This window comes from Rattus norvegicus, chromosome 17, assembly GCF_021556685.1.
Source record: "Rattus norvegicus strain SHRSP/BbbUtx chromosome 17, alternate assembly SHRSP_T2T, whole genome shotgun sequence".
Lineage (NCBI taxonomy): Eukaryota > Metazoa > Chordata > Mammalia > Rodentia > Muridae > Rattus > Rattus norvegicus.
In genome coordinates, this window is record NC_141550.1 from 36,330,268 (window position 1) to 36,474,446 (window position 144,179).

A 144,179-nucleotide genomic window follows, 5' to 3' on the forward strand; every position below is an offset into this window, starting at 1 on the left:
CCACTGGTGCTCTTACTAGGCTATTCATTGCTACCTATGAGTTTGGAGCCCAGGGTCAGTCCATGTATAGTCTTTGGGTAGTGGCTTAGTCCCTGGAAGCTCTGGTTGCTTGGCATTGTTGTTCATATGGGGTCTCGAGCCCCTTCAAGCTCTTCCAGAATATCATGACTCTTATTGCTTATATCCCCTGCATTTACATTCTTAACCATATAAGTTTTATCAGATATTTAGAAAGTAAGTATGTTATGATAAAATCAGTTATGAAATTAGATGTTTTCATACTCATTAGAAAAACTAGAACATAGTATATATTTGAAAAATTAAAAATTCTTTTATTTTTGTAAAAATTTGAAAGTTCATGAAACATTATCCTACATTCTAGTGGCTGATGCTTTCTTTTTCCTGTCCAACTGTACCATTTGGAATTTGCTTTGTGATGCTTTCCCATTGAGCTGTGGTGAAAGCCCTTTTTGGGAGGAAATAAAAGAGATATAAATTTAGTGAACATTACTGAAGACAGGTCATAGATGTAGATGAACCAGAGAGTTGAGTAGCCAGATATTTCCTAGCAGTCTGCTGCCAGAAGACAGAATTGTTGGGACACCAAATAATGGAGACTGTTCCTCTGCAGGAACAGGTTTGACAGGAGGAAGAACAGGAGTGTCGCTGTTAAATAAAAGGAAAACTCACTCAGAGTTAACCTCTCTGGTGTGGTTATAGTAAATAATCCTATTCAGGAAAGTTTTATCCACCCTCGGGGCTTTCTGCCTGATTTGGTTCTGTGGAACAGGATGGGGAATAAACTTCTCGTATTGTGCACACGTAGGTCTAGCATTATCTTGCACAGACAGATAGAAGTGGGTGAAATCCTGTATTTGTGATTACCCCCCCCCAAGAGTTCTTCTGACATTACAAATAGTTGGAACTCATAATAATTCTTACTGAGTGAGTCATTCTTTGCACAGTTCAATGTTCTAAGAACTTATACTCATTTTTGGTGGCTAGATTTTCTATAAATCAGAATTTTTTAAATTTAATATTCAAAATGTACATTTTGGTTCTTGACGTGACAAGGACAACATAATTCATCTGTTTTCTTCCTCTTTGTGCCCAGTGAGAATAGGCACATGATGGCTGAATTCCTCCTAATACCAGGGATGAAGAGTGCTCTTTATGAACATGATTCCTTAGCCTCACATTGCCAGCTTACTACTCTGCCTTCATGGGCTGTCCCACTGCCTAAAATATATATCTGTATATATATTTTACTCACTCCTTGTAAAAATCATAGATTCTCTTTTCATACAATATAATCTGAATACAGTTTCTCCTTTATCTACTCTTCCCAGTTTCTTTCTACCTTCTCTTTCATCCATATCCACTCCATTTCTGTCTCTTATGAGAAGAGAACAGGTTTCTAAGGGGTAACAACAAAATAACAGAATAAAATATAATATGATAGACTGAGAATTATGGTATCAAAGTTGGACAAGTCATCAGAAAAGTAAAAGAGCCCCAAGAGGAGGCACAAGAATCAGAGACCCAGTTGTTTACACATTCAGAAGTTTCATGAAAGTAGTAAACTGAAAGTTATACTACATATGCAGAGAATCTGGTGCAGACCCATGTAGGCATTTTGATTGCTGCTTCACTCTCTGGAAGATCATAAAAGCTTTGCTCAGTTGTTCTATAGTTTCCTGGTGTCCTTCATTCTCTCTCTCTCTCTCTCCCATTCCATCTGCTCCTTTTCCATGCGTTTCCTTAAGCTCTGAGTGAAAGAGTAGCATATTTTCTTTTCAAATTTGAGCTTTATAATAACCTTGTGAGAGGACTGGGTCTTGTACTTGCAGTCAAGCTATATTGCTGAAGTAAATGGCTTCCATGTGTGATTGCTTCCACAGTCCCCTTAGTAGTAGTGTGTGGAGGTCGGACTCTAGCATTTCAGATTCTATGCCTCAGTGGTCTCATCAACAAACCTGTGGACTCCCACCAAATATCTATGCAGCAGACACCAATCAGAAATCCCGAGGTTGGGTGTTAGTAGACATTGCTACTCTTACTTGAAAAGAAAACTACTTTTTCCTTGTTATTTGAGGCAAGTCCAGGGGTCTGCCTTTATTTCCTTGTTCTGTATAACAACCCTCTTTCACCTCTGTTACAGTGCTCAGGGGTGGTGTCACCATCATGTAAACAGATGCAGTCCCCTAAGAAATTAATAATTTGTGCTCTCAAGAGGAAAGAAACATACATGCCACATGAAGAGGTTTTATAACATCAGTGGTAAATATTCCATGCTGCTGATAGAATAAACATTTCTACAATTTCTACAATAGTTCCACAGATCATATGACAAATGCACTTAGAAATGCCAAACATAAAACTGGATGAGACTTTATGATTTTTGTATGGAAAGGAACATTAATTCATGTAACAAAATTATTAAATATATAACATTCACACAACTGTGCAATGTGAAAGGTTACTAAACAACATTTATATGTAAAAATAACAATTTCAGAATTCTGATTGTTTTTCAGTTTTTCTAGAATATGATGTATCTCTCAATTTATCTCATAATTGATAAAGAAAACACATGCACACACACTTCTCTTTAGTCACTTGAGTTTTCTTAGTCTGAGTTGTAATGCATTAATTTTTGTGTTAATATTTATAAAATGTAAATTGTATAGTTGTTATTAATTCATCTTCTTGGATTATTTTCAAAATTATAAAGGCGCACAGTTAATACAAGCTAGCTTTTCTTTGCAAAAGTAATTTAGTTTTACTAAAATTTTCAAAGCAGTATCCTGAAAGCGTCTGCTAGTACTGTCCGCAGTAAACTGTAGTATTAAATGTTTCATTAGGTTGATTCAAGTCAGCAAGTTCATAGAAGTATTCAGAAAACAAAAAAGTTTGCTTTTTTTCTCCTGGAGTTATGACACATTCGACCATTGACTCCATGGTGGCATCCCAGTTAGAGTTCTCAATTTTAGAACTCCAGTCATTTTTAGATGGGTCATTCCTCATGCTAGAGCTGCCTGATGTGCTGGAGGCTGTGCTGTTACCTAGTTTTTATACATTGGATGTCATTAACACAGATTAAGACAGCACAAAATGTCTGTAGACATTGCCACATAGCTCTGCAACAAGGGAGCCCTACGACCTATGTGAGATTCTCTAGCCCTTTGTGCCTTTAGCTTACACAGGAAAGATTACAAAGAGAGTGTGACACTGAAGAAACTATTCTACCCAAAAGAATCTCAGTAAAACAATGAACTGATTTGTTTCACAGGAGCACAAGTGAGCATATGGTTGAGTCAAAGTTGGCTGCGCCTCTGAAAGAGCCTCCTGCAGCATGAGTACCAACTGAAGATATCTGCTTGACTAGAGTCCTATCTTCAGTTATTGTTACCTCTATACTCTAGTACAGAATTGTCCAAGTAATTCAGAGCTTGGAGGTAGAAATGAGAAAAGCCTGACATTCTAGTAGAGGGTCCCACTGCCCTCCTACTTCAGGGAGGGTTAAAAGTCCACCACCATCACCTTAGAAATAGATATATTTGTATCATGTTGCTTATGTTTCTATCTTGCTAGACTTCAAGTTATACGACAGGTTACCATAGCCGCCTAGACTGCAAAAATCTAACAGCCATGGTGTTGGCATTCAGAGGAAAACACCGATTTCTGAACACTCCACCCTATTCTATTGAAGAAGCGCATGTCCTTTCCAGTAGTTCTTATGCAATGTTCCCTGAAACATAGATTGGATGATATATGTTTTTGATTCCTTTTTTTTAATTGATGTGTCTGAATGTATGTGAACATGTATACGGGTGGCTATAGCGTCCAAAAGAAGGCATCCGATCCCTAGGAACTGGAGTTAGAGGTGGTTGTGATCTACCTGGCATGTGTGTTGGATCCAAATTCGGATCCTCTACAATAACACCAATCACTCTCAACTGCTGAGCCATTTCTCCTGACCACTTTTTATTCTTGTATGACCATTAGGTCATCAGTCCACAGCCTCGGTCACTCATTTTCTCCAGTTTAATTTGTGTGAGTCTCGGCCAGTGACCAGACACCACTGAAGAGTTTGTGTCTGTAACTTAACTTGACAATTGCATCAATCTATGCATACAATAGATTTTGAGTTGGCTGCTAGGCACATGATGTCAGTTTATCTGAGCATCAGGAAAAACCTCTTTACTGCAGCCCAGGACCTCCCCAGTTAGATTTTTGGCCTTCTGTCATAAAATGTGCCTTGAATAGCTTCATAAATTAGATGGCTATATCCACAACACTGTGCAACTATTGGATAGTGACTGCATCTTGCCTGGGCAATGTTTGTGCTAACATGCAAATAAATAGGTCCATTGGTGATACTCCACCTCAGTAACCAGTGTGCTTTGTTTGGTATCCTTAAAGCCAGCCAGCACACTGGGAGTTTCTATTTCATGCTCAGCTTCATGTCTTCTTATTGTGACATCATCACTTCAACAATAAGCATTTACCCTTTTTCAAAAAATGCACCTATGTTGCCTGAAAGTATCTTTTGATATATTGTTAAATAAATGGGGTTTTTGATTTTGTAAAGAATATTCTTGTGGTCTATTTATATTCTGCCTCTTTCTCTTATATGAAATAGGTTAGCTGTTTAATTTTCTGATTTATACAGTTCTTGGTGAATTTTTACAATCAAGTTATTTTTTTTCTCCATCCTTATTGAATTGGGTAATTCTTTTTTTTTTTTTTTATTAACTTGAGTATTTCTTATATACATTTCGAATGTTATTCCCTTTCCCGGTTTCCGGACAAACATCCCCCTCTCCCCTCCCCTTCCTTATGTGTGTTCCCCTCCCAACCCTCCCCCCATTGCCGCCCTCCCCCCAACAGTCTAGTTCACTGGGGGTTCAGTCTTAGCAGGACCCAGGGCTTCCCCTTCCACTGGTGCTCTTACTAGGATATTCATTGCTACCTATGAGGTCAGAGTCAAGGGTCAGTCCATGTATAGTCTTTAGGTAGTGGCTTAGTCCCTGGAAGCTCTGGTTGCTTGGCATTGTTGTTCATATGGGATCTCTAGCCCCATCAAGCTCTTCCAGTTCTTTCTCTGATTGCTTCAACAGGGGTCCTGTTCTCAGTTCAGTGGTTTGCTGCTGGCATACGCCTCTGTGTTTGCTGTATTCTGGCTGTGTCTTTTGGGAGAGATCTACATCTGGCTCCTGTCGGCCTGCACTTCTTTGCTTCATCCATCTTGTCTAATTGGATGACTGTATATGCATGGGCCACATGTGGGGCAGGCTCTGAATGGGTGTTCGTTCTGTCTCTGTTTTAATCTTTGCCTCTCTATTCCCTGCCAAGGGTATTCTTGTTCCCCTTTTAAAGAAGGGGTGAAGCATTCTCATTTTGATCATCCATCTTGAGTTTCATTTGTTCTAAGCATCTAGGGTAATTCAAGCATTTGGGCTAATAGCCACTTATCAATGAGTGCATACCATGTATGTCTTGCTGTAATTGGGTTACCTCACTCAGGATGATATTTTCCAGTTCCGACCATTTGCCTACGAATTTCATAAAGTCTTTGTTTTTGATAGCTGAGTAATATTCCATTGTGTAGATGTACCACATTTTCTGTATCCATTCCTCTGTTGAAGGGCATCTGGGTTCTTTCCAGCTTCTGGCTACTATAAATAAGGCTGCGATGAACATAGTGGAGCACGTGTCTTTTTTATATGTTTGGGCATCTTGTTGGTATATGCCCAAGAGAGGTATGGCTGGATCCTCAGGCAGTTCAATGTCCAACTTTCTGAGGAACCTCCAGACTGATTTCCAGAATGGTTGTACCAGTCTGCAATCCCACCAACAATGGAGGAGTGTACCTCTTTCTCCGCATCCTCGCCAGCATCTGTTGTCACTTGAGTTTTTGATCTTAGCCATTCTCACTGGTGTGAGGTGAAATCTCAGGGTTGTTTTGATTTGCATTTCCCTTATGACTAAACATGTTGAACATTTATTTAGATGTTTCTCAGCCATTCGCATTCCTCAGGTGTGAATTCTTTGTTTAGCTCTGAACCCCATTTTTTCACAGGGTTATTTGACTCCCTGCAGTCTAACTTCTTGAGTTCTTTGTATATTTTGGATATGAGGCCTCTATCTGTTGTAGGATTGGTAAAGATCTTTTCCCAATCTGTTGGTTGCCGTTTTGTCCTAACCACATTGTCCTTTGCCTTACAGAAGCTTTGCAGTTTTATGAGATCCCATTGGTCAATTCTTGATCTTAGAGCATAAGCCATTGGTGTTTTGTTCGGGAAATTTTTTCCAGTGCCCATGTGTTCCAGATGCTTCCCTAGTTTTTCGTCTCTTAGTTTGAGTGTATCTGGTTTGAGGGGAGGTCCTTGATCCACTTGGACTTAAGCTTTGTACAGGGTGATAAGCATGGATCGATCTGCATTCTTCTACATGTTGCCCTCCAGTTGAACCAGCACCATTTGCTGAAAATGCTATCTTTTTTCCATTGGATGGTTTAGGCTTCTTTGTCAAAAATCAAGTGCCCATAAGTGTGTGGGTTCATTTCTGGGTCTTCAATTCTGTTCCATTGGTCTATCTGTCTGTCTCTGTACCAACACCATGCAGTTTTTATCACTATTGCTCTGTAACACTGCTTGAGTTCAGGGATAGTGATTCCCCCTGAAGTCCTTTTATTATTGACGATAGTTTTAGCTATCCTGAGTTTTTTGTTATTCCAGATGAATTTGCAAATTGTTCTGTCTAACTATTTGAAGAATTGGATTGGAATTTTGATGGGGATTGCATTGAATCTGTAGATCGCTTTTGGTAAAATGGCCATTTTTACTATATTAATCCTGCCAATCCATGAGCATGGGAGATCTTTTCATCTGCTGAGGACTTCTTCAATTTCTTTCTTCAGAGTCTTGAAGTTCTTATTGTACAAATCTTGTACTTGCTTGGTTAAAGTCACACTGAGGTACTTTATATTATTTGGGTCTATTATGAAGGGTGTCATTTCCCTAGTTTCTTTCTCGGCTTGTTTCTCTTTTGTGTAGAGGAAAGCTAATGATTTATTTGAGTTAATTTCATACCCAGCCACTTTGCTGAAGTTGTTTATCAGCTTTAGTAGTTCTCTGGTGGAACTTTTGGGATCACTTAAATATACTATCATATCATCTGCAAATAGTGATATTTTGACTTCTTCTTTTCCGATCTGTATCCCCTTGACCTCCTTTTGTTGTCTGATTGCTCTGGCTAGAACTTCAAGAACTATATTGAATAAGTAGGGAGAGAGTGGGCAGCCTTGTCTAGTCCCTGATTGTAGTGGGATTGCTTCAAGTTTCTCTCCATGTAGTTTAATGTTAGCAACTGGTTTGCTGTATATGGCTTTTACTATGTTTAGGTATGGGCCTTGAATTCCTATTCTTTCCAGGACTTTTATCAAGAAGGGGTGTTGAATTTTGTCAAATGCTTTCTCAGCATCTAGTGAAATGATCATGTGGTTTTGTTCTTTCAGTTTGTTTATATAATGGATCACGTTGATGGTTTTCTGTATATTAAACCATCCCTGCATGCCTGGGATGAAGCCTACTTGATCATGGCTGATGATTGTTTTGATGTGCTCTTGGATTCGGTTTGCCAGAATTTTATTGAGTATTTTTGCGTCGATATTCATAAGGGAAATTTGTCTGAAGTACTCTTTCTTTGTTGGGTCTTTGTGTGGTTTAGGTATAAGAGTAATTGTGGCTTCGTAGAAGGTATTCGGTAGTGCTCCATCTGTTTCAATTTTGTGGAATAGTTTGGATAATATTGGTACGAGGTCTTCTATGAAGGTCTGATAGAGTTGTGCACTAAACCCGTCTGGACCTGGGCTCTTTTTGGTTGGGAGACCTTTAATGACTGCTTCTATTTCCTTAGGAGTTATGGGGTTGTTTAACTGGTTTATCTGTTCCTGATTTAACTTCGGTACCTGGTATCTGTCTAGGAAATTGTCCATTTCCTGCATATTTTCAAGTTTTGTTGAATATAGGCTTTTGTAGTAGGATCTGATGATATTTTGAATTTCTTCTGATTCTCTAGTTATGTCTCCCTCTTCATTTCTGATTTTGTTAATTTGGACACACTCTCTGTGTCCTCTCGTTAGTCTGGCTAGGGTATATCTATCTTGTTGATTTTCTCAAAGATCCAACTTTTCATTCTGTTGATTCTTTGTATAGTCCTTTTTGTTTCTACTTAGTTGATTTCAGCTGTCAGTTTGATTATTTCCTGCCTTCTACTCCTCCTTGGTGTATTTGCTTCTTTTTGTTCTAGGGCTTTTAGGTGTGCTGGCAAGCTGGTGACATATGCTTTCTTCTCTTTCTTTCTGTAGGCACTCAGAGCTATGAGTTTTCCTCTTAGGACTGCTTTCATTGTGTCCCATTAGTTTGGGTATGTTGTACCTTCATTTTCATTAAATTCTAAGAAGTGTTTAATTTCTTTATTACTTCCTTGACCTGGTTATCGTTGAGTAGAGCATTGTTCAACTTCCATGTATATGTGGGCATTCTTCCCTTATTGTTATTGAAGACAAGCTTTAGCCCGTGGTGGTCTGATAGGACACATGGGATTATTTCTAACTTTCTGTATCTGTTTAGGCCTGTTTTTTGACCAATTTTATGATAAATTTTGGAGAAAGTACCATGAGGTGGTGAGAAGAAGGTATATCCTTTTGTTTTAGATAGAATGTTCTATAAATATCTTTTAAGTCCATTTTGTTCATGACTTCTCTTAGTCTGTCTATGTCTCTGTTTAATTTCTGTTTCCATGATCTGTCCATTGTTGAGAGTGGGGTGTTGAAATCTCCTACTATTATGTGAGTTGCAGTGTGTGCTCTGAGCTTTAGTAAGATTTCTTTTACGTTTGTAGGTGCCCTTGTATTTGGAGCATAGATATTTAGGATTGAGAGTTCATCTTGGTGGATTTTTCCTGTGATGAATATGAAGTGTCCTTCCTTATCTTTTTTGATGACTTGTAGTTGAAAAATTGATTTTATTTGATATTAGAATGGCTACTCCAGCTTGCTCCTTCAGACCATTTGTTTGGAAAGTTGTTTTTCAGCCTTTCACTCTGAGGTAGTGTCTGTCCTTTCCTGTGTTTCCTGTAGGCAGCAGAATGCAGGGTCCTCATTGCATATCCAGTTTGTTAATCTGTGTCTTTTTATTGTGGAATTGAGTCCATTGATGTTGAGAGATCTTAAGGAATAGTGATTCTTTCTTCCTGTTATCTTCGTGTTTGGAGGTGAGATTATGTTTGTGTGCTTGTCTTCTCTTTGTTTTGTTGCCAAGACACTTAGTTTCTTGCTTTTTCTAGGGTGTAGCTTGCCTCCTTATGTTGGGCTTTACCATTTATTATCCTTTGTATCGCTGGATTTGTAGAAAGATATTGTGTAAATTTGGGTTTCTCATGGAATATCTTGGTTCCTCCATCTATGTTAATTGAGAGTTTTGCTGGATACAGTACCCTGGGCTGGCATTTTTGGTCTCTTAGATTCTGTGTGACGTCTGTTCAGGATCTTCTGGCTTTCATAGTCTCTGTTGAGAAGTCTGGTGTTAATCTGATTTGTTTGCCTTTATATGTTACTTGACCTTTTTCTCTTACTGCTTTTAATATTCTTTCCTTGCTTTGTCCATTTATTCTTTTGACTATTATGTGACAGGAGTAATTTCTTTTCTGGTCCAATCTATTTGGAGTTCTGTAGGTTTCTTTTTTTTTTTTATTAACTTGAGTATTTCTTATATACATTTCGAGTGTTATTTCCTTTCCCGATTCTGGACAAACATCCCCTTCCCCCTTGCCCTTCTTTATGGGCCTTCCCCTCCCCCTCTACCCCCTTGCCGCCCTCCCCCCAACAATCTAGTTCACTGGGGGTTCAGTCTTAGCAGGAACTAGGGCTTCCCCTTCCACTGGTGCTCTTACTAGGATATGTATTGCTACCTATGAGGTCAGAGTCCAGGGTCAGTCCATGTTTAGTTAGGTAGTGGCTTAGTCCCTGGAAGCTCTGGTTGCTTGGCATTTTTGTACCTCTGGGGTCTCAAATCCCTTCAAGCTCTTCCAGTTCTTTCTCTGATTCCTTCAACGGGGGTCCTGTTCTCTATTCAGTGGTTTGCTGCTGGCATACGCCTCTGTGTTTGCTGTATTCTGGCTGTGTCTCTTGGGAGAGATCTACATCTGGCTCCTGTCGGCCTGCACTTCTTTGCTTCATCCATCTTGTCTAATTGGATGACTGTATATGCATGGGCCACATGTGGGGCAGGCTCTGAATGGGTGTTCCTTCTGTCTCTGTTTTAATCTTTGCCTCTCTATTCCCTGCCAAGGGTATTCTTGTTCCCCTTTTAAAGAAGGGGTGAAGCATTCTCATTTTGATCATCCATCTTGAGTTTCATTTGTTCTAGGCATCTAGGGTAATTCAAGCATTTGGGCTAATAGCCACTTATCAATGAGTGTATACCATGTATGTCTTTCTGTGATTGGGTTACCTCACTCAGGATGATGTTTTCCAGTTCCGACCATTTGCCTACGAACTTCATAAAGTCCTTGATTTGATAGCTGAGTAATATTCCATTGTGTAGATGTACCACATTTTCTGTATCCATTCCTCTGTTGAAGGGCATCTGGGTTCTTTCCAGCTTCTGGCTACTATAAATAAGGCTGCGATGAACATAGTGGAGCACGTGTCTTTTTTATATGTTTGGGCATCTTGTTGGTATATGCCTAAGAGAGGTATAGCTGGATCCTCAGGCAGTTCAATGTCCAATTTTCTGAGGAACATCCAGACTGATTTCCAGAATGGTTGTACCAGTCTGCAATCCCACCAACAATGGAGGAGTGTTCTTCTTTCTCCGCATCCTCGCCAGCATCTGCTGTCACCTGAGTTTTTGATCTTAGCCATTCTCGCTGGTGTGAGGTGAAATCTCAGGGTTGTTTTGATTTGCATTTCCCTTATGACTAAACATGTTGAACATTTCTTTAGGTGTTTCTCAGCCATTTGGCATTCCTCAGCTGTGAATTCTTTGTTTAGCTCTGAATTCCATTTTTTAATAGGGTTATTTGACTCCCTGCAGTCTAACTTCTTGAGTTCTTTGTATATTTTGGATATGAGGCCTCTATCTATTGTAGGATTGGTAAAGATCTTTTCCCAATCTGTTGGTTGCCGTTTTGTCCTAACCACAGTGTCCTTTGCCTTACAGAAGCTTTGCAGTTTTATGAGATCCCATTGGTCGATTCTTGATCTTAGAGCATAAGCCAATGGTGTTTTGTTCGGGATATTTTTTCCAGTGCCCATGTGTTCCAGATGCTTCCCTAGTTTTTTGTCTATTAGTTTGAGTGTATCTGGTTTGATGTGGAGGTCCTTGATCCACTTGGACTTAAGCTTTGTACAGGGTGATAAGCATGGATCGATCTGCATTCTTCTACATGTTGCCCTCCAGTTGAACCAGCACCATTTGCTGAAAATGCTATCTTTTTTCCATTGGATGGTTTTGGCTCCTTTGTCAAAAATCAAGTGCCCATAAGTGTGTGGGTTCATTTCTGAGACTTCAATTCTGTTCCATTGGTCTTTCTGTCTGTCTCTGTACCAACACCATGCAGTTTTTATCACTATTGCTCTGTAACACTGCTTGAGTTCAGGGATAGTGATTCCCCCTGAAGTCCTTTTATTATTGCGGATAGTTTTAGCTATCCTTAGTTTTTTGTTATTCCAGATGAATTTGCAAATTGTTCTGTCTAACTCTTTGAAGAATTGGATTGGTATTTTGATGGGGATTGCATTGAATCTGTAGATAGCTTTTGGTAAAATGGCCATTTTTACTATATTAATCCTGCCAATCCATGAGCATGGGAGATCTTTTCATCTGCTGAGGACTTCTTCAATTTCTTTCTTCAGAGTCTTGAAGTTCTTATTGTACATATCTTTTACTTGCTTGGTTAAAGTCACACCGAGGTACTTTATATTATTTTGGTCTATTATGAAGGGTGTCATTTCCCTAGTTTCTTTCTTGGCTTGTTTCTCTTTTGTGTAGAGGAAGGCTACTGATTTATTTGAGTTAATTTCATACCCAGCCACTTTGCTGAAGTTGTTTATCAGCTTTAGTAGTTCTCTGGTTGAACTTTTGGGATCACTTAAATATACTATCATATCATCTGCAAATAGTGATATTTTGACTTCTTCTTTTCCGATCTGTATCCCCTTGACCTCCTTTTGTTGTCTGATTGCTCTGGCTAGAACTTCAAGAACTATATTGAATAAGTAGGGAGAGAGTGGGCAGCCTTGTCTAGTCCCTGATTGTAGTGGGATTGCTTCAAGTTTCTCTCCATGTAGTTTAATGTTAGCAACTGGTTTGCTGTATGTGGCTTTTACTATGTTTAGGTATGGGCCTTGAATTCCTATTCTTTCCAGGACTTTTATCAAGAAGGGGTGTTGAATTTTGTCAAATGCTTTCTCAGCATCTAGTGAAATCATCATGTGGTTTTGTTCTTTCAGTTTGTTTATATAATGGATCACGTTGATGGTTTTCTGTATATTAAACCATCCCTGCATGCCTGGGATGAAGCCTACTTGATCATGGTGGATTATTGTTTTGATGTGCTCTTGGATTTGGTTTGCCAGAATTTTATTGAGTATTTTTGAGTCGATATTCATAAGGGAAATTCGTCTGTAGTTCTCTTTCTTTGTTGGGTCTTTGTGTGGTTTAGGTATAAGAGTAATTGTGGCTTCATAGAAGGAATTCGGTAGTGCTCCATCTGTTTCTATTTTGTGGAATAGTTTGGATAATATTGGTACGAGGTCTTCTATGAAGGTCTGATAGAGTTGTGCACTAAACCCGTCTGGACCTGGGCTCTTTTTGGTTGGGAGACCTTTAATGACTGCTTCTATTTCCTTAGGAGTTATGGGGTTGTTTAACTGGTTTATCTGTTCCTGATTTAACTTCGGTACCTGTTGTCTGTCTAGGAAATTGTCCATTTCCTGAAGATTTTCAATTTTGTTGAAAGATCTGATCATTTTTTGAATTTCCTCTGAATCTGTAGTTATGTCTCCCTTTTCCTTTCTTTTTTTGTTAATTTGGATACACTCTCTGGGTCCTCTCGTTAGTGTGGCTAAGGGTTTATCTATCCTGTTGATTTTCTCAAAGAACCAACTTTTGGTTCTGTTGATTCTTTGTATAGTCCTTTTTGTTTCTACTTGGTTGATTTCAGCTCTGAATTTGATTATTTCCTGCCTTCTACTCTCCTGGGTGTGTTTGCTTCTTTTTGTTCTAGAGATTTTAGGTGTGTTGTCAAGCTGCTGACATATGCTCTTTCCTGTTTCTTTCTGCATGCACTCAGCGCTATGAGTTTTCCTCTTAGCACAGCTTTCATTGTGTCCCATAAGTTTTGGTATGTTGAACCTTCATTTTCATTAAATTCTAAAAAGTTTTAATATCTTTCTTTATTTCTTCCTTGACCAGGTTATCATTGAGTAGAGAATTGTTCAATTTCCACGTATATGTGGGCATTCTTCGGTTATTGTGATTGAAGACCACTTTTAGGCCGTGGTGGTCTGATAGCACGCATCGGATTATTGCTATCTTTCTGTACCTGTTGAGGCCCGTTTTTTGACCAATTATATGGTCAGTTTTGGAGAAAGTACCATGAGGAGCTGAGAAGAAGGTATATCCTTTTGCTTTAGGGTAGAATGTTCTATAAATATCTGTTAAATCCATTTGGCTCATGACTTCTCTTAGTCTGTCTACGTCTCTGTTTAATTTCTGTTTCCATGATCTGTCCATTGATGAGAGTGTGGTGTTGAAGTCTCCTACTATTATTGTGTGAGGTGCAATGTGTGTTTTGACCTTTAGTAAGTTTTCTTTTATGTATGTAGGTGCCCTTGTATTGGGGCATAGATATTTAGGATTGAGAGTTCATCTTGGTGGATTTTTCCTTTGATGAATATGAAGTGTCCTTCCTTATCTTTTTTGAGGACTTTTAGTTGAAATTTGATTTTATTTGATATTAGAATGTCTACTCCAGCTTGCTTCTTCTAACCCTTTGCGTGGAAAGTTGTTTTCCAGCCTTTCACTCTGAGGTGGTGTCTGTCTTTGTCTCTGAGGTGTATTTCCTGTAGTCAGCTGAATGCAGGGTCCTCATTGTGTATCCAGTTCATTAATCTATGTCTTTTTATTGTGGAATTGAGTCCATTGATATTGAGAGATCTTGAAAAATAGTGATTCTTGCTTCCTGTTATCTTCGTTTTTGGAGGTGAGATTATGTTTGTGTGCTTTTCTTTTCTTTTTTTTTTTTTATTAACTTGAGTATTTCTTATATACATTTCGAGTGTTATTCCCTTTCCCGGTATGCAGGCAAACATCCTCCTCCCCCCTCCCCTTCCTTATGGGTGTTCCCCTCCCGACCCTCCCCCCATTGCCGCCCTCCCCCCACCAGTCTAGTTTACTGGGGGTTCAGTCTTAGCAGGACCCAGGGCTTCTCCTTCCACTGGTGCTCTTACTAGGATATTCATTGCTACCTATGAGGTCAGAGTCCAGGGTCAGTCCATGTATAGTCTTTAGGTAGTGGCTTAGTCCCTGGAAGCTCTGGTTGCTTAGCATTGTTGTACATATGGGGTCTCGAGCCCCTTCAAGATCTTCCAGGTCTTTCTCTGATTCCTTCAACGGGGGTCCTATTCTCAGTTCAGTGGTTTGCTGCTGGCATTCGCCTTTGTATTTGCTGTATTCTGGCTGTGTCTCTCAGGAGCGATCTACATCTGGCTCCTGTCGGTCTGCACTTCTTTGCTTCATCCATCTTGTCTAATTGGGTTGCTGTATATGTATGGGCCACATGTGGGGCAGGCTCTGAATGGGTGTTCCTTCAGTCTCTGTTTTAATCTTTGCCTCTCTCTTTCCTGCCAGGGGTATTCTTGTTCCCCTTTTAAGGAAGGAGTGAAGCATTCACATTTTGATCATCAGTCTTGAGTTTCATTTGTTCTAGGCATCTAGGGTAATTCAAGCATTTGGGCTAATAGCCACTTATCAATGAGTGCATACCATGTATGTCTTTCTGTGATTGGGTTAGCTCACTCAGGATGATGTTTTCCAGTTCCAACCATTTGCCTACGAATTTCATAAAGTCGTTGTTTTTGATAGCTGAATAATATTCCATTGTGTAGATGTACCACATTTTCTGTATCCATTCCTCTGTTGAAGGGCATCTCGGTTCTTTCCAGCTTCTGGCTATTATAAATAAGGCTGCATTGAACATAGTGGAGCACCTGTCTTTTTTATATGTTGGGGCATCTTTTGGGTATATGCCCAAGAGAGGTATAGCTGGATCCTCAGGCAGTTCAATGTCCAAATTTCTGAGGATCCTCCAGACTGATTTCCAGAATGGTTGTACCAGTTTGCAATCCCACCAACAATGGAGGAGTGTTCCTCTTTCTCCACATCCTCGCCAGCATCTGTTGTCCCCTGAGTTTTTGATCATAGCCATTCTCACTGGTGTGAGGTGAAATCTCAGGGTTGTTTTGATTTGCATTTCCCTTATGACTAAAGATGTTGAACATTTCTTTAGGTGTTTCTCAGCCATTCGGCATTCCTCAGCTGTGAATTCTTTGTTTAGCTCTGAACCCCATTTTTTAATAGGGTTATTTGTTTCCCTGCGGTCTAACTTCTTGAGTTCTTTGTATATTTTGGATATAAGGCCTCTATCTGTTGTAGGATTGGTAAAGATCTTTTCCCAATCTGTTGGTTGCCATTTTGTCCTAACCACCGTGTCCTTTGCTTTACAGAAGCTTTGCAGTTTTATGAGATCTCATTTGTCGATTCTTGATCTTAGAGCGTAAGCCATTGGTGTTTTGTTCAGGAAATTTTTTCCAGTGCCCATGTGTTCCAGATGCTTCCCTAGTTTTTCTTCTATTAGTTTGAGTGTGTCTGGTTTGATGTGGAGGTCCTTGATCCACTTGGACTTAAGCTTTGTACAGGGTGATAAGCATGGATCGATCTGCATTCTTCTACATGTTGACCTCCAGTTGAACCAGCACCATTTGCTGAAAATGCTATCTTTTTTCCATTGGATGGTTTTGGCTCCTTCGTCAAAAATCAAGTGATCATAGGTGTGTGGGTTCATTTCTGGGTCTCAATTCTATTCCATTGGTCTATCTGTCTGTCTCTGTACCAATACCATGCAGTTTTTATCACTGTTGCTGTGTAATACTGCTTGAGTTCAGGGATAGTGATTCCCCCTGAAGTCCTTTTATTATTGCGGATAGTTTTAGCTATCCTGGGGTTTTTGTTATTCCAGATTAATTTGCAAATTGTTCTGTCTAACTCTTTGAAGAATTGGATTGGTATTTTGATGGGGATTGCATTGAATCTGTAGATTGCTTTTGGTAAAATGGCCATTTTTACTATATTAATCCTGCCAATCCATGAGCATGGGAGATCTTTCCATCTTCTGAGGTCTTCTTCAATTTCCTTCTTCAGTGTCTTGACGTTCTTAGTGTACAGATCTTTTACTTGCTTTGTTAAAGTCACACCGAGGTACTTTATATTATTTGGGTCTATTACGAAGGGTGTCGTTTCCCTAATTTCTTTCTCGGCTTGTTTCTCTTTTGTATAGAGGAAGGCAACTGATTTATTTGAGTTAATTTCATACCCAGCCACTTTGCTGAAGTTGTTTATCAGCTTTAGTAGTTCTCTGGTGGAACTTTTGGGATCACTTAAATATACTATCATATCATCTGCAAATAGTGATATTTTGACTTCTTCTTTTCCGATCTGTATCCCCTTGACCTCCTTTTGTTGTCTGATTGCTCTGGCTAGAACTTCAAGAACTACATTGAATAAGTAGGGAGAGAGTAGGCAGTCTTGTCTAGTCCCTGATTTTAGTGGGATTGCTTCAAGTTTATCTCCATTTACTTTAATGTTAGCAACTGGTTTGCTGTATATGGCTTATACTATGTTCAGGTATGGGCCTTGAATTCCTATTCTTTCCAGGAGTTTTATCATGAAGGGGTGTTGAATTTTGTCAAATGCTTTCTCAGCATCTAGTGAAATGATCATGTGGTTTTGTTTTTTCAATTTGTTTATATAATGGATCACGTTGATGGTTTTCCGTATATTAAACCATCCCTGCATGCGTGGGATGAAGCCTACTTGGTCATGGCGGATGATTGTTTTGATGTGCTCTTGGATTCGGTTTGCCAGAATTTTGTTGAGTATTTTTGCGTTGATATTCATAAGGGAAATTGGTCTGAAGTTCTCTTTCTTTGTTGTGTCTTTGTGTGGTTTAGGTATAAGAGTAATTTTGGCTTCGTAGAAGGAATTCGGTAGGGCTCCATCTGTTTCAATTTTGTGGAATAGTTTGGATAATATTGGTATGAGGTCTTCTATGAAGGTTTGATAGAATTCTGCAATAAACCCGTCTGGACCTGGGCTCTTTTTGGTTGGGAGACCTTTAATGACTGCTTCTATTTCCTTAGGAGTTATGGGGTTGTTTAACTGGTTTATCTGTTCCTGATTTAACTTCGGTACCTGGTATCTGTCTAGGAAATTGTCCATTTCCTGAAGATTTTCAAGTTTTGTCGAATATAGGTTTTTATAGTAAGATCTGATGATTTTTTGAATTTCCTCTGAATCTGTTGTTATGTCTCCCTTTTCATTTCTGATTTTGTTAATTTGGACGCACTCTCTGTGTCCTCTTGTTACTCTGGCTAAGGGTTTATCCATCTTGTTGATTTTCTCAAAGAACCAACTTTTGGTTCTGTTGATTCTTTCTATGGTCCTTCTTCTTTCTACTTGGTTGATTTCAGCTCTGAGTTTGATTATTTCCTGCCTTCTACTCCTCCTGGGTGTATTTGCTTCTTTTTGTTCTAGAGCTTTTAGGTGTGCTGTCAAGCTGCTGACATATGCTCTTTCCTGTTTCTTTCTGCAGGCACTCAGCGCTATGAGTTTCCTCTTAGCACAGCTTTCATTGTGTCCCATGAGTTTGGGTATGATGTACCTTTATTTTCATTAAATTCTAAAAAGTTTTAATTTCTTTCTTTATTTCTTCCATGACCAGGTTATCAGTGAGTAGAGCATTGTTCAATTTCCCCGTATATGTGGGCATTCTTCCTTGATTGTTATTGCAGACCAGTTTTAGGCCGTGGTGGTCCGATAGCACGCATGGGATTATTTCTATCTTTCTGTACTTGTTGAGGCCCGTTTTTTGACCAATTATATGGTCAATTTTGGAGAAAGTACCATGAGGAGCTGAGAAGAAGGTATATCCTTTTGTTTTAGGATAGAATGTTCTATAAATATCTGTTAAGTCCATTTGGCTCATGACTTCTCTTAGTCTGTCTACATCTCTGTTTAATTTCTGTTTCCATGATCTGTCCATTGATGAGAGTGTGGTGTTGAAATCTCCCACTATTATTGTGTGAGGTGCAATGTGAGTTTTGAGCTTTAGTAAGTTTTCTTTTACATATGTAGATGCCCTTGTATTTGGGGCATAGATATTTAGGATTGAGAGTTCATCTTGATGAATTTTTCCTTTGATGATTATGAAGTGTCCTTCCTTATCTTTTTTGATGAATTTTAGTTGAAAATTGATTTTATTTGATATTAGAATGGCTACTCCAGCTTGCTTTTTCTGACCATTTGCTTGGAAAATTGTTTTCCAGCCTTTCACTCTGAGGTAATGTCTGTCTTTGTCTCTGAGGTGTGTTTCCTGTAGGCAGCAGAATGCAGGGTCCCCGTTGCGTATCCAGTTTGTCAATCTATGTCTTTTTATTGGGGAGTTGAGGCCATTGATGTTGAGAGATATTAAGGAATAGTGATTATTGCTTCCCGTTATGTTCATATTTGGATGTGAGGTTATGTTTGTGTGCTTTTCTTCTCTTTGTTTTGTTGCCAAGATGATTGGTTTCTTGCTTCTTCTAGGGTATAGCTTGCCTCCTTATTTTGGGCTTTACCATTTATTATCCTTTGTAGTGCTGTATTTGTAGAAAGATATTGTGTAAATTTGGTTTTGTCATGGAATATCTTGGTTTCTCCATCTATGTTAATTGAGAGTTTTGCAGGATACAGTAACCTGGGCTGGCATTTGTGTTCTCTTAGGGTCTGTATGACATCTGTCCAGGATCTTCTGGCTTTCATAGTTTCTGGTGAGAAGTCTGGTGTGATTCTTATAGGTCTGCCTTTATATGTTACTTGACCTTTTTCCCTTACTGCTTTTAATATTCTTTCTTTATTTTGTGCATTTGGTGTTTTGACTATTATATGACGGGAGGTGTTTCTTTTCTGGTCCAGTCTATTTGGAATTCTGTAGGCTTCTTGTTTGCCTATAGGTATCTTTTTTTTTAGGTTAGGGAAGTTTTCTTCTATGATTTTGTTGAAGATATTTACTGGTCCTTTGAGCTGGGAGTCTTCACTCTCTTCTATACCTATTATCCTTAGGTTTCATCTTCTCATTGAATCCTGGATTTCCTGTATGTTTTGGACCAGTAGCTTTTTCTGCTTTACATTATCTTTGACAGTTGAGTGAATGATTTCTATGGAATCTTCTGCTCCTGAGGTTCTCTCTTCCATCTCTTGTATTCTGTTTGTGAAGCTTGTATCTACAGCTCCTTGTCTCTTCTATTGGTTTTCTATATCCAGGGTTGTTTCCATGTGTTCTTTCTTGATTGTTTCTATTTCCATTTTTAATTCCTTCAACTGTTTGATTGTGTTTTCCTGGAATTCTTTCAGGGATTTTTGTGACTCCTCTCTATGGGCTTCTACTTGTTTATTTGTGATTTCCTGGAATTCTTTCAGGGATTTTTGCGATTCCTCTCTGTAGCCTTCTACTTGTTCTCTAAGGGAGTTCTTCACGTCTTTCTTGATGTCCTCCAGTATCCTGATCAAATATGATTTTGAAACTAGATCTTGCTATTCTGGTGTGTTTGGATATTCTGTGTTTGCTTTGGTGGGCGAATTGGGCTCCGGTGATGCCATGTAGTCTTGGTTTCTGCTGCTTGGATTCCTGCGCTTGCCTCTTGCCATCAGATTATCTCTAGTGTATTTTTGTTCTGCTATTTCTGATAGTGGCTAGACTGTCCTATAAGCCTGTGTGTCAGGAGTGCTATAGACCTGTTTTCCTGTTTTCTTTCAGCCAGTTATGGGGAAAGAGTGTTCTGCTTTTGGGCGTGTAGTTTTACCTATCTACAGGCCTTCAGCTGTTCCTGTGGGCCTGTGTCTGTTGTTTACCAGGCAGGTCACTTGCAGCAGAAATGTTGGTCTTACCTGTAGTCCCGAGGCTCAAGTTTGCTCGTGGGGGGCTGCCTACCAGCTCTGCTAGGAGCTGTGCGCGGTGGCTGCAACCAGGAAGATCTGTGCTGCTGTTTCCGGGAGCTTCAGTGCACCAGGGTTCTAGATGGCGTTTGGTGTTTTCCTCTGGTGTCAGAAATGTGTGCAGATTGCAGTCTCTTCTGGTTTCCCAGGCGTGTCTGCCTCTCTGTAGGTTTAGCTCTCCCTGCCACGGGATTTTGGTGCAGAGAACTGTTCATCCGGTCTGTCCCTTCAGGTTCCGGCGGTGTCTCAGGCGCAGGGGTCTTGCCGCTCCTGGGCCCTCCCCCACGGGAACTCAGAGGCCTTATACAGTTTCCTCTTGGGCCAGGGATGTGGGCAGGGGTGGGCAGTGTTGGTGGTCTCTTACGCTCTGCAGCCTCAGGAGTGCCCACCTGACCAGGCGGTGAGGTCTGTCTTTCACGGGGTTTGGGAGCAGAGACTGTAGGTTTCTCGTATGTTTATTGACATCTTTTTCTTTAGATTAGCGAAGTTTTCTTCTATGATTTGTTGAAGATATTTACTGGTCCTTTGAGTTGGCAGTCCATTGCCCTATCCCCTTGGCCACCTCGTACCATGGTCCTTTGAGTTGGGAGTCTTCACTCTCTTCTATACCTATAATCCCTAGGTTTGATCTTCTAATTGTGTCTTGGATTTCTGGTATGTTTTGGGCCAGTATCTTTTTCTGTTTTACATTATCTTTGAAGTTGTTTTGATGATTTCGATGGAATCTTCTGCTCCTGAGATTCTCTCTTCTTTCTCTTGTATTCTGTTGGTGATGCTTGTATCTACAGCTCCTTGTCTGTTCCTTAGTTTTTCTATATCCAGGGTTGTCTCCCCTTGCCTTTGTGTTTTCTTTATTGCTTCTATTTCCATTTTTAATTCCTTCACCTGTTTGATTGTGTTTTCCTTTAATTCTTTCAGGGATTTTTGTGATTCCTCTCTATAGGCTTCTACTTGTTTATTTATGTTTTCCTGCATTTCTCTAAGGGTGTTCTTTATGGCTTTCTTGAAGTCCTCCATTATCATGATCAAATATGATTTAAAATCTCGACTTGCCTTTCTGGTGTGTTTGGATATTCAGTGTTTGCATGAGTAGGAGAATTGGGCTCCGGTGATGCCATATAGTCTTGTTTTCTGTTGCTTGGCTCCCTGCACTTGCCTCTTGCCATCAAGTTGTCTCTGATTTTACCTTGTTCTGCTATCTCTGACAGTAACTTGACTGTCCTATAGGCCCTGTGTCAGGAGTGCTTTAGACCTGTTTTCCTGTTTTCTTTCAGCTAGTTATGGGAACAGAGCGTTCTGCTTTCAGGCGTGTAGTTGTTCCTGTCTACTAGTCTTCAGCTGTTCCAGTCAGCGTGTGTCCTGAGTCCACCAGGCCGGTCACTTGTAGCAGAAAGTTGGTCTTACTTCTGGTCTCAGGTCTGAAGTCTCTCCTTGGGCATCGGTTTCAGCTCTCCGTGAGGGTGGCAACCAGAAAGGCCTGTCCCGTCTTTTCTCAGACCCTGTGCACAGGGGCCCCTTTTTGCGCTAGGCGTTTTCCTCTAGAGTCAGAATGTGGGCAGAGAATAGTGTCCGCTGGCTTTCCATGAGTGTCTGCCCCTCTTAAGGTCTAGTTCTCCCTCCCACAGGATTTGGGTACAGGGATCTCTTTGAGTGAGTCTCTTCATATCCAGGCGAGGTCTGGATTGCCGGGGACCTGCAATCTTCCTGTTCCCAGAGTCCCTATAGAGTTTCCTCTTGGGCCAGGGATGTGGGCAGGGGTGGGCAGTACTGGCGGTCTCTCCTGCCCTGCAGTCTCAGGAGTGCCCACCTGTCTTGGCAATGAGCTCTCTCTCCCACGGGCTTTCTGCCAGTCAACTTATTCTTAATATTTCTGCTGTTAGGATCAATTTTTAAGAAGGTACATTTAAAATACCTGTTGGTTTTCATGATTTGCCTTCCCAATTTGATTCATGCTTATTTGATTATATGATGAGAAAATTTATATTACTTCAATTTGCTAGCAGATTACTCAGTTTATTTTCTGTACTGTATGCCTGCCTGCTTTTTCATTTGTGTTTTATATTTTGTTTGAATCTTCATTTCCACATTTGTAGAATGAGAGTACTATGGACTCATCTTGCCTCACTTATCAGTATAAAGCAATGTGAAACAAATGATCTCTATGGTGGAGACCTGGAAAGTAGGTGGGGTAATGACGTCATTGTACTATGGGTTAAGAATCTACAGGGGAACTTGTATACTTTCATGTGGATTTGCAGAGGCTTTTGAAGATCCCTATTGTAATTTTTGTAAATATGGAAAATATTAACTCAATGTTCTGTTAGTTTAGATCATAGACAGAATAGTCACTCTTTTGTTTCACATTTGTATTTACTTTACGTGTTCCCATACACATGTGCATGCACACACATACCAGAGTCCACAAGGAGGTCAAAAGACAATTCTGGGGATCCAGTTTCACCGTGTGGAATGTAAGATTTGAATGAGGTCATGAGGCTTCATAGGCTGCTAAGCCATCTCTTTAGTTTACTTGACTACTCTTGATATTCCTACAGCAGTTCAAAGGGGAAACTTTTGATTTTGCCTAATGTTATGGAATTCAATATAGTTGTCATATGTGGGAAAAATGATGTCTTTGTCTTTATTCTGATTGCCTTCCCCTGTGTCTCATAGCTTTCTTCTTTAGACTCTTCCTAATTGCAGTTACAATTCTGCTTTTATGTCATATATATTGTATTTGCTTTTTAAAATATGCATTTACTAAATCTAGATTTGCATATAACAGAAACCTATGATACTTGGCTTATGAATCTGGTCCATTTACTTAACCTAGTGAGCTCCAGTTCCATTCACTTTTTAGAAAGGACATTATTTCATTAATTTTGTGGCTGAATGAAACTCCATGGTGTATGAATACACACATATCCACACACATCATATTTTTTTATTTATGTGTTGATAGACATCTAGACTTGTTCATATGATGGCTGTTGAGATTAGGGTGGCAGCAAGCACTAGTACACGTTGTCTTTTTGCTGTCCTAACTCAGATTCCTTCTGTAGTTACAGAGGTGATGTACAGCTGAATCTTAGAGAGAAACCATGAGAAGCTTGCAATCTGCTTTCCATAATTGCTGTATTAGTTCACATCTACCACAGTACATGAAAGAAACTCTTTCTTTATAGTCTTTCCAGTATTTGTTGAACTTGCTGGAATTCCTTATCTGAAAGCCCTCGCCTATGCCTGGGTCTCGAAGAATTTTCCCTTTGTTTCCCTCTAGCAGTTTCACTATTCCAGGTTCACATTAATTTTTAACATTGAAATCCTTTTTGGATTTAATTTTTGCAGGACTATAAATAACTGTATTTCTCTTTTTCTAAAAGGATATCTAGAAATCTGTGTATTGTTTGTTGATGATATCCTTTCTACAAAAGTATGCTTTACAACCTTTGTCAAAATGAGGACACTAGCTACATGGAGTTATTTCACGTCCTCTGCTCTATTCCATTGGTCTAAGCATCTTTATTATGTTAGTAGTATGGCACTTTTGCTATTATTGATTTCTAAGCTCAGTAGATATCAGGTATTATATTAAGCCTAGAGTTGTCTCGGTCTTCAGAAATACTTTTGATATTTAGAATCCTTTGTGTTTCAATACTAATTTTAGAAGCTGTGTTGGTGCTAAAGAATAGGTTTGGGATTTTGGTGGGCATTGCACTGAATTTGATGATACTTTTTGATAATGTAGCAATTTTCACAATATGAATTCTATAAACCAATGGAAATGTGAATACTTTTGTCATCTGCAATTTTTCCTTTAGTGTTTTAAACCACCATTGTCTAGGTGTTTCACCTGTTTGGTTAGCTACATTCCTTGGTATAGTTTAAACATTTTATTTTCTCCCCCATTTTCCTCAGTATATTCATTACCGCATATATGATAGGTGTGATTTTTTTGTATATTGATATTTGTATCTTGCAACATAGTAGAGATTGTTTTTCTGGTGAAATACCAAGACACTTAAGTAGTCATATTAGAGAACTAAACATATTTTTGTTTCTCTGTTTCCTATTTATAGTCATTATATTTCTTTCTTTTACTTTATTCCTAGTTATGATTGTAAATACCATTTACATAATAATGGACACCCTTTTCTTTCTCATGACTTTAAGGAAAAGGCTTTCTGTGTCTTTGTCATTGTATATATAATGCTGGCTAGAGGTTTATCACATGTTTCTTTTCTTATCTTACCTTATCTCTTCTTATCTGGTTCCTTCAGATTTTTTTCCACCTTTATTAAATTGGGTATTTCTTATTTTCATTTCGAACATTCTTCCCTTTCCCAGTTTCCAGGCCAACATCCCCCTAACCCCTCCAGCTTTCCTTCTGTATGGGTATTCCCCTCCCCATCCTCCCCCCATTACTGCCCTCCCCCCAAGAATCCCATTCACTGGAGGTCCAGCATTGGCAGGACCAAGGGCTTCCTTTTGCACTAGTGCCCTTACTAGGCTATTCATTGCTACTTATGCACTTGGAGCCCAGGGTCAGTCCATGTATAGTCTTTGGGTAGTGGCTTAGTCCCTGGAAGCCCTGGTTAGTTGGCAAAATTGTTCATATAGGGTCTCGAGCCCCTTCAGCTCTTTCAGTTAATTCTCTGATTCCATCAATGGGGGTCCCATTCTCAGTTCAGTGGTTTGCTGCTGGCATTCTCCTATGTATTTGCTGTATTCTGGCTGTGTCTCTCGGGAGAGATCTACATCTGGTTCCTGTCAGCCTGTACTTCTTTGCTTCATCAATCTTATCTAGTTTGGTGGCTGTATATGAATGCTATCACATTCTGGACTGACAAATTCAAGGAACTTCATGATAGTGAAGTGCACAATACTAGCAGTTTTCTTTCTCAGTACAGTATGAAAATTGATTCATGGTGGGTGCTGGCTTTGATAAAGTATACCATGATTTCCTTGTCCTTGGTAAAATTATGTCTCACTCACCAAGTCTACTCATTTGTCCTGCATTGACTCACAGTGTTTGTAACTCAAGTTGCTCCCATCTTATTTTGATGGAAAACATTACTTCTTAAGTATTTGATAGGGATATCTCCATGCCTTTGATAGGTTTGCAATTCAATGGACAAAAGAAATTTTACAAATTATTCTATTCAGACTTAATATTTTTAAAGCATTGGTTTTTAATATCCCAAGAAGAGTCCCTTATTTCATAAGTATACATTGAGAAGTTATAAAATTAACAAAAACATTAAGAGGAATGGGTCCCTATTGCAATATATCATCCCATCTGGTTCTGAGCATTTCAGAACACATAGGATGGAGACTTAGCATTTTCCATGGATCATTTTGCACCTCAGGACCTTCACATGACTTGCAATCTTTTCTGCATCATAACTCACGCAGCCCAGAAGGGCGTGATAGAAGGTAAGGCGAGAGGGATTATTTAGCAGATGCAATGATGGAAGTCCAGCTGAGGCAGGGTTGTCCTCATCTTCCTCAAGTTCAAGACGAACCTAATCAGCAAATGATAGGCATTTATTAAACATGGTATTAATAGTCTTCCATATTGCTTTTGAATATGGAATAAAGATTTGGGAGACACTTAGGAAAGCAAATATTCCACCAAAATATAGGTTTTTATGATCCTGGGGCAGGAGTATGTCCCCTAAAGAAAAGATAGAGATTTCTACTTGACTGTAGATGTGTGTTTGACTAAAGACAGTAGAAGACCTAGTGTCAGCTTTCCTAAGAAGGACCTTTCTGTGTCTTGGGTATTTCTAAGGTACCAGTTGTGCATCTTGATTTTGTTAATTCACTGTTTTCCTTTGCTTGCTTTCAAGCAAATCTACCTCCCACCTACTATGAGGAAACAAAGCCACAGAAATGATAAGGACTGCACTTGGTGGTTTTGATATGGACAGATCGGGGATGCTGTGATAAGATCTTCAAAATCTCAAAATGTCTTCACTTTGTGAAGGAAGGATGCTGTGCAAAGTGGCGTGAGGAGAAGTTACGGCCTCCTGAGAGCTCTGGGTTGTGCATTTGAGTTCAAAACCTTTGAGAAAGCTGGAGTGGCCCACAATTTCTTAGGACATGAGGGTATCTATAAGTATGGCTACATTACACTCTTCCAAGAGAGATACTTCAAATGCATTGGTCTCTACCAGGGACCAGCTTTCATGAATGAGAAAAACCAAGTAATGAAAGGCAGGAACTCACCAATTTGAGCAATGACTTGACTTCTTTTAGTACACTTGTGAGTCTTGTGAATTTTGCAGCTATTTTTCTGACATTAGATATGAAAGCTCCAACACCAGGAATTGATTTCAGATCATCCATATCTGCTGCTACCTCACTCAGGGTGTTGTTCCAGCCAAGGAGTGTATCTATGGTCACTTTCAAGAGGACCTCAGACTAGGTAAACATTGAGAATCAAATTAAGTATAGAACTGCAGGAAGAATTGCATACGATACCTACAGTAGTATTCTTAGGCTGTGTTATACAATTTTTCAGGATCATATGCTGCAGTGTTAGTAGAGTACTTGGTGAGTACTTAAACATGGAATAGCTCTTAATAGATATTCCCTTCTCTCACTTTCTTTCACATTTTCAATTATTGATATGCATGCAAATATACAGAATGTGAATAGGAGATGTGCAAAAAATTTAAGGAACACAGATTACATGTGGTGCATGTCCATATATTTGATGAGTTACTAAAGACATTAAGATTGGTTATGTCAAGGGATAGATTGGAAAACTGTATATTATTCCTATTTAGAAGATTATAATATGCCAATACTGCACCAGAGGTCATATTTGTCTCTTGTGAAACACATGCAGTATTTTGCAAGATGTCCTTTCAAAGACCAAGGAGGAGGCATCCACATCAGCTGAGAAGTGTCCTTTTTCCTTGGATTGCTCAGTTTTCTATTTTTTAAATTTTAAATTTTTAAATCTTTATTTCTGTCATGAACTGCAGTTTGGCAGAGCCAGTGCATTTCTTCTGTTGATTTGATTATTTGAGGAAAAAATTGCACTGAGGACTCACCTGAATCTCTTGTTCTTGTATTGTGATATTTGAAACAGGGAGGGAATAATTGGAGCACACCAGGGGGATTGTGTCTGAGAAGCCTGAAACTGAAGAGTATTCTTTATCCTGGAAATCATGAGAACATTCACAGAATTGGGGAACAGAGTTAGTGAATTCATGTCCTGGACAATAATGTTTGATCTTGCTTACTACTACAGGATGAGCACCATATATCATATATAAATTTAGGAATGAGGAAAGTGAAGCATTGGTGTAGTTAGTGTGTTGTAGCTGTAATCTCACTTTCCCAGCTAATTATTTTAGCCTACGAAATTTCTTCCTTCCTTCCTTCCTTCCTTCCTTCCTTCCTTCCTTCCTTCCTTCCTTCCTTCTTTTCTTTCTTTATCTTTCTCCTTTCTTTCTTTCTTTCTTTCTTTCTTTCTTTCTTTCTTTCTTTCTTTCTTCCATCCTTCCTTCCTTCCTTCCTTCCTTCCTTCCTTTCTTTCTTTCTTTCTCTCTTTCTTTCTATGTTTCTACCTTAGGAAGTTGTTTTATGATATGAACATGTCTGAATGGAGATTGACTATAAGAACTAACAAACAAGTAAATGATATATACAAGCATACACATAAAACCATGATTAAGCTAAGTGAAGAAATACTTGTTTATTCATTTAAAATTCAGGAACCAGTTTTATACTTAAGTTCTAATATATTGAAAAAGAACTTTGATCTGTCTTTGCTGACAGTAATGCTGAATGAGTTATTCATCACTTTACTGCCAGGTCACAAAGAAACTATGGCTAAAGTCACTCAATACCTGTGGCTCCTCCCAGCAATGCTCACCTTGCCCCTTACCCTAAATATCTTCAACTGCTTGGCTGTGCTTTGCTTCCCTTTCCCTAGCTTCGCATTCCTTTAGAAACTTGTGACAATCACTAGGTGCTTTCTTGCTCCTTGACTTGCCTTGGCCTCTTTTCTCAGCTCTCTCTTGGCTTCATGTCTGTGTCCCACTTTCTGTTGCTTCTCCTTTTGTTATTTATTTATTTATTTTAATTTTCAGTACTTATTTATATATTTACATTTAAATATTTATATGTTTACGAAATGCTGCTTCATCTCCCATTCTTCCTGCACAATGTCTCTCCCTGAAACCCTTCCCTTTTCTTCTCAGAACTTAGGGTTCCTTCTGAGTATCCCCTTCTGCCCCACTCTGGCACATCAACTCTTTGGCAGATTAGGAACATCCTCTTCCATTGAGAGCTTACTAAATTCTTCAATTTGTTTTTCTCTTTGTTTTGCATGTTTTCTAAAGAGTTTTTATTTGACAATAAGAAGGATTAAAAAGGAAACTATTAAACACTTGATCTTTAATGATGCTCTTTCCTAGAATATATATATCTGTTTTTGGGAACCGTTGGTTTCCTGTTATTTCAGTTATCAATTGCTACTATCATTCAGTGCATGCACCTTGACAATAACAATTTCCTGCAGAATTCAAAGTATAATTTGCTGATTGTATTTGAATCAGACATTAGAAACTCAAGCACAATATTTTCAGAAATACTATACAATGAAGAACTAAAATGTAAAACAGATAATATACTTAATATTAACATATTATTTATTGACATTGCATTTTATTAAATATACTATTTAAAATGCTTATTTAAATTCTATAGTGAGCAAAATATTAAAGATTAATGAATTATTAAGGATCATAAGAAACTGTAAGACTACCCATCAAGAATGCAGAATAAAAGAAATTTGAGTAATTAAACAGGACATCTTGAGTGTGCTAGTGTACATATGAGAGGCTTTCATGGCAAGTCACTGTTGTTTAAAGTCCTTGTCTATGTTGCCACCTTAACAGACATGGAGGGGTCAACAATATCCTTCAGAGCACGTTCACCATAAGACAGAGTATAGTTATATTTGGAAAACTATTTGCTCTAGAGTTATAAGCTTATATTTTAAAATGAGTCCCAACTCTGGGGATTTCTGGGAAGCTCCTATTCTTACAATTATCATTACCACTATTGATTTTCTCCTCCTGCATTATTTCTTTCACTTTAGTTCTGATTAATTCATGCCATACCCTAGAACCGTTCTGCTTTCTTGGGTTACCTCCTTTGCACTAAGTGAAACATGCTGACAGAAACTGGCCCCTAGCACCCAAAAGAGGAGTGCCGAGAGTGTTTTCAGCTATGGATTTTAGGGTTTTGCGTAACAAGGGGAAATATTCTAATTTAAAAAATTAGAAACACCAAAATGTGTTTTAGAGGAAAAGAATTAGTGAAAGACGTTTCCCCCTTAAATGTATAGATTTCATCAAACTGTTTTGGTTTTTTAGTTCTTCCTCAGTAGCAAATGGCTAATTGTGCCTGTGTAGGTATATTATATGATATTTACACCACATTGCTTCTCCCCTGAGCTGAAGTACTGCCCAAATATTGTTTGATAAGTCCCATTTGGAGAAGTCAGGATTTAGTGAGGTACTTACAAACTCATTGAATATTTCTGACGTGAGATGATTGGTGTTCTCAGATAGCCCATATGCCTGATTAAGCAAGTTCTCAAGAGTCAGCTGGCATTGCCCATTTATTACTTCACACATGGGCAAAGAGGCCACATTCTCCCAGAGAAGCAGGTTTGACAATAGCAGTATCAGGAGTGCCCCTGGCATAAAGAAAGAAGTTACTTCCATGATCTATCCATGTGAAGTTACAAGTATCACCCTGTCCAGGGAGGCCTAATCAAGACACAGAGCACTTCCTTGCACACCTAGTACATTTGAGCTGGCTTGGGAAAACAAACATCATCCACCGTGAAAATTACCTCAATTCTCTATCCTTCATGCTATGATAAGACAAGGTGCTAAGACCTGTGCTCTGATCACATGTACCTTTCAAATTTGTGACAATGATTTGAGCTGATTTCATCACAAAGCTCGTTTGGCAGATAGACCCCAAAACATTGGTAATTTGTCACTGCAAGAGGAAAGATCAAGTGTGTACCACATTAAAAAGGTTTCTAAGCATTAGGGATGGTGCCCAGAGGGCTTTCAGAAATAAATATATGAGGAACAAGCTGGGGTGTGGTGTGCCATAAAGTATGAAGACTAGAGCTACAATCTCCTGAATCTAAGCAAAAGCCTGGTGGGGGTTCAAACCCTTGGCAAGTCCAGCCTTCTTATGAGGCAGAGACAGGGAATCCCCAGAGAAAGCTGGATAGAAAAACTAGCTGTACAGGTAGATTGGGATTATAGTTGAGATGACTCAGTGAATAGGAGGATGAGCTATTAAAGATGATTCTTGACATAAACCTCAGGCCTCCAAGGATCACACATGCATGAGAAGATTATACATGCACATATAAATCAGATGCATACACATGAAAATGAATATAGGCAAACCCTCCAAAAAACAAAAGCAGGAAAACACAAACCAAAACACACATACACATGCACACACACACACACACACACACACACACACACAAAACTTTGTTTATTGAAGAGACATCAGTTTAGAAATGTTACTTTTTTCTTTCATGTTTCATAAAATAAACTCATTTGTTACAAATTTAAATTTCTATATTCCTTTTGTTTTTGAATTGATAATATACTTATGTCATTTTGTATGGTCATTCTTTTCTAAATCTTCCCATGTAACTCTCTTTGCTTCTTTTTCAATCCATAGCCTCTTTATCCATTAATTATTGTTACATATATGTACATACTCAATTTTCTTAAATATATTATCAATAATATAAAGAAAAAGCTTGACATTAGCATGTTTTTCATCTTACAATATCATTTAGTTTGAGGCAAATTGTCAAGACAATATAAGACACACATCTGTTAGTGTTTACTTCAGGCTGAGAGTGAGAATTTCATTAGGTTGATTCAAGTTAGTTGGTCTAGAGCAGTGACCTAGAACCAGCAAAGTTTGCCTGCTTCCTTTTGGAATTGTAACAGCTTGGATCTATACTTTCATGTGGTATCATTCCAGATAAATTCTCATTTGAGGTGGATCATTCCATGTCCTAAGGATGCTCTATCCAGTTGAGTTAGTGCCCAGCTCTCTCAAGATCCTATACAATAGATGTGAATTATATGAATATCTTGTTCTCCTCTGTTATTCCTACTTATATCACACAAACTCAAGAATTTGCTACATTTCTGTGGAAGAAGAAAGTTTTCTTTAAGAATTGTTGAGTTAAAAGTCTCAATGGACTTGTGTCTTTCATAGCAAAGATTGTAAATGTTGTTAAGCACTTCATGAAACAAAGCATTATATCTAAGAGGAGGTTTGTATAAAATTAACTCCTTCAGGAGAAGCATAAATGAATAAATACTTACAGGAGTGTGGTCGAGTCAAAGACAGCTGCATCTCTTAAAATTTTCAACAGTATGGACACCAGCTGAGGAGAGCTACTTTTGTAGAATCCTTCCTTCAGATAACCTCCCACCACATATATAGTTCTCCGGACCACACCCAAAGGTGTGTACAAAAAGCTGCAGAAGGAAATGATACATGAAATACCAGGTGAGGGTCCTGTGACCTTTATTCTTCCAGGAATGTTGACAGTCTCATCACCATTATGGTTTCCTAGACACATCTGTATCATTGTCATTATCTCTACACATGGCTTTCAGTTAGATTATAAAGCAGCACTTCTTGGTGTCACTTCAGAGGAATGCAGCAATTTCCTAATGCTTCTCCATTTCCCTCAGGTTCTCCCAGTCTGCTATCAACTCTTCTGCAATGATTCCTGGTCAATGAAAAGTGTGATAAACTCTTTTTTGATTCCCTTTTGAGATCTGGAATACCATGTCACAGCAAGAATAATAAAAAATAATATTATTTTAATGGGTATGTCTCTCTCCCAGTAGCCACCAGCCTCTATGTAGTTGGTCTTTCTACCTAGAATGAAAACAGCTGTCAGGTATGGTATAGATGTGTTTTGGGTTTCCATTGTGATCACCAGGGTAACTCTTACAAAGGACAAGATTTAATTGGGACTGGCTTATACTTTCAGAGGCTGAGTCTATTGTCATCATGGCAGGAAGTATGGCAGCCTGTAGGCAGACAAAGTGAGGGTGGTGCTGAGAGTTTTCTATCTAGATCTGAAGGTAACCAGGAAGAGACTGACTCTTCTGGGGGTAGCCAACAGGATGATCTCCAAGCCTACCTGCATAGTGACACATTTGCACACAATGTCACACCTACTCCAATAACATCATACCTGTTAATAGTGTCACTGCTTGGGTCAAGCATATTCAACCACCACAGCATATCACATTTATACATCATAATAACTGTAAGCCTCTCTATTGAAAAAGGTTAGGACTCTCACAGCCATGGATTTTGTCACAGGTTAGAATACAAAATATGTATTCCAATTTCAAACCCGTCTTTAACCAAATTGGAAGTTGGTTGTGTGTGTGAATGTTATGCCACTATTGGAATAACAGTTAAATTTTTTCTAAATTTGTGATTTTCTTAGCATCCAGTTTCTCAGGTCATCTCTTGATCATCCATCCTAGTGTCCAGTATATTATGGCATTAACAAATCAGAAGGCACAGTTCTAGTCCCTAGCTCAGGCTCAGACTTATCTATCTATACTTCAAACAAAAGCCTATTATGTCTTCATTATTAGGCTCTCCAATTTGGGTTTTCACATATGTAAGACAAGCATGTGTGCTTTATGGAGGACCTTTGAGGCCTCCTTGGATAAACAAAGTCAAGACAGTAAGTACCTTGTCACTGTTACTTGTCAATAACATTATGGCTTCTGTGCTTTTTTTCCTACCATGTGCTACAACTGTGTTGAAATTCTTAACAGTTAGGTTTACAGTTCATTTAAAAATGTAAGATAAGTTAGTATTGCATTATGCCAATTTTCAGGTGGAGTGGGCATGGCCTCTGAATATTTTATGCTACCTTCTCTACATAAATGAAATTTATTGAGGAATGTACCATGCAGGGATATCCTAGAAACACCAACAAGGGTTATGAAAATGTAAAAAAAAAATCTAATTGCTTTCAGAACTATTTCCTCTTGGTGCCTTCAACAGACTTATTTATCTCTAATATACTATTGTTTTCCATAATCCATTTGACTTCCTCATCTTTGGCCTTAAAAGGCCAAGCAGCTGGCAAGATCCAGCCATCCTTTTCTGGCAAGGTCAAGTGGATGGTACTCATTGGCATTGGCTACACTCCTTCATTTCACTGGCTCCAAATATCTGGTCTACTCCAGGATGGTTTTGTAATAGCTTCCTGTTGATACATCCTGTAGTTTGGTTTTCCTAGTGATTTTCATTTTGGTTATGTACAAAGTTCAACTTACAATATATCCCCTCATGGAGTGCTCCAACATTGGTATATATAGGTTGTAGTCTATATGCAGATGAGGTTTGCACAAGGTAGGTCAAGACCATGATTGGAGAGTAAAACAATAAGGCAGCAATAAAACATTTGTAAGGCAGGAGAGAGAAGGAGAAGGAAGGAGAATCAAGATGGAGGAGACCAGATCCAGGTGATTTTGAATTTCCAAGGTAGTTGGGATGGATTTCTGTAGGCAAATTTGTCTTATATATGTGGGCAGATTATGTGCTGCCAACTAGTTGTGAATCTATTGTGTGGATGCATTGTGGATTGAGAATTTAACACATAAATCTGTTTGTTGGGTTTTAGTTTGTTGAGTGTTAGTTTTAATGGGTTGTTTGAAATTGGAATGTAAACAGAACAGCAGCAGAGAGTTATGAGAGGATATCTGCTGCTGGGACAAGTGGGTGAGACACTTTGCTGACTAAGATGAAAATATTCCACAGATGCAATGTGGCCCTACCTTGACAGCACTAGCTCAGGATAAAAGAAACCATTTTTTTTTGTTGTTGTTTGTTTTTGTTTTGTTTTGTTTTTTTAAATAATTACCACAAGTGGCAAGCCAATGTGTTAGGCAAGAATCCACTAAAAGTTGAGGTTTTCAGCCTGAGAAAGTTTTACTTTTTAAGTAAGAGGGGCCCAGCATCACATTGAGTCTCATGATGTTGCTGGCAAGGGAATCTTATAAACAATAGAAACAGAAGTAGTTTGCTGGCAGGCTTAGGCCCCCTGCTGTGAAAGGTGCAGGCTACTCTTAGCCACAGAGAGCTAAAAAATGGAAGCTGTCTGCTTAGATGTTGATTAGAGTATGAATTATTTAAAAGCCTGGTTTATTTGTTTTTAGAATACTTATATAAAGAGTTTGTCTAAATCACATGGGGAATTTTACCCACAATTTGGAGCTAGATAGAAATAAATAAAAGTCTGTAACACCTGGCAGAGTGAATATAGACTTATATTATAGACGTTATTAATAAATAAAAGTCTGATGCTCCAGGTAGAGAGCTTACCAGATAGATGGTAATATTTTGGTCTACAGGATACTCAGATTCTCGCTAATGTGGGCTCTACAGGAATGTTGGATTAAAATCCTGGTTTGACAAGTTGCCTCCTTTGTAATGATAGGCATTAATGGGTATGAGAGAGTACAAAGGTCATACGAATCACATGGGAATTTTCATCCACATTTCAGAACTCAGATAGGAAAAATGTATTTTGCCAATTATAAAAATTTTTATAGTACTCGGAATGTAACTGAACTGATTCCATAGCTCCCTGCACCCAAAGCCCTTGAGGGTGAGAGCTGAACTCCCAGAAGTATAGAAAATTCTGAGACCTCAGGACAGACTGCTATTTCTGCCCATTTCTGCCCACACTCCTGGCCCAAGAGGACACTGCATAGTGCATCTGGATACAGGGATACCTGAGCAGTCAATGTGAGGAACCTGATGGTTTCTGCCTGTGCCCGGTAGTGAACTGAACCATTCCCACAGCTCCCTGTAGCAGTATCAGAAGAAATTCAAAAAAATCATCAGATCCTACTACAAAAACCTATATTCAACAAAAATTGAAAATCTGGAGGAAATGGACGATTTCCTAGACAGATACCAGGTACTGAAGTTAAATCAGGAACAGATAAACCATTTAAACAACCCCATAACTCCTAAAGAAATAGAAGCAGTCATTAAAATCTCCCAATAAAAAGATCCCAGGTTCAGATGGGTTCAGTGTAGAATTCTATCAGACCTTCATAGAAGACCTCATACCAATACTGTCCAAACAATTCCACAAAATTGAAACAGACGGAGCACTACTGAATTCCTTCTATGAACCCACAATTACTCTTGGGCCTAAACCACACAAAGAGCCAACAAAGAAAGAGAACTTCAGACCAATTTTCCTTGTGAATATTGACGCAAAAATACAGCAATAAAATTCTCACAAACTGAATCTAAGAACACATCAAAATGATCACCCATCATGATCAAGTAGACTTAATCCCAGGTATGCGGGGATGGTTCATATAAGGAAATCCTTTAACGTAATCTACTATATAAACACATTCAAAGGAAAATACCACATGATCATTTCATTAGAGGGAGGGAAAACATTTGACAAAATTCAACTCCATTTCATGATAAAAGACCTAGAAAAATCAGAAATTCGAAGCCCATATCTAAACATAATACAAACAATATGTAGCAAACCAGTAACTAACATTAAACAAAATGGAGAGAAACTTGAAGGAATCCCACTAATTTCTGGGACTAAACAAGGCTGCCTACTCTCTGCCTTCTACTTCAGTATATGTCTTGAAGTCCTACACAGAGCAGTCAGATAACGGAAGGAGGTCAAAGGGAAACAAATTGGAAAGGAATAAGTCAAAATATCAGAATGTGCAGATGATATGCTAGTATATTTAAGTGACCTCAATTGTTCCATCAGAGTACTACTAAGCCTGATAAACAACTCCAGTAATGTGCCTGGTTTTAAAAGTAATTCAAACAAATTATTAGCCTTCCTCTACTCAAAGGGAAACAGGCTGAGAAAGAAATTATGCATATGACACCCTTTAAAAATAGTTCCAAATAATATAAAATTCATCAGTGTGCATCTAACCAAGGGAGTGAAAGACTTGTATGACAAGAACTTCAAGTCTCTCAAGAAAGAAATTGAAGAAGATTGCCGAAGATGGAAAGACCTTAAATCCTCATGAGTTGGCAGGATTAATACAGTAAAAATGGCCAGTTTGCAGAAAGGAATTTACAGATTCAATGCAATCCCTATTCTCAGGTGAGGAATATCGAATGGATGAGAAGTACCTAAAGAAATGCTCAACATACTTAGTCATCAAGGAAATGCAAATCAAAACCACCCTGAGATTCCACCTCACACCAGGCAGAATTGTTAAGATCAAAATCTCAGGTGACAGCGGATGCTGGTCAGGATGTGTAGAAAGAGGAACAAACCTCCTTGTTGGTGGGACTGCAGACTGTTTCAATCATTCTGGAAATAGGTCTGGAAGTTCCTCAGAAAATTGGACATTGCACTACCTGAGTACCCAGCAATACCACTCTTGGGCATATACCCAAAAGATGGTCCAACATAAAACAAAAACACATTCTCCGCTATGTTCTTGCCATCTTTATTTATAATAGCCAGAAGCTGGAAAGAACCCAGATGCCCGTCCACAGAGGAATGGATACAGAAAGTGTGGTACATCTACACAATGGAATACTATGCAGCTATCAAAAGCAATGACTTCATGAAATTCATAGGCAAAGGATGTAACTGGAAAATATCACCCTGAGTGAGGTAACCCAATCACAGAAAAACACACATGGTATGTACTCTTTGATATGCAGGTATTAGCCTAAATGCTCTAGTTACCCTAGATGTACAGAACACATGAAAGTCAAGAAGGATGACCAAAATGCGGATTCCTCTGTCCTTCTTTAAAAGGGGAACAAGAATACACTTAGGACGGTATAGGGAGGCAATGTTTAGAAAAGAGAGTGAAGGAACGCCCATTCAGAGACTGCCCCTCATATGACCCATACATTTACATCCACCAAACTAGATAAGATGGATGAAGCAATGATGTGCAGGCTGACAAGAACCAGATATAGATCGCTCCTGAGTGACACAGCCAGAATATTGCAAATACAGAGGCAAATGCCAGCAGCAAACCACTGAACTGAGAACCGGAACCCCGTTGAAGGAATCAGAGAAAGGACTGAAAGAGCTGAAGAGGCCTGCAACCCCATATAAACAACAATGCCAACCAATGAGAGCTTCCAGGTATGAAGCCACTACCCAAAGACTATACATGGAATGACCATGGCCTCCAGCTGCATAGGTAGCAATGAATAACTTAGTAAGGGCACCAGTGGAAGGGGAAGGCCTTGGTCTCGCCAATCCTGGACCCCAAGTTAATTGGATTCTTGGGGGAAGTGTGCTAATGGGAGGAGGACGGGGAGGGGAAAACCAATATAGAAGAGGAGTGTGAGGGGATAGGGGGATGTTGGCCTGGAAACCAGGAAAGGGAATAATGTTTGAAATGTAAAGAAGAAATACCCAATTTAATAAAGATGGAAAAAAATGCTGTAAAATAAAAAGAAAGAGCAAATACACCGAAGAGGAGTATAAAGCAGGAAACAATCAAACTCAGGGCTGAAATCAACCAAGTAGAAATGAAAAGGACTACACAAAAAATCAACAAAACCAGGAGTTGTTTCATTGAATAAATCAATATGATAGATAAACCCCTAGCCAGACTAAGCAGTGGGCAGAGAATGTATCCAAATTAACAAGATCAGAAATGAAAGGGAAACATAAAAACAGAATCTCGAAGAAATTAATAAAGATCACCACATCCTACTGCAAAAGCCTATATTCAGCAAAACTGGAAAATCTGGAGGAAATGGACAATTTTCTAGACAAATATGAGTCGCCAAAGTTAAATCAGGAACTGATAAAACATCTAAATATCCTCATATCTCCTAAAGAAATAGAAAAAGTGATTAAATGTCTCCCAACAAAAAGATCCCAGAACAAGATGGGTTTAGTGCAGAATTCTGTCAGATGTTCATAGAAGACCTCATACCAATACTGTCCAAACTGTTCCACAAAATTGAAACAGACGGAGCACTACCAAATTCCTTCTATGAAGCCACAATCACTTTTCTCCCTAAACCACACAAAGACCCAACAAAGAAAGCATACTTTAGACCAGTTTCCCTTATGAATATTGACTCAAAAATACATCAATAAAATTCTCACAAACTGAATCCAAGAACACATCAAACTGATGATCCATCACAATCCAGTAGGCTTCATCCCAGGAATGCAGGGCTGGGTCGATATAAGGAAACCCATCAATGTAATCCACTATATAAGCAAACTCAAAGACAAAAAAAACACACGATCTTTTCATTAGAGAGTGAGAAAACATTTGACAAAATTCAACACACTTTCATGATAAAAGACCTGGAAATATCAGGAATTCAAGGCCCATGTCTAAACATAATGCAAGCAATATATAGCAAATCAGTAACTAACACTAAAGAAAATGGAGAGAAACTTAAAGCAATCCCACTAATATTGGGGAGTAGACAAGTTTGCCCACTCTCTCCCTTCATATTCAGTATAGTTCTTGAAGGCCTAGCCAGAACAATCAGATAATGAAAGGTCAAATGTATACAAATTGGAAAGTAGAATACAAAATATCCCTATTTGCAGATGATATGCTAGTATAGTTAAGTGACCCCAAAAGTTCCACCAGAGAACTACTAAGCCTGATAAACAACTTCAGTAATGTGCCTGGTTTTAAAAGTAACTCAAACAAATTATTAGCCTCCATTACTCAAAGGAGAAACAGGCTGAGAAAGAAATTATTGATATGACACCCTTTACCAATAGTACCAAATAATATAAAATACATCGGTATGAGTCTAACCAAGGAACTGAAAATCTGTATAAAAAAAACTTCAAGTCTCTCAAGACAGAAATTGAAGAAGATCTCAGAAGATGGAAAGACCTCCTATCCTCATTAATTGGCAGGATTAACACGGTAAAAATGGCCATTTTGCAAAAAAGTAATCTATAGATTCATTGCAATAGGCATTCACAGGTGAGGAATATCGAATGCCTGAGAAGTACCTAAAGAAATGCTCACCATCCTTAGTCATCAGGGAAATGCAAATCAAAAACACCCTGAGATTCCACCTCACACCTATCAGAATTGCGAAGATCAAAATCTCAGGTGACAGCAGATGCTGGTGAGGATTTGGAGAAAGTGGAACACTCCTCCATTGTTGTTGGGATTGCAGACTGATTCAACCATTCTGGAAATCAGTCTCGAAGTTCCTCAGAAAATTGGACATTGCACTATTTGAGTACACAACTATACCTCTCTTGGGTACATAACCAAAAAAGGTGCTCCAACATGTAGAAAAGACATGCTCCAAAATGTTCACAGCAGCCTTATTTATAATAGGCAGAAGATTGAAAGAACCCAGATGCACTTCCAGAGAGGAATGGGTAAAGAAAATGTGATACATCTACACAATGGAATACTACTCTGCTATTAAAACTATGACTGCATGAAATTCATAGGGAAATGAATGGAACTGGAAAATATCACCCTGAGTGAGGTAACCCAATCAAAGAAAAGCACACATGGTGTGCCCTCATTGATATCTGGATATTATTCCAAAATTTCTAATTAATCTAGATGCACACAACACATGAAACTCAAGAAGGAAGACCAAAATGCAGATTCCTCACTCCTTCTTTATAAGAGGAACAAGATACACTTAGGATGAGATAGGGAGTCAAAGTTTAGAACAGAGACTGAAGGAACGTGCATTCAGAGCCTCCCATACATATGGCCCATATGAAAGATCCCCCCATGAGTCTTAACTCAGAGCTGCATCAGGCTTGAACGAGCCCAGGCACGCCCAGATACCTAGGGCCAAGTCACCATTAAAATTAACAGACCATAAAAGGAAAGGAATACAGAACAGACCAGGAGTAGCGGATCTGACTCACAGGCCACCTGGCAGGAAGGAATAAGCCCCTAGCCACTGACATTCAGGACGTCCCAGCCCGCACGTACTCTCTTACGTTACAACCTCATTCGAATATGATTCAAACCTGCCAATGTGTGTAGCTATACCTTATTACCTCATCATGTGAAATAGCCAATCCTCTGTGAACATGTCTATATGCCTCGTTTAAATACACCAATCCCCGTAACTATGCATCTGCTTCTGTACGCCCGCTTCTGCTTCCCCAAACCCTATAAAAGCCCCATGCTGGAGCTGCTGGGCGCGCAAGTCCTCCGAAGAGACTGTGTGCCCGCAGGTACCTGTGTTTTCCAATAAACCCTCTTGCTGATTGCATCCGAGTGGACTCGGCTCGGTCGTTGGGCACTTGGATCTCCTGAGGGAAAGGTCCTCTCCGGGGGTCTTTCACATACATATACAGCCACCAAACTAGATAAGATGGATAAAGCAAAGAAATGCAGTGTAACAGGAACCGGATGTAGATCTCTCCTGAGAGACACAGCCAAAATACAGCAAATACATAGGTGAATGCCAGCAACAAACCACTGAACTGAGAACCGGACCCCCATTGAAGGAATCAGAGAAAGGGTTGAAAGAGCTGATGGGGCCTGCGACCCCATATGAACTACAATGCCAACCAACCAGAATTTCCAGGGACTAAGCCACTATGCAAAGCATATACATGGAATGACTCTGGGCTCCAAATGCACAGGTAGTAGAAATAGCCTAGTAAGGTCACATTTGAAAGGGGGAAGGCCTTGGTCCTGCAAATGCTGTAGCCCCAGTGAATGTGATTCTTGGGAAAGGGCAGCAATATGGAGAAGATGGGGAAGGGAACATGCATATAGAAGGGGAGAGTAAGGGGTTAAAGAGATGTTGGTCTGGAATGCGGGAAAGGGAATAAAATTTAAAATGAAAATAAGAAATACCCAATTTAATAAAGATGGAAAAAAGAACTCTAGAAGAACAAAAAACAAATACAGTGAAGAGGAGTAGAAGACAGTGAACAATCAGACTCAAGGCTGAAATCAACCAAGCAGAAATGAACAAAGAACCAACAAAACCAGGAGTTGTTTCATTGAATAAATCAAGAAAATAGATAAACCCTTAGCAGGACTAACCAGAGAGCAGAGACTGTATCCAAATTAACAAGAGCAGAAATGAAAGAGAGACATAACAACAGAATCTCGAGGAAATTAAAAATAGATCACCATATGCTACTACAAAAGCCTATATTAAGCAAAACTAGAAAATCTGGAGGAAATGGACAATTTTCTAGACAAATATGAGTCACCAAAGTTAAATCAGGAACTGATAAACCATCTAAATATCCTCATACCTCCTACAGGAATAGAAACAGTTATTTAAAGTCTCCCAACAAAGAAGAGACCAGGACAAGATGGGTTTAGTGGAGAATTCTGTCAGGCCTTCATAGAAGACCTCATACCAATACTATCCAAACTATTCCACAAAATTGAAACAGACAGAGTACTGCCAAATTCCTTCTATGAACCCACAATTACTCTTGTACCCAAACTACACAAAGACCCAACAAAGAAAGCACACTTCAGACCAATTTCCCTTATGAATATTTACACAAAAATACATCAATAAAATTCTCACAAACTGAATCCAAGAGCACATCAAAATGATCATCCATCATGATCAAGTAGGCTTCATCCCAGGTATGCAGGGATGGTTCAATATAAGGAAATCCATCAACGTAATCTAGTACATAAACAAATTCAAAGAAAAATAACACAAGATCATTTCATTAGAGGGTGAGAAAACATTTGACACAATTCAACACCCCTTCATGATAAAAGACCTAGAAAGATCAGGAATTCAATGCCCATATCTAAACATGATACAAGCAATATGTAGTAAACCAGTGACTAACATTAAACATAATGGAGAGAAACTTGAAGCAATTCCAATAATTTCAGGGACTAGACAAGGCTACCTACTGTCTCACTTCTCATTCAGTATAGTTCTTGAAGTCCTAGCTAGAACCATCAGATAATGAAAGGAGGTCAAAGGGATACAAATTGGAAAGATAGAAATCAAAATATCCATATTTGCAAATGATATGCTAGTATATTTAAGTGACCCTAAAAGTTCCATCAGAGAACTATTTTTTTTTTTTTTTGGAGCTGGGGACCGAACCCAGGACCTTGCACTTGCTAGGCAAGCGCTCTACCACTGAGCTAAATCCCAAACCCCTATCAGAGAACTATTAAGCTCGATAAACAACTTCAGCAAAGTTCCTGATTATAAAATTAACTCAAACAAATTATTAGCCTTCCTCTACTCAAAGGATAAACAGGCTGAGAAAGAAATTATGCATATGACACCCTTTACAAATAGTCCCAAGTAATATAAAATTCATCGGTGTGAGGCTAACCAAGGAAGTGAAAGACCTGTATGACAAGAACTTTAAATCTCTCAAGAAAGAAATTGAAGATCTCAGAAGATGGAAAGACCTCCCATCTTCATGAATTGGCAGGATTAATACAGTAAAAATGGCCATTTTGCAAAAAAGAAAGCTACAGATTCAATGCAATCAAAATTCTCAGGTGAGGAATATCAAATGGCTGAGAAGTACCTAAAGAAATTCTCAACATCCTTAGTCATCAAGGAAATGCAAATCAAAACCACGCTGAGATTCTACCTCACACCTATCAGAATTTATAAGATCAAAATCTCAGGTGACAGCAGATGCTGGCAAGGATGTGGAGAAAGAAGAACACTCCTCCATTGTTTTTGGGATTGCACACTGGTTCAACCATTCTGGAATTCAGTCTGGAAGTTCTTCAGAAAATTGGACATTGAACTACCTGAGGACCCAGCTATACCTCTCTTGGGCATATACCCAAAGATGCTCCAATATATAATAATGACATATGCTCCATTATGTTCATAGCAGCCTTATTTATAATAGCCAGAAGCTGGAAAGAACCTAGATGCTCTCAAGAGAAGACTGTATACAGAAAATGTTGTACCTCTACACTATGGAATACTACTCAGCTATCAAAAGCAATGACTGCATGAAATTCATAGGCAAACGAATGTAACTGGAAAATATCACCCTGAGTGAGTTAATCCAATCACAGAATAACACACATGGTATGCACTCATTGATATGTGGGTATTAGCTCAAATGCTCAAATTACCCTCGATGCACAGAACACATGAAACTCAAGAGGATGACTAAAATGGCGATTCCTCATTCCTTCTTTAAAAGGGGAACAAGAATACACTTAGGACCGTATACGGAAGCAAAGTTTAGAACAGAGACTGAAGGAACACCCATTCAGAGACTGCCCCACGTATGACCCATATATTTATAGCCACCAAACGAGATAAGATGGATGAAGCAAAGATGTGAAGGCGGACAGGAATCAGATGTAGATCTCTCCTGAGAGACACAGCCAGAATACAGCAAATATATAGGCGAATTCCAGCAGCAAACCACTGAACTGAGAACAGGACTCCCGTTGAAGGAATTAGAGAAAGGACTGAAAGAGCGGAAGGGTCCTGTGACCCCGTATCAATAACAATGCCAACCAATCAGAGCTTCCAGGGACTAAGCCAAAGACTGTACATGGAATGACCCTGGACTGCAACTGCATAGGTTGCAATGAATAAACTTGTAAGGGTCCCAGTGCAAGGGGAAGGCCTTGGTCCTGGCAAGGCTGGACCCCCAGTGAATGGGATTCTTGTCTGAAGGGTGGTAATGGGGTGGTGGGGAAGGGAAAACCCATATAGAAGGGGAGGGTGAGGTGTTAGGTTGATGTTGGCCTGGAAACCGGGAAAGGGGATAATGTTTGAAATGTAAAGAAGAAATACCAAATTTAATAAGATGGAAAGAAAAAAAAAAAACAAAAACGATGTAGAACCAAAGGAAGCAAATACACCGAAGAGGAGTAAAAGACAGGAAACAATCAAACTCAGGTCTGAAATCAACCAAGTAGAAATGAAAAGGACTACACAAAGAATCAACAAAAATAGGAATTGTTTTATTGAATAAATCAATATGATAGACAAACCGTTAGCCAGACTAACCAGAGAGCAGAGAATGTACCCAAATTAACAAGAGCAGAAATGAAAGAGATACATAACAACGGAATCTCAAGGAAATTAAAGGAGATCACCGCATCATACTACAAAAGCCTATATTCAGCAAAACTGGAAAATCTGGAGGAAATGGACAATTTTCTAGACATATAGGAGTCCAAAAACTCGAATTACCCAAGATACAATTCACAGACCACATGGAGCTCAAGAAGAAAGATTACCAAAATGTGGATCCTTCATTCATTCTTAAAATGGGGAACAATAATATTCATAGGAGGAAATATGGAGACAAAGTATGGAGCAGAGACTGGCAGAATAGCCATTCATAGCCTGCCCCACCTGGAGATCCACTCCATATTCATACAGCCATCAATCCAAGACAATATTGCTGATGCCAGAAATAAGTGCCTGCTGACAGGAGCCTGACATAGCTGTTTCCTGAGATGCTCTGCTAGAGTGTGATAAATATAGAGGCAGATGCTAGCAGCCAATCATTTAACTGAGAATATAGTCTTCAATGGAGGAGTCAGAGAAATGATTGAAGGACCTCAAGGTTCTTTCAACCCCATAAGAACAATAATACCAACCAACCAGAGTCCCCAGGTACTAAACCAGTACCCAAAGACTATACATGGACAGACCAATAGCTCCAGCTGCTTGTGTAGCAGAGGATTGCTTTGTTGAACACCAGTGTAAGGAGAAGCCATGGGTCCTGTGAAAGCTGGACCTCCCAATGTTGCGGAATGTCAGAGGTGGGGAGGAGGGAAGGGTTGGGTGGTTGGGTCGAGGAACACAATCATACAAGAAGGGGGTGGGGGAATGGGATGGGTGTTTATGGATGGGAATGAAAAAGGGGATAACATTTGAAATGTAAATAAAATAATATCCAACTAAAAATTAAAAATGAAAAAAGATTAAATGACTTGATGCACCAACGGATCTATTGATAGTGCATTCTTAGATGATAATGACAATAGGCAGGTAGACCTTTGTGAAGGGACCATTAAAAGACCATAACTTTAATATTTTCTGGTTTTCAAACAATAATAAAGAGTCTTAAAAATATATTCTAATTTGTATGCAAAGTTCAGAGAATAAAATAGTCCCAGGTATCTGGCTATTTTATCATAATACAATAAAGTCATTATTCTCAGGTGATAACCAACGTAAGGCAAGAGGCATCCACAGATTTTTAACGTGAGATATAAAGAAGATCAAAACATAGAGTCCAAGCACTCATATAAATAACATTGCAGTCACAGGCAGAGAAGCTTTGTGGATCAGAGTGACCATAATTGACATATAAATTTACAAAGCACTAAAGGAACAATGATGGGATCAGAAAAGCAAGTCCCTCAAGGGAGAATATAGGAATATTTTTGATAACATCAAATGACTTTGTAGGAAGGGGATGACAGAGCTATTGTCTGTGATACTTATGGGATTGAGGCACAGGTCACTGAAGGAATGAAGTGGTGCCAGTGATTTGACAGTGTACCTACTGTTCTGAAGAAAAGATATCTCCTGAGGAGGGAACCACATCTGCCTGTTTCTTAACAGGACAATCAATGTTGTTTATGTGGGAGAGCCATGCAGTGCAACAGAGACATGATATTGAATTATGATATTCTTCAGTGCCTTATGAGTTGGAAGAATGTTTTATTTTTTTGGTGAATAATGATATCAGGTGGACCACAATTCATGGCATTCTTAGACTGAACTGGAGAGAACAGCATCAGTGGAAGGATGGAATGAAGTTAGCTTGTTCTAGGCATACATAGCCGTAATTCCTACTATGATCCTGTAGTGTCACTATCTCCACTATAAGAAACAAATTTTAGGAATGAGTGTGATTTTTGGTACATGTGATATATATTAGAGTTGGGAAGTCTCACCAAGGATGGACTGCATCTAAATATATTGTACTTGTGTGTTGGGAAGGAGTAATAGGCTAAGAAGGAATGCCAAAGATAGGGCATTAGTCACAATGACCTACAAACTTTCAATAGAAATATATGGTCAGTAAGCGATCTGTCTGAATTCAATTAGATTCGTGTATGTCATGCAGTGTGGTAGTACTGCTGAAGACAATGAGTCTTCTCATCTGTTTGCACCATGTCAGGCAAAATAGTACAGGTTGCTAACACCTTGCCAGCCCTTTGGGGATATCTGAGGTTGAGAAAGCCTAATAATTTATGGAGACCAATAGTGCACTACCAGGAGCTAAATAAATAGTAAAAAGCCTCCCATAAAAAGCCTGTGGAGTTCAACTTTGATTCAAATGATTGAAAAATACTAATGGGATCTTTTTATACTTTAGTAGACATAGCTAATGTTTATAAGATTCCCTTGGATGCTGAATCCCAAAGTGAATGTTACTTGCTAGGAGAAGGCCATAGAAGTCTTTAGAGGCCATGCACTCCTTCTGTACAAGGTAATATTAGATAACACTGGCACCTCATATCTTGCAGATTCAGAAAACCATCCAGTAGAATACTAAACATAACAGCTAAGAACATAAAAGTTAGTCTTGTGCATGTTGCTCAAACACGCAAAAGAGCCATAAGGTCATTGACAAATGTCACTGACAAGTTGACTCTTGTCCTAGGAGTTTTTTTTTTTTTTTTAAACAAGCGAGACACTAAAGGCCTCCATAGAGCACAGGTATTGGAGTTGTGTGTATACCAAAAACAAATGTTTAGAAGTTATTGATGAAACTACAATAGGCTCTGATTTCAGAGTATGAATAACTAAATCTGGTCCTGAGCTAGGGGCTGGCAATGTGCCTGCTAACTTGTTAATGCCAAAATATACTATGTTGGATACTGGGGTGAAGGATGAAGAAATGTCCTGCTAAAGTGCACCTTAACACAATTACAAAGTCAGACAAAATATAACTATTATTCCAGTAGTGGCAAGACATTCATGGATACAACCAAATAATCACCTTGTGATTTGTTTAAAGACTTGTTCAAAATGGGCTCCCATGTTCTGTATTTTAAGCGATGTGAAAATTTGTGGCTTGAGAGATACTAATCTTGCATAAGAGGAAGGCTTACACTATTATTTTGATAAATAGATGTGTTGTGCCTATGATCTTTTCAAAATACATTTATATCACACATGAGAGCGCTTGACAGCCTAGAGTAGCAAAGACGAGTTCCCCAGTGGTTGGTGGTAATTGGGAGATAGTCATATGGATAAAATTTTGTTATTATTCTATTATTGTTACCACGACATGGTGGGCTAATGCTCATAAAGGAATCACAAGGAAGTTTTTCACACAAAGTTTACCAGGAAACTTTGCAGAAGTGTTGACAGCAGAGTATGAGATCCTGCCGGAAAGAATGAAGCATTACAAAATTGCTGCATTCCTCTGCAGTGACACCTTACAGTGCTGCTTTATGATCTAACTGGAGGCCATGTGCAGAAATAAGGATGACAATATAGATGTAGCTAGGATTGCCATAATGGCAATGAGACTGTCAACTTTTTCCAAAGAGTCATAGTCACAGGACCCATACTTGGGATTTTACATATCATTTCCTCTTGCAGCCCATCGCTGCACATCTTTTGATGGGTAATAGCTGGTGAAAAGTTAACTGCATATTCTAGAGAAATAGTTCTCAGTTGGTATCCACATTACAGTGATTTCTCAGAGACGCAGTTCTCTTCGACTTTGCTGCACACCTGTAAATATTTCTATCCGTATGTTCCTTATAGTTTTGCACTAAACTGTACTTGGATACGATACTTTCTTAGATTCATGCAGTAGTTTAAAAATTTATTACCTTTGTCTTAAAAGGAATAGGATACAATAGACTCTTAGATCAAACAAAAATCCCATCCTGCAGAGAAATGTAGTGATTTCTAGAGTTTGTGTTGTCATCTTTGACATAGGGAAGGGTAATAGGTATTTGATATCTCTTACATAGAAACTAGGAAGATCTTGGCATGATTCCAAATGTTCATGACAGCTTCAGGACAAGGAATGATCAATCTCAAAATGGGAATTTATCTGGAATGAGACCACAGGAGTCTATAGGTTCAATTTGTCATAAGTCCAGAATGAAGCCTTCTTTTGCTTCCACATCATGGCTCTGGACTGGGTGACTTGAATCAGCCTAATGAAACTTTCAGGTCTCAGCCTAAGGCAGACAGATGTGTGTCTTACATTGTCTTGAGGAGTTGGCTCAAGCCAAATGATTTTGCTAAAAGAAAAGCTTGCCAATGTCAAGGATTTGCCTTTGTATATTTGATAATAAAATTTAAAAAACTGAGTGGATACTTGAAGGCATGTTGTCGCACGCCTAACGTCCTGCCAGCAAGAACATGTGCGGACACCAGGATCCTTCTGTAGCAAAGTGTTTATTGCATCTTGAAGAGGAAGAGCGAGCCCCAGAATGGCGCTGCTTATATACACCCTAATGTGGCCTGTCCACGCCTGATTGGTCGCTTACCCATGATCTCATTGGCACGTCCCGGGGTGGGCAAAGACTTGGCGCGAACACACTCTTGCACATGCGCACACAGCTAGTTTCCTGAAAGGAAGTTGGGCTGGCGCAGCGGAAGCCAGTGCCATCTTGTAATGGCGAATGTTATCGCAGCTTTCCACGTGGGGCACAGCGGAAGCCAGCGCCATCTTGTGACGGCGAATACTATCGCAGCTTTCCACATCTCCCCCTTTTTGTTTTACTAGAATGAGGCTGGTCTAGGCCTCTGCAGTTACGTCCATCTGCTGTGGCTCCTGTCTTAGGTTGTTCCTCTAATGTCACAGCCTTATCTGTCGTAGGGTAACCCTATCGTCACCGGGCCCCGTGTCTTAGATTGGTCTGTGCATGAGGAAAGTTGCCCGTCTCTGGATACCGCAGTGCTGTGTGACAGTAACTGCTAAACGACCTAGGGCAAACTCTACAAAAGAGGCCAGCCAGAAAATGAGTTAGTGGGGAAATCATGATTACCCTATCGCGTGTAATGAGGAAACCTCAGCGATGTAGAAGGGCTGATCAAAGAATCATTGAGTCTCTCTCATCCCAGTGCAATGGATTCACAAATCCATGGGGTGCAAGAGCAGAGAACTCAGATGCCAACTAATTCCTGAGCATAGATAACCAAATTCCAGGGGAGGCCCCTTGTTCAATGGCCACATGTGCTTGAGTGACAACAACCTTGTCACGTTTCTGTTGAGATCTGAGTTTGCAAACCAACCATAGCATGAACACTAATCCACAGCATAGGGCTGTGCCAAACAGAGCCACTCCCAATAAGTAGTGGGCACCTCATCTGGTTCTCCTCAGCTGCTACCACCAAGGGCCGTAGTCAAGCCACTCCTATAATAAAATTTAGAATTCGCAATTGTTAGCAACTACTCCAGAAAGTTTACCCACTGTGCTTGCCTAACAATAGATTGGGGGAGGGTAACTCTAGACACTGCAGACGCAATGGCTGCAGCAGTAATGGCTGCTACAATAGCAGCAAAAGTAACAAGGTCTTTCCCAGGACAGTTTAGGATCAGTCATTCTTCTCTGGAACAACCAGCAGGCAATGGAACCATGTCTGAGACCTGTACAACCAGGCAGAGTTCCCCAGTCCACAGCAGTTTCACGCAGATGGCATTCCTGTGAAGCTACAGACTGTAAAATGACAACACCAGTTAAGGCAGCAAGAGTCGCCAGGGGAATGAGGGGGGCAAGGGTAATGGAGTCCAGTCTTCTCCAGCAAGCAGCAGTGTACAGAGGGTCGGAGCGTAGGCCACAGTGGGACGGGACACACGCAGTGGTAACAACGCCACAATTTCTGTGATGACAAAAGATGAGGGGGAATCTTCTATCTTCCTCTAAGCGTACAGGAATGAATGACTTCAGGGACCCGAACCAGGAGAGCTGAATCTTCACGCTCCCAGGATCAGCAAGTCTCACCAGCCACTCAGGCAGCTGGCATACTCTTGTAGCATCCTGTAGAAAAAACACAAAGATTCCCTCTTCTCCATATAAAATATCTGAACAGGATCATGTCAATATGTGGATCTTTCTATTTCACCTAGGTAGAAGTATGCCTAGTTGTAGGGTGCCATAAACACTCAAGGGTTCCTTGGCATCCAAATTTTAAAATTGAAATAAAAGGAGCATTATTTAGCATACAGGGATAACTCCCCCTTTTTATTTATTAAGATATAAACTGTCTAGTATCATTGTCCTCCCTCGTTAAGGGGTCTAGGCAATCCAGTTTGAGTTCTTAAATGGCCCCTAAAGGAGCAGTATTTAGTGTTCTTAACCACTAAACCATCTCTCTAGCACCTCACAAACTTTATTTCCAATGAGGATAACAAAGACCTAAGTCCTCTGGTAAGGTGAGGTCCTTAGCCAACTAACATATCCTTAGAAGTTTAAAATTAGTTTCAAATATTCTTTTCTGGAGTAGTGTAATAGCTACTCCCCAAATATTAAAGCTCATTTTGAGAGCAAGGGTTTGTAGTAAAAATTTCTATATACACTGAAAGATTTAAAGTTCTAGCTTCTTACTTTGAAGAAGCGACAAAATTATATAATATAAGGCTATTAGCCATTCCTTTGTAAAATTTTTAATTATATCACTTTATGGGCTCTCTAAAATTATAAGCAAGCTCACGAAATGAAAACTCACAATCGCCAGGACATCCTCTAAATCTATATTGAAATGGCAGTTGGAGTAAGCAAACAGGCTGTAATGCTTTCACAAGTCCTAAAACCTCATCAATCCTTTGTAAATCCTGTAACAATCTCTACCTGTTTGATTTTTTCTTAATTATAAATAAGTTTGAGTTAGTCAATGTAACACTGGCAATCCTTAATCACAATCCTTAAGTTCTCCTTGTAACACTAGAGCACAACCACAAGGTCACCTCAGTTCTGAGTAGTGACTAGGCAGCTGTCCTTGGGGCAGTGGAATTAGCATCAAAATACAGATAACTTCAGGGCAAACCACAACTTTGGAAAGCAAAACTCAACCTCTAACAACCTAGTCTCCAAAATCTAGTCTCCAAAACACCGAGTCTATCCTTCATGCTACAAAGTTTGACTGTCAATTCCTACAAATGAATGCACGATGGTGTGGTCTCCAATACCTCAACAAAGAGACATTGCCCTAAAATCTTTTAGAAGCCTGGTTTCTAGAATAAGAATTCCATAAAAATATTATCTCAATTTAGACCTGTTTCCCTAGGTTGGCTCATGCCACATGTTGTCTAGAATGACTTTATCCAAATTACCAGTTTTATGTCAACTTTCTGTTACCAATGTTATACCTTTTTAACCATATCTAATAACTTGAAAGCCAATAGTACATAACCAAGGCATGTAGAGCTTATTTATACATTTAAAACCAATCAGAGGGGCTGGGGATTTAGCTCAGTGGTAGAGCGCTTGCCTAGCAAGCACAAGGCCCTGGGTTTGGTCCCCAGCTCTGAAAAAAAGAAAAAAAAAACCAATCAGAAACAAAATTGAATTGGCTACACAAATCCTTAATATTTAGACCAAGCACCATTTTTACTTTTCTAGCTATGATTTTAAGAGAAGCACCTTGTCACCTGCTAAGTCTAATAATAAGTCAGGGATTTTTCTAAGAGAAACAGCCGTCAGCTCCTGTACCAAAGAAGCTGAGGAGCTGCTGGTGCCTTTAAGATCAGCTCCTGCAGACGCTCAGCCCCCGGGCAGCTTCTCCAGCTGACCTAGACACCTGACTACAGGTACAGGGCTCCAAGGGCTGATTGAAACTGTTTTTTATTCATTTGTTCCTTTTTTGAAATGAGTTAAAACCAAATCAAGGTGTGAATGACTGGCAGATAATGTTTTTACCATTTTCTCTTTTGAACATGAAACATAAAACATTTAAGCAACAAGAAACAAAAACCACAGACATAAACTGACAGACATGGACAGCTTGGTGCACCAAGGACAGACAATAGACATAGAGGGAAAAAACTAGATGGTGTCCCACCAAAGGGACCCAGATTCTAATAGGAGTCAGCAGAGAGGTAGGATTTCCCCTTTCCCATCACTTCCACGGTGACCATCCACTTGAGTGGAGTTGATATGGACGATGGATTGTCTCAATTCCTGGACTAGTCCATCAACGTGTTGAAACCAAATTCCTGTAAGATACTGAGATATATTACGGGATATCTGAGCAGCATGACTGACATTCACAAATGGTATGGAAGTGAAACACAGTCCTGAATAAAATACAACTCTGAAGACAAAAGTTTAGAATTGAGATATCTTTTTGTTTGATTCTCCTGAATAAATGTTTTAGGCAGTCTACCTCTATCAAATCTGATCAGTATGACTCTGTGAAGTTTCCAGAGCCTAATCACACCTTTTACATGCACAAAGACAAAATTTTTCTCCCAAAATACTGTGTTCCTTTTATCTCCTTCCTTTTTCTCTCCCAGGGCGTCCTTTCCCTTATCTCTCGCTTCCTCGGATCCAAGGTCCTTGGAAGGGCCTTTTTTCTTAGATGCACCTTTTCTCTTTGAGCTCTTTAATCTTTCATTCCGCTCTGTTTCTGACATGCTGTCCTGTAACTCCCCTAGCGCTCCCTGTCCTTCTCTTACTGTTGGGCGGCATTTCCCATCTTCTAGGCACGACTTCTGACTGTGCCTAGCGGCAGCCGCAAAATCAAAAACCAAAAGAAAAAGAATGAGTACTGCCAAAACGATAACAAAAGCTTCCACCGCATCTTCTAATGGGGGAGAGAGATGAGAGAGATCAAGACCAAACATGCCTCTCAGAGCCTACCTGCAGTTCTGGACCCTCTCCACAAACAGAGGCTCTCCTCGGCGCCGGCGATGGTGTGGCGTTTTTCCTGGGTTTCGGCACCAAATGTCGCGCCCCTAACGTCCTGCCAGCAAGAACACGCGTGGACACCAGGATCCTTCTGCAGCAAAGCGTTTATTGCATCTTAAAGAGGAAGAGCGAGCCCCAGAATGGCGCTGCTTATATACACCCTAATGTGGCATGTCCACGCCTGATTGGTCGCTTACCCATGATCTCATTGGCACGCCCTGGGGTGGGCAAAGACTTGGCACGAACACACTCTTGTACATGCGCACACAGCTAGTTTCCTGAAAGGAAGTCGGGCTGGCGCAGCGGAAGCCAGCGCCATCTTGTAATGGCGAATGTTATCGCAGCTTTCCACGTGGGGCACAGCGGAAGCCAGCGCCATCTTGTGACGGCGAATGCTATCGCGGCTTTCCACAGCATGTAACAACAATTAATGTAAAAAGAAGCCATAAAGTTGAAAAAGATAAAGGAGGGTTACCTGCGAAGGTTTGTGGAAGAACAGGAAGTGGGAATGATCGGTGGTTTTCAAACAGGAAAGCCCTCCTTGTTCCAAAACGATGTGGCAATACGTAATAGGTATAGACTATGTTGCTTCACATAACGGGAAACAGTAATATTCTTGTACTTTATGTATAGACACAAGGTGATGGCCCCATCACTTCATACAGGATGTACAGGATGACCCATTTGAAAATGCTGGCACTTGAAAATTGACAAATTTTCTGCAATGAAACCATGGGAGTCTAAGAGTCTCATCCGTCACCATTTCAGAAGCAAGCAAGTAACATTTTCTGGTTAGTCTGCCTGTCATGAATCAAACTAATGAAACTTTCAGTTTTCAGCTAAGGTAGACAGACACCAGTAGCAGATGTATGACTTTGAGGAATTGTTTCAAGCCAAATGATTTTATGAATGGAAAAACATCCTAGTGTCAAGCATTTCCCTTTACATTCTTGATAATGTTTGCAAGAGAAATGGATTGATAACTATTATAGTACTCAGGAGGCCACTTAGACTGTGAATATCTATGGATGAACTGGAAGCCAGAAGTGACATGTAGAAAGAGGCATATACATTATGGCTTCTGGCCTGTAATAAGTAAAAACTTAAAGCGTTTTTTAGTTTTGTTTTTCTTTTCTTTCTTTTTAAAATACTTAATACTAAATAGAAAGGTAAAAAGACAAGATAAGAGGAAAGTGTAGAATAGCTGGGGATGTTAGGAAAAAAGTGAGGATAGAGATTCAGTGAAAGTAAGTGGAAAATGCAGAGTTTATAGATTGCTTATATTTTAGGAGTACACACGGGTCACACACAGTAAAAATCTGCTCATTGACTCGTATTTCACACTCCAACTAGCTGGAGTTTTCATAATTTCCAGTATCACAACTATGCTACTAGACTCGAGATCAGGTTCAGGCTCTGCCTGAGCTGTTACAATCCTTCCCTCCTCCATCCTCTATCCCTCCTCCATCCATACAATTGGATTCAAACCAAAAAGATGCAGGTGTGGCCTCCATCTTGGTTTTTCACCAAAATAACTGAAGTGGTGCACTAGCTGTGCTGTGTTGTAAGTCATAAAAGGCACTAGGTAGGGTGCGGTCCTCACATAGGCAGAAAAATGGACGGCAAGTAAGAAGCTATGGAAAACCATAATATCTAGCTGATAAATTATCCGTAAAATGGCATGGAAAGTGACTTTGTATGTGATCCATAATTTACTCATGAAACTGCCTATTTTATCCACATTCCTGTTCAGTTTGAATCTATTTTTTCTTATATTTTTGGTTGTGAGCATAGCCTTTAACGAGTACGCTATCTCTCCACCTCGAATCTATTTTTTTCTATTGAAACTTGTACTTGAACTGGTACAAGTTTACATTTGCATATAGGTGTAAGAAAGAAAGCAGAAATGTATTTTGTCTTAACACATGGCTAAAGCTCTTCCTTTGGCAACATTTTATGTTATTGACTACCATACCATCTCTTCTTGACTTTCAAATATTGATGGATTTATTCTGTCTATTTATACCTAATCATTCCCATGCAAAATTGCCACCTCTTCTGTCTTTACACATACTTTTTCTGAAATGGCATATGTGTTTTGCAGGTTGCAACTATGGCCTGTGAAGCAAAAATTGCATGTTACAAGCATCTGATTAGTAATTATTTTAAATCTTCCCATTCTATTTTTGAAGTAACCAAATCTTAATGAGTTAAATTAAAAATTATCAAATATGAACAATTATCAAGTTACATGGAACACTTGTAATTTGTGTTGTTTTATAATTTTGTTTATTGAGCCAATACTCAGTACCACCTCAATACACATCAGTGATTGTAAAATATGGGAGAAAGTGAAAGAAGAATGACTATCAACTAACACCTAGTACTCCATAGCACAACCCTCCTAAAGCCGTATACTAGCAATGCTACATATTAGTACAAAAAGTTATATAGCACAAGCTACAGACACTAACTATTACATACAGTTCCACCTGCAGTTCTTTGTTTGTTTTAATGTAATGCTCAATGTTTTGCCTAGGCTGAGGTCCTCTTGAAAGTGACTGTAGGTATGTTGTGTGGCTGGAACAACACCCTGCAGCATGTAGCAGCAGAAGTGGGTGATCTGGAGTCATTCCCTAATGTTGGAGCTTTCGATCTAAAGTCAGAAAGGCAGCTGCAAAATTCCCAAGACACACAGGAGTACTAAAAGAAGTCAAGACATTGCTCAGACCGGTAAGCTCCGGCTTGTTGTTACTTTTTTTTTCTCACACACAGTTTTTATGAACGTTGTGTCCCTGGTAGAGACCAATGCATTTGAAGTATCTCTCTCCTGGGAGACTGTAATATAGGGATGCTCATAGATACCCTCATGCCTAAGGGGTTTTTGGCCACAACCAGCTTTCTCAAAGATATTAAATTTAGATGGACAACACAGGGCTCGCATGAGGCAGCAACTTCTTACAGTAGTTTGCACAGTATCCTTCTTGCACAGAGTGAAGTTCTTTTGAAATTTTGAAGATTTTATCATAGCATCCCTGGTCTATCCACATCAAAATCACCAAATGCAGTCCTCATCACTTATGTGGCTCTGTTTGCTCATAGTAGGTTGGAAGTAGATTTGATTGAAAGCAAGCAAAGGAAAATGGTGAAGTAACAAAACTATGATGCACAAATGGTACCTCAGTGATGACACCGAAGACACAGGAAAGGTCCCTCCTGGGAGAGTTGACACAAGGTTTTCTACTGTCGTTTGGTCAAACCCACATCTACAATCAAGTAGCAACTTTTCTATTTGTTGGAGGACACACTCCATCTGATGCCAGCTACATATCATACATAAATATGAGTGGGGGTCTTGTGTCTAGTGTTTAAATAACCTATTTCAGACTCATTAAAATCCATAATTTTTTTTGCTGAAGATTTGCTTTTCTTAGGTTTCTCTCAAATGTTAGTCAACATTTAAAAGGACTATGGCAGAATAATTGTTAATAGCACATTTTAACATGCCTATTGTTTGGTGATTAGGTTTTTCTTGAATCTGAGGAATATGAAGACTACCCTGCCTCTTCTGGACTGCTATCATCACATCTGTTAAATAATTCCTCTAGCCCTGCATATCATGCCCTTCTCAGCTACCTAAATTAGATGCAGAAAAGGTTGTCACTAATGTCAGGATCCTGAGATGCAAAACAGTCAACAGGAAATATTCAGTAGCCATCCCATGTGTTTAGAAATGCTCAGAAAAGGGATGCTATAGTGATTATCCCCTCAAAACATTCTATAATTTTATACTTTTTAATCTGTATTAGTGATTAAAAGAATGTTCCTAGAGTATTAAAACTAATACTTTAAAAATATTATGTACAAAAGATTAATTTGTGAAAATATTTTTCTTCATTTAATAGGAAATGTATTAAAAGCACTGAGCCTTTCCTATCCAAATTTGTGGTAAAAAACATTTTTTCTTGAATATAAGACATGACACAACTTGACTCAGAATCACAGTGCGTTAATGCAGGTCAAGTGAATAAAATTGAAGAGTGAGATAATATTATTCTATCAAGAACACGGACATCTTTGTCATCAGCACCCACTGTGAGCCAATTTACATACTGCACAGAGAAAAAACAAGTATTGCACACTTCAATATTTCTTCTTCTTCTTTTTTTTTCCGGAGCTGAGGACTGAATTCTAGGCAAGTGCTCTACCACTGAGCTAAATCCCCAACCCCTCAATATTTCTAAGTTCCATTAAAACTTCACTCCAGAAAGTGATAGGCTTCAAGCAGGAAATGGCTTGTGGTATTTCCAAGGATCGTCTTCAACCACGCTCCTCTGAATTGTCAGGATCATCCTAGATATATCCAAGTGTCTTCACCCTGGATCTTTCAAAGTTCTCTGGGATACTTTCAACTCCGTCTTATATTTAAAGTGCTTTCTCCTCATCCTCTGATCGTTCAAGTCACATGATAGGAAAGGTAGAGATGAGCAGTTCTCACATTTTCTTCACCTTGTTTTATTTGGATTTCCACACGTGTTAGTATTGCAATTGAATATGAGATTAGAAGAAATGAAACATCCTGACATAATAGTCTTATGAGTTTGCTAGATGGGCTGAATGTGAATTTCCTCTAAGTAGAACATATCTCTTTTATGAAGCATGCAAATGAGGGCTGAAGCCTCTCAACAATTGATAGATTTTTAAGATACAGTGTAGTTTCGCACATAGCAAGTGTGGCCTATGGGAGCAGATCCATTTTGGCCTGGAGGTACTTTTAATCATGAGGATGGTGAAAACAGGCAGTTAGTTGGAGTTAGGAAATTGAGTCAGCAAATTCATGAACAGAGTATTAATATTTTCGCTTTATATTTCCTTTCGGAAAAAAGCACCTCATAAAATCTCTAAGTTTAGAAGTCAGTGAACTGATACTTTTGCTGTTTTGGTCCCAACCAAATCTGTCATCTTAGTTTCTTTCTTGATTTTAGACCCTCCCAACATCTTTTCTACTTTACTGTCTTCTTGTCTGTTCACCTTTTTAAAAAAGGTAAAATTTAAAACACTAATGTTTTAAAGTATGTTTTCTACTAACTTTCAGTTCAAAGACTTAGTGTACACACATACCCACAGAGACACAGACACAGACACAGGCACACACACACACACACACACACACACACACACACTCACACACACACACACACACACACACACACACACACACACACACACACACACACACCTTCATTAAAATCATGCTTCCTGTTAGGCCAAGCTATTCACATAAAACTGTATATCTTCTCCCAATTATCAATAACTCCCCAACATTGAATACATGAAATTCATCAAACAATTATAAAGCAAATGTGTTGGTTGTCAATCAGTCTTAATCAAACCAGGGTAGAAACTTAACAACTATTACAGAGCTCTTAGCCACCGGGATATCTGTAAGATCTGCCCTGAGCAGGACAGCAGACAATGTTGGCTTCTATAGACAACCTTTCCCCAAGCCTCTGAATGAAAAGCTTCAAGAAGAAAAAAAGAAGAAGAAGAAGAAGAAGAAGAAGAAGAAGAAGAAGAAGAAGAAGAAGAAGAAGAATCACAACAACAACAACAACAACAATAACAACAAGAACAAAAACAGTTACAAATAACTATTAGAGAATGAACAATAAAAAAATTAAGAAATATACTACAGTGTTTACATATACTCTATATTTAACATATTATCATATATATGTATATATATATACACAAAGTAATTTATTAAAGCACTGCTGTATTTACCTTTGTTTTATTTCTTTTATTGGATGTATATTTTTTAACTTTTAAAATTTTATTTTATTTTATTTTTTCCATTTTTTTTGGAGCTTTTTAAAAAGTTTATTGGATATATCGATTTACATTTTAAATGTTATCCCCTTTCCCAGTTTCCCCTCCTCAAACCCCCTATCCCATCCCTCATCCCTTTTCCTCACATTTAACTAGTTCTGTTTTTTTGGTTTTTGTTTTTAATACTACTCAGATCCACAGAGAATGGTGCTGCCTACAATGGGCTGAGCCTTCATACATCAATTAACAAGAAAGGCAGTCACCAACAACATGCCAACAGACTTTCCTCTCAGATGAGTATAGACTGTGCCAATTTAGTCATCAAATCCAGCTAGCACAGGAGGCTGGAAAGAAGTGGTTAAGAGGATTTGTTGCTCTTCCAGAGGAAACAAATTTGTTTCCCAACACCCTCTTTTTGCCTCTCAACAATTTGAATCTCCAATTACAAGGGATTGAATGCTTGCTTCTGACCTATACCAGTACTAAGCAAACATGCAGTGCACATATCCAGTCTGTTAGTCTATGCCTTTGTATTGGGAAATTGAGTCCATTGATGTGAAGAGATATCAAGGAATAGTGATTGTTGTTTCCTGTTATTTTTCTTGTTAGAGATGGAATTATGTTAGTGTGGCTCTTCTCTTTTGGGTTTCTTGCAAGGAGATTACTTTCTGGCTTTTTCTAGGGTTCAGTTTCTGTCCATGTGTTGGAGTTTTCCATCTATTATGCTTTGTAGGGCTGGATTTTGAAAAGATGTTGTGTAAATTTGTTTTTGTCATGTAATATCTTAGTTTCACTATCTATGTTAATTGAGAATTGGACTGGCATTTGTGTTCTTTTAGGGTCTTTATGACCTCTGCCCAGGATCTTCTGGTTTTCATAGTCTCTGGTAAGAAGTCTGGTGCAATTCTGATAGGTCTGCCTTTATATGTTACTTGACCTTTTTCCCTTACTGCTTTTAATATTCTTTCTTTGTTTTGTGCATTTGGTGTTTTGACTATTATATGACAGGAAGAATTTCTTTATTGGTCTGATCTATTTGCAGTTCTGTAGGCTTCTTGTATGTTTGTGGGCATCTCTTTCTTTAGGTTATGGAAGTTTTCTTCTATGATTTTGTTGAAGATATTTACTGGTCCTTTAAGTTAGGAGTCACTCTCTTCTATACCTATTATCCGTAGGTTTGATCTTCTCATTGTGAACTGGATTTCCTGGATGTTTTGGATTAGGAGCTTTTTTGCATTCTATATTTTCTTTGATGGTTGTATCAGTGTTTTCTTTTTCTTTCTTTCTTTTTTTTTATTAATTTGAGTATTTCTTATTTACATTTCGAATGTTATTCCCTTTCCCAGTTTCCAGGCCAACATCCCCCTAACCCCACCCCCTCCCCTTCTATATGGGTGTTCCCCTCCCCATCCTCCCCCATTACCGCCTTCCCCCCAATAATCACATTCACTGGGGGTTCAGTCTTGGCAGGACCAAGGGCTTCCCCTTCCACTGGAGCTCTTACTAGGCTATTCATTGCTACCTATGTGGTTGGAGCCCAGGGTCAGTCCAGTTATAGTCTTTGGGTAGTGGCTTGGTCATGGAAGCCCTGGTTGGTTGGCATTGTTGTTCCTATGGGGTCTCAAGCCCCTTTAAGCTCTTTCAGGCCTTTCTAAGATTCCTTCAACGGGGGTCCCGTTCTCAGTTCAGTGGTTTGCTGCTGGCATTCGCCTATGTATTTGCTGTATTCTGGCTGTGTCTCTCAGGAGAGATCTACATCCAGTTCCTGTAGGCCTGGATTTCTTTGCTTCATCCATCTTATCTAATTGGGTGGCTGTATATGTATGGGCCACATGTGGGGCAGGCTCTGAATGGGTGTTCCTTCTGCCTCTGTTCTAAACTTTGCCTCCCTATTCCCTGCCAAGGGTATTCTTGTTCCTCTTTAAAAGAAGGAGTGAAGCATTCACATTTAGGTCATCCCTTTTGAGTTTCATGTGTTCTGTGGATCTAGGGTAATTCAAGCATTTGGGCTAATAGCCACTTATCAATGAGTGCATACCATGTGTGTTTTTCTGTGATTGGGTTACCTCACTCAGGATGATATTTTCCAGTTTCTTCCATTTGCCTATGAATTTCCTAAAGGCATTGTTTTTGATAGCTGAGTAATATTCCATTGTGTAGATGTACCACATTTTCTGTATCCATTCCTTTGTTGAAGGGCATCTGGGTTCTTTCCAGCTTCTGGCTATTACAAATAAGGCTACTATGAACATAGTGCAGCACTTGTCTTTGTGATATGTTAGGGCATCTTTTGGGTATATGCCCAAGAGAGGTATAGCTGGATCCTCAGGCAGTTCAATGTCCAATTTTCTGAGGAACCTCCAGACTGATTTCCAGAATGGTTGTACCAGTCTGCAATCCCACCAACAATGGAGGAGTGTTCCTCTTTCTCTATATCCTTGCCAGCATTTGCTGTTACCTGAGTTTTTGATCTTAGCCATTCTCACTGGTGTAAGGTGAAATCTCAAGCTAGTTTTGATTTGCATTTCCCTGATGCCTAAAGATGTTGAACAATTCTTTAAGTGTTTCTCAGCCATTCGGCATTCCTCAACTGTGAATTCTTTGTTTAGTGCTGAATCCCATCTTTTAATAGGGTTATTTGTCTCCCTGTGGTCTAACTTCTTGAGTTCTTCATATATTTTGGATATAAGCCCTCTCAGTTGTAGGGTTGGTAAAGATCTTTTAGCAATCTGTTTGCTGTCATTTTGTCCTAACAGCAGTGTCCTTTGCCTTACAGAAGCTTTGCAGTTTTATGAAATCCCATTTGTCGATTCTTGATCTTAGAGCATAAGCCATTGGTGTTTTGTTCAGGAAATTTTCTTCATGCCTATGTGTTCGAGATGCTTCCCCACTTTTTCTTCTATTAGTTTGTGTGTATCTGTTTTGGTGTGGAGGTTCTTGATCCACTTGGACTTAAGCTTTGTACAGGGTGATAAGAATGGATTGATCTGCATTCTTCTACATGCTTACCTCCAGTTGAACCAGCACCATTTGCTGAAAATGCTGTCTTTTTTCCATTGGATGGTTTTGGCTCCGTTGTCAAAAATCAAGTGACCATCGGTGTGTGGATTCATTTCTTGGTCTTCAATTCTGTTCCATTGGTCTATCTGTCTGTCTCTGTACCAATACCAAGCAGTTTTTATCACTATTGCTCTGTAATACTGCTTGAGTTCAGGAATAGTGCTTCCCCCAGAAGTCCTTTTATTGTTGAGGATAGTTTTAGCTATCCTGGGATTTTTGCTCTTCTAGATGAATATGCAAATTGTTCTGTCCAACTCTCTGAAGAATTGCATTGGTATTTTGATGGGGATTACATTGAATGTGTAGATTGCTTTTGGTAAAATGGCTTTTTTTTTTATTACCGTGTTAGCCCTGCCAATCCATGTGCATGGGAGATCTTCCCATCTTCTGAGGTCTTCTTCAATTTCTTTCCTAAGAGGCTCGAAGTTCTTATCATACAGTTCTTTCACTTGCTTGGTTAAAGTCACGCCGAGTTATTTTATATTATTTGGGACTATTATGAAGTTGTCGTTTACCTAATTTCTTTCTGGGCTTGTTTCTCTTTTGTGTAGAGGAAGGCTACTGATTTATTGGGGATAATTTTATACCCATCCACTTTGCTTAAGGTCTTTATCAGGTTTAGTATTTCTCTGGTGTAACTTTTGGGATCACTTAAATATACTGTCATATCATCTGCACATAGTGATATTTTGACTTTTTCTTTTCCAATCTGTAGCCCTTTGATCTCCTTTTGTTGTCTGATTGCTCTGGCTAGAACTTCAAGAACTATATTGAATAAATAGGGAGAGAGTGGGCAGCTTTGTCTAGTCCCTGATTTTAGTTGGATTGCTTCAAGTTTCTCTCCATTTAGTTTAATGTTAGTAACTGGTTTGCTGTATATGGCTTTTACTCTGTTTATGTATGAGCCTTGAATTCCTATTCTTTCCAGAACTTTTATCAAGAAGGGGTGTTGAATTTTGTCAAATGGTTTCTCAGCACCTAATGAAATGATCATGTGGTTTTGTTCTTTCAGTTTGTTTATATAATGGATTACATTGATGGTTTTCCATATATTAAACCATCCCTTCATTCCTGGGATGAATCCTACTTGATCATAGTGGATTATTGTATTAACGTGTTCTTGGATTCGGTTTGCCAGAATTTTATTGTATATTTTTGCGTCGATATTCACAAGGGGAATTGGCCTGAATTTCTCCTTATTTGTTGTGTCTTTGTGTGGTTTATGTATAAGAGTAACTGTGGCTTCATAGAAGGAATTCGGTAGCAGTCCCTCCATTTCAATTTTGTGGAATAGTTTGGATAGTATTGGAATGAGGTCTTCTTTGAAGGTCTGATTGAATTCTCCACTGAACCTATCTGGACCTGGGCTCTTTTTGATTGGGAGACTGCTTCTATTTCTTTTGGAGTTATGGGTTTTTTTTTTAAAAAATGGTCTATCTGTTCATGATTTAACTTCTGTACCTGGTATCTGTCTAGGAAATTGTCCATTTCCTCTAGATTTTTCAATTTTTGTTTAATATAGGCTTTTTTTGTAGGATCTGATGAGTTTTTGAATTTCTTCTGGTTCTGTTATTATGTCTCCCTTTTCATTTCTGATTTTGTTAATTTGGACACACTCTCGGTCGGTCTGGCTAAGCATTTGTCTATCTTGTTGATTTTGTCAAAGAGCCAGCTTTTTTTTCTGTTGATTCTTTGTATAGTTTTTTTTGTTTCTAATTGGTTGATTTCAGGTCTGAGTTTGGTTATCCTGCCTTCTACTCCTCATGGGTGTGTTTGCTTCTTTTTGTTCTAGAGCTTTTAGGTGTGCTGTCAAGATGCTGATATATGTTCTCTCCTGTTTCTTTCTGCAGGCACTCAGAGCTATAAGTTTTCCTCTTAGCACAGCTTTCACTGTGTTTCATAAATTTGGGTCATTTTCATTAAATTCTAAGAAGTGTTCAATTTCTTTCTTTACTTCTTCATTGACAAGGTTATCATTGAGTAGAGCATTGCTCAACTTCCACATATATGTGGGTGTTCTTCCCTTATTGTTATTGAAGAACAGCTTTAGCCCGTGGTGGTATGATATGATGCATAGGATTTCTGTATCTATTGAGGCCTGTTTTATGACCAATTATATAGTCAATTTTGGAGAAAGTATCATGAGGTGGTGAGAAGAAGGTATATCCTTTTGTTTTAGGATAGAATGTTCTATAAATATCTGTTAAGTCCATTTGGTTCATGACTTCTCTTAGTCTGTCTATGTCTCTGTTTAATTTCTGTTTCTATGATCTGTTCATTGATGAGAGTGTGGTGTTGAAATTTCCTACTATTATTGTGTGAGGTGCAATGTGTGTTTTGAGCTTTAGTCAGGTTTCTTTTATGTCTGTAGGTGCCCTTGTATTTGGAGCATAGATATTTTGGATTGAGAGTTCATCTTGGTGGATTTTTCCTTTGATGAATATGAAGTGTCCTTCCTTATCTTTTTTGATGGCTTTTAGTTAAAAATCAATTTTATTCGGTAGTAGAATGGCCAATCCAGCTTGCTGCTTCAGACCATTTGTTTGGATAGTTGTTTTCCAAGAGCCTTTCACTCTGAGGTAGTGTCTGTCTTTGTGTCTGAGGTGTGTTTCCTGTAGGCAGAAGAATGCAGGGTCCTCATTGCGTATCCAGTTTGTTAATCTATGTCTTTTTATTGGGGTGTTGAGACCATTGATGTTGAGAGATGCATATATTCTTTATTTAATTTCAGATGTTATCCCCTTTCCCAGTTTCCCATCTGGCAACCCCGTATTTCATCACTCCTGCCCCTGCTTCCAAGAGGGTGCTTCCCACCACCCCACCCACTCCCACCACCCTTCCTGCCTGGCATTCCCTTAGGCTGGGGTTTCAACCCTTCACAGGACCAAGGGCCTTTCCTCCGTTTGATGCCCAACAAGGCCATCTTCTGCTACATATGAGGCCATCTGTGGCTAAATGTGCATGCTTTTGTTGGTAGTTTAGTCCCTGGAAGTTCTGGGGTTTCTGGTTTTTGATATTGGTTTTCTTCCTATGGGGTTGCAAAACCAGTCATTTCCTTCAGTCCTTCTCAAACTTCTCTATTGAAGACCCCATTCTCAGTCCAGTGATTAGCTGTGAGCATCCATCTCTGTATTTGTCAGGCTTTGGCTGAACCTCTCAGATGACAGCTATATCAAGGTCCTGTGAGCAAGCACTTCTTGGCATCAACAATAGTGTCCGGGTTTGGTGACTGCATGTGGGATGGATGCCCAGGTGGGACAGTCTCTGGATGGCCTTTCCTTCAGTCTCTGCTCTAAACTTTGTCTCTGTGTTTCCTCCTCTAGGCATTTCATTCCCCTTTTAAGAAGGACTGAACGTTGCACACTTTGATTTTCCTTCTTGAGCTTCATGTGGTCTGTAAATTGTATCTTGGGTATTCCTAGCTTTTGCGGTAATATCCACTTATTAGCGAGTGAGTACCATGTGTGTTATTTCGTTATTGGGTTATCTCACTCAGGATGATATTTTCTAGTTCCATCTATTTGATTATGACATTCATGAAGTCATTTTTTAATAGCTGAATAGTAGTCTATTGTGTAGATGTACCACAATTTCTGTATCCATTCTTCTGTTGAGGGACATCTGGGTTCTTTCCAGATGCTGGCTATTATAAATAAGGCTGTTATAAACATAGTGGAGCATGTGTTTTTGTTATATGTTGGAGCATCTCTTGGGTATATGCCCAGGAGTGGTATAAGTGGATCCTTAGGAAATATTATGTCTAATTTTCTGAGATACCACCAGACTGTTTTCCAAAGTGTTTGTACAACTTGCAATCTCACCAAAATGGGGGAGTGTCCCTCTTTCTCTACATTTTTGACATCATCTGCTGTCACTTGAGATTTTTATCATAGCCATTCTGACTGGTGTGAGGTGGAATCTCCTGGTAGTTTTGATTTGCATTTCCCTGATGACTAAAGAAGTTGAACATTTCTTTAGGTGCTTCATGGCCATTTGATATTCCTCAGTTGAGCATCCTTATTTTAGCTCTGTACCCCAATTTTCATAGGGTTATTTGCTTTTCTGGGGTCTAAACTCTTGAGTTCTTTGTATATATTGGGTATTAACCCTCTATTGGATGTAGGATTGGTAAAGATCTTTCCTTAATCCCAATCTATAGGTTACTGACAGTGCCCTTTGCCTTTCAGAAGCTTTTCAATTTTGTGACATTCCATTTGTCTATAGTTGATATTAGAGCCTGAGCCATTGGTGTTCTGTTCAAGAAATTTCTGCCTGTGCCCATGTCTTTAAGGAATTTCCCCACTTTCTTTTCTATTAGTTTGAGTGTATCTGGTTTTATGTGGAGATCTTTGGTCCACTTGGACTTGAGCTTTGTACGAAGACATAAGAATGGGTCAATTTCCATTTCTCTACATGCTGATCTCTAGTTCAAAGAGCACCAGTTATATAAAATGCTGTCTTTTCCAATGGATGGTTTTAGCTACTTTGTCAAAGATCAAGTAACTATAGGTATGTGGGTTCATTTCTCAGACTTCACTTCTATTCCAGTGATCTACCTGCCTCTCTCTGTACAAATACCATTCAGTTTTTAATCAGGATTGCGGTGTAATACAGCTTGAGGTCAGGGATGGTGATTCTCCCAGAAGTTCTTTATTGTTGAGAATATTTTTAGCTATCCTGGGATTTTGTTATTCCAAAATATTTCCAAATTTTTCTAAGTCTATGAAGACAAGTTGGAAATTTGATGGGGATTGCATTGAGTCTGTATGTTGCTTTCCATAAGATGGCCATTTATACTATTTTAATCCTGCTAATTCTTGAGCATTGGGGGTCTTTCCATTTTCTGAGATATTTGATTTCTTTCTTTTGAGACTTGATGTTCTTTTTATACAGATCTTTTGCTTGGTTAGAGTCACACTGAGGTATTTTATGTTATTTTGTGACTATTGTCAAGGGCATCATTTCCTTAATTTCTTTTTTTTTTTTTTCGGAGCTGGGGACCGAACCCAGGGCTTTGTGCTTGCTAGGCAAGTGCTCTACCACTGAGCCAAATCCCCAACCCCATTTCCCTAATTTCTTTCTCAGCCCGTTTATTCTTTGAGGAGAGGAAGGCTACTGATTTGTTTGAGTTAAGTTTATATTCAGTCACTGTGCTGAAGTTATTTATCATCGTTAGTAGTCTTCTTGTGGAACTTTTGGGGTCACTTAAGTTTATGATCCTATCATCTACAAATAGTAATGTTTTGACTTGTTCCTTTCCAATTTGTATCCCTTTAACCTCCTTTTGTTCTCTGATTGCTCTGACTAGTACTTCGAATACTATATTGAATAGGTAGGGAAAGGGTGGCAACATTGTCTAGTTCCTGATTTTAGTGGAATTGCTTCAAGTTTATCTCCATTCAGTTGGATGTTTGGTACTGCTTTTCTGCATATTGCTTTTACTATGTTTCAGTATATGCTTTGGTTTGCTTCATCTTTCCAAGATTTTGTCATGAAGGGGTGTTGAATTTTGTTGAATGTTTTCTCAGTAAATAATGTGATAATCATGTGGTTTTATTTCCCTTTGAGTTTATTTATATAGTAGATTATGTTCATTGATTTCCTTGTATTGAACCATCCCCACATCACTGGGATGAAGCTTAGTTGGTCATGATGGATGGTCATTTTGATGTATTTTTGGATTGGGTTTATGAGAATTTTATTGAGCAGTTTTGCATCAATTTTCATAAGGGAAATTGGTCTGAAGTTTTCTTCCCCATTGGTTCTCTCTCTCTCTCTCTCTCTCTCTCTCTCTCTCTCTCTCTCTCTCTCTCTCTCTCTCTGTATGTTGGGTCTAAGTAATTGTGGCTTCATAAAGAGGATTATGTATTGTTCCTTCCATTTATACTTTGTGGAATAGTTTGGACAGTATTGGTATGTAGTCTTCTATGATTGTTTGAAAGAATTCTGCACTAAACCCAGCTGGTCCTGGGCTGTTTTTGGTTGGGAGATTTTAATAACTACTTCTATTTCTTTAGGAGTTATGGCATTGTTTAGATGGTTTATTTGGTCCTGATTTAACTTTGGTACCTGGTATCTCTCTAGAAAATTGTCCATTTCATCCAGATTTTCCAATTTTCTTGAGGATAGTCTCTTGTATTAGGATCTGATAACTTTTTGAATTTCCTCAGGGTCTGTTAAGTCTCCATTTTCATTTCTGATTTTGCTAATTTGGTTACTGCCTCTGTACTCTCTGGTTCATTTAGTTCAGGGTTTATTTTATTGTTTATTTTCTTGAACACAAGCTCCTCTTTCTATGAATTCTTTGTATAATTCTTTTTGTTTCTACTTGGTTAATTTCAGTCCTGAGTTTGATTAGTTTTTGCTGGTATACTGTTCTTCTGTCTATTTGTTTATTTATTCCTAGATTTTTCTGTTGTGTTGTCAAGCTGCTAGTATATGCTCTCTCCAGTTTATGTTTGGAGGCACTCAGTACTGTGAATTTTCTCCTGAGAACTGCGTTCATTGTGTCCCATAATGCTGTCCTGGGTTTTTTGTTATTACAGATGAATTTGCAAATTGTTCTGTCTAACTCTAGGAAAATTCGGTTGGAATATTGATGGGGACTGCATTGAATCTGTAGATCACTTTTTGTAAAATGGCCATTTTTACTATATTAATCCTGCCAATCCATGAGCATGGGAGATGTTTCCATCTTCTGAGATCTTCTTCAATTTCTTTCTTCAGAGGCTTGAAGTTCTTATCATACAGATCTTTCACTTGCTTGGTTAAAGTCACACCGAGGTATTTTATATTATTTGTGACTATTATGAAGGGTGTCGTTTACCTATTTTCTTTCCGGGCTTGTTTCTCTTTTGTGTAGAGGAAGGCGCCTGATTTATTGGAGTTAATTTTATATCCAGCCACTTTGCTGAAGGTGTTTATCAGGTTTAGTAGTTCTCTGGTGGAACTTTGGGGTTCACTTATATATACTATCATATCATCTGCAAATAGTGATATTTTGACTTCTTCTTTTCTGATCTGTATCCCCTTGATCTCCTTTTGTTGTTTTGTTGTCTGATTGCTCTGGCTAGAACTTCAAGAACTATATTGAATAAATAGGGAGAGAGTGGGCAGCCTTGTCTAGTCCCTGATTTTAGTGGGATTGCTTCATGTTTCTCTCCATTTAGTTTAATGTTAGCTACTGGTTTGCTGTATATGGGTTTTCCTATGTTTAGGTATGGGCCTTGAATTCCAATTCTTTCCAGGACTTTTATCATGAAGGGGTGTTGAATTTTGTCAAATGTTTTCTCAGCATCTAATGAAAAAATCTTGTGGATTTTATCTTTCAGTTTGTTTATATAGTGGATTAGGTTAATTGTTTTCCATATATTAAACCATCCCTGCATGCCTGGGATGAAGCTTACTTGACCATGATGGATGCTTGTTTTGATGTGCTCTTGGATTTGGTTTGCACGAATTTTATTGAGTATTTTTGCATCGATATTCACAAGGGAAATTGGTCTGAAGTTCTCTTCCTTTGTTGGTTCTTTGTGTGGTATTGGTATAAAAATAATTATGGCTTCATAGATGACATTCGGTAGCACACCATCAGTTTCAATTTTGAGGAATACTTTGGATAGTATTGGTATGAGGTCTTCTATAAAGGTCTGATAGAATTCTGTGCTGAATCCATCTGAACGTGGGCTCTTTTTGGTTGGGGGACCTTTAATGACTGCTTCTATTTCTTTAGGAGTTATGCTGTTTTTAAAATTGCTTATCTGTTTCTGATTTAACTTTGGAACCTGGCTTTTATCTAGGAAATTGTCCATTTCCTGCAGATTTTCAAGTTATGTTGAATATAGGCTTTTTGTAGTAGGATCTGATTATTTTTTTAAATTTCCTTTGATTCTGTAGTTATGTTTCCTTTTTCATTTCTGATTTTGGTAATTTGGACACACTCTCTGTGTCCTCTCATTATTCTGGCTAAGGGTTTATCTATCTTGTTAATTTTCTCACAGAACCAACTTTTGATTCTGTTGATTCTTTGTATAGTCCTTTTTGTTTCTACTTGGTTGATTTCAGGTCTGAGTTTGATTATTTCCTGCCTACTACTCCTCCTGGGTGTATTTGCTTCTGTTTGTTCTAGAGTTTTTCGGTGTGCTGTCAAGCTGCTGATATATGCTTTCTCCTGATTCTTTCTGCAGGCACTCAGAGCTATGAGATTTCCTCTTAGCACAGCTTTCTTTGTGTTCCATAAGATTGGGTATGTTGTACTTTCATTTTCATTAAATTTAAAGAAGTCTTTAATTTCTTTCTTTATTTGTTCCTTGACCAGGTTGTCATTGAGTAGAGCATTGCTCAACTTCCATGCATATGTGGGTATTCTTCCCTTATTGTTATTGAACATCAGCTGTAGCCTGTGGTGGTCTGATAGGACACATGGGATTATTTCTGTGTTTCTGTATCTATTGTGGCCTGTTTAATGACAAATTATATGGTCAATTTTGGAGAAAGTACAATGAGGTGGCGAGAAAAAGGCATATCCTTTTGTTTTAGATAGAATGTTCTATTAATATCTGTTAAGTCCATTTGGTTCATGACTTCTCTTAGTCTGTCAATGTCTCTGTTTAATTTCTGTTTCCATGATCTGTCCGTTGATGAGAGCGGGGTGTTGAAATCTACTATTATTGTGTGAGGTGCAAAGTGTGCTTTGAGCTTTAGTAAGGTTTCTTTTTTGTATGTAGGTACTCTTGTATTTGGAGCATAGATATTTTGGATTGAGTGTTCATCTTGGTGGAATTTTCCTTTGACGAATATGGAATGTCCTTCCTTATCTTTTTTGATGACTTCTAGTTGAAAATCGATTTTATTCGATATTAGAATGGCGATTCTAGCTTGCTTCTTCAGACCATTTGCTTGGATTGTTGTTTTCCAGCCTTTCACCCTGAGGTAGTGTCTGTCTTCGTCTTTGAGGTGTTTTTCATATAGACAGCAAAATGTTGGGTCCTCATCGTGTATCCAGTTTGTGAATCTATATCTTTTTATTGGGGAATTGAGTCCTTTGATCTTGAGAGATATTAAGGAATAGGGATTGTTGCTTCCTGTTTCCTTCTTATTTGGCTGTGAGATTATGTTTGTGTGCTTTTCTTCTCTTTGTTTTGTTTCAAAACTATTAGTTTCTTTCTTTTTCTAGGGTGTAGCTTGCTTCCTTTTGTTAGGCTTTACCATTTATTATCCATTATAGGGCTGGATTTGTAAAAAGACATTGTGTAAATTTGGTTTTATCATGAAATATCTTGGTTTCTCCATCTATGTTAATTGAGAGTTTTTATTGATACAGTAACCTTGGCTGGCATTTGTTTTCTTAGGGTCTGTATGACATCTGTCCAGGATCTTCTGAGTTTCATAGTCTCTGGTGAGAAATCTGGTGTAATTCTGATAGGTCTGCCTTATATGTCACTTGACTTTTTTCCCTTACTGCTTTTAATATTCTTTCTTTGTTTTGTGAATTTGGTGTTTTGACTATTATGTGATGGGTGATTCTTTTCTGGTCCAATCTGTTTGGAGTTCTGTAGGCTTCTTGTATGTTTATGGGCATCTCTTTCTTTAGGTGAGGGAAGTTTTCTTCTATGATTTTGTTGAAGATATAAACTAGTCCTTTGAGGTGCGAGTCTTAACTCTGTTCTATACCTAATATCCTTAGGTTTGATCTTCTCATTGGGTCCTGGATTTCCTGTATGTTTTGGACCAGTAGCTTGTTCCGTTTTACATTATCTTTGAGAGTTGTTTCGATGATTTCTATGGAATCTTCTGTTCCTGATATTCTCTCTTCTATCTCTTGTATTCTGTTGGTGATGCTTGTGTCTGTGGCTGCTTGTCCCTTCCTTTGATTTTCTATATCCAGGGTAGCCTCCCTTTGTGCTTTCTTTATTGTTTCTATTTCCATTCTCAATTCATTCACCTATTTGATTGTGTTTTCCTGGAATTCTTTCAGGGATTTTTGTGATTCCTCTCTAAGGGCTTCTACTTATTTACTTGTGTTTTCCTGCATTTCTCTAAGGGAGTTCTTTATGTCTTTCTTGAAGTCCTCCATCATCATGATCACATGTGGTTTTAAATCTAGATGATGCTTTTCTAGTGGGTTTTTGGAAACTCAGTGTTTTCATTGGTGGGAGAATTGGGCTCTGATAATGCCATGTAGTCTTTGTTCCTGTTGCTTAGTTTCCTGTGCTTGCCTCTTGCCATTGGGTTGTCTCTGTTATTACCTTGTTCTGCTATTTCTGACAGTTGCTTGTCCATCCTATATGCCTTTGTGTCAGGAGTGCTGTAGACCTGTTTTCCTGTTTTCTTTCAACCAGTTTTGGGAACAGAGTGTTCTGCTTTCAGTTATGTAGTCATTCCTGTCCACTGGCTTTCAGCTGTTCCTGAGGACGAGTGTCCTTAGTCCACCAGGCAGGTCATTTGGAGCAAAAAAGTTGGTCTTACTTCTGATCTTGGGCCTGAAGTCCCTCCTCAGAGCTGGGTTTCAGCTCTCCGTGAGGGCAGCACTAAGAAGGGCCTGCCATCATTTCTCCTGGGTCCCTTTGCACAGGGGGGCCAAGATGGAGCAAGGCGTTTTCCTCTAGAGTCAGAAATATGGGTAGAGAGTAGTCTCCTCTGCTCTTCAGGATTTTTATCATGAAGGCTGATTCTATCTACTGCAGTGCCTTTTCTATACCTGTTGAAATGTTCATCTGACTTTGTTTTATACATTTGTTTATTTGGTATATGACTATTTATTAGCATACATTGAATCATCCTTGTATGAATGTGACTAGCTTGAACACGGTCAATGATTTTTTTCTAAATTTAATGTGTGAGTGCTTGGTCTGCATGTACATCTGTGTGCCAGAAGAGGGCATCAGATTCTATTATTCATGGTTATGAGCCACCATATGGTTGCTTGGAATTGAACTTAAGAACTCTTTTAAAGCAGCCAGTGCTCTTAGCTTGCAGATCTATCTCTTCAACTCAGTCAATGATTTTTTAAAAAAAAAAAGTTTTGATGATTTTAGTTAGCATTAGTCGCATTATACAGAAAACTTGCCTATATGCTCATCAGATATAGTCCTTTCTTCTTACTGTGTGCTTATCTGATTTTGGCGAAAGAATATTACTGACTCCTTAAAATGTATTTAGTAGTGTTCCTTCCTTTTCTCCTTCATGAATTACTTTGAGAAGCTTTGGTTTCTATGTTTCTTTACATACCTGGGAGAATCAGCAGTGAATCTGAATTTTCTTTTTAGATAGAATCTTTTATTTTTTTTTATTAACTTGAGTATTTCTTATTTACATTTCGAGTGTTATTCTCTTTCTCGGTTTCCGGGGAATCATCCCCCTAATCCCTCCCTCGCCCCTTCTTTATGGAGGTTCCCCTCCCCATCCTTCCCCCATTGCTGCCCTCCCCCCAACAATCATGTTCACTGGGGGTTCAGTCTTAGCAGGACCAAGGGCTTCCCCTTCTACTGGTGATCTTACTAGAATATTCATGGCTACCTATGAGGTCAGAGTCCAGAGTCCAGGGGCAGTCCATGTATAGTCTTTAGGTAGTGGCTAAGTCCCTGGAAGCTCTGGTTGCTTGGCATTGTTCATAAGGGGTCTTGAGCTCCTTCAAGCTCTTCGAGTTCTTTCTCTGATTCCTTCAACGGGGGTCCCGTTCTCAGTTCAGTGGTTTGCTGCTGGCATTTGCCTCTGTATTTGTTGTATTCTGGCTGTGTCTCTCAGGAGCGATCTACATCCCGCTCCTGTTGGCCTGCACTTCTTTGCTTCATTCATCTTTTCTAATTGGATGGCTGTATATGTATGGGCCACATGTGGGGCAGGCTCTGAATGGGTGTTCCTTCTGTGTCTGTTTTAATCTTTGCCCCTCTATTCCCTGCCAAGGGTATTCTTATTCCCCTTTTAAAGAAGGAGTGAAGCATTCACATTTTGATCATCCGTCTTGAGTTTCATTTGTTCTAGGCATCTAGGGTAATTCAAGCATTTGGGCTAATAGCCACTTATCAATGAGTGCAACCATGTGTGTTTTTCTGTGATTGGGTTACCTCACTCAGAATGATATTTTCCAGTTCCAACCATTTGCCTACGAATTTCATAAAGTCATTGTTTTTGATAGCTGAATAATATTCCATTGTGTAGATGTACCACATTTTCTGTATCCATTCCTCTGTTGAAGGGCATCTGGGTTCTTTCCAGCTTCTGGCTATTATAAATAAGGCTGCGATGAACATAGTGGAGCACATGTCTTTTTTATATGTTGGGGCATCTTTTGGGTATATGCCCAAGAGAGGTATAGCTGGATCCTCAGGCAGTTTGATGTCCAATTTTCTAAGGAACTTCCAAACTGATTTCCAGAATGGTTTACCAGTCTGCAATCTCACCAACAATGGAGGAGTGTTCCTCTTTCTCCACATCCTCGCCAGCATCTGTGTTACCTGAGTTTTTGATCTTAGCCATTCTCACTGGTGTGAGGTGAAATCTCAGGGTTGTTTTGATTTGCATTTCCCTTATGACTAAAGATGTTGAACATTTTTTTTAGATGTTTCTCAGCCATTCGGCATTCCTCAGCTGTGAATTCTTTGTTTAGCTCTGAACCCCATTTTATAATAGGGTTATTTGTCTCCCTGCGGTCTAACTTCTTGAGTTCTTTGTATATTTTGAATATAAGGCCTCTATCTGTTGTAGGATTGGTAAAGATCTTTTCCCAATCTGTTGGTTGCCGTTTTGTCCTAACCACAGTGTCCTTTGCCTTACAGAAGCTTTGCAGTTTTATGAGATCCCGTTTGTCGATTCTTGATTTTAGAGCACAAGCCATTGGTGTTTTGTTCAGGAAATTTTTTCCAGTGCCCATGTGTTCCAGATACTTCCCTAGTTTTTCTTCTATTAGTTTGAGTGTATCTGGTTTGATCTGGAGGTCCTTGATCCACTTTGACTTGAGCTTTGTACAGGGTGATTAGAATGGATCGATCTGCATTCTTCTACATGTTGACTTCCAGTTGAAACAGCACCATTTGCTGAAAATGCTATCTTTTTTCCATTTGATGGTTTTGGCTCCTTTGTCAAAAATCAATTGCCCATAGGTGTGTGGGTTCATTTTTGGGTCTTCAATTCTGTTCCATTGGTCTATCTGTCTGTCTCTGTACCAATACTATGCAGTTTTTATCACTATTGCTCTGTAATACTGCTTGAGTTCTGGGATAGTGATTCCCCCTGAAGTCCTTTTATTGTTGAGGATAGTTTTAGCTATCCTGGGTTTTTTGTTATTCCAGATGAATTTGCAAATTGTTCTGTCTAACTCTTTGAAGAATTGGATTGGTATTGTGATGGGGATTGCATTGAAATTGTAGATCGCTTTTGGTAGAATGGTCATTTTTAGTATATTAATCCTGCCAATCCATGAGCATGGGAGATCTTTCCATCTTCTGAGGTCTTCTTCAATTTCTTTCTTCAGAGTCTTGAAGTTCTTATTGTACAGATCTTTTACTTGCTTTGTTAAAGTCACACCGAGGTACTTTACAGTATTTGGATCTATTATGAAGGGTGTCGTTTCCCTAATTTCCTTCTCCGCTTGCTTCTCTTTTGTGTAGAGGAAGGCAACTGATTTATTTGAGTTAATTTTATACCCAGCCACTTTGCTGAAGTTGTTTATCAGCTTTAGTAGTTCTCTGGTTGAACTTTTGGGATCACTTAAATATACTATCATATCATCTGCAAATAGTGATATGTTGACTTCTTCTTTTCCGATCTGTATGCCCTTGACCTCCTTTTGTTGTCTGATTGCTCTGGCTAGAACTTCAAGAACTATATTGAATAAGTAGGGAGAGAGTGTGCAGCCTTGTCTAGTCCCTGATTGTAGTGGGATTGCTTCAAGTTTCTCTCCATTTAGTTTAACGTTAGCAGCTGGTTTGCTATATATGGCTTTTACTATGTTTAGGTATGGGCCTTGAATTCGTATTCTTTGCAGGACTTTTATCATGAAGGGGTATTGAATTTTGTCAAATGCTTTCTCAGCATCTAATGAAATGATCATGTGGTTTTGTTCTTTCAGTTTGTTTATATAATGGATCACGTTGATGGTTTTCCGAATATTAAACCATCCCTGCATGCCTGGGATGAAGCCTACTTGATCATGGTGGATGGTTCTTTTGATGTGCTCTTGGATTCGGTTTGCCACAATTTTATTGAGTATTTTTGAGTCGATATTCATAAGGGAAATAGGTCTGAAATTCTCTCTCTTTGTTGGGTCTTTGTGCGGTTTAGGTATAAGAGTAATTGTGGCTTCATAGAAGGAATTCTGTAGTGCTCCATCTGTTTCAATTTTGTGGAATAGTTTGGATAATATTGGTATGAGGTCTTCTATGAAGGTCTGGTAGAATTCTGCACTAAATCTGTCTGGACCTGGGTTCTTTTTGGTTGGGAGACCTTTAATGACTGCTTCTATTTCCGTAGGAGTTATGGGGTTGTTTAACTGGTTTATCTGTTCCTGATTTAACTTTGGTACCTGGTATCTGTCTAGGAAATTGTCCATTTCCTGAAGATTTACAAGTTTTGTTGAATATAGGTTTTTATAGTAAGATCTGATGATTTTTTGAATTTCCTCTGAATCTGTAGTTATGTCTCCCTTTTCATTTCTGATTTTGTTAATTTGGACGCACTCTCTGTGTCCTCTCGTTAGCCTGGCTAAGGGTTTATCTATCATGTTGATTTTCTCAAAGAACCAACTTTTGCTTCTGTTCATTCTTTCTATGGTCCTTTTTGTTTCTACTTGGTTGATTTCAACTCTGAGTTTGATTATTTCCTGCCTTCTACTCCTCCTGGGTGTATTTGCTTCTTTTTGTTCTAGAGCTTTTAGGTGTGCTGTGAAGCTGGTGACATATGCTCTCTTGTTTCTTTCTGCAGGCACTCAGAGCTATGAGTTTTCCTCTTAGCACAGCTTTCATTGTGTCCCATAAGTTTGGGTATGTTGTACCTTCATTTTCAATAAATTCTAAAAAGTCTTTAATTGCTTTCTTTATTTCTTCCTTGACCAGGTTATTGTTCAGTAGAGCATTGTTCAACTTCCACGTATATGTGGGCCTTCTTCCCTTATTTTTATTGAAGACCAGCTTTAGGCCGTGGTGGTCTGATAGCATGCATGGGATTATTTCTATCCTTCTGTACCAGTTGAGGCCCGTTTTTTGACCAATTATATGGTCAATTTTGGAGAAAGTACCATGAGGAGCTGAGAAGAAGGTATAACCTTTTGCTTTATGACAGAATGTTCTATAAATATTTGTTAAGTCCATTTGGCTCATGACTTCTCTTAGTCTGTCTACGTCTCTGTTTAATTTCTGTTTCCATGATCTGTCCATTGTTGAGAGTGGGGTGTTGAAATCTCCTATTATTGTGTGAGGTGCAATGTGTGTTTTGAGCTTTAGTAAGGTTTCTTTTACGTATGTAGGTGCCCTTGTATTTGGGGCATAGATATTTAGTATTGAGAGTTCATCTTGGTGGATTTTTCCTTTGCTGAATATCAAGTGTCCCTCCTTATCTTTTTTGATGACCTTTAGTTGAAAATTGATTTTATTTGATATTAGAATGGCTACTCCAGCTTGCTTCTTCTGACCGTTGCTTGGAAAGTTGTTTTCCAGCCTTTTACTCTGAGGTAGTGTCTGTCTTTGTCTCTGAGGTGTGTTTCCTGTAGGCAGCAGAATGCAGGGTCCTCATTGCGTATCCAGTTTGTTAATCTCTGTCTTTTTATTGGGGAGTTGAGGCCATTGATGTTGAGAGATACTAAGGAATAGTGATTATTGCTTCCTGTTATATTCATATTTGGGTATGAGGTTATGTTTGTGTGCTTTTCTTCTCTTTGTTTTGTTGCCAAGACGATTAGTTTCTTGCTTCTTCTACGGTACAGCTTGCCTCCTTATGTTGGGCTTTACCATTTATTATCCTTTGTAGTTCTGGACTTGTAGAAAGATAATGTGTAAATTTGGTTTTGTCATGGAATATCTTGGTTTCTCCATCTATGTTAATTGAGAGTTTTCCAGGATACAGTAACCTGGGCTGGCATTTGTGTTCTCCTAGGGTCTGTATGACATCTGTCCAGGATCTTCTGGCTTTCATAGTTTCTGGTGAGAAGTCTGGTGTGATTCTGATAGGTCTGCCTTTATATGTTACTTGACCTTTTTCCCTTACTGCTTTTAATATTTTTTCTTTATTTTGTGCATTTTGTTTTTTGACTATTATGTGACAGGAAGAGTTTCTTTTGTGGTCTAATCTATTTGGAGTTCTGTAGGCTTCTTTTATGCTTATGGGTGTCTCTTTCTTTAGGTTAGGGAAGTTTTCTTCTATGATTCCGTTGAAGAGATTTACTGGTCCTTTGAGCTGGGAGTCTTCACTTTCTTCTATACCTATTATCCTTAGGTTTGATCTTCTAATTGAGTCCTGGATTTCCTGTATGTTTTGGACCAGTACCTTTTTCTGCTTTACATTATCTTTGACAGTTGAGTCGATGATTTCCATGGAATCTTCTGCTCCTGAGATTCTCTCTTCCATCTCTTGTATTCTGTTGGTTAAACTCATATCTACAGTTCCTTGTCTCTTCTTTTGGTTTTCTATATCCATGGTTGTTTCCATGGGTTCTTTCTTGATTGCTTCTATTTCCATTTTTAACTCCTTCAACTGTTTGATTGTGTTTTCCTGGAATTCTTTCAGGGTTTTTTTGTGACTCCTCTCTATGTGCTTCTACTTTTTTATTTATGTTTTCCTGGAATTCTTTCAGGGATTTTTAGCGATTCCTCTTTGTAGGCTTCTACTTGTTCTCTAAGGAAGTTCTTCATGTCTTTCTTGAAGTCCTCCAGCATCATGATCAAATATGATTTTGAAACTAGATCTTGCTCTTCTGGTGTGTTTGGATATTCCGTGTTTGCTTTGGTGGGAGAATTGTGCTCCGACGATGCCATGTAGTCTTGGTTTCTGTTGCTTGGGTTTCTGCGCTTGACTCTCACCATCAGATTATCTCTAGTGTTACTTTGTTCTGCTATTTCTGATAGTGGCTAGACTGTCCTATAAGCCTGTGTGTCAGGAGTGCTGTAGACCTGTTTTCCTGTTTTTTTCCAGCCAGTTATGGGGACAGAGTGTTCTGCTTTCGGGCGTGTAGTTTTTCCTATCTACAGGTCTTCAGCTGTTCCTGTGGGCCTGTGTCTTGAGTTCACCAGGGAGATCACTTGCAGCAGAAAAGTTGGTCTTACCTGTGGTCCCGAGGCTCAAATTTGCTCATGGGGTGCTGCCTATGAGCTCTCCATGGTGGCAGCAACCAGGAAGATCTGTGCCGCCATTTCCGGGAGCTTCTGTGCACCAGGGTTCCTTCCAGATGGCGTTTGATGTTTTTCTCTGGCATCAGTGATGTGTGCAGAGTGCAGTCTCTTCTGGTTTCCCAGGTGTGTCTGCCTCTCTGAAGGTTTAGCTCTCCCTCCCACGGGATTTGGGTGCCGTGAACTGTTTATCTGGTCGGTCCCTTCAGGTTCTGGTGGTGTCTCAGATGCAGCGGACCTGCTGCTCCTGGGCCCTCCTCTATGGGAACCCAGAGGCCTTATACAGTTTCCTCTTGGGCCAGGGATGTGAATAGCGATGGGTAGTGTTGGTGGTCTCTTCAGCTCTGCAGCCTCAGGAGTGCCCACCTGACTAGGCGGTGAGGTCTCTGTCCCACGGTGTTTGGGAGCAAAGAGCTGCTGTGGGCAGGGATCCGCCGGTTTGGGACTCCCCCCGCTAAATACCAGAAGTGTGAAGAACAGATTTTTAATCCTTAGACTTAGTGTTTGTAGTATCCATGAGGGATGATTTAGTATTTCATGCAAATAATTTTTGACAGGACTGTTGTTATTCTCACTATAGATGGATGTTTGATTCAAATTTTATCTTATGTTGAAATCCAAAGGAGGAGTGGGGATGATTATAAGGAATAGGTGAGGAGGGAAGGGAAAGGATGAGGAAGAAGAGGAGGAAGAGAAGAAGAGGAAGGATGAGGAAACGAAGACAAAACTGGAGGAGAATCAAAGGAAGACAGAGGAGGAAGGAGAGGAGGATAAGAATAGGGGCGAAAGGAATTTTGTGGTTGAGGAGTAGGAGTAGGAGTCAGCAGAGTAGGAGATGAATGAGGAGGAGGAGAAGATGAGGAGAAAGAAAGGAGAATTGTGGTTTGTTAGGTCATTGTGGAAATAGTCCTCTGCTTCAGTTCAGTGACTCTACACTACACTCATAACTGTACTAAGTGTGTCCTGAAATGTTGATTTTAGTAAAATGTTTTCATTGAGCAGAAGCCTTGTATAATCGCTCCATGATTTTCCTAAGTCTAGTGTTCATACTTGATGGAAACATTCCAATAATTGGAATTTATTAAATTGTATTGCCAAATATCTCCCATAATATGTTACTATCGTCTACTTTGAAAATGTATATAAGTTGTTAGGAAATAGGTTAAATGGGAACAAATCATGTTCCATGATTTGTTGTGTCATCTTGTAGTATGTATATTGTTATCCAGCTCTAGTTCTGTGTCCTTCATTTCCTCTCATTTCAGCATATCCAGGTGCTACTGGACACTGGGTTGGAAGAATAAAGCAGAATGTAGAATATGTGGGCTCTGCAGGATCTTGTTTTAGTTCGGTGGTAGGCTTCCCTGAGGATATTTACTAAAGTAACTCTCTGAGAAGATGTTTGCTTATGCATATATCTTTTATGTGGGTGGGGCTGTGAGCCAGGGCTACATATATAGGAACCTTGGAGAGTAAGGTTGTTCTTAGGGTAGAGTTTCTTTGGCTGAGATTTAAGTTTCTGGGGATACCTCATTTGCATTGAGAGGCATTCTAGGAATTTGAACCAGTAATTTCTCCAGGAATTATATGACATCCCTCAGGTAAAGCATGGGCCAAGCTTCCCAGATCAGTCAGAGAAGAGGAAACCTCATTAAGTGAAGGTGTTTTCTTCTATTTTGTGCCAAGCTCAAGATTTCTGTCTGGACGAATGAATGACAGCAACCTTTAAATAGCAGGATTCAACTCTTTGGAAAAATCAATAACTTAGATGTTAAAACATACAAGGATTTTGCCAACTCCTCACATTTGAGGGAACCATCCTGAATTATACCAGAGTGGTGACATTTCATATGCACTTAAGAGGTCAGAGATTAAGGTATGGCATAGATCAGAGACTCCAAAGTCATCACAGTCAAAGTGGGGGAGTAGGACTGAAAATGAAAAGAATACTGCGTTTGAGTGAAAAAGATGTTCTAGGTGAGCATTGTTCCTGCCAGTTTGGTAAATTGTGTATATAGGAGATTCAAATATTTACATATAGAACCATCTAGATTTGCTTGACCTAGAATGTAAGCAATTCAATAGATTAAAGCAAAGATTATTGGAACAAAATTGAAATTATCAGCAAAGTAAGGGAGAAGGGAAGTAAAGCAGAACCTGGTACCTGATATTACGTTTAGAAAGAAAGATAGATTTAGGGTTCCTGGCATATCAATAACCATTTCTGCATCTGGGTCTCTCATTTAATTTAGGTCTTACAATCTTTTCCTTTCCTCTCTTTCCATAAGCTCTTTGTTGTAGAAAAGCAGCTCAACAACTCCACTTTCAATGTGGCTCAGCATTTAAATTATCACACAGTTTCACCTACTTTGAGGCAGTGGATGAAATGCAATACCTTCACTCGTCATGCTTTTACACTGTGAGGACATATTTTCTTTGGGATTGTAGCGGGCAGTTTGGATGTTATAATTTGTGTCCTTGTTTAGTATGTCTCTGTGTATGACCAAGCTGATTGTTAATAAAGAAAATTACTCATGGGCTTGAATTGCACCTCAATCTTCAGGTAAATTAGTTCTAATGAAGTTGACTTTCTGATCTACTCTGTATGTAGATGAACTGGAGAAAAATATAATTGGTAGAAATCTAATTGAGAGGCCAGCAGCCATGCAGATTCATGGCTATGAAGTGAGTGATTGAGAGATTCTTCTGAATCAGTGGGTAGATAAACTTTTTCTTCTTTTTTTAAATGTGGACTTATTGTTTATTCAACAGTTTTTTTCCATCTTTATTTACTTGGGTATTTCTTATTTACATTTTGTTTGTTATTCCCTTTCCTGGTTTCAGGGGTAAGATTCCCCAACCCCTCCCCTTCTCTATGGGTGTTTCCCTCACCATACTCCCCCCTAAACTGCCCTCCCCCCAACAATCACGTTCACCGGGGGTTCAGTCTTGGCAGGCCCAAGGGCTTCCCCTTCCACTGGTGCTCTTACTAGGCTATTCATTGCTACCTATGAGGTTGGAGCCCAGGGTCAGTCCATGTATAGTCTTTGGGTAGTGGCTTAGTCCCTGGAAGCTCTGGTTTGTTGGCATTGTTGTTCATATGAGGTTTCAAGCCCCTTCAAGCTCTTTCAGTCCTTTCTAAGATTCTGTCAACGGGGTCCCCTTCTTAGTTCAGTGGTTTGCTGCTGGCATTCGCCTATGTATTTGCTGTATTCTGGCTGTGTCACTCGGGAGAGATCTACATCCGGTTCTTTTCGATCTGTACTTCTTTGCTTCATCCAGCTTATCTAGTTTGGTGGCTGTATATGTATGGGCCACATGTGGGGCAGGCTCTGAATGTTGTTCCTTCTGCTTCTGTTCTAAACTTTGCCTCCTTCTTTCCTCCCAAGGGTATTCTTGTTCCCCTTTTAAAGAAGGAGTGAAGCATTTGCATTTTTGTCATCCTTCTTGAGTTTCATGTGTTCTCTGCATCTAGGGTAATTCTTTAAGCCACTTTTGTTTTTTTTTATCAATAAGACAACAAGAATAGATTGCATTGAATCCAAACAAGAAGAGACCTGTGATTAGATTCATTCTTTCTACCCATTCCCTTGCTAGCTGAGTATTCAGGGGAAGTACCAACTACCCACAATGTCCGGTTGTACCCCAGGACCTCCATTGTCCAGCTACCTCTTGACCATCCTTATCAGATCTGATGATCCAGATGCATACAGGTTAGATTCATTCTCTGCATCCATTGTGCGGCCCACCAAATCCTCTGTTGCACCCACAGATGCCTTGAGAGACCTGTTGATCCCCTAAAACTCTATAGTTCTGCCACTAGTGTGAAACCTCCCTCTTGAAAGACCTTACCTGTCATGTCCCAAGGGGCACAACCAACTGGAGGTAGACTTTCACTGCCCATCCACCCTGTGTTCCATTATCTAGTACCATACTACCCAGCAAAGGTATGCTGAACCAGAAACATGGCAATTAGGACACTGCTTACCAATTCCTACTACATCAGAAACATCAATGGACAACCAGAAGGCCAAAAGTCAGTGCAAGAACACAATCAACAAAATGTAGGGCAATATCACAACTTTGGAGAATATGTAACCTAATTTAGCAAGCTCTGGATATCCCAACACTACAAAAGCACAAGAAAACTACCTTAAATCCAGTTTTCTAGCAATGTTAGAAGCCTTTAAGAAGGAAATGAATATATCCCTTAAAAATGCATGAAAATACAATTAAGCATGTGAAGGAAGTAAATAAAACTGTTTAAATCTGAAAATGGAAATAGAAGCAGTAAAGAAAACACAAATTGAGGGAATCCTGGAGACAGAAATCCTAGGGAAGAGAACAGAAACAAGAGATGTAAACATAACCAACAGAATATAGGATATGGAAGAGAGAATCTCAGGTATAGAAATCAAGATAGAAGAAATCAGTCAAAGAAAATGTAAATCTAAAAAATCTCTGATATAAAACATCTAGGAAATCTGTGATACTATTGAAAGGACCTAACATAAGCATAATAGGAATATAAGTAGCTGAAGAGTCTGAGCTCCAAGGCCCAGAAAATATTTTCAGCAAAATCATAGAAACCTTTTCCAACCTAAAAGAAGTGATTCCTATAAACATATAAGGAACTTAGAGAACACCATTTATATTGGGCCAGGAAAGAAAACCCTTCTGTCACATAATAATCAAAACATTAAATATATACCACAAAGAAGGAATATTACAAACTTCAAGGGAAAAAGGCTAAGTAACATACAAAAGCAGACCAATCAGAATTGTACCCGATTTCTCAACAGAGACACTGAAAGCTAGAAGAGCCTGGACAGATGTTTTGCAGCTGCTAAGAAACCATAGATGCCAACGTAGATTACTACATCTCAAATTCTCAATTACCATAGATGGAGAAAACAAGATAGTTCAAGAAAAGGGGCATATATAAACATTTATCCATGAGCCGCAGTCCTACATAAAATTCTAGGAAAACTCCAACCGAAGAAGAATAGAAAACTCAGGAAATAAGTAATTCTTTACCAGCAAAAACAATAGAAGGGAGAAATACACACAAAACTCTCACACACACTTCAACAACATCAAAATAACAGGAGTTAACAATTATTGGCCATTAGTATATCTCAACATTAATGGAGTCAATTCCTGAAAAAAAAAAAGACACAGGCTAACAGGATGCATGCAAAATCAGGATTCTGCTGCATTCAAGAAACACATCTTCATAGAAGTTGGACATGGGTCAGAATAAATGTTTGAGAAAATGTTCTCCAAGAAAACAGACTCCAGAACCAAGCTGGAGTACCCATTCTAATATTAATATAATAGACTCTCAAACAAAATTCATCAAAAGAGATGGTGAATGATACTTCATACTCATCAAAGAATAAAAATTCACCAAGAGGACATCTCAATTCTGTACAGCTGTCCTCTAAAAACAAGGGAATCAACATTTCTAGAAGAAACATTACAAAAGCTTAAAACACATTGAGCCCCACACATTAGTAGTGGGTGACTTCAAATACCCTACTCACACTAATGGATAGGTCATTCAGACAGAAAATGAGCAGAGAAATAAAAACAGAAACAGATGTTATAACTCACCTGGACCTAACATATGTACAGAACATTTCACTAAAACACAAAGGAATATACCTTCTCCGTATCTCATGGATCCCTCTCTAAAATTGACCATATATTTGGTCACAAAGCAATATCATCAGTTTGAATCTTGCAGCAGAAGAAAATTGGAATAACTTCCTGTATCTTATCAGATCACCATGGATTAAAGCTGGACTTCAACAACAACAGAAACAACAGAGAGCCTACAAATTCATGGAAAACTCAGTCTTTGAGTCACGGAAGCAATAAAAAAATTGAAGACATTCTGGAATTCAATGAAAATGAAGACACAACATACACAAACTCTTGGAACACAATAGAAGCAGTGCTAAGAGGAAAGGGTATAGTAATAAGTTATTCCATAAAGAAATTATCATGCCAGCAATTAAAAGTACACCAGAAAACTCTAGGAAAAAAAAGAGGCAAACACAGCCAATAGGAGTAGATACCAGAAAATATTCAAACTCAGGGCTGAAATCAATCAATTAGAAACCAAGAAAAACAATACAAAGAATCAGTGAAACCAAGAGTTGTTTATTTGAGAAAATCAACAACTTTTAGTCAAATTAATTAAAACACAGACAGAACTTCAGGAACCCTGGAAAGGGCGTAACATTTGAAATGTAAGTAAAGTAATATATCTAATAAAAAATTAAAAACAAAGAACTTCTGGAGGTATCCCTGATCTCAAGCTATAGTACAGAGCAATAGTAATAAATACTGTATAGAATTGGAATAGAAACAGACAGGATGATCAGTAGAATCAAACTGAAGGCTCTGAAATAAACCCACATATTTGATTTTTCTCAAGGAAGGTAAACCAAATAATGGAAAAAGGAAGCATTTTCAGCCAATGGTTCTGGTCCAATCATATGTCTGCAAGTAGATCCATATTTATTACATACACAAACTCGAGTCCAAGTGGATCAAAGACCGCAGCATAAGAATACACTAAATCTAATAGAAGAGAAAATGGGGAATAACCATGAAACTTTTACTAAAAGATACAACTTCCTGTACAGAACACCAATGGTTCAGTTTCTAAGATCAACAATAAATGGACTCCATGAAGCTTAAAGGCTTCAGTACAGCAAAGGATATCATCAACAGGACAAAATGGCATCCTATAGATTGGGATGTTCACTAATCCTACATCCAAAATATACAAAGAACTCAAGAAATTAGACACTGAGAAATCAAATAACCCAATTAAAGAATGAGTACTGATCGAAATAGAGAATTCTCAACAGATGAATTTCTAATGGCCAAGAAACACTTAAAGCCATGCTCAACATTATTGATTAAGGAAATACAAATCAAAATTAGTATGAGAATCCTTATACCTGTTGCAATGGTTAAGATGGAAAAATCTCAAGTGCTAACACATGTTGGCTTGGATGTGAATCAAGTAGAACACTCCTCTATTGCTGATTGGAAATCAACTTGGTGGTTTCTCAGAAATCTGAGAATATTCTTCCTCAAGACCCAGCTATAACACTCTTGTGGATGTATCTAAAAGATGTCCCACAATACCAAAAGGACACTTGCTCAACTGTGTTCATAGCATCTTTGCTTGTACTAGCCAGAAATTGGAAACATCCTAGATGTTCAACTGAAGAATGTATAAAGAAAATGTGGTATATTTATGCAACAGAATATACTCAACTATTAAAAGGTAAAGATATCATGAAATTTGCAGGTAAATGGATGGAGCTTGAGACTATCACCCTGAGTAAGGTAATCAAGAGACAGAAAGAGACCTAGAGTATGCATTTACTTATAAGCAGACATAAAGTTATAGCCATATTATAATCCACAGACTCAAAGAAACTGGATAATAAGAAGGTCCTAAGGGAGGATGCACGAATCTCACTGAGTCAGGAAAACTAAGTAGTCATCAGAGACAGATGAAGAGAGGTAACTTGGTAGGAAAGGAGGAGAAGAGGGCTAGGGATGGTGATCACATGTGGAAATGAGAGGGCAGGGAGGGGGCTAGGAGTGAGAATGGAAATCAGTGGAAGATATTTACGAGATTAGTTTGAAGCTTGGGTTGAAGCCAATACAGGAAGGAGTCTATGGTGGTGATCCTGCCTGAGATTCGTAGAAGCAGGTGATATAGAGACTGAAGTGGCCATCTCCTGTAGCCAGGCAGGAGTTCCAGAGGGGTAGGGGGACATCCTCCATCAATCCACAATACCTTCAACCCAAATTTGTCCTTCCTACAAATGTGCAGGCATAAAGATGGAGCAGAGACTAAGGGAACAGCCAATCCATGGTTGCCCTTACTTGAGACCCATGCCATATTCAAAGCCAACCCTTTATACTATTGATGATTCTGTGCTATGCTTGTAAACAAGAACCTAGCATAACATTTCTGAGAAAGTTCATACAGCATAAGGTGGAGGCAGATACAAAGACCCACAGCCAAACATCAGATGTAGCTCAGTGAATTTTGTGGAATAGCAGGTGATAAAAGTGAGTAAGCTGCTGCTGGTGGTGGTGGTGTCAATGACACAACAAAAAGACCCACACAGACAACTAACTTGGGACCATGTGACCTCATAGAGCCTGAGCTACACACCATGGAGCATGCAGTTTCTAGATCTCCTATACATTTATAGTAAATGTGCAGCTTGGTTTACATTTGGGTTCATAACAGTAATAGTAATGGCTATCTAAGTCTCTGTTACGTTTCATTGGATCCCCTATTCCCAATTGGACTGCCTAGTTGTATCTCAGTGGGAGAGGATGTGCTTAGTTTTGCTGTGACTAGATGTCCCTGGTTAGGGTGGTTCCCAAATGGGGCTCCCTTTCTCTGAGAAGAAGGAAAAGGGACAATGGGAGGGAGGGATTTGTAAAGGTGGAATTGGGCGGAGAGGACCAGTGCTGTGATTAGAATGTAAAGCAATAAAAAAAATAAATTGAAAAACAAAACAAGGCAAAAAATCTGAGAAGAAGAAGGATCTAGCCAGGGAGGCTTTGATGATTAAAGACACTTTATCCTAAGTGATACCAATTTATAGTAACCTTACATATTGTCTTACTCAAGGCTTGTATTCCTGCACAAAACATCATGATCAAGAAGCAAGTTGGGGAGGAAAGGATTTATCCAGCTTATACTTCCACATTGCTGGTCATCATCAAAGGAAGTCAGGAAAGGATCTCATACAGGGCAGGAACTTGGAGGCAGGATCTGATGCACAGGCCATGGAGAGGTGCTGCTTCCAGGATTGCTTCCCCTGGCTAGATCAGCTTGTTTTCATATAGAAAACACAATGGGCCCCACTTTCTCCCGATCACTAATTGAGAAATTGCCTTACAGCTGGATCTCATGGAGGCATTTCCTCAAGGGAGGCTCCTTTCTCTTTCATAACTCCAATTGGTGTTTTGACACACAAAACCAGCCAGGACACACATGAATTAGGATTTTCCTTGAAGGAGGTACCTGCCACTAAGAGGGACTTCAAATCTTGGCTCATCAGACTGTGGTGTAAGAATTTTCCATCTTCTAATCTTCTATCAAAATGTGAGTGTGTTACATATATGGCAATCTTCTGGTAAGGGTGGTAGAAATGAGTAGTTCTTACATACTTCATCTCTTTCTTCTGTATTTTGATTCATGTGACATTGTCACAATTGGAAATGATTAGAAGCATTGGAGGATGAGGGGATAGTACTAAACAGTGTCCAGATGAAGTTCAAATTAGTCTAGCAGAGCCTTGGTAGAACCCCAGTAGAGATAATATTAGCTGTTCTAAGATGGTGCTGCATAGAGAAGAACTCAGACAAAGCATGGCAGAATACAGCCAGTGGAGATGCCATTTCTTCCTTGGATGCTAACACGTTCTGGACTGACAAATTCATGGAACTTCAGGATAGTGAGGTGCACAATACTAGCAGTTTTCTTTCTCAGTACAGTATGAAAATTGATTCATGGTGGGTGCTGGCTTTGAAAAAGTATACCATGATTTCCTTGTCTTGGTAAATTATGTCTCACTCACCAAGTCTACTCATTTGTCCTGCATTGACTCACAGTGTTTCTAACTCAAGTTGCTCCCATCTTACTTTGAAGGAAAACATTACTTCTTAAGTATTTGATAGGGATATCTCCATGCCTTTGATAGGTTTGCAATTAAGCGTACAAAAGAAATTTTACAAATTATTCTATTCAGACATAATATTTTAAAGCATTAGTTTTTAATAGCCTATGAGTCCCTTATTTCATAAATAGACATTGAAAAGGTATAAAATTAACAAAAACATTAAGAGGAATGGGTCCCTATAGCAGTAATTGTCCTATCTGGTTCTGAGCATTTCAGAACACATAGGATGGAGACTTAGCATTTTCCACGGATCATTTTGCACCTCAGGACCTTCACATGACTTGCAATCTTTTCTGCATCATAACTCACACAGCCAAGAAGGGCATGACAGAAGGTAAGGCGAGAGGGATTATTTAGCAGATGCAATGATGGAAGTCCAGCTGAGGCAGGGTTGTCCTCATCTTCCTCAAGTTCAAGACAAGCCTAATCAGCAAATGATAGGCATTTATTGAACATGGTATTAATAGTCTTCCATATTGCTTTTGAATATGGAATAAAGATTTGGGAGACACTTAGGAAAGCAAATATTCCACCAAAATATAGGTTTTTACGATCCTGGGGCAGGAGTATATCCCCTAAAGAAAAGATAAAGATTTCTACTTGATTGTAGATGTGTGTTTGACTAAGGACAGTAGAAGACCTAGTGTCAGCTTTCCTAAGAAGGATCTTTCTGTGTCTTGGGTATTTCTAAGGAACCCAGTTGTGCATCTTGATTTTGTTAGTACACTGTTTTCCTTTTCTTGCTTTCAATCAAATCTACCTCCCTCCTACTATGAGGAAACAAAGCCACAGAAATGATAAGGACTGCACTTAGTGGTTTTGATATGGACAGATCTGGGATGCTGTGATAAGATCTTCAAAATCTCAAAAGATCTTCACATTGTGAAGGAAGGATACTGTGTAAAGTGCTGTGAGGAGAAGTTACTGACTCCTGAGAGCTCTGGGTTGTGCATTTGATTTCAATACCTTTGAGAACGCTGGAGTGGCGCACAATTTCTCAGGGCATGAGGCTATCTATGCGTATGGCTATATTACACTCTCCCAAGAGAGAGATACTTCAAATGCATTGGTCTCTACCAGGGACCAGCTTTCATGAATGAGAAAAACCAAGTAATGAAAGGCAGGAACTTACCAGTTTGAGCAATGACTTGACTTCTTTTAGTACATTTGTGAGTCTTGTGAATTTTGCAGCTATTTTTCTGACATTAGATATGAAAGCTCCAACACCAGGAATTGATTTCAGATCATCCATATCTGCTGCTGCCTCACTCAGGGTGTTGTTCCAGCCAAGGAGTGTATCTATGGTCACTTTCAAGAGGACTTCAGACTAGGTAAACATTGAGAATCAAATTAAGTATAGAACTGCAGGAAGAATTGCATATGATACCTACAGTAGTATTCTTAGGCTGTGTTATACAATTTTTCAGGATCATATGCTGCAGTGTTAGTAGAGTACTTGGTGAGTACTTAAACATGGAATAGCTCTTAATAGATATTCCCTTCTCTCACTTTCTTTCACATTTTCAATTATTGATATGCATGCAAATATACAGAATGTGAATAGGAGATGTGCAAAATATTTAAAGAACACAGATTACATGTGGTGCATGTCCATATATTTGATGAGTTACTAAAGACATTAATATTGGTTATGTCAAGGAATAGATTGGAAAACTGTATATTATTCCTATTTAGAAGATTATAATATGCCAATACTGCATCAGTCTCTTGTGAAACACATGCAGTATTTTGCAAGATGTCCTTTCAAAGACCAAGGAGGAGGCAGCCACATCAGCTGAGAAGTGTTCTTTTTCCTTGGATTGCCCAGTTTTCTGTTTTTTAAATTTTAAAATTTTAAATCTTTATTTCTGTCATGAACTGCAGTTTGGCAGATCCAGTGCACTTCTTCTGTTGATCTGATTATTTGAGGAAAAAATTGCACTGAGGACTCACCTGAATCTCTTGTTCTTGTATTGTGATATTTGAAACAGGGAGGGAATAATTGGAGCACACCAGGGGGATTGTGTTCGAGAAGCCTGAAACTGAAGAGTATTCTTTATCCTGGAAATCATGAGAACATTCACAGAATTGGGGAACAGAGTTAGTGAATTCATGTCCTGGACAATAATGTTTGATCTTGCTTACTACTACAGGATGAGCACCATATATCATATATAAATTAAGGAATGAGGAAAGTGAAGCATTGGTGTAGTTAGTGTGTTATAGCTGTAATCTCACTTTCCCAGCTCCTTATTTTAGCCTACTAAATTTCTTCCTTCCTTCCTTCCTTCCTTCCTTCCTTCCCTCCTTCCTTCCTTCCTCTCTTTCTTTCTTCCTTTCTTTCTTTCTTTCTTTCTTTCTTTCTTTCTTTCTTTCTTTCTTTCCTTCTTTCTCTCTTCCTCTCTTTCTCTCTTTCTTTCTTTCCACCTTAGGAAGTTGTTTTATGATGTGAACATGTCTGAATGGAGATTGACCATAAAAACTAACAAACAAGAAAATGAAATATGCAAGAATACACATAAAACCATGACTAAGCTAAGTAGAGAAATACTTGTTTATTCATTTAAAGGTCAGCAAACAGTGTTATACTTAAGTTCTAGTATATTGCAAAAGAACTTTTATCTGTCTTTGTTGACAGTAACACTGAATGAGTTATTCATCACTTTACTGCCAGGTCACAAAGAAACTATGGCTAAAGTCACTCAATACCCATGGCTCCTCCCAGCAATGGTCACTATGGCCCTTACCCTAAATATCTTCAGCTGCTTGGCTGTGCTTTGCTTCCCTTTCCCTAGCTTAGCATTTCTTTAGAAACTTGTGACAGTCACTAGGTGCTCTCTTGCTTCTTGACTTGCCTTGGCCTCTTTTCTCAGCTCTCTCTTGGCTTCATGTTTGTGTCCCACTTTCTGTTGCTTCTCCTTTTGTTATTTATTTATTTATTTTAATTTTCAGTACTTATTTATCTATTTACATTTAAATATTTATATGTTTACCAATGCACAATGTCTCTCCCTGAAGCCCTTCCCTTTTCTTCTGAGAACTTAGTGTTCCCTCTGAGTATCCCCCTCAGCCCCACTCTGGCACATCAAGTCTTTGGCAGATTAGGAACATCCTCTTCCATTGAGAGCTTACTAAATTCTTCAATTTATTTTTCTCTTGGTTTTGCATGTTTTCTAAAGAGTTTTTATTTGACAATAAGAAGGTAAAGAAATGAAACTACTAAACACTTGATCTTTAATGATGCTCTTTCCTAGAATATACATATCTGTTTTTGGGAATCATTGGTTTCCTGTTATTTCAGTTATCAATTGCTATTATCATTCAGTGCATGCACCTTGACAATAATAATTTCCTGCAAAATTCGAAGTATAATTTGCTGATTGTATTTGAATCAGACATTAGAAACTCAAGCACCACATTTTCAGAAATACTATACAATGAAGAACTAAAATGTAAAACAGATAATATACTTTATGTTTACATATTATTTATTGACATTGCATTTTAATCAATATACTATGTAAAATGCTTATGTAAATGTTATAGTGAGCAAAATTTTAAAGATTAATGAATTATTAAGGATCCTAAGAAACTGTAAGACTATACATCAAGAATGCAGAATAAAAGAAATTTGAATAATTAAACAGGACATCATGAGTGTGCTAGTGTACATATGAGAGGCTTTCATGGCAAGGTCACTGTTGTTTGAAGTCCTTGTCTATGTTGCCACCTTAACTGACTTGGAGGGGTCAACAATATCCTTCAGAGCACCTTCAACATAATACAGGGTCTAGTTATACTTGGAAAGCTGTTTTCTTTAGAGTTATAAGCTTATATCTTAAAATGAGTCCCAAATCTGCGGATTTCTGGGAAGCTCCTATTCTTACAATTATTACTACCACTATTGATTTTCTCCTCCTGCATTATTTCTTTCATTTTATTTCTGATTACTTCAAGCCATACCCTAGAACAGTTCTGCGTTCTTGGGTTATCTGCTTTGCACTAAGTGAAACATGCTGACAGAAACTGGCCCCTAGCACCCAAAAGAGGAATGCTGAGACTGTTTTCAGCCATGGATTTTAGGGCTTTGTGTAACAAGGGGAAATATTCTAATTAAAAAAAGTAGAAACACCAAAATATGTTTTAGAGAAAAAGAGTTACTTAAAGACATTTCCCCCTTAAATGTATAGATTTCATCAAACTATTTTGGTTTTTTCATTCTTCCTCAGTGGCAAATGACTAATTGTGCCTGTGTAGGTATATATTATATAATATTTACATCACAGTGCTTCTCCCCTGAGCTGAAGTACTGCCCAAATATTGTTTGACAACTCCCATTTAGAAAAGTCAGGATTTAGTGAGGTACTTACAAACTGATTGAATATTTCAGAAGTGAGACGATTGGTGTTCTCAGATATGCTGTGTGCCTGATTAAGCAAGTTCTCAAGAGTCAGCTGGCATTGCCCATTTATTACTTCACACATGGGCAAAGAGACCACATTCTCCCAGAGAAGCAGGTTTGACAATAGCAGTATCAGGAGTGCCCCTGGCATAAAGAAAGAAGTTACTTCCATGATCTATCCATGTGAAGTTACAAGTATCACCCTGTCCAGGGAGGCCTAATCAAGACACAGAGCACTTCCTTGCACAACCTAGTACATTTGAGCTGACTTGGGAAAACAAACATCATCCACTGTGAAAATTACCTCAATTCTCTATCCTTCATGCTATGATAAGACAAGGTGCTAAGACCTGTGCTCTGATCACATGTACCTTTCAAATTTGTGACAATGATTTGTGCTGATTCCATCACCAAAGCACTTTTGGCACATAGTCCTCTAAAATGTTAGTAGTTTGGATTGCAAGAGGAAAGATCAAGTATGTGCCACATTAAAAAGGTTTTTAAGCATTAGGGATGGTGACCAGAGAACTTTCAGAAATAAACATATGAGGAACAAGCTGGGGTGTGATTTATAAATTGTTTACCATAAAGTATGAAGACTAGAGCCACAATCTCTTGAATCTAAGCAAAAGCCTGGTGGGGGTTGAAGCCCTTGGCAAGTCCAAACTTCTTATGAGGCAGAGACAGGTAATCCCTAGAGAAAGCTGGATAAAAAAACTAGCCTTACAGGTAGATTGGGATTATTGTTGAGATGATTCAGGGAATAAGGAGGATGATCTATTAAAGATGATTCTTGACATAAACCTCAGGCCTCCAAGGATCACACATGCATGAGAAGATTATACATGCACATATAAATCAGATGCAGGGGCACTCCTGAGGCTGCAGAGCGGAGGAGACCACCAACACTGCCCACCCCTGCCCACATCCCTGGCCCAAGAGGAAACTGTATAAGGCCTCTGGGCTCCCGTAGGGGAGGGCCCAGGAGCGGCAGGACCCCTGCGCCTGAGACACCGCCGGAACCTGAAGGAAACAGACCGGATAAACAGTTCTCTGCACCCAACTGCCATGGGAGGGAGAGCTAAACCCTCAGAGAGGCAGACATGCCTGGGAAACCAGAAGAGACTGCACTCTGCGCACATCCAGATGCCAGAGGAAAACACCAAACGCCATCTGGAACCCTGGTGCACGGAGGCTCCCGGAAAGAGTGGCGCAGATCTTCCCGGTTGCTGCTGCCGAGGAGAGGACTTAGGCAGTACCCCACGAGCAAACTTGAGCCTCCGGACCACAGGTATGACCAACTTTTCTGCTGCAAGTGACCTGCCTGGTGAACTCCAGACACAGGCCCACAGGAACAGCTGAAGACCTGTAGATAGGAAAAACTACATGCCCGAAAGCAGAACACTCTGTCCCCATAACTGGCTGAGAGAAAACAGGAAAACAGGTCTACAGCACTTCTGACACACAGGCTTATAGGACAGTCTAGCCACTGTCAGAAATAGCAGAACAAAGTAACACTAGAGATAATCTGATGGCAAGAGGCAAGCCCAGGAACCCAAGCAACAGAAACCAAGACTACATGGCATCATTGGAGCCCAATTCTCCCACCAAAATAAACATGGAATATCCAAACACACCAGAAAAGCAAGATCTAGTTTCAAAATCATATTTGATCATGATGCTGGAGGACTTCAAGAAAGACGTGAAGAACTCCCTTAGAGAACAAGTAGAAGCCTACAGAGAGGAATCGCAAAAATGCCTGAAAGAATTCCAGGAAAACATAAATAAACAAGTAGAAACCCATAGAGAGGAGACACAAAAATCCCTGAAAGACTTCCAGGAAAACACAATCAAACAGTTGAAGGAATTAAAAATGGAAATAGAAGCAATCAAGAAAGAACACATGGAAAAAACCCTGGATATAGAAAATCAAAAGAAGAGAAAAGGAGCTGTAGATACAAGCTTCACCAACAGAATACAAGAGATGGAAGAGAGAATCTCAGGAGCAGAAGATTCCATAGAAATCATTGACTCAACTGTCAAAGATAATGTAAAGCGGAAAAAGCTACTGTTCCAAAACATACAAGAAATCCAGGACTCAATGAGAAGATCAAACCTAAGGATAATAGGTATAGAAGAGAGTGAAGACTCCCAGCTCAAAGGACCAGTAAATATCTTCAACAAAATCATAGAAGAAAACTTCCCTAACCTAAAAAAGGAGATAACCATAGGCATACAAGAAGCCTACAGAACTCCAAATAGATTGGACCAGAAAAGAAACACCTCCCGTCACATAATAATTAAAACACCAAACGCACAAAATAAAGAAAGAATATTAAAAGCAGTAAGGGAAAAAGGTCAAGTAACATATAAAGGTAGACCTATCAGAATCACACCAGACTTTTCGCCAGAAACTATGACGGCCAGAAGATCCTGGACAGATGTCATACAGACCCTAAGAGAACACAAATGCCAGCCCAGGTTACTGTATCCTGCAAAACTCTCAATTAACATAGATGGAGAAACCAAGATGTTCCATGACAAAACCAAATTTAAACAATATCTTTCTACAAATCCAGCACTACAAAGGATAATAAAGGGTAAAGCCCAACATAAGGAGGCAAGCTATACCCTAGAAGAAGCAAGAAACTAATCGTCTTGGCAACAAAACAAAGAGAAGAAAAGCACACAAACATAACCTCACATCCAAATATGAATATAACAGGAAGCAATAATCACTATTCCTTAATATCTCTCAACATCAATGGCCTCAACTCCCCAATAAAAAGACATAGATTAACAAAATGGATATGCAACAAGGACCCTCCATTCTGCTGAATACAGGAAACACACCTCAGAGACAAAGACAGACACCACCTCAGAGTGAAAGGCTGGAAAACAACTTTCCAAGCAAATGGTCAGAAGAAGCAAGCTGGAGTAGCCATTCTAATATCAAATAAAATCAATTTCCAACTAAAAGTCATCAAAAAAGATAAGGAAGGACACTTCATATTCATCAAAGGAAAAATCCACCAAGATGAACTCTCAATCCTAAATATCTATGCCCCAAATGCAAGGGCACCTCCATACGTAAAAGAAACCTTACTAAAGCTCAAAACACACATTGCACCTCACACAATAATAGTGGGAGATTTCAACACCCCACTCTCATCAATGGACAGATCATGGAAACAGAAATTAAACAGAGATGTAGAAGACTAAGAGAAGCATGAGCCAAATGGACTTAACAGATATTTATAGAACATTCTATCCTAAAGCAAAAGGATATACCTTCTTCTCAGCTCCTCATGGTACTTTCTCCAAAATTGACCATATAGTTGGTCAAAAAACGGGCCTCACCCGCGGATCCCGGCCCGCAGCAGCTCTCTGCTCCCAGACCCGGTGAGAGAGAGACCCAACCGCCTGGTCAGGTGGGCACTCCTGAGGCTGCAGAGCGGAAGAGACCACCAACACTGCTCACCCCTGCCCACATCCCTGGCCCAAGAGGAAACTGTATAAGGCCTCTGGGCTCCCGTGGGGGAGGGCCCAGGAGTGGCAGGACACCTGCCTGAGACACCGCCGGAACCTGAAAGAAACAGACCAGATAAACGGTTCTCTGCACCCAAATCCCGTGGGAGGGAGAGCTAAACCTTCAGAGAGGCAGACAAGCCTGGGAAACCAGAAGAGACTGCTCCCTGCACACACATCTCGGACGCCAGAGGAAAAAGCCAAAGACCATCTGGAACCCTGGTGCACTGAGGCTCCTGGAAGGGGCGGCACAGGTCTTCCTGGTTGCTGCCTCTGCAGAGAGCCCCTGGGCAGCACCCCACGAGCGAACCTGAGTCTCGGGACCACAGGTAAGACCAAATTTTCTGCTGCAAGAAAGATGCCTGGTGAACTCAAGACACAGGCCCACAGGAACAGCTGAAGACCTGTAGATAGGAAAAACTATATGCCCGAAAGCAGAACACACTGTCCCCATAACTGACTGAAAGAGAGGAAAACAGGTCTACAGCACTCCTGGCACACAGGCTTATAGGACAGTCTAGCCACTGTCAGAAATAGCAGAACAAAGTAACACTAGAGATAATCTGATGGCGAGAGGCAAGCCCAGGAACCCAAGCAACAGAAACCAAGACTACATGCCATCATCGGAGCCCAATTCTCCCACCAAAACAAACATGGAATATCCAAACACACCAGAAAAGCAAGATCTAGTTTCAAAATCATATTTGATCATGATGCTGGAGGACTTCAAGAAAGACATGAACACACTTAGGGAAACACAGGAAAACATTAATAAACAAGTAGAAGCCTACAGAGAGGAATCGCAAAAATCCCTGAAAGAATTCCAGGAAAACACAATCAACAGTTGAAGGAAGTAAAAATGGAAATAGAAGCAATCAAGAAAGAACACATGGAAACAACCCTGGATATAGAAAACCAAAAGAAGAGACAAGGAGCTGTAGATACAAGCTTCACCAACAGAATACAAGAGATGGAAGAGAGAATCTCAGGAGCAGAAGATTCCATAGAAATCATTGACTCAACTGTCAAAGATAATGTAAAGCAGAAAAAGCTACTGGCCCAAAACATACAGGAAATCCAGGACTCAATGAGAAGATCAAACCTAAGGATAATAGGTATAGAAGAGAGTGAAGACTCCCAGCTCAAAGGACCAGTAAATATCTTCAACAAAATCATAGAAGAAAACTTCCCTAACCTAAAAAAAGAGATACCCATAGGCATACAAGAAGCCTACAGAACTCCAAATAGATTGGACCAGAAAAGAAACACCTCCCGTCACATAATTGTCAAAACACCAAACGCACAAAATAAAGAAAGAATATTAAAAGCAGTAAGGGAAAAAGGTCAAGTAGCACATAAAGGCAGACCTAACAGAATCACACCAGACTTCTCACCAGAGACTATGAATGTCAGAAGATACTGGACTGATGTCATACAGATCATAAGAGAACACAAATGCCAGCCCAGGTTACTGTATCCTGCAAATCTCTCAATGAACATAGGTGGAGAAACCAAGATATTCCCTGACAAAACCAAATTTACACAATATCTTTCTACAAATCCAGCACTACAAAGGATAATAAATGGTAAAGCCCAACATAAGGAGGCAAGCTATACTCTAGAAGAAGCAAGAAACTAATCGTCTTGGCAACAAAACAAAGAGAATGAAAGCACACAAACATAACCTCACATCCAAATATGAATATAAAGGGAAACAATAATCACTATTCCTTAATATCTCTCAATATCAATGGCCTCAACTCCCCAATAAAAAGACATAGATTAACAAACTGGATACGCAACGAGGACCCTGCATTCTGCTGCCTACAGGAAACACACCTCAGAGACAAAGACAGACACTACCTCAGAGTGAAAGGCTGGAAAACAACTTTCCAAGCAAATGGTCAGAAGAAGCAAGCTGGAGTAGCCATTCTAATATCAAATAAAATCAATTTCCAACTAAAAGTCATCAAAAAAGATAAGGAAGGACACTTCATATTCATCAAAGGAAAAATCCACCAAGATGAACTCTCAATCCTAAATATCTATGCCCCAAATGCAAGGGCACCTACATACGTAAAAGAAACCTTACTAAAGCTCAAAACACACATTGCACCTCACACAATAATAGTGGGAGATTTCAACACCCCACTCTCATCAATGGACAGATCATGGAAACAGAAATTAAACAGTGATGTCGACAGACTAAGAGAAGTCATGAGCCAAATGGACTTAACGGATATTTATAGAACATTCTATCCTAAAGCAAAAGGATATACCTTCTTCTCAGCTCCTCATGATACTTTCTCCAAATTGACTATATAATTGGTCAAAAAACGGGCCTCAACAGGTACAGAAAGATAGAAATAATCCCATGCGTGCTATCGGACCACCACGGCCTAAAACTGGTCTTCAATAACAATAAGGGAAGAATGCCCACATATACGTGGAAATTGAAGAATGCTCTACTCAATGATAACCTGGTCAAGGAAGAAATAAAGAAAGAAATTAAAAACTTTTTAGAATTTAATGAAAATGAAGATACAACATACCCAAACTTATGGGACACAATGAAAGCTGTGCTAAGAGGAAAACTCATAGCGCTGAGTGCCTGCAGAAAGAACAGGAAAGAGCATATGTCAGCAGCTTGACAGCACACCTAAAAGCTCTAGAACAAAAAGAAGCAAATACACCCAGGAGGAGTAGAAGGCAGGAAATAATCAAACTCAGAGCTGAAATCAACCAAGTAGAAACAAAAAGGACCATAGAAAGAATCAACAACACCAAAAGTTGGTTCTTTGAGAAATCAACAAGATAGATAAACCCTTAGCCAGACTAACGAGAGGACACAGAGAGTGCGTCCAAATTAACAAAATCAGAAATGAAAAGGGAGACATAACTACAGATTCAGAGGAAATTCAAAAAATCATCAGATCTTACTATAAAAACCTATATTCAACAAAATTTGAAAATCTTCAGGAAATGGACAATTTCCTAGACAGATACCAGGTATCGAAGTTAAATCAGGAACAGATAAACCAGTTAAACAACCCCATAACTCCTAAGGAAATAGAAGCAGTCATTAAAGGTCTCCCAACCAAAAAGAGCCCATGTCCAGACGGGTTTAGTGCAGAATTGTATCAAACCTTCATAGAAGACCTCATACCAATAATATCCAAACTATTCCACAAAATTGAAACAGATGGATCCCTACCGAATTCCTTCTACGAAGCCACAATTACTCTTATACCTAAACCACACAAAGACACAACAAAGAAAGAGAACTTCAGACCAATTTCCCTTATGAATATCGACGCAAAAATACTCAATAAAATTCTGGCAAACCGAATTCAAGAGCACATCAAAACAATCATCCACCATGATCAAGTAGGCTTCATCCCAGGCATGCAGGGATGGTTTAATATATGGAAAACCATCAACGCGATCCATTATGTAAACAAACTGAAAGAACAAAACCACATGATCATTTCATTAGATGCTGAGAAAGCATTTGACAAAATTCAACACCCCTTCATGATAAAAGTCCTGGAAAGAATAGGAATTCAAGGCCCATACCTAAACATAGTAAAAGCCATATACAGCAAACCAGTTGCTAACATTAAATAAATGGAGAGAAACTTGAAGCAATCCCACTAAAATCAGGGACTAGACAAGGCTGCCCACTCTCTCGCTACTTATTCAATATAGTTCTTGAAGTTCTAGCCAGAGCAATCAGACAACAAAAGGAGATCAAAGGGATACAGATCGGAAAAGAAGAGGTCAAAATATCACTATTTGCAGATGACAGGATAGTATATTTAAGTGATCCCAAAAGTTCCACCAGAGAACTACTAAAGCTGATAAACAACTTCAGCAAAGTGGCTGGGTATAAAATTAACTAAAATAAATCAGTTGCCTTCCTCTATACAAAAGAGAAACAAGCCGAGAAAGAAATTAGGGAAACGACACCCTTCATAATAGACCCAAATAATATAAAGTACCTCGGTGTGACTTTAACCAAGCAAGTAAAAGATCTGTACAATAAGAACTACAAGACACTGAGGAAAGAAATTGAAGAAGACCTCAGAAGATGGAAAGATCTCCCATGCTCATGGATTGGCAGGATTAATATAGTAAAAATGGCCATTTTACCAAAAGCAATCTACAGATTCAATGCAATCCCCATCAAAATACCAATCCAATTCTTCAAAGAGTTAGACAGAACAATTTGCAAATTCATCTGGAATAACAAAAAACCCAGGATAGCTAAAGCTATCCTCAACAATAAAAGGACTTCAGGGGGAATCACTATCCCTGAACTCAAGCAGTATTACAGAGCAATAGTTATAAAAACTGCATTGTACTGGTACAGAGACAGACAGATAGACAAAGGAATAGAATTGAAGACCCAGAAATGAACCCACACACCTATGGTCACTTGATTTTTGATAAAGGAGCCAAAACCATCCAATGGAAAAAAGATAGCATTTTCAGCAAATGGGGCTGGTTCAACTGGAGGGCAATATGTAGAAGAATGCAGATCGATCCATGCTTATCACCCTGTACAAAGCTTAAGTCCAAGTGGATCAAGGACCTCCACATCAAACCAGGCACACTCAAACTAATAGAAGAAAAACTAGGGAAGCATCTAGAACACATGGGCACTGGAAAAAATTTCCTGAACAAAACACCAATGGCTTATGCTCTAAGATCAAGAATCGACAAATGGGATCTCATAAAACTGCAAAGCTTCTGTAAGGCAAAGGACACTGTGGTTAGGACAAAACGGCAACCAACAGATTGGGAAAAGATCTTTACCAATCCTACAACAGATAGAGGCCTTATATCCAAAATATACAAAGAACTCAAGAAGTTAGACCGCAGGGAAACAAATAACCCTATTAAAAAATGGGGTTCCGAGCTAAACAAAGAATTCACAGCTGAGGAATGACGAATGGCTGAGAAACACATAAAGAAATGTTCAACATCTTTAGTCATAAGGGAAATGCAAATCAAAACTACCCTGAGATTTCACCTCACATCAGTGCGATTGGCTAAGATCAAAAACTCAGGTGACAGCAGATTCTGGCGAGGATGTGGAGAAAGAGGAACACTCCTCCATTGTTGTTGGGATTGCAGACTGGTAAAACCATTCTGGAAATCAGTCTGGAGGTTCCTCAGAAAATTGGACATGGATCTGCCTGAGGATCCACCTATACCTCTCTTGGGCATATACCCAAAAGAGGCCTCAACATATAAAAGAGACACGTGCTCCACTATGTTCATCGCAGCCTTATTTATAATAGCCAGAAAATGGAAAGAACCCAGATGCCCTTCAACAGAGGAATGGATACAGAAAATGTGGTACATCTACACAATGGAATATTACTCAGCTATCAAAAACAACGAGTTTATGAAATTCGTAGGCAAATGGTTGGAACTGGAAAATATAATCCTGAGTGAGCTAACCCAATCACAGAAAGACATACATGGTATGTACTCATTGATAAGTGGCTATTAGCCCAAATGCTTGAATTACCCTAGATCCCTAGAACAAACGAAACTCAAGACGGATGATCAAAATGTGAATGCTTCACTCCTTCTTTAAATGAGGAAAAAGAATACCTTTGGCAGGGAAGGGAGAGGCAAAGATTAAAACAGAGACTGAAGGAACACCCATTCAGAGCCTGCCCCACATTTGGCCCATACATATACAGCCACCCTATTAGACAAGATGGATGAAGCAAAGAAGTGCAGACTGACAGGAGCCGGATGTAGATCGCTCATGAGTGACACAGCCAGAATACAGCAAATACAGAGGCGAATGCCAGCAGCAAACCACTGAACTGAGAATAGGTCCCCTATTGAAGGAATCAGAGAAAGAACTGGAAGAGCTTGAAGGGGCTCGAGACCCCAAAAGTACAACAATGCCAAGCAACCAGAGCTTCCAGGGACTAAGCCACTACCTAAAGACTATACATGGACTGACCCTGGACTATGACCCCATAGGTAGCAATGAATATCCTAGTAAGAGCACCAGTGGAAGGGGAAGCCCTGGGTCCTGCTAAGACGGAAACCCCAGTGAACTAGTGTATGGGGGGAGGGCGGCAATGGGGTGAGGGTTTGGAGGGGAACACCCATAAGGAAGGGGAGGGGGGAGGGGGATGTTTGCCCGGTAACCGGGAAAGGGAATAACACTCGAAATGTATATAAGAAATACTCAAGTTAATAAAAAAAATTAAATAATAAAGTTACAGACAGAACAAAAAAAAAAAAAAAACGGGCCTCAACAGGTACAGAAAGATAGAAATAATCCCATGCGTGCTATCAGACCACCACGGCCTAAAACTGGTCTTCAATAACAGTAAGGGAAGAATGCCCACATATACGTGGAAATTGAACAATGCTCTACTCAATGATATCCTAGTGAAGGAAGAAATAAAGAAAGAAATTAAAAACTTTTTAGAATTTAATGAAAATGAAGGTACAACATACCCAAACTTATGGGACACAATGAAAGCTGTGCTAAGAGGAAAACTCATAGCGCTGTGTGCCTGCAGAAAGAAACAGGAAAGAGCATATGTCAGCAGCTTGACAGCACACCTAAAAGCTCTAGAACAAAAAGAAGCAAACACACCCAGGAGGAGTAGAAGGCATGAAATAATCAAACTCAGAGCTGAAATCAACCAAGTAGAAACAAAAAGGACCATAGAAAGAATCAACAGAATCAAAAGTTGGTTCTTTGAGAAAATCAACAAGATAGATAAACCATTAGCGAGACTAACGAGAGGACCCAGAGAGTGTGTCCAAATTAACAAAATCAGAAATGAAAAGGGAGACATAACTACAGATTCAGAGGAAATTCAAAAAATCATCAGATCTTACTATGAAAGCCTATATTCAACAAAACTTGAAAATCTACAGGAAATGGACAATTTCCTAGAACAATACCAGGTACCTAAGTTATATCAGGAACAGATAAACCAGTTAAACAACCCCATAACTCCTAAGGAAATAGAAGCAGTCATTAAAGGTCTCCCAACCAAAAAGAGCCCAGGTCCAGAGGGGTTTAGTGCAGAATTGTATCAAAACTTCATAGAAGACCTCATACCAATATTATCCAAACTATTCCACGAAATTGAAACAGATGGATCACTTCCGAATAACTTCTATGAAGCCACAATTACTCTTATACCGAAACCACACAAAGACCCAACAAAGAAACAGAACTTCAGACCAATTTCCCTTATGAATATCGACGCAAAAGTACTCAATAAAATTCTGGCAAACCGAATCCAAGAGCACATCAAAACAATCATCCACCATGATCAAGTAGGCTTCATCCCAGGCATGCAGGGATGGTTTAATATATGGAAAACCATCAACGTGATCCATTATATAAACAAACTGAAAGAACAAAACCACATGATCATTTCATTAGATGCCGAGAAAGCATTTGACAAAATTCAACACTCCTTCATGATAAAAGTCCTGGAAAGAATAGGAATTCAAGGCCCATACCTAAACATAGTAAAAGCCATATACAGCAAACCAGTTGCTAACAATAAACTAAATGGAGAGAAACTTGAAGCAATCCCACTAAAATCAGGGACTAGACAAGGCTGCCCACTCTCTCGCTACTTATTCAATATAGTTCTTGAAGTTCTAGCCAGAGCAATCAGACAACAAAAGGAGGTCAAGGGGATACAGATCGGAAAAGAAGAAGTCAAAATATCACTATTTGCAGATGATATGATAGTATATTTAAGTGATCCCAAAAGTTCCACCAGAGAACTACTAAAGCTGATAAACAACTTCAGCAAAGTGGCTGGGTATAAAATTAACTCAAATAAATCAGTAGCCTTCCTCTACACAAAAGAGAAACAAGCCGAGAAAGAAATTAGGGAAATGACACCCTTCATAATAGACCCAAATAATATAAAGTACCTCGGTGTGACTTTAACCAAGCAAGTAAAAGATCTGTACAATAAGAAGTTCAAGACACTGAAGAAAGAAATTGAAGAAGACCTCAGAAGATGGAAAGATCTCCCATGCTCATGGATTGGCAGGATTAATATAGTAAAAATGGCCATTTTACCAAAAGCAATCTACAGATTCAATGCAATCCCCATCAAAATACCAATCCAATTCTTCAAAGAGTTAGACAGAACAATTTGCAAATTCATCTGGAATAACAAAAAACCCAGGATAGCTAAAACTATCCTCAACAATAAAAGGACTTCAGGGGGAATCACTATCCCTGAACTCAAGCAGTATTACAGAGCAATAGTTATAAAAACTGCATGGTATTGGTACAGAGACAGACAGATAGATCAATGGAATAGAATTGAAGACCCAGAAATGAATCCACATACCTATGGTCACTTGATTTTGACAAAGGAGCCAAAACCATCCAACGAAAAAAGATAGCATTTTCAGGAAATGGTGCTGGTTCAACTGGAGGTCAACATGTAGAAGAATGCAGATTGATCCATGCTTATCACCCTGTACAAAGCTTAAGTCCAAGTGGATCAAGGACCTCCACATCAAACCTGATACACTCAAACTAATAGAAGAAAAACTAGGGAAGCATCTGGAACACAATGGCACTGGAAAAAATTTCCTGAACAAAACACCAATGGCTTATTCTCTAAGATCAAGAATCGACAAATGGGATCTCATAAAACTGCAAAGCTTCTGTAAAGCAAAGGACACTGTGTTAGGACAAATCAGCAACCAACAGATTGGGAAAAGATCTTTACCAATCCTACAACAGATAGAGGCCTTATATCCAAAATATACAAAGAACTCAAGAAGTTAGACCGCAGGGAGACAAATAACTCTATTAAAAAATGGGGTTCAGAGCTAAACAAAGAATTCACAGCTGAGGAATGCTGAATGGCTGAGAAACACCTAAAGAAATGTTCAACATCTTTAGTCATAAGGGAAATGCAAATCAAAACAACCCTGAGATTTCACCTCACACCAGTGAGAATGGCTAAGATCAAAAACTCAAGTGACAGCAGATGCTGGCGAGGATGCGGAGAAAGAGGAACACTCCTCCATTGTTGGTTTGATTGCAGACTGGTACAACCATTCTGGAAATCAGTCTGGAGGTTCCTCAGAAAATTGGACATTGAACTGCCTGAGGATCCAGGTATAGCACTCTTGGGCATCTACCCAAAAGATGCCCCAACATATAAAAAAGACACGTGCTCCACTATGTTCATCGCAGCCTTATTTATAATAGCCAGAAGCTGGAAAGAACCCAGATGCCCTTCAACAGAGGAATGGATACAGAAAATGTTGTACATCTACACAATGGAATATTACTCAGCTATCAAAAACAACGGCTTTATGAAATTCGTAGGCAAATGGTTGGAACTGGAAAATATCATCCTGAGTGAGATAACCCAATCACAGAAAAACACACATGGTATGCACTCACTGATAAGTGGCTATTAGCCCAAATGCTTGAATTACCCTAGATGCCTAGAAGAAATGAAACTCAAGACGGATGATCAAAATGTCAATGCTTCACTCCTTCTCTAAAAGGGGAACAAGAATACCCTTGGCAGGGAAGAGAGAGGCAAAGATTAAAACAGAGACTGAAGGAACACCCATTCAGAGCCTGCCCCACATGTGGCCCTTACATATATAGCCACCCAGTTAGACAAGATGGATGAAGCAAAGAAGTGCAGACCGACAGGAGCCGGATGTAGATCGCTCCTGAGAGACACAGCCAGAATACAGCAAATACAGAGGCGAACGCCAGCAGCAAACCACTGAACGGAGAATAGGACCCCCATTGAAGGAATCAGAGAAAGAACTGGAAGAGCTTGAAGGGGCTCGAGACCCCATATGTACAACAATGCCAAGCAACCAGACCTTCCAGGGACTAAGCCACTACCTAAAGACTATACATGGAGTGACCCTGGACTCTGACCTCATAGGTAGCAATGAATATCCTAGTAAGAGCACCAGTGGAAGGGGAAGCCCTGGGTCCTGCTAAGACTGAACCCCCAGTGAACTAGTGTATGGGGGGAGGGCGGCAATGGGGTGAGGGTTTGGAGGGGAACACCCATAAGGAAGGGGAGGGGGGAGGGGGATGTTTGCCCGGAAACCAAAGAATCATTATTAAGTATCAAATAAATTTAAAAAAAATAAAAAAAAATAAATCAGATGCATACACATGAAAATGAATATAGGCAAACCCTCCACAAAACCAAAGCGAGAGAACGCAATCCAAGACACACACACACACACACTCACACACAGACACAACTTTGTTTATTGAAGAGACATCCGTTTAGATATATTACTTTTCTGTTTCATGTTTCATAAAATAAACTCATTTGTTACAAATTTAAATTTCTATATTCCTTTTGTTTTTGAATTGATAATATACTCATGTCATTTTGTATGGTCATTTTTTTCTAAATCTTCCCATGTAACCCTCTTTGCTTCTTTTTCAATCCATAGCCTCTTTATCCATTAATTATTGTTACATATACGTACATACTTAATTTTCTTAAATATATTATCAATAATATAAAGAAAAAGCTTGACATTAGCATGTTTTTTCACCTTACAAAATCATTTGGTTTGAAGCAAATTCTCAAGACAATATAAGACACACATCTGTAAGTGTTGTTTTCTTCAGTCTGAGATTGAGAATTTCATTAGGTTGATTCAAGTCAGTTGGTCTAGACCCATGACCTAGAACCAGAAAAGTTTGCCTGCTTCCTTTTGGAATTGTAACAGCTTGAATCTATACTTTCATGTGGTATCATTCCAGATAAATTCTCATTTGAGGTGGATCATTCCATGTCCTAAGGATGCTCTAGCCAGTTGAGATAGTGCCCAGCTCTCCCAAGATCCTACACAAGAAATGTGAATTATATGAATATCTTTTTCTCCTCTGTTATTCCTACTTATATCACACAAACTCAAGAATTTGCTACATTTCTGTGGAAGAAGAAAGTTTTCTTTAGGAATTGTTGAGTTAAAAGTCTCAATGGCCTTGTGCCTTTCATAGCAAAGATTATAAATTTTTTAAGTACTGCATGTAACAAAGTATTATAACAAGAGTAGTTTTGTATAAAATTAACTCCTTCAGGAGAAGCATAAATGAGTAAATACTTTCAGGAGTGTGGTCGAGTCAAAGACAGCTGCATCTCTTAAAATTTTCAACAGTATGGACACCAGCTGAGGAGAGCTACTTTTGTAGAATCCTTCCTTCAGATAACCTCCCACCACATATATAGTCCTCCGGACCACACCCAAAGTTGTGTACAAAAAGCTTCAGAAGGAAATGATACTTGAAATCCCAGGTGAGGGTCTTGTGACCTTTATTCTTCCAGGAATGTTGACAGTCTCATCACCATTATGGTTGTCCTAGACACATCTGTATCATTGTCATTATCTCTACACATGGCTTTCAGTTAGATTATAAAGCAGCACTTCTTGGTGTCACTTCAGAGGAATGCAGCAATTTCCTAATGCTTCACCATTTCCCTCAGGCTCTCACAGTGTGCTATCAACTCTTCTGCAAAGTTTCCTGGTCAATGAAAGGTGTGATAAACTCTTTTTTGATTACTTTTTGAGATCTGAAATACCATGTAGCAGCAAGAATAATAAAAATAACATTATTTTAATGTTTATGTCTCTCTCCCAGTAACCACCAGCCTCTGTATAATTGGTCTTTCTACCTAGAATGACAACAGCTGTCAGGTATGGTATAGATGTGTTTTGGGTTTCCATTGTGATGAAGAGACACCATCACCAGGGTAACTCTTACAAAGGACAAGATTTAATTTGGACTGGCTTTTACTTTCAGAGGCTGAGTCTATTGTCATCATGGCAGGAAGTATGGCAGCCTGTAGGCAGACAAAGTGAGGGTGGTGCTGAGAGTTCTCTATCTAGATCTGAAGGTAACCAGGAAGAGACTGACTCTTCTTGGGGTAGCCAGCAGGATGATCTCCAAGCCTACCTGCATAGTGACACATTTGCACACAATGTCACACCTACTCCAATAATGTCATACCTCTTAATAGTGTCACTGCTTGGGTCAAGCATATTCAACCACCGCAGCATATCACATTTATACATCATAATAACTGTAAGCTTCTCTATTGAAAAAGGTTAGGACTCTCACAGCCATGGATTTTGTCACAGGTTAGAATACAAAATATGTATTCCCATTTCAAACCAGTCTTTAACCAAATTGGAAAGCAGTTAGTTGGTTTTGTCGGCAGATGATATGCCACTATTGGAATAACAGTTATATTTTGTCTCAATTTGTGATTTTCTTAACAACCAGCTTATCAGGTCATCTCTTGATCATCCTTCCTAGTATCCAGTATATTTTTCCATTAAAAAATCCAAAGGCACCGTTCTAGTCCCTAGCTCAGGCTCAGACTTATCTATCTATATATCAAACGAATGTCTTCATTAGTAGGCTCTCCAATTTTGGTTTTCACATATGTAAGACAAGCATGTGTGCTTTATGGAGGACCTTTGATGCCTCCTTGGTTAAACAAAGTCTGGACAATTAGTAACTTTTCACTGTCACTTGTCAGTAAAATTATGGCTTCTGTGCTTTTTTCCAACCATGTGCTACAACTGTGTTGAAATTCTTAACAGCTATGTTTACAGATCATTTAAATATGTAAGATACCTTAGCATTGTATTATGCCAATTTTTAGGTTGTGTGGGCATGCCCTCTGCATATTTTATGCTACCTTCTCTACATAAGTGAAATGTATTGAGGAATGTACCATACAGGGATATCCTAGAAACACCAACAAGGGTTATGAAAGTGTAAAAAAATCTAATTGCTTTTAGAAATATTTCCTTTAGGTGCCTTCAACAGACTGTATGTAAATCACTACTTATTTATCTCTAATCCACTATTATTTTCCATAATCCATTTGACTTCCTCATCTTTGGCCTTAAAGGGCCAAGCAGCTGGCAAGATCCAGACATCCTGTTCTGGCAAGGTCAAGTGGATGGTACTCATTGGCATTTGCTACACTCCTTCATTTCACTGGCTCCAAATATCTGGTCTACTCCAGGATGGTTTTGTAATGGCTTCCTGGTGACACATCCTGTAGTTTGGTTTCCTAGTGTTTTTCATTTTGTTTATGTACAAAGTTCATCTTATAATTGACCCCCTCATGGAAGCACTCCAGCACTGGTATATATAGGTTGATGTCTATATACAGATGAGGGTTGGCACTAGGTAGGTCAAGACCATGATTTGACAGTAAAACAATAAGGCAGAGCAAAGCATTTGTAAGGCAGGAGAGAAGAAGGAAGGAGAATCAAGATGGAGGAGACCAGGTCCAAGTAATCTTGAATTGCCAAGATGGTTGGGATGGATTTCTATAGGCAAATTTGTCTTATGTATGTGGGTGGTTATGTGCTATCAACTAGTTGTGAGTCTATTGTGTGAATATATTATGGATTGAGAATTTAACGCATAAATCTGTTTGTTGGGTTTTAGTTTGTTGAGTGTTAATTTTAATGGTTGTTGGGAGTTGGAATGTAAACAGAACAGCAACAGAGAGTTATGAGAGGATAGCTGCTGCTGGGACAAGTGGGTGAGACACTTTGCCGACTAAGATGAAAATATTCCACAGATGCAATGTGGCCCTACCTTGACAGCAGTAGCTCAGGATAAAAGAAACCATTTTTTTTGTTGTTGTTTGTTTTTGTTTTGTTTTTTTAAATAATTACCACAAGTGGCAAACCAAGGTGTTAGGCAAGTATCCACTAAAAGTTGAAGTTTTTCAGCCTGAGAAAGTTTTACTTTTTAAGTAAGAGGGGCCCAGCATCACATTGAGTCACATGATGTCACTAGCATGGGAATCTTATAAACAATAGAAACAGAGGCAGTTTGCTGGCAGGCTCAGGTCCCCTGCTGAGAAAGGTGCAGGCTACTCTTAGCCACAGAGAGCTAAAAAATGGAAGCTGTCTGCTTCCTTAGATTTTGTTTAGAGTGTGAATTATTTAAAAGACTGGTTTATTTGGGTTTAGAATACTTATATAACGAGTTTGTCTGAATCACATGGGGAATTTTACCCACAATTCGGAACTAGATAGAAATAAATAAATGTCTGTAACACCAGTCAGAGTGAATACAGACTTATATTATAGAAGTTATTAATAAATAAAAGTCCGAATCTCCAGGTAGAGTGCTTACGAGATAGATGGTAATGTTTTGGTCTATAGAATACTCAGATTCTCTCTAATGTGGGCTCCACAGGAATGTTGGGTTAAAATCCCGGTTGGACAAGTTGCCTGCTTTTTAATGATAGGCATTAATGGAAATGTGATTAAATTTGTTTTTATAGATAGAAGGAGAGAGTATAATGGTCATCTGAATCACATGGGAATTTTCACCCGCATTTCAGAATTTAGATAGGTAAAATTAATCACTGACTACAAACAGAGAGTGGTGATTTTGCCAATTATAATAGTTTTTATAGTGCCCAAAACTGAACAGAACTGATCCCACAGCTCCCTGCACCAAAAGCCCGTCGGGGAGAGAGCTGATCTCCCAGACATACAGAAAATTCTGAGACCTCAGGACATACTGCAATTTCTGCTCACTTCTGCCCACATTCCTGGCCCAAGAAGACACTGCATAGTGCCTCTGGATACAGGGGTATAGGAGCAGTCAGCACGAGGAACCTGCTGGTTTCGCCCTGTGCCCAGAACTGAACTGAACCAGTCCCACAGCACCCTGTACTGAAATCCCAAGTAGAAACACAGCTGCACCCTCAGAAGGGCAGACGCTCCTGAGAACTCAGAGGCGACAACTACTTTATGCCCACATTGCTGAACGAAGAGGAAATGGCCCTGGTCATAGCGACCTAGGGTCACTCAGGGGCAGGACCCTTCCAGGTTCTGCCTGCAACTAGAACTGAAAGCTAGCCACCAGGAGCACCTACACACCTAGAGCAGAGCTGTCTGTTCCCAGATCTGGCTGAAAAAAAAAACAGGTCTACAGGGGTGCTGACACACAGGCTTACAGGAGGATCCAGCCACTGTCAGAGACAGCAAGACAAGGTAACATCAGAGACAACCTAATGGCAAGAAAGCAAGTGCAGGGACCTAAGCAATAGAAACCAAGACCACTTTGCATCATCGCAACCCAGTTCTCCTACCAAAGCAAATACTGGATATCCAAACACACCAGAAAAACAAGATTAGCATTTAAAATCACATTTTATAATGATGATGGAGGACTTTAAGAAGGATGTATATAACTCCCTTAATGAAATGCAGGACAACACAAGTAAACAAGTCGAAGCCCTTAAAGAGGAAACACAAGAATCCCTTAAAGAATAACAGGAAAATGCAACCAAACAGGTGAATGAATTGAAATAACCATCCAGGATTTAAAAATGAAAATAGAAACAATAAAGAAAGTACAAAGTACACTGGTGATAGAAAACCTAGGGAAGAGATCAGGGGTCATAGATGCAAGCATCACCATCAGAATACAAGTGGTAGAAGAGAGAATCTAAGGGGCAGAATATATCATAGAAAACATTGACACAACTGTCAAAGATAATGTAAAACACAGAGTCCAGGACACAATGAGAAGATCCAATCTAAAGATAACAGGTATAGTGAAGACTCCCAAATTAAAGGATCAGTAAATACCGTCAACAAAATTATAGAAGAAAACTTCCCTAGCCTAAAGAAAGGTATGTTCATGAACATTCAAGAAGCCTACAGAACTCCAAATAGACTGGACCAGAAAAGAAATTCCTCCCATCACATAATAGTCAAAACAACAAGTGCACAAAACAAAGAAACAAAGAATATTAAAAGCAGTAAGGGAAAAAGGTCAAGTAACATGTAAAGACAGACATAGCAGAATTACATCAGACTTCTTCTTTTTTTTTTTTTTTTTTATTAACTTGAGTATTTCTTATTTACATTTCGAGTGTTATTCCCTTTCCCGGTATCCGGGCAAACATCCCCCTCCCCCCTCCCCTTCCTTATGGGTGTTCCCCTCCCAACCCTCCCCCCATTGCCGCACTCCCCCCACCAGTCTAGTTCACTGGGGGTTCAGTCTTAGCAGGACCCAGGGCTTCCCCTTCCACTGGTGCTCTTACAAGGATATTCATTGCTACCTATGAGGTCAGAGTCCAGGGACAGTCCAGGTATAGTCTTTGGGTAGTGGCTTAGTCCCTGGAAGCCCTGGTTGCTTGGCATTGTTGTACATATGGGGTCTCGAGCCCCTTCAAGCTCTTCCAGTTCTTTCTCTGATTCCTTCAACGGGGTCCTATTCTCAGTGGTTTGCTGCTGGCATTCGCCTCTGTATTTGCTGTATTCTGGCTGTGTCTCTCAGGAGCGATCTACATCCGGCTCCTGTCGGTCTGCACTTCTTTGCTTCATCCATCTTGTCTAATTGGGTGGCTGTATATGTATGGGCCACATGTGGGGCAGACTCTGAATGGGTGTTCCTTCAGTCTCTGTTTTAATCTTTGCCTCTCTCTTCCCTGCCAAGGGTGTTCTTGTTCCCCTTTTAAAGAAGGAGTGAAGCATTCACATTTTGATCATCCGTCTTGAGTTTCATTTGTTCTAGGCATCTAGGGTAATTCAAGCATTTGGGCTAATAGCCACTTATCAATGAGTGCATACCATGTATGTCTTTCTGTGATTGGGTTAGCTCACTCAGGATGATGTTTTCCAGTTCCAACCATTTGCCTACGAATTTCATAAAGTCGTTGTTTTTGATAGCTGAGTAATATTCCGTTGTGTAGATGTACCACATTTTCTGTATCCATTCCTCTGTTGAAGGGCATCTGGGTTCCTTCCAGCTTCTGGCTATTATAAATAAGGCTGCGATGAACATAGTGGAGCACGTGTCTTTTTTATATGTTGGGGCATCTTTTGGGTATATGCCCAAGAGAGGTATAGCTGGATCCTCAGGCAGTTCAATGTCCAATTTTCTGAGGATCCTCCAGACTGATTTCCAGAATGGTTTTACCAGTTTGCAATCCCACCAACAATGGAGGAGTGTTCCTCTTCCTCCTCATCCTCGCCAGCATCTGTTGTCCCCTGAATTTTTGATCTTAGCCATTCTCACTGGTGTGAGGTGAAATCTCAGGGTTGTTTTGATTTGCATTTCCCTTATGACTAAAGATGTTGAACATTTCTTTAGGTGTTTCTCAGCCATTCGGCATTCCTCAGCTGTGAATTCTTTGTTTAGCTCTGAACCCCATTTTTTAATAGGGTTATTTGTTTCCCTACGGTCTAACTTCTTGAGTTCTTTGTATATTTTGGATATAAGGCCTCTATCTGTTGTAGGATTGGTAAAGATCTTTTTCCAATCGGTTGGTTGCCGTTTTGTCCTAACCACAGTGTCCTTTGCCTTACAGAAGCTTTGCCCATTTGTCGATTCTTGATCTTAGAGCATAAGCCATTGGTGTTTTGTTTAGGAAATTTTTTCCAGTGCCCATGTGTTCCAGATGCTTCCCTAGTTTTTCTTCTATTAGTTTGAGTGTGTCTGGTTTGATGTGGAGGTCCTTGATCCACTTGGACTTAAGCTTTGTACAGGGTGATAAGCATGGATCGATCTGCATTCTTCTACATGTTGACCTCCAGTTGAACCAGCACCATTTGCTGAAAATGCTATCTTTTTTCCATTGGATGGTTTTGGCTCCTTTGTCAGAAATCAAGTGACCATAGGTGTGTGGGTTCATTTCTGGGTCTTCAATTCTATTCCATTGGTCTATCTGTCTGTCTCTGTACCAATACCATGCAGTTTTTATCACTATTGCTCTGTAATACTGCTTGAGTTCAGGGATAGTGATTCCCCCTGAAGTCCTTTTATTGTTGAGGATAGCTTTAGCTATCCTGGGTTTTTTGTTATTCCAGATGAATTTGCAAATTGTTCTGTCTAACTCTTTGAAGAATTGGATTGGTATTTTAATGGGGATTGCATTGAATCTCTAGATCGCTTTTGGTAAAATGGCCATTTTTACTATATTAATCCTGCCAATCCATGAGCATGGGAGATCTTTCCATCTTAAGAGGTCTTCTTCAATTTCTTTCCTCAGTGTCTTGAAGTTCTTATTGTACAGATCTTTAACTTGCTTGGTTAAAGTCACACCGAGGTACTTTATATTATTTGGGTCTATTATGAAGGGTGTCGTTTCCCTAATTTCTTTCTCGGCTTGTTTCTCTTTTGTATAGAGGAAGGCAACTGATTTATTTGAGTTAATTTTATACCCAGCCACTTTGCTGAAGTTGTTTATCAGCTGTAGTTGTTCTCTGGTGGAACTTTTGGGATCACTTAAATATACTATCATATCATCTGCAAATAGTGATATTTTGACTTCTTTTCCGATCTGTATTCCCTTGACCTCCTTTTGTTGTCTGATTGCTCTGGCTAGAACTTCAAGAACTATATTGAATAAGTAGGGAGAGAGTGGGCAGCCTTGTCTAGTCCCTGATTTTAGTGGGATTGCTTCAAGTTTCTCTCCATTTAGTTTATTGTTAGCAACTGGTTTGCTGTATATGGCTTTTACTATGTTCAGGTATGGGCCTTGAATTCCTATTCTTTCCAGGACTTTTATCATGAAGGGGTGTTGAATTTTGTCAAATGCTTTCTCAGCGTCTAATGAAATGATCATGTTGTTTTGTTCTTTCAGTTTGTTTATATAATGGATCACGTTGATGGTTTTCCGTATATTAAACCATCCCTGCATGCCTGGGATGAAGCCTACTTGGTCATGGTGGATGATTGTTTAGATGTGCTCTTGGATTCGGTTTGCCAGAAATTTTTGAGTATTTTTGAGTCGATGTTCATAAGGGAAATTGGTCTGAAGTTCTCTTTCTTTGTTGTGTCTTTGTGTGGTTTAGGTATAAGAGTAATTGTGGCTTCATAGAAGGTATTCGGTAGTGATCCATCTGTTTCAATTTTGTGGAATAGTTTGGATATTATTGGTATGAGGTCTTCTATGAAGGTTTGATAGAATTCTGCACTAAACCCGTCTGGACCTGGGCTCTTTTTGGTTGGGAGACCTTTAATGACTGCTTCTATTTCCTTAGGAGTTATGGGGTTGTTTAACTGGTTTATCTGTTCCTGATTTAACTTCGGTACCTGGTATCTGTGTAGGAAATTGTCCATTTCCTGAAGATTTTCAAGTTTTGTTGAATATAGGTTTTTATAGTAAGATCTGATGATTTTTTGAATTTCCTCCGAATCTGTTGTTATGTCTCCGTTTTCATTTCTGATTTTGTTAGTTTGGACGCACTCTCTGTGTCCTCTCGTTAGTCTGGCTAAGGGTTTATCTATCTTGTTGATTTTCTCAAAGAACCAACTTTTGTTTCTGTTGATTCTTTCTATGGTCCTTTTTGTTTCTACTTGGTTGATTTCAACTCTGAGTTTGATTATTTCCTGCCTTCTACTCCTCCTGGGTGTATTTGCTCCTTTTTGTTCTAGAGCTTTTAGGTGTGCTGTCAAGCTGCTGACATATGCTCTTTCCTGTTTCTTTTTGCAGGCACTCAGCGCTATGAGTTTTCCTCTTAGCACAGCATTCATTGTGTCCCATAAGTTTGGGTATGTTGTACCTTCATTTTCATTCAATTCTAAAAAGTTTTTAATTTCTTTCTTTATTTCTTCCTTGACCAGGTTATCATTGAGTAGAGCATTCTTCAATTTCCAGGTATATGTGGGCATTCTTCCTTGATTGTTATTGAAGACCAGTTTTAGGCCGTGGTGGTCTGATAGCACGCATGGGATTATTTCTATCTTTCTGTACCTGTTGAGGCCCGTTTTTTGACCAATTATATGGTCAATTTTGGAGAAAGTACCATGAGGAGCTGAGAAGAAGGTATATCCTTTTGCTTTAGGATAGAATGTTCTATAAATATCCGTTAAGTCCATTTGGCTCATGACTTCTCTTAGTCTGTCTATATCTCTGTTTAATTTCTGTTTCCATGATCTGTCCATTGATGAGAGTGGGGTGTTGAAATCTCCCACTATTATTGTGTGAGGTGCAATGTGTGTTTTGAGCTTTAGTAAGGTTTCTTTTACATATGTAGGTGCCCTTGTATTTGGGGCATAGATATTTAGGATTGAGAGTTCATCTTGGTGGATTTTTCCTTTGATGAATATGAAGTGTCCTTCCATATCTTTTTTGATGACTTTTAATTGAAAAATGATTTTATTTGATATTAGAATGGCTACTCCAGCTTGCTTCTTCTGACCATTTGCTTGGAAAGTTGTTTTCCAGCCTTTCACTCTGAGGTAGTGTCTGTCTTTGTCTCTGAGGTGTGTTTCCTGTAGGCAGCAGAATGCAGGGTCCTCGTTGCGTATCCAGTTTGTTAATCTATGTCTTTTTATTGGGTATTTGAGGCCCCTGATGTTGAGAGATATTTAGGAATAGTGATTATTGCTTTCCGTTATATTCATATTTGGATGTGAGGTTATGTTTGTGTGCTTTCATTCTCTTTGTTTTGTTGCCAAGACGATTAGTTTCTTGCTTCTTCTAAGGTATAGCTTGCCTCCTTATGTTGGGCTTTACCATTTATTATCCTTTGTAGTGCTGGATTTGTAGAAAGATATTGTGTAAATTTGGTTTTGTCATGGAATATCTTGGTTTCTCCATCTATGTCAATTGAGAGTTTTGCAGGATACAGTAACCTGGGCTGGCATTTTTGTTCTCTTAGGGTCTGTAGACATCAGTCCAGGATCTTCTGGCCTTTATAGTTTCTGGTGAGAAGTCTGGTGTGATTCGGATAGGTCTGCCTTTATATGTTACTTGACCTTTTTCCCTTACTGCTTTTAATATCCTTTCTTTATTTTGTGCATTTGGTGTTTTGACTATTATGTGATGGGAGGTCTTTCTTTTCTGGTCCAATCTATTTGGAGTTCTGTAGGGTTCTTGTATGCCTATGGGTATCTCTTTTTTTAGATTAGGGAAGTTTTCTTCTATGATTTTGTTGAAGATATTTACTGGTCCTTTGAGCTGGGAGTCTTCACTCTCTTTTATACCTATTATCCTTAGGTTTGATCTTCTCATTGACTCCTGGATTTCCTGTATGTTTTGGACCAGTAGCTTTTTTCCCTTTACATTATCTTTGACAGTTGAGTCAATGATTTCTATGGAATCTTCTGCTCCTGAGATTCTCTCTTCCATCTCTTGTATTCTGTTGGTGAAGCTTGTATCTACAGCTCCTTGTCTCTTCTTTTGGTTTTCTATATCCAGGGTTGTTTCCATGTGTTCTTTCTTGATTGCTTCTGTTTCCATTTTTAATTCCTTCAACTGTTTGATTGTGTTTTCATGGAATTCTTTCAGGGATTTTTGCGATTCCTCTCTGTAGGCTTCTACTTGTTTATTAATGTTTTTATGTGTTTCCCTAAGGGAGTTCTTCACGTCTTTCTTGAAGTCCTCCAGCATCATGATCAAATATGATTTTGAAACTAGATCTTGCTTTTCTTGTGTGTTTGGATATTCCATGTTTGTTTTGGTGGGAGAATTGGGCTCCGATGATGCCATGTAGTTTTGGTTTCTGTTGCTTGGCTTCCTGCGCTTGACTCTTGCCATCAGATTATCTCTAGTGTTACTTTGTTCTGCTATTTCTGACAGTGGATAGGCTGTCCTATAAGCCTGTGTGTCAGGAGTGCTGTAGACCTCTTTTCCTCTCTTTCAGTCAGTTATGGGGACAGAGTGTTCTGCTTTCGGGCATGTAGTTTTTCCTCTCTACAGGTCTTCAGCTGTTCCTGTGGGCCTGTGTCTTGAGTTCACCAGGCAGCTTTCTTGCAGCAGAAAAGTTGGTCTTACCTGTGGTCCTGAGGCTCAAGTTTGCTCGTGGGATGCTGCCCACGGGCTCTCTGCAGCGGCAGCAACCAGGAAGACCTGTGCCGCCCCTTCTGGGAGCTTCAGTGCACCAGGGTTCCAGATGGCCTTTGGTGTTTTCCTCTGGCGTCCGAGATGTGTGTGCAGAGAGCAGTCTCTTCTGTTTTCCCAGGCTTGTCTGCCTCTCTGAAGCTTTAGCTCTCCCTTCCATGGGATTTGGGTGCAGAGAACTGTTTATCAGGTCTGTTTCCTTCAGGTTCCGGTGGTGTCTCAGGCAGGGGTCCTGCCGCTCCTGGGCCCTCCCCCACGGGTGCCCAGGGGCCTTATACAGTTTCCTCTTGTGCCAGGGTTGTGGGCAGTGGTGGGCAGTGTTGTTGGTCTCTTCCGTTCTGCAGTCTCAGGAGTGCCCACCTGACCAGGCGGTGAGGTCTCTTTCCCACGGGGTCTGGGAGCAGAGAGCTGCTGCGGGCCGGGATCGGCGGGTGTGCGACTTCCAGTAAACACAGGACGTGCCTGGTCCTAGACGAGTTCTGCCTCTGTGTGTCCCGATTTTACCAGGCAGCTTTCTTTTTTTTTTTTTTCTTTTTCTTTTTTGCTTATTTCTATATTTTTTTTTATTAACTTGAGTATTTCTTATATACATTTCAATTGTTATTCCCTTTCCCGGTATCCGGGCAAACATCCCCCTCCCCCTCCCCTTCCTTATGGGTGTTCCCCTCCCAACCCTTCCCCCATTGCCGCCCTCCCCCCACCAGTCTAGTTCACTGGGGGTTCAGTCTTAGCAGGACCCAGGGCTTCCCCTTCCACTGGTGCTCTTACTAGGATATTCATTGCTACCTATGAGGTCAGAGTCCAGGGTCAGTCCATGTATAGTCTTTGGGTAGGGGCTTAGTCCCTGGAAGCTCTGGTTGCTTGACATTGTTGTACATATGGGGTCTCGAGCCCCTTCAAGCTCTTCCAGTTCTTTCTCTGATTCCTTCAACGGGGGTCCTATTCTCAGTTCAGTGGTTTGCTGCTGGCATTCGCCTCTGTATTTGCTGTATTCTGGCTGTGTCTCTCAGGAGCGATCTACATCCCGCTCCTGTCGGTCTGCACTTCTTTGCTTCATCCATCTTGTCTAATTGGGTGGCTATATATGTATGGGCCACATGTGGGGCAGACTCTGAATGGGTGTTCCTTCAGTCTGTTTTAATCTTTGCCTCTCTCTTCCCTGCCAAGGGTATTCTTGTTCCCCTTTTAAAGAAGGAGTGAAGCATTCACATTTTGATCATCTGTCTTGAGTTTCATTTGCTCTAGGCATCTAGGGTACCAGGCAGCTTTCTTGCAGCAGACAAGTTGGTCTTACCTGTGGTCCCGAGGCTCAAGTTTGCTAGCGGGGTGCTGCCCACGGGCTCTCTGTGGCGGCAGCAACCAGGAAGACCTGTGCCGCCCCTTCCGGGAGCTTCAGTGCACCAGGGTTCCAGATGGCCTTTGGTGTTTTCCTCTGGCGTCCGAGATGTATGTACAGAGAGCAGTCTCTTCTGGTTTCTCAGGCTTGTCTGCCTCTCTGAAGGTTTCTACATCAGACTTCTGACGAGAGACTATAAAAGCCAGAACATCCTGGGCAGAAATGATACAGACCCTAAGAGAACACATAGCCATCTCAGGCTACTATATCCAGCAAAACTCTCAATTAACATAGATGGAGAAAGCAATATATTCCATGACAAAACCCAATTGATTTGATATCTTTGTACAAATGCAGCCCAACAAAGAAAAATAGATGGGAAATCCATCACAAGGAGGGAAACTACACCCTAAAAAAAGCAAGAAAGTAATCTCTTTGCAATAAAACCAAAAGAAGAGAGAACCACAAACATAATTCCGCCTCTAAATATGAAAATAAGAGGATGCAGCAATCACTATTCCTTAATATCTCTCAATATCAATGCACTCAATTCCCCAATAAAGAGACATAGACTAACAGACTAGATATGTAAAGAGGACCCAGCATTTTGCTGCATACAGGAAACACATGTCAGAGACAAAGACAGACGCTATCTCAGATTAAAAGGCTGCAAAACAAATTTCCAAGCAAATGGTCTGAAGAAACAAGTTGGAGTAGCCATTCTAACATTGAATAAAATCGACATTCAACCAAAAGTTATTAAAAAAGATAAGAATGGACACATCAAAGGAAAAATCCACCAAGATGAACTCTCAATCCAAAATATCTATGCTCCAAATGCAAGAACAACTGCATTCAAAAAAGAAATCTTATTAAAGCTCAAAGCACACATTGTACCTCATACAATAAAAGTAGGAGATTTCAACACCCCACTCTCATCTGTGGGCAGATTATGGAAACAGAAAGTACAAAGAGTCATAGAGAAACTAACAGAAGTTATGAACCAAATGAACTTAACAGATATGTACAGAACATTCAAAACAAAAGGATATACCTTCTTTTTTGCACTTCACGGTAAATTCTCCAAAATTGACCATATAATTGGCCACAAAACAGGCATCAACACATGCAAGTAGATAGAAATAATCCCATGCATCCTACCAGATCACCACACACTAAGGCTGGATTCAATAGCAACCAAAACGTAAGAAAGCTCCCATATACATGGAAGTTGAACAATGCTTTACTCAATGACAACTTGGTCAAGGAAGAAATAAAGAAAGAAATTAAAGACTTTTTAGAATTCCATGAAAATGAGGGCACAACATACCCAAACTTATGGGACACAATGAAACAGTGTAAGAAGAAAACTCATAGCTCTGAGTGACTGCAAAAAGAAACAGGAGAGAACATCAACAGCTTGAAAGTATACCTAAAAGTTCGAGAAGCAAAAAAGCACACTTCATATTCATCAAAGGAAAAATCCACCAACATGAACTCTCAATCCTAAATATCTATTCTCCAAATAGCAGGGCACATACATACATAAAAGAAATGTTACTAAAGCTCAAAGCACACATTGCACCTCACACAATAATAGTAGGAGATTTCAACACCGCACTCTCATCAACGAACAGATCATGGAAACAGAAATTAAACAGAGACGTATACAGACTAAGAGAAGTCATGAACCCTATGGATTTAACAGATATTTATAGAACATTCTATCCTAAAACAAAAGGATATAACTTCTTCTCATGGTACTTTCTCCAAGAATGACCATATAATTAGTCATAAAATAGTCCTTAACAGATACAAAAAGATAAAAATAATCTAGTGTGTCCTATCAGACCACCACGGGCTAAAACTGGACTTCAATAACAATAAGGAAAGAATGCCCATATATAAGTGAAAGTTGAACAATGCTCTACTCAATGATAACCTGGTCAAGGAAGAAATAAAGAAAGAAATTAAAGATTTCTAAAATTTAATGAAAATGAAGGTACAACATACCCAATCTTATGGCACAAAATGAAAGCTGTGTTAAGGGGAATATTCATAGTTCTGAGTGCCTGCAGAAGAAACAGGAGATAGAATATGTCAGCAGCTTGACAGCATACCTAAAAGCTCTAGAACAAAAAGAAGAAAATACACCCAGGAGGAGTAGAAGGCAGGAAATAATCAAACTCAGAGCTGATATCAACCAAGTAGAAACAAAAAGGACTATACAAAGAATCAACAGAACCAAAAACTGGTTCTTTGAGAAAATCAACAAGATAGATAAACCCTTAGCCAGACTAACCAGAGGACATAGAGAGTGTATCCAAATTAACCAGATCAGAAATGAAAGTGAGACATAACAACAGAATCTCAAGCAAATTAAAAAAGATCACCGGATTCTAGTACAAAAGGCTATATTCAGTAAAACTTGAAAATCTGGAGGAAATGGACAATTTTCTAGACAAATATGAGTCGCCAAAGTCAAATCAGGAGCTGATAAACCATGTAAATATCCTCATACCTCCTAAAGAAATAGAAACATTTATTAAAAGTCTCTCAACAAAAAAGAGCCCAGGACAAGATGGGTTTAGTGCAGCATTCTGTCAGACTTTCATAGAAGACCTCATACCTATACTGTCCAAACAATTCCACAATATTGAAACAGACAGAGCACTACCAAATTCCTTCTATGAAACTACAATTACTCTTGTACCTAAACCACACAAAGACCCAACAAAGAAGGCACACTTCAGACCAAATTCCCTCATGAATATTGACACAAAAATACATAAATAAAATCCTCACAAACTGTCCAAGAACACATCAAAATGTTCATCCATCACGGTCAAGTAGGCTTCATCCCAGGTATGCAGGGATGTTCAATATAAGGAAATCCATCAACATAATCTAGTATATAAACAAATTCAAATAAAAAACTACATGATCATTTCATTAGGGGTGAGAAAGTATTTGACAAAATTCAACACTCCTTCATGTTAAAGACCTTGGAAGATTAGGAATTCAAGGCCCACATCTAAACATAACAAAGGTATGTAGCAAAAAAGTAACTAAGATTAAACAGAATAAAGAGAAACTTGAAGACAATTCCACTAATTTCAGGGAATAGACAAGGCTGCCCACTCTCTCCCTTCTTATTCAGCATAGTTCTTCACCTCCTAGACAGACCAATCAGATAATGAAAGCAGGTCAAAGGGATGAAAATTGGAAAGGAAGATGTCAAAACATCCCTATTTGCAGATGATATGGGTGTATATTTAAGTGACCCCAAAAGTTCCACCAGAGAACTACTAAGCCTGATAAACAATCTCAGTAAAGTGCATGGTTATAAAATTAACCCAAACAAATTATTAGACTTCCTCTATTCAAAGGATAAACAGGATGACATAGAAAATATGGATATGATACCCTTTTCCATTAGTACTAAATAATATAAAATATATCGGTGTGAGCCTGACCAAGGAAGTGAAAGACCTGTATGGCAAGAACTTCAAGTCTCTCAAGAAAGAAATTGAAGAAGATATCGGAAGATGGAAAGACCTCCCATCCTCATGAGTTGGTAGGATTAATACAGTAATAATGCCCATTTTGCCAAAAAGCAATTTACAGATTCAATGCAGTCGCCATCCTCAGGTGAGGAATATCGAATAGCTGAGAAGTACCTAAAGAAATGCTCAACATTCTTTTTTTTTTTTGTAGTTTTTTTTATATCTTTTTTTTCTTTCTTTTTTTTTTTTTTTATTAACTTGAGTATTTCTTATATACATTTCGAGTGTTATTCCCTTTCCCGGTTTCCGGGCAAACATCCCCCTCCCCCCTCCCCTTCCTTATGGGTGTTCCCCTCCCAACCCTCCCCCCATTGCCGCCCTCCCCCCATAGACTAGTTCACTGGGGGTTCAGTCTTAGCAGGACCCAGGGCTTCCCCTTCCACTGGTGCTCTTACTAGGATATTCATTGCTACCTATGAGGTCAGAGTCCAGGGTCAGTCCATGTATAGTCTTTAGGTAGTGGCTTAGTCCCTGGAAGCTCTGGTTGCTTGGCATTGTTGTACTTTTGGGGTCTCGAGCCCCTTCAAGCTCTTCCAGTTCTTTCTCTGATTCCTTCAATAGGGGACCTATTCTCGGTTCAGTGGTTTGCTGCTGGCATTCGCCTCTATATTTGCTGTATTCTGGCTGTGTCTCTCAGGAGCGATCTACATCCGGCTCCTGTCGGTCTGCACTTCTTTGCTTCATCCATCTTGTCTAATTGGGTGGCTGTATATGTATGGGCCACATGTGGGGCAGGCTCTGAATGGGTGTTCCTTCAGTCTCTGTTTTAATCTTTGCCTCTCCCTTCCCTGCCAAGGGTATTCTTTTTCCTCATTTAAAGAAGGAGTGAAGCATTCACATTTTGATCATCCATCTTGAGTTTCGTTTGTTCTAGGCATCTAGGGTAATTCAAGCATTTGGGCTAATAGCCACTTATCAATGAGTGCATACCATGTATGTCTTTCTGTGATTGGGTTAGCTCACTCAGGATGATATTTTCCAGTTCCAACCATTTGCCTACGAATTTCATGAAGTCGTTGTTTTTGATAGCTGAGTAATATTCCATTGTGTAGATGTACCACATTTTCTGTATCCATTCCTCTGTTGAAGGGCATCTGGGTTCTTTCCATTTTCTGGCTATTATAAATAAGGCTGCGATGAACATAGTGGAGCACGTGTCTCTTTTATATGTTGAGGCATCTTTTGGGTATATGCCCAAGAGAGGTATAGCTGGATCCTCAGGCAGTTCAATGTCCAATTTTCTGAGGAACCTCCAGACTGATTTCCAGAATGGTTTTACCAGTCTGCAATCCCACCAACAATGGAGGAGTGTTCCTCTTTCTCCAAATCCTCGCCAGCATCTGCTGTCACCTGAGTTTTTGATCTTAGCCAATCGCACTGGTGTGAGGTGAAATCTCAGGGTTGTTTTGATTTGCATTTCCCTTATGACTAAAGATGTTGAACATTCCTTTAGGTGTTTCTCAGCCATTCGGCATTCCTCAGCTGTGAATTCTTTGTTTAGCTCTGAACCCCATTTTTTAATAGGGTTATTTGTTTCCCTGCGGTCTAACTTCTTGAGTTCTTTGTATATTTTGGATATAAGGCCTCTATCTGTTGTAGGATTGGTAAAGATCTTTTCCCAATCTGTTGGTTGCCGTTTTGTCCCAACCACAGTGTCCTTTGCCTTACAGAAGCTTTGCAGTTTTATGAGATCCCATTTGTCGATTCTTGATCTTAGAGCATAAGCCATTAGTGTTTTGTTCAGGAAATTTTTTCCAGTGCCCATGTGTTCCAGATGCTTCCATAGTTTTTCTTCTATTAGTTTGAGTGTGTCTGGTTTGATGTGGAGGTCCTTGATCCACTTGGACTTAAGCTTTGTACAGGGTGATAAGCATGGATCGATCTGCATTCTTCTACATGTTGACCTCCAGTTGAACCAGCACCATTTGCTGAAAATGCTATCTTTTTTCCATTGGATGGTTTTGGCTCCTTTGTCAAAAATCAAGTGACCATAGGTGTGTGGGTTCATTTCTGGGTCTTCAATTCTATTCCATTGGTCTATCTGTCTGTCTCTGTACCAATACCATGCAGTTTTTATCACTATTGCTCTGTAATACTGCTTGAGTTCAGGGATAGTGATTCCCCCTGAAGTCCTTTTATTGTTGAGGATAGCTTTAGCTATCCTGGGTTTTTTGTTATTCCAGATGAATTTGCAAATTGTTCTGTCTAACTCTTTGAAGAATTGGATTGGTATTTTGATGGGGATTGCATTGAATCTGTAGATTGCTTTTGGTAAAATGGCCATTTTTACTATATTAATCCTGCCAATCCATGAGCATGGGAGATCTTTCCATCTTCTGAGGTCTTCTTCAATTTCTTTCCTCAGTGTCTTGAAGTTCTTATTGTACAGATCTTTTACTTGCTTGGTTAAAGTCACACCGAGGTACTTTATATTATTTGGGTCTATTATGAAGGGTGTCGTTTCCCTAGTTTCTTTCTCGGCTTGTTTCTCTTTTGTATAGAGGAAGGCAACTGATTTATTTGAGTTAATTTTATACCCAGCCACTTTGCTGAAGTTGTTTATCAGCTTTAGTAGTTCTTTGGTGGAACTTTTGGGATCACTTAAATATACTATCATGTCATCTGCAAATAGTGATATTTTGACCTCTTCTTTTCCGATCTGTATCCCTTTGATCTCCTTTTGTTGTCTGATTGCTCTGGCTAGAACTTCAAGAACTATATTGAATAAGTAGGGAGAGAGTGGGCAGCCTTGTCTAGTCCCTGATTTTAGTGGGATTGCTTCAAGTTTCTCTCCATTTAGTTTAATGTTAGCAACTGGTTTGCTGTATATGGCTTTTACTATGTTCAGGTATGGGCCTTGAATTCCTATTCTTTCCAGGACTTTTATCATGAAGGGGTGTTGAATTTTGTCAAATGCTTTCTCAGCATCTAATGAAATGATCATGTTGTTTTGTTCTTTCAGTTTGTTTATATAATGGATCACGTTGATGGTTTTCCGTATATTAAACCATCCCTGCATGCCTGGGATGAAGCCTACTTGATCATGGTGGATGATTGTTTTGATGTGCTCTTGAATTCGGTTTGCCAGAATTTTATTGAGTATTTTTGCGTCGATATTCATAAGGGAAATTGGTCTGAAGTTCTCTTTCTTTGTTGTGTCTTTGTGTGGTTTAGGTATAAGAGTAATTGTGGCTTCGTAGAAGGAATTCGGTAGGGATCCATCTGTTTCAATTTTGTGGAATAGTTTGGATAATATTGGTATGAGGTCTTCTATGAAGGTTTGATACAATTCTGCACTAAACCCGTCTGGACATGGGCTCTTTTTGGTTGGGAGACCTTTAATGACTGCTTCTATTTCCTTAGGAGTTATGGGGTTGTTTAACTGGTTTATCTGTTCCTGATTTAACTTCGATACCTTGTATCTGTCTAGGAAATTGTCCATTTCCTGAAGATTTTCAAATTTTGTTGAATATAGGTTTTTATAGTAAGATCTGATGATTTTTTGAATTTCCTCCGAATCTGTAGTTATGTCTCCCTTTTCATTTCTGATTTTGTTAATTTGGACACACTCTCTGTGTCCTCTCGTTAGTCTGGCTAAGGGTTTATCTATCTTGTTGATTTTCTCAAAGAACCAACTTTTGGTTCTGTTGATTCTTTCTATGGTCCTTTTTGTTTCTACTTGGTTGATTTCAGCTCTGAGTTTGATTATTTCCTGCCTTCTACTCCTCCTGGGTGTATTTGCTTCTTTTTGTTCTAGAGCTTTTAGGTGTGCTGTCAAGCTGCTGACATATGCTCTTTCCTGTTTCTTTCTGCAGGCACTCAGCGCTATGAGTTTTCCTCTTAGCACAGCTTTCATTGTGTCCCATAAGTTTGAGTATGCTGTATCTTCATTTTCATTAAATTCTAAAAAGTTTTTAATTTCTTTCTTTATTTCTTCCTTGACCAGGTTATCATTGAGTAGAGCATTGTTCAATTTCCACGTATATGTGGGCATTCTTCCCTTATTGTTATTGAAGACCAGTTTTAGGCCGTGGTGGTCCGATAGCACGCATGGGATTATTTCTATCTTTCTGTACCTGTTGAGGCCCGTTTTTTGACCAATTATATGGCCAATTTTGGAGAAAGTACCATGAGGAGCTGAGAAGAAGGTATATTCTTTTGCTTTAGGATAGAATGTTCTATAAATATCCGTTAAGTCCATTTGGCTCATGACTTCTCTTAGTCTGTCTACATCACTGTTTAATTTCTGTTTCCATGATCTGTCCATTGATGAGAGTGGGGTGTTGAAATCTCCCACTATTATTGTGTGAGGTGCAATGTGTGTTTTGAGCTTTAGTAAGGTTTCTTTTACGTATGTAGGTGCCCTTGTATTTGGGGCATAGATATTTAGGATTGAGAGTTCATCTTGGTTGATTTTTCCTTTGATGAATATGAAGTGTCCTTCCTTATCTTTTTTGATGACTTTTAGTTGGAAATTGATTTTATTTGATATTAGAATGGCTACTCCAGCTTGCTTCTTCTGACCATTTGCTTGGAAAGTTGTTTTCCAGCCTTTCACTCTGAGGTAGTGTCTGTCTTTGCCTCTGAGGTGTGTTTCCTGTAGGCAGCAGAATGCAGGGTCCTCGTTGCGTATCCAGTTTGTTAATCTATGTCTTTTTTTGGGGAGTTGAGGTCATTGATATTGAGAGATATTAAGGAATAGTGATTATTGCTTCCCGTTATATTCATATTTGGATGTGAGGTTATGTTTGTGTGCTTTCATTCTCTTTGTTTTGTTGCCAAGATGATTAGTTTCTTGCTTCTTCTAGGGTATAGCTTGCCTCCTTATGTTGGGCTTTACCATTTATTATCCTTTGTAGTGCTGGATTTGTAGAAAGGTATTGTGTAAATTTGGTTTTGTCATGGAATATCTTGGTTTCTCCATCAATGTTAATTGAGAGTTTTGCTGGATACAGTAACCTGGGCTGGCATTTGTGTTCTCTTAGGGTCTGTATATCATCAGTCCAGGATCTTCTGGCCTTCATAGTTTCTGGCGAGAAGTCTGGTGTGATTCTGATAGGTCTGCCTTTATATGTTACTTGACCTTTTTCCCTTACTGCTTTTAATAATGCTCAACATTCTTAGTCATTGGGGAAATGCAAATCAAAACCACCTTGAGATTCCACCTCACACCAGTCAGAATTGTTAAGATCAAAATCACAGCTGACTGCAGATGCTGGAGGGGATGTGGAGAAAGAGGAACACTTCCCCATTGTTGGTGGGATTGCAGACTGGTTCAACCATTCTGGAAATCAGCCTGGAACTTCCTCACGAAATTGGACATTGCACTACCTGAGTACTCAGCTATACCTCTCTTGGGAATATACCCAAAAAATGTTCCAAATATACCCTAAAGGTCTACCAACATATAACAAAGACACATGCACCACTCTGTTCTTAGCAGCCTTACGTATAATAACCAGAATCTGGAATGAACCCAGATGTCCTTCAACAGAAGAATGGACACAGACCATGTGGTACATCTACAGAATGGAGTACTACTCAGCTACCAAAAACAATGACTTCTTGAAATTCATAGGCAAATGGATGGAACTGGGAAATATTATCCTGTGGGAGGTAACCCAATCACAGACAAACACACATGGTATGCCCTCATTCATACGTGGATATTAGCCCAAATGCTCGTATAACCCCTAGATGCACAGAACACATGAAACTCAAGAACGACGACCAAAATGCAGGAGTTTCATTCCATCTTCAGAAGGGTAACAAGTACACCCTCATGAGGGGATAGGGAGGCAAAATTTAGATAAGAAGGTGAAGGAAGGAACATTCAGAGCCTGCCCCACATATGGCCCATACATATACCGCTACCGCTAGATAAGATGGTTGAAGCAAAGAAGTGCAGGCTGACAGGAACCGGAAGTAGATCTCTCCTGAGAGACACAGCCAGGATATGGCAAATACATAGGCGAATGCCAGCCGTAAACCCCTGAACTGAGAATGGGACCCCCCACGGAAGGAATCAGAGAAAGGACTTGAAAGGAATGAAACTCTATATAATATTCACTTATTAGTGAGAACATGTGGTGTACGTCCTTTAGGTAGAAGACACCTCACTCAAGATATTTTCTAGTTCTCTCCATTTGCCTGCAAAACGCAGGATGTCCTCATCCTTAATAGCTGAGTAGTATTCCATTGTGTAAATGAACCACAATTTCTGTATCCATTCTTCTGTTGTGGGACATATGAGTTGTTTCCAGCTTCTGGCTATCACGAATAAGGCTGTTATGAACATAGTGGAACATGTGCCCCTGTGGCATAGTGGGGCATCCCATGAGTATAGTCCCAAGAGTGGTATAGCTTGGTCTTCAGGTATATCTATTTATTTTCTGAGGAAACTCTAGATTGATTTCCAGAGTGGTTGTATCAATGTGCAATCCCACCAGCTATGGAGGAGTGTTCCTGTTTCTAAACATTTTTGTCAACATACTGTCACCTGAGTCTTTGATCCTAGGCATTCTTATTGGTGTGAGGTGTTGTTCTGATTTGCATTTCCCCGATCACTAAGGACTTTGAACATTTCTTTAGGTGCTTCTCAGCCATTTAAGATTCCTCTGTTGTGAATTCTTGGTTTAGTTCTATACCCCATATTTTGATTGGGGCTTCTTTTTTTGGTGGTTAGCTTTTTGAGTTCCCTATATATGTTGGATATTAGCCCTCTATAGATGTGGGGTTAGTGAACATTCTTTCCCAATCTGTAGCATGCCAATTTGTCTTGTTGACTATGTCCTTTGCCTTACAGAAATTTTCCAGTTTTGTTAGGTTCCATTTATCAATTCTTGATCCTAGAACACGAGCCATTGGAGTTCTGTTTAGGAAATTTCTGCTGGTACCAATGAGTTCATGCCTCTTTCCCACTTGCTGTTCTATTACATTCAGTGTATTTGGTTTATGTTGAGGTCCTTGATGAACATGGATGTGAGCTTTGTGCAAGATGGCTCTGATTTCACTTTTCTACATACAGACAGCCAGTAAGACCAGCACCATTTATTGAAGATGCTTTCTCTCTCCCATTGCATATTCTTGGCTTCTTTGTCAAAGATCAAGTGTTTGTAAGTGTGTAGTTTTATTTCTGTGTCTTCAGTTCTATTTCATTTATCAACCTGCCTACTTCTGTACCAATACCAACACTTCTTATCACGATCACTCTGTAGTAGAACTTGAGGTTAAGGGTGGTGATTCCCCTAGCTGTTCTTTTATTGTTAAGAATTGTGTTCATTATTTTGCCTTTCCAAATGAATTTGAGAATTGTTCTTTCCAGGTCTTTGGAGAATTGTGTTGGGATTTTGATGGGGGATTGCCTTGAATCTGTAGATTGCCTTTGGTAGGATGGCCAGCTTTGCTATGATAATTCTGCCAATCTATGAGCCTGGGAGATCTCTTCATTTTCTGAGATCTTCTTTGATTTCTTTCCCGAGAGACTTGAAGTTGTTATCATAAAGATCTTTCACCTGTTTGTTTAGAATTACCCCAAGATACTTTATATTATCTGTGGCTATTGTGAAGGGACTTGTTTCCCTAATTTCTTTCTCAGCCCTTTTATCAGTTGTATAATGGAAGGTTACTGATTTATTTGAGTTAATTTTATATCTGGCCATTTTGCTGAAATTGTTTATCAGCTGGAGAAGTTCTCTGGTAGAACTCTTGGGATCACATTATGAATACTATAATATGATGTGCTAACAGTGATACTTTTATTTCTTCTTTGCCAACCTGCATCCCCTTGATTTTTTGTTGTTGTTGTTGTTGTTGTTGTTGTTGTTGATGTCTTATTGTTCTAGCTAGCTCTTCAAGTACTATATTGAATATATATGGGAAGAGTGGTAATCCTTGTCTTATCCCCAATTTTAGTGAAATTGCTTCAAGTATCTCTCCATTTAATTTTTTATTAGTTGTTGGTTTGCAGTAAATTGCTTTTATTATGTTTATATATGGGCCTTGAATTTCTGATCTTTCCAATATTTTTAACATGAAGGGGTGTTCTTTCGTCAAATACTTTTTCTGCATCTTTGGGGATGATCATGTGATTTTTTTCTTTGAGTTTGTTTTTATGATAGATTACATTAATGGATTTTCATATATTGAACCAACCTTGCATCCCTGGGATGAAGCCTACTTGATCAGAGTGAATGATCATTTTTATGTGTTCTTGGATTCACTTTGCAAGGATTTTATTGAGTATTTCTGCATCAATATTCATAAGAGAGATTGGTCTGAAGTTCTTTTTTTAGTAGAGTCCTTTTGTGGTTTAGGTATCAGAGTAATTGTGGCTTCATAGAATGAATTAGGTAGAGTTCCTTCTGTTTTTATTTTATGTATTAGTTTGAGGAATATTGATATCAGGTCTTCTTTGAAGGTCTGATAGAATTCTGAACTAAATCTGTCTGGCCCTGGGCTTTTTTGGTGGGGAGGTTTTTAATGACTTCTATTTCTTTATGGGATGTTGGCCTGTTTTAGCAGGTCTACCTGCTCTTGATTTAAATTTGCTATGTGGTATTTGTCTAGAAAACCACCCATTTCCTCTGATTTTCGAGTTTATTTGAGTATAGGCTTTTGTAGTAGGATCTAATGATTTTTTGATTTTCCTCTGTTTCTCTTGTTATGTTTTTCTTTTCATTTCTGATTTTGTTAATTTGCATACCGCCTCTGGGCCCTTTAGTTAGTTTGCCTAGGGGTTTTTCTATCTTGTTGATTCTGTTAAAGAAACAGCTTCTGGTTTTGCTGATTCTTTGTTCTCTTTGTTTCTATTTGGTTGGAATTACCCCTGAGTTTGACTATTTCCTGCAGTCTATTCCTCTTGGGTGAATTTGCTTCTTTTTCTTCTAGAGCTCTCAGGTGTGCTGTTATGTTGCTAGTGTATGATCTCTCTATTTTCTTTACCAGCGCACTTAGTACTATGAATTTTCCTCTTGGCACTGCTTTCATTGTGTCCCATAAGTTTTGGTATGTTGTGTCAACATTTTCATTGAATTCCAGGAAGTCTTTAATTTCTCTCTTTATTTCATCCCTGACCAAATTATCATTGAGTAGAGAGTGTTATTCAGTTTCCACATATATGTGGGTTTTCTGTTGCTTCTGCAGTTATCAAAGTCCTGCTTTAGGCCACGGTAGTCTCATAGGATTCATTGAATTATTTCAATTTTCTTGTATCATTTGAGTGTTGTTTTGTGACCAATTATGTGGTTAATTTTGGAGCAGGTAACATGAGGTCCTGAAAAGAAGGTGTATTCTTTTGTTTTAAGGTGAAATCATTTGTAGATATCTATTGCATTCATTTGATTCATAACCTCTATTAGTTTCCCTGTGTCTCTGTTTAGTTTCTGTTTCAGTGACCTGTCTATTGGTGAGCGTGGGGTGTTGAGTCTCCCATAATTATTGTGTCATGTTCAATGTGTGTTTTGAGTTTTAGTAAAGTTACTTTTATGAATGTGGTTGCTTTTGCATTTGGGCATAGATGTTCAGAATTGAGACTTTCTGTTGGTGGATTTTCCCTTTGATGAATATGAAGTATCCTTCCTCATCACTCTAGATAACTTTTGGTTTAAATTATATTTTATTGGAATTTAGGATGACAATTGCAGCTTGCTTCTTGGGATCATTTGCTTGGTAGGCCTTTTCCCATCCTTTTACTATGAGATAGTGTCTATCTTTGGTAATAAGGTGTGTTTCTTGTATGCAGCAAGATTCTGGATTTTGGTTGCATATCCAATCTGTTAGCTTATCTCTTTTTATAGGTAGGCCGATTCCTTTAATATTGAGCGATATCAAAAACAAATGACTATTGGTTCCTGTTTTATTTGCTTTTAGGTAGCTTTATGTGCTTGTGGTTTTCTCCTTTCGGCTTTTTTTTTTTTTTTTGTGAAATGCTTAATATCTTGTCTTTTTTTTGGTAGAGGTATCTTCCTTGCTTTGGTATTTTCCTTCTAGGATCCACTATAGGGCTGGATTTTTAGATAGATACTATTTGAATGTTTTATCCCGGAATATACTGGTTTCTCCATCTATTTTGATTTCCAGTTTTGCTGGGTATAGTAGACTGGGCTGGCATTTGTGTTCTCTTAAAGTCTGCAAGAGCTTTGATCAGGCTCCTCTGGCTTTCAAAGTCTCTGTTGAGATGTCTGGTGTACTTCCAATATATCTGCCTTTGTGTATGTTACTTGGCCCCTTTCTCTCACAATTTTTATAATTCTTTCTTTCTCCTGTGGGCTCATTGTTTTAACTACTGTGTGATGAGAGGATTTTCTTTTCTGATCTCATTTATATGGTATTCTATAGACTTCTTGTCATTTTATGGCCATCTCTTTCTTTAGGTAGTGGAAGGTTTTCTTTCTATGACTTTGTTGAAGACATTTTCAGGTTCTTTGAGCTGGGAATATTTGTTCTCTATTCTAATTATTCTTTTTTGTTTGTTTGTTTGTTTTCCATCTTTATAAAATTGGGTACTTCTTTTTTGCATTTCATACCCTTTCCCAGTTTCCAGGCCAACATCCCCTAACTCCTCCCCCTCCTCTTCTATATGGATGTTCCCCTCCCCATCCTCCCCAAATTACCACCCTCTCCCCAAGAATGTCATTCACTGGGGGTCCAGCCTTTGCAGGACCAAGGGCTTCCCCTCCCACTGGTTCCCTTACAAGGCTATTCATTGTTACCTATGAGGTTGGAGCCCAGGGTCAGTCCTTGTATAGTCTTTGGGTAGTGACTTAGTCCCTGGAAGCTCTGGTTGGTTGGCATTGTTGTTCATATGGGTTCTCAGGCCTCTTTAGCTCTTTCAGTCCTTTCTCTGATTCCTTCAACTGGGGTCCCGTTCTCATTTCAGGGGTTTACTGCTGGTATTCGCCTATGTATTTGTGGTATTCTGACTGTGTCTCTCAGGGGAGATCTAAATCCCATTTCTGTCAGCCTGTTTTTCTTTGCTTCATCCAATTTATCTAGTTTCTTGGCTGTATATGTATGGGTCACATGTGGGGTAGGCGTTCCTTTAGTCTCTGTTCTAAACTTTGCCTCCATATCCTCTCCTAAGTGTATTCTTGTTCCCCTTTTAAAGAAGGAGTGAAACATCTCCATTTTGGTCATCCTTCTTGAGTTTCATGTATTCTGTGCATCTAGGGTAATTTGAGCATTTGTGCTAATATCCACTTATCAATGACTGCATACGATGTGTGTTTTTCTGTGATTGAGTTACCTCACTCAGAATGATAATGTCCAGTTCCATTCATTTGCTTATGAATTTCATAAAGTCATTGTTTTTGATAGCTGAATAGTATTCCATTGTGTAGATGTACCACATTTTCTGTATCCAGTCTTCTGTTGAAGGACATCTGAATTCTTTCCAGCTTCTGGCTCTTATAAATAAGGCTACTATGAACGTAGTGGAGCATGTGTCTTTGTTATATGTTGGAGCATCTCTGGGGTATATGCCCAAGAGAGGTATAGCTGGGAACTCAGGTAGTGCAATGTCCAATTTTTGAGGAACCTCCAGACTGATTTCCAGAATGGTTGAACCAGTCTGCAATTTCACCAACAATTTAGGAGTGTTCCTCTTTCTCCACATCCTCACTAGCATCTGCTGTCCCCAGAGTTTTTGATTTTAGTCATTCTGATTGATGTGAGGTGGAATCTCAGGGTTGTTTTGATTTGTATTTCCCTTATGACTAAAGATGTTGAATGATTCTTTAGGTGTTTCTCAGCCATTCGGCATTCCTCAGCTGTGAATTCCTTGTTTCACTCTGAAACCCATTTTTAATAGGGTTATTTGTCTCCCTGCGGTCTAACTTCTTGAGTTCTTTGTATATTTTGGATATAAGGCCTCTATCTGTTGTAGGATTGGTAAAGATCTTTTCCCAATCTGTTGGTTGCTGATTTGTCCTAACCACAGTGTCCTTTGCCTTACAGAAGCTTTGCAGTTTTATGAGATCCCATTTGTCAATTCTTGATCTTAGAGCATAAGCCATTGGTGTTTTGTTCAGGAAATTTTTTCCAGTGCCCATGTGTTCCAGATGCTTCCCTAGTTTTTCTTCTATTAGTTTGAGTGTATCAGGTTTGATGTGGAGGTCCTTGATCCACTTGGACTTAAGCTTTGTACAGGGTGATAAGTATGGATCAATCTGCATTCTTCTACATGTTGACCTCCAGTTGAACTAGCACCATTTGCTGAAAATGCTATCTTTTTTCCATTGTATGGTTTGGCTCCTTTGTCAAAAATCAAGTGACCATAAGTGTGTGGGTTCATTTCTGGGTTTCCAATTGTGTTATACTAGTCTACCTGCCTGTCTCTGTACCAATTCCATATAGTTTTTGTCACTATTTCTCTGTAATATTGCTTGAGTTCAGGGATAGTGATTCCCCTGGAAGTCTTTTTATTGTTCAGGATAGTTTTAGCTATCTGGGTTTTTTGTTATTTCAGGTGAATTTGCAAATTGTTCTGTCTAACTCTATGAAGAATTGGATTGGAATTTTGATGGGGATTGCATTGAATCTGTAGATCGCTTTTGTTAAAATGGCCATTTTTACTATATTAATCCCACCAATCCATGAGCATGGGAGATCTTTCCATCTTCTGAGATCTTCCTCAGTTTCTTTCTTCAGAGGCTTGAAGTTCTTATCATACAGATCTTTATCTTGCTTGATTAAAGTCACACCAAGGTATTTTATATTATTTGGGACTATTATGAAGGGTGTCATTTCCCTAATTTCTTTCTCAGCTTGTTTCTGTTTTGTGTAGAGAAAGGCTACTGATTGATTTGAGTTATTTTTATACACATCCACTTTGCTGAAGGTGTTTCTCAGGTTTAGTAGTTCTGTGGTGGAACTTTTCGGATCACTTAAATATACTATCATATCATCTGCAAATAGTGTATTCTAATTATTCTTAGACTTGGTCTTTTCATTGTATTCTCATTTCCTGGATGTTTTAGGTTAGGTTTTTTGTATGTTTTGAATTTTCTTTGACTGTTCTGTCAATCTCTTCTACAATATCTTCTACACTTCAGATTCTCTCTTCTATCTCTTGTATTCTGTTGATACTTACATCTGTAATTCCTGACCTCTTTCTTAGGTTTCACATATTCTCGTTTTCCTCTATTTGTGTTTCTTTATTGTTTCTACTTCCAGTTTTAGATCTTGGACCACTTTTTAGAATTCCTTTACCTGTTTGATTGTGGTTTTCTGTATTTCGTTCAGTGAGTTATTTATATCCTCATTTAAGGACTCTATTATCTTCTTGAGACAGTATTTTAGGTTAGCTTCCTGATGATCAGGTGTGTTTCTGACGGTTCCCAAGTATATTGGTTTCTGTCGCTTATGGTCTTGTGCTTGTCTCTTCTCATCTGGTTATCCCTAGTGTTTGCTGGTCTGGGTGATTCTGTCTGGAGTCTGCCTCTTTTGTCCCTGGGTTGCAACTGGTCTCCTTGTAGGCCTGTGTTCCTGGCTGTAGCAGACCTCCTGTGGTGCCTTCCAACTGGAGTTTATTCAGAGGTGCAGAGAAGCTGCTGATTTGTTGCTCTGGCTCCAGTAGATCTCCTGGGAGGCCTTAATACTGTCCTTAATACTGAGAAGCAGTCACACCGTTGTCCTGTGAGAAGCTGTTCTCTGCTGTGTGTGTGTGTGTGTGTGTGTGTGTGTGTGTGTGTGTGTGTGTGTGAATGGAATATGGTTTCTATTTCTTTGTGTGTAGCCACACTCCAAGGACGGTTTCAGTCTTTTTGGTTAGTTGCCCTGCATGCTGCAGAACCCCTAGGAAGTCTTCAGACTGTGCTGCCAATTGTCCAGTTGCCCTTTGTACAGAGGAACTCCAGAGTTGCCTTTAAGATGTGATGTCCTAGGTGCAGCAGATCTCCTGGGATACCTCAGGATGTGGTATCAAATATTTTGAGTGCAGTGGATTTTCTGGTGTGCTTCAGGATATAATGTCAAATGTTCTGAGTGCAGTGGATCATCTGGTATTTCTCAGGATATAGCATCTTCTAGGAAGCAGACAGCTAGCAGTCTGTCCAAGTAGAAAGGAACATGTGAAAGGGGATCAGTATTTGGCAGGTAGTGGTTTGGGGAGATGGTGGGTCTCTGAGTCAACTGGCCCCAAGCAGCTGCTGTGGAACTTTGGGGTGGGGGTTTCTTACCAAATGATGAGTGCTGTGGATCCTCTGGTATGTCTCAGGATATATCCTCTTCTGGGGAGCAGACTAGCTAGCAGTCTATCCCATGAGAAAGGACCAGGCAGAGGGGGTAAATTTGTCTTTTAATTCAAAGTCTGGAGCTGGAGCCATGGGCCCCTCCATATGTACTCTTTGGTGAGTGGTTTAGTCTCTGGGAACTATGGGGGGGTTCTGGTTGGAGGATACTGTTGTTCTTCAAATCCTTCAGTCCTTTTCCTAATTCCTTCATTGGGGTCCCTGTGTTTAGTTCAAGGGTTGGGTGCGATCATCTCCCTGTTTTTGAGAGGCTCTGGCAGAGTCTCTCAAGAGGCAGTTATATTAGGTTCCTCTCAGCAAGCACTTCTTGGGATCCACAATAGTGTCTATGTTTGGTGTCTGTATATGGGCTGAATCCCCAGGTGTGGGGCTCCCCATGGAGATCTCTGACCCACCTAGGTGTGTGGTTTCAGGAGGAGGGAAGAGAACTCAGACAGGAAGAGGGGACAGATTTCACCATCCCAGATGCTTGTCCTTCTCCATTTCCTTTCTGCAGCTGCCACTTTGGTAGCTCAGGCTCGGCTGAGCCAGCAGGGGACTGACTAGCTGGCAAGGGGTGCAAGGGAGCTTCTACTGGTAATTTTAGAAAAGCAGATCTCTTCCCCAAGACCTGGTGTTATAGCTCTTATGACAGAAGCTCTCAGATGACAGAATATTTCCTTCGCACCTTTAATCTTTCTGAACAAGATTCTTAAATACCGGTTTTGGATTTGTCAGTGTTTCACAGCAGGTACTTCCTATTGGTTTGGCCTAAGAGCTTTGGAAAACCTCATCTATGTAATCAGAGGTGTGGTCCTGCTTCTATGACTGATATGTCTTGAGTCTATGTGATCTGTGATCATGTCCTCACCTGTGAAGGAGGGGCTTGGGTCATTGCCCTATGTGACTGGTGTCTCAAACCCTCTGCTGGGGTCTGTGGTGGGGGCTACAGCTATGTGAGGCCTTGATCTCCTGGGAGACTGGAAATGTGTCTCCTGATCTTTTTAGGGTCTCTCGACCAGGAATCAGGTACCTTTCACAGCCCAACACTCTACATCCAGGTGAGGCAGTCTCTGAAAGGTTGTAGAAAGCCCTGCCAGTAACACGAAGTCAAAGCATGGAGTTGCCAGCTCATAACTATGTGCCTATGAGTTTCTCCCTTTGCAGAAAGCTTTAGATTTTTTTAAATTGAATTTTATAATAACCCGTGAAGAAACTGGACCTTTGAAATTATCATCAAACTACATTGAAGAAATAGGTAGATTATATGAGTGAATTACTTTCCCACAGGCCTCTTTTTAGCAGCTTGTGGAGAAAAAATTCCATCCCTGAGGGCTTTGTACCTCACCTGCCCCATCTTACTTGCATGTCTTGGGGTGGGGAAAACATTGATATTCTGAGTCTCTGTCAGCTGAGGTCCTTCCTCTTGCTTTTAAGAACTACACTTTGTATTCAGTAAATTAGAGATGTCCTAGTAATTTGATTTTTATTTCCTTTCTCTACTCTGAGGGAGTCTGCCCTTTCAAATTTTTCTTTGGAGGATTCTTCAAACATATCAAGAATTTGCAATCTCAGAAGAAAGACACAGGAGATGTAATTCACTTTAAAAGTTCCTTCTAACTCTAGTGATACTGTTCTGAAAGCTATTCTGATATTACAAATATGAGTCATTGGAACCAAGTCTCATAAACTCTAAAGTGTAAATATATTCAATTGGAAGCATGTGATATGAACTGGGATTTGGTAATTTATTTTGTGAAAATCGCTAAGCTCAAGTACACACACACACACACACACACACACACACACATAATGTCAAGGTAACTAAATAACCTTTTAAGGTAAAATTAGAACATTACATTTGAAAATCCAATTAGTTATAAGCTTTTCAAAGAACATGATGCTTCATTGAATTTATGTCATATCTCATAAAGATACACACACACACACACACACACACACACACACAGAGAGAGAGAGAGAGAGAGAGAGAGAGAGAGAGAGAGAGAGAGAGAGAGAGAGAGAGACACACTTTATCTTTAATTATTACTGGAACAATTTTTTAAGTCTAAATACAACACTGTTTCACATTTCTTGAAAACTTCATAGCTGTTATCAATTCATTATCTTTGAAAATGGTATAAATAGTATAACAAGAAATAGTTAATAGTAGCCTGATTTCCTGTTTTAACAGTTACTTGGCCTTAAGCAACTTCTTCAGAGGATATGAGATACACATCTTTTAGCACTGTCTACTTTGGACTGGGAATTTTAAGTCTCAGTAGTGTAATTCATGATAAACAGCTTGTAACCATGACCTGTTATGAGAATACGCTACTTTCCTGTTTCTCCTGATCATACAAATTAGACTCTTAGATGCTTATGTTCTCCTAGGTGTGGTTTTCAGTGCACTGCCATTTTTAGAAGGATCATTTTTTTTGCTTTCCAGTGAGTTAGAAGTTGTTGGTACATATCTCCAGTTTCTAACTTAGAGAAACACACCACCCCATAAACTATGAAGAATTGGGGAATGGGGATTCATAACAATATCTGGAAACCCAGGCAAAGTTTCCCTGACTCTACTTCCTCAGGGAAAGATAATAGCTCCATTACTATCTCTTCAGGCCTAGATATGACTCCATTATTTTGCTCATTTTTGTCTGTTGACTAAGGTCCAGGTGGTGTCATGTGTCATCAAGCTACCTCTGCTTCCTTATGACACATGTTTGTGTCACACTCAAGGAACACAGCTGTTTTTAATACGTTACCTCTTTCCTCATGGCTTTTCCATTCTTTTGTTATCTCTTGTGCATTGCTGCCTGAACCCCGAATTAGGTGATAGATGATTTTGAATCTTTTTAACCATTTAGTCACCATGAAGCAGCAGCAGCAGAACTTACTCTCAGCAGTTTGCTAGGGATTTCTGCCAATTACTACCAATCGTCACAGTGTTTGTCTCTCCAACCTTGAGTTAAAAAAAGTCATCTGTGGTAACAGACTTACTTTGAAAGAGACGATAGGTCTATCAGATCTGTTTATAAAAACAAAAACCAGGAAAACCCACCTTACTTGAGTTGAGGTGACCTTCCCAGTCACAGATTTTTGGCTGGTTTATGTTACAAAGTATTGGTTCATTTTGTGACTCAGGGTTTTAATTTAATTCCAAAGTCAGTGGTTGTAACTGTAAGCCTGGTCCCACTATTAGACTAGAAATTATAACTTTCATGGTTTGGTGATTTTGCTAAAATGTATCTGAGCAGGTCATTAGATACTTCACCTTGTATCTAGAATAGTGTATTTTTTAAAAGATTTATTTATTTATTATATATAAGTACACTGTAGCTGTCTTCAGACACAGCAAAAGAGGGTATCAGATCTCATTGCAGATGGTTGAGAGCCACCATCTGGATGCTGGGATTTGAACTCAGGGCATCCTGAAGAGCAGTCAATGCTCTTAACCACTGAGCTATCTCTCCAACCCCCAAGAATAGTGTACTTTAACAGTGCCAAATCATCAAAAATATTGGGAATTTCTAGCTCAGGTTGGGCTTTACTTCTCTATACTTTAAAGCCATTATCACAGTGCATTTACATCATTCATCTTAACATTTGGTCTGCAATAGCAGTGTCAACCATAGTATCAGACTTCGGATCAGAGATTAAATCCACAAAAGCTGGGGTTGTCCATGAATTCTTGATATGTTCATTTAAAGAGCTGGACTAACACTAAAATGAAGGAAAAGGAGATTTCATCCTTGTGGTTCTTAGGGAAGTGGACTTAGAAACTTGGAAACCTCCAAGACTATGTTTGGGATTCTGATATGAGAATGAGTTTAAAATACAAAAAAAAAAGGATGTACATACAAAACTGCTAACACTCTGCAATAACCTGGTGGCCTGTGCATCTTTGCCTATCATGCCAAGCACCATCTATCAGATTCCTACCTACTGTGTTTACTGTTTTAGATGGCATTCTAAATACTTAAACCATGAGATTTTAGCATTATATAATGAAACTTATTCCCGAGAGTAGAAATGATCTTGATAGTTTACTACTTCCATATCGTGCTAGCATGGCTCCTTCTGGAGTTCATCACATTACATGATATTAACGAAATATCCAAGAGGAATAAAATATAAAAAGATCCTATGCTTGTTCCAGCTGTTTTCTCCAAAGAAAAATGTTGAGTTCTGTTTGGTGAATGTAATGGACTACATTCTGGTGATTTAGCTCCATAATTCTCACCTTTTGGGATTTCTAAGAGTCCAAGGGTCTGGTAAGATTCAGCCATTTTGTATTGTTTGGCTTGCTCAGGACTCAGGGAATACTGTGTGTCAAACTGACTGCAGGATGGTGCTCTATAGTCTACACTGCCCTCTGAAAAGGCCCCTGCTGCATGAACAATGACCATCTTAACTTTCTCATTTCTACCAAATACATAAATTCAATATACATTTGACTCCCTCTTAAACTCTTCAAGTCTGTCATATATCATGTATCAAAGGATTACATGCACTCCTAGTGTAGTTTTGTGCAGTGGACAAAGTGACACTAGGAAGCTGATTCATCCTTTGGCAGGCTAAAACTTTAAACCTTCATTTATCTCACTTATATGCTCTCATTGCTTCCATTACCCCAGTGTATATTGGGTTTATAATGAATTGGTGTTTATTTGATACCTGCAGACACTGAAGGAGAAAGATTGTTAAGGTACTAAGAATCAGATATTCCACACTGGATCTTCAGTCAAGCTGCATACTCAATTTGGTGGAGAATAGATTATGAATCCCACTCTTTAAAGACATCCTTTCACAATAGCACATTGAGTGTCAATGTCTGCTACATCTTCTTCCCCTTGGTGAACACCCTGCCTTTCCCCACCTTACTGAAGCCTATGAGCACTGCATCATTGTTCTGTCAGCTTTTTCCTAGGAACTCTCATTGGATTCCATCACAAAAATGTATTCTCTTGAATAGAACCCTTTTCTCATTCTGTCTTGATTTCCTTAGCATTTAACAAAAGATCTACCAAAGTAGTTCCTACTGTAATATTAATCATGTATGAATTTTATAATTGAATTTTATATTTAGCTTCACTCTTCATCTCCATATTTGTGATATAAACCCTGTGTGTACTCATGCTGCCTTAGTTTGTAGATCAAAGTGAAAGGATAAATGATCTCTGGCTTCAAAAGCTTGGATAGCTGCTGAGGCTAAGATACTGTTGCACTAAGGGTAAATATTCAGAGGGTTGGTATTCTTTCCTACTTTTATGTGACTTTGAGTAGAGGTTTGAGGATTTTTATCGACATTTTTAAAAGCATGCAAACAGTAAATAAGCTTGCACTTTTGTGGTCCTGAGAGTGTCCTCTAAACGGGCATTTTATATGTCATATGTTAAATTGTTTACTATCTTTAGTAATGAGCTAGTATGAGACTGATAAACCCACGAAGCAACAAGTCTAAGACAGGAGAGCAGAAGAATAGAGATGGTTGTCACGAGACCTTCTAAAATTAGCATATACCAGTGGGAAAGGCTGGCAAAACTTTGGTTTTGACTAACCCCAACAACTGGCTCAGGTGCAGATGTATTCAATAACATGCCATAGGTCTAACTAAATACTGAAATACATATCCTTGGAAAAGATTTAAGGCCCTAATCATACATATAACACATGGAGTTGTGTAGAATTGCATGGTCTACACTGGACTTCTAAAGTCTACAAGTGAGACCCCTGGAGCCCAAAGGACTGTGCCCTGCTTTGTTGATGCTCTCTCCTTTGTTCACTGACTCTACAGGAAAACATTTCCTTTGGTTTGGTCCACTTATGCATATACACTTTCTAACTAATTGATTAATTGTTAAAGAAATTTAAAATTGTACACACATCATTACAATATCTTCTAAGAAAAATATTTTTGTTAGTTTCCCACACCCTCTTTCACTGTGCCTCTGACTTTTCCTTGTGCTGTTCCCTGCCACCCTCTCTAGTCTTCTACCTAAAATTAATATTGTTAAAGCTAATTTAGAAAATAGTGGAAATTTTAGAATTAATTTTAGAG

At 39.2% G+C, this 144,179-nt stretch overlaps 1 protein-coding gene across 2 annotated transcripts; it reads right to left on the reverse strand.

The window, feature by feature from the left end:
* Positions 1-25,497: 25,497 nt before the first annotated feature.
* Positions 25,498-108,338, reverse strand: Prl5a2 (prolactin family 5, subfamily A, member 2). 2 transcript variants are annotated; one of them, NM_001044702.1, is given in 5 exon segments: positions 25,498-25,849; positions 26,556-26,750; positions 27,389-27,496; positions 93,545-93,720; positions 108,251-108,338. In NM_001044702.1, coding segments are annotated over 5 exon segments (699 nt in total). In that variant the 5' UTR covers positions 108,282-108,338; the 3' UTR covers positions 25,498-25,660.
* Positions 108,339-144,179: the final 35,841 nt, after the last annotated feature.

Bases quoted from the DNA above. Each gene is read 5' to 3' on its own strand.
- Prl5a2 (XM_087591560.1), bottom strand. From the start codon at position 31,763: ATGCAGCTGTCTTTGACTCGACCACACTCCT. The intron at 30,049-31,732 runs GTAAGTATTTAT...TCTTTATGCCAG, and splicing joins TTTGACTCGACCACACTCCT to GGGCACTCCTGATACTGCTA. The intron at 27,497-29,872 runs GTAAGTACCTCA...CATGATTTCCAG, and splicing joins CAGAAATATTCAATGAGTTT to GATAAAGAATACTCTTCAGT.